This window comes from Rhopalosiphum maidis, chromosome 1 (genome assembly GCF_003676215.2).
Source record: "Rhopalosiphum maidis isolate BTI-1 chromosome 1, ASM367621v3, whole genome shotgun sequence".
Taxonomy (NCBI): Eukaryota; Metazoa; Arthropoda; class Insecta; order Hemiptera; family Aphididae; genus Rhopalosiphum; species Rhopalosiphum maidis.
Genome location: NC_040877.1, coordinates 85,072,493 through 85,216,671, shown reverse-complemented (window position 1 = coordinate 85,216,671; position 144,179 = coordinate 85,072,493). Strand labels below are relative to the sequence as shown.

The following is a 144,179-nucleotide window of genomic DNA, read 5'->3' as shown; positions in this document are numbered from 1 at the left end:
TTACGACTTTTTTTTTCACCGCCGCGTACAACAAGAACTAATAATGTACATTATTATTATGAGCATACATACAGCATATTATGTACATACGTACGTTCAACTTTGCCGACGGTATAGAATTTCGCGCGGATGGAAGTCAAATTACACGTCCTCTTGTTCTTGCGGCATAAACGCTATACATTATTGAAGCGATGCCAAATAATGAATGAGTGGAACTTCCTGGTAGAAATAATTATCACCTGCATTCAGCTTGTTGTGTCGGGGGTTTATTTACCATGATATTTCACAATAGGCACGGATATAAAAAATTGAGAAAGTAGGTAACCGCTCCGGTGTACAGCACGTGTAGTACCTTGTAGTACCTTGTAATTGTCAGGTATTTATTGTTATGCATTATACGACGTTGTTGAGGTGCGCCGTCGCTCCTCGATAAAATAATGTTTGACTGCCGAGTGGTTTATTATTCTGTACCACAATAGAATAGAATATTATTTATTTACCTATGCAATAATGTTTTTACGGAGTAATATTGTTTTAATACATTTAGCATACACGGTATTTAGGTGTTAATAGTATTTCTATATAGTGATTGTAAAGAAAAGTACATATACATTATTAGTGTGCCCGTCTTAAGAAAAAACTCGGGGGGGAGGGGTGTACAATACACAAATTATACCCTCTCCACTGTCCTCGCCCTAACCTCCTTTCCGTAATCTACACCACTGATATTATACATTTTATACTGTGTGTCAATTATGAATCAATCATACAAGACTACCCGAGTATCTACCAAGTACGAGTAAATTATCAATGTATTTCACAACAAAATATAATAAAAAATAACCCAAAAATCGTTGCTGTAAATAAAAATACTCACATTTTCTTTCGAAAATTTTATTAGATATGCAAGAATATTTACAAATAACTTAGGATAAATACCTACATGTCAAGTGAAATAATTCTTTTGGATTGTATTAAAGTGTATTATAATATAATATATTTAAATTTCAAAGAAAATAAATAAAAACTATAATATGATTTTACATACCTGTTTTTAATAATAATAGTAATAATAAAAATAAAAAATAAATTTATTTTTAATCATATTACAATACCAATGAAATTCACAGACAATTTCAAGTCTGCAAAAAAGAGAGGAAAAATGCATTGGCAAATCAATATTGCTTAAGCGCATTATTATATGAAATTATCATACAAATATATTTTTAAATTATTCACTCATACGAAAAAATGTTAAATTATTGAATTACACATTATCGATGATAATTATTCGTTTGGGCTCGAAATATTAGCGGTGGCCCTCATAATACATGATTATTATACTTTTAATTAATACTGTCTACGTACTCTATCATCGATTGCCTTAATTAAATTAAATAAATTCTTTTAGAATCCATGATTTTTTTTTTTAATATAATATGTCTAAAGTATAAGTATCTATTTATAAATAGTAATTATGTAATTGGTGTACGTGACTTTTTTGACATAACGTATGATAGCTATATAAATAATAGTCAGACTTATGTTAAAAAAATAAATGTATCAAACATTTTGTAATATGTACATAAAAACTAATGGTTGCATTATAGTTGCCTACACGATCTTGTTCTACTACATATTAATTACTGATTTAACAGTATTTGCAATTTAATACACAAACAAGCAGACTCAACAAATGAATAAATTAAACAACAGTATAACTTTAGGTAACAAACTTGTTTTACAACATTTAACTTTCCTACATTTGTAAACCAAGTGTGTACTTTAAATATTAATCTAACTTTCAATGCGTCAAGATTAGTTAAATTAAATTTTTCAATCATCATCACTCTAATTAAACTTCTTTTAAAAATTATTCTCAGCGAATTATGAATAATAACTATCGAGTTAGTAACATATGTTTGTCTGTTACACCTCAGATTTTAAACTAGGAATAAATTTATTTAATAATTCATTTTCGACTATAAATCAATAAAATATTAATCGTATAGGTACCTATAATGGTTATGTTTTTGACTTGAATACAACAGTTTAATTAAATATTCATAAATAAAACTGTAATTCATTCATACCTTCCTCCCCAACGCTTGTACTGATAAACTAAGAGTGTGTATAATGCGGCTGGTACCTTACTGGTGTCGATCTATGTTTAGACTTTTCCAAAGCATCATTTTATCATTTAAAAACTGTTCACTCTCCAATGTTATTTTTGATTTTGGCAGAGTACTCCGCATTTTGATATAAATTTCAGTTTGCACTGCCTTTACAGTTTCTGTGAATTGAAACATGTTTGGTTTTGAAGTATAAAAATAACTGTTGAATTTTGAATGAAATGACTCGCAATTGTTTGTGGTACGGGATACACAAGGTGAATCAGTCCAAATAGATGGTGGAAAAAGAGCACTCTCTGAAATATATGTATCCAGCAAATAATCACAGAACTTAGTTACTCTGGCATCATCAGGTTTAATCGAAACAAAATCGAATACGAACGAATCACTAACTGCGTTAGGAGGTAAAAATAGCAATCCAAATAACGATCTCAGAAAGATACTTATCGATGAGTCAAATTTGCGGTATTCAGTGCTCAAACCCAAACTCTGTATTTTTCTCCACCAAGCTTTGGCCCAGATGAAAACGACAGCCAAATACAGAAATATGAGGAAATATTTTTTTAATTGCAGCATGAATGGCAGGTTCGAAGTCAACACGTATGCTTTCGGGAGCAAAATTCAAATTAAGTGATTTTTTCTTTTCTAAATGAACGGAAAAACTCGTTCATAAGATGTTAGTAGCTTATTTGGCAACAAAAAGAACATCAACGGTATAAAAACATTATTAGCCAACCCATGAATGCAAAAAACTTGTAAAAAAGGGTTAGGACAACTGTAAAATGTTCCATCAGCCGTCACTTTCAGCATTCGGTCAATGTTTTTATATTTGTATCGGTTGAAAAACAGACAATATTATTATCGGCATCGTTATGAAGTAAAAACGTCTCATTTTCGTTTGTCTGTAATGTCATATCGTTCAGTGCATTATGAAATTCTGAAAAAGTTTTCGGTAGTTTTGGTAAATGAGCAAGTCTAGCGTGTTCAACGTTTTTTCTTATCAATGTAACATCTTGTATTGTGAGGTTGAGAGAACCGGATTTTTGCAACTCAGTCTGGAGAAGTTTTGAGGGTCGAGCAGAGGGATCATCGACGGCTTTTCGTTTTATTGAATTACTTATTTTTTTTGTCGATTTAATTTCTGGATATTATCTTTTTCATGGTTATGGATCAATCGAGCACGTGCCATTTTCGTCAATTTTTAAAAAACACTTACATGTTTTATGAGTACTGCATGTTCACCTAACTACATTATTTGCTAACGGTTTCTGTCGACGGAATTTCACGCCTTATTATAGGTTTGCCTTTGTCACCTACCACTGTTCCATATGAAATACCAGCCACTACTGCGATAAATAAAAGAACGGACGAACATAAACGTAAAAAATAACGAAAAAATAACAACCTATGCACTCTCGTGAATTGCTGAAGAATAACTGACGTCTCATCGTACATAGTTTCGATATTAGAACGATTTAATACGATTTCGTAATGCGGAATATCTACTATTAAGCTATTTTTAGAATGCCGATTAGGCGATAAAACTATGATATAGGCCAACGGTAATAAAATACGATAAGAAAATTACATTACTCTTTTGCATTATACTGACTATTACTGATATAGATGATCATGACCGTCTACCTAGCCGGGACGGAATTCGGCGATTGCCTATAATGCAATAAGCTTTCTATTCAAGGAAGACAAACTCGAAGAGGTATTTTTTTTCAATATTTAACATTTTTATAGATCTGGTCTCGTTTTTCAACGCGTACAAACGTTATCAAACTATAAAATATATTAACGCGTGCGGGTTTATAGTAATAATTTATAAAATATAATATTTGTGTTGCGACTAGGTTAGTGTGAAAAACATATCATCAATTAGTGTTTAACCGTATTCTGTTTCGTCGATAATTATTAAATCGCAGTGAATATACTCACCATACTGTATGTGTAAAATAAACATATGGGGAATTATTATTGTCGGCGGGAATGTGTGCATACTGTAACGTCGAACGCATCGCAATTTATTTTATACTGTTCGGTTACATTATTACTCGTCGTCCGAGTAAGCAATACATGTTCGCGTACTGTGACCGGCGAAAACAAGTCTAAGAAAACTGCGACAAAATCGTTTGTATCGTTTTTTAATAAGGCACAGACGTATAGCTACACTGTACTCGGCATTTTGTTTCGATAAAAATAAAGCGGGACAATGTACACTGCAGTATATCATAGGTAGCGCGGTATTATTCGCCGAGCAAGAGAATAGGACAAAAGACGCGTTTACGATACACGTACATAATAGATACATTGTATACGTATATTAGTACGATAATAATATGACCGCGTATACGCGCATACAATAACGGCGAGCCTATATAATATTAACTCCCGGTTTCGTCTGTGTGTGTGTGTGTCGGCTATACCTACGCAAACCGTACTACTGTGCATTGTATACAGATATCTGTATAATAATATCGCATAAACGCGTATGTGTACCCCGGCGGCGGCGGCCGACAAAGGTACAAAAAAAAAAAAAAAAAAGGAAAAAGGAAAAATGTCGGGTAAAAAACATAGTATAGAAATCAATTTCACTCGGGACGGTGCATTGTGAAGCGTATCGGCGGATACGGCTGATCGCATTGTCAAACGGGCGCACAATTATTGCTTTGTCGTATATCATCATCATCATCATCATCATCATCATCATGTACAACGCGATACCGCAAAGTTCCGCGGCCGACAGCATCACGACGAATCCGCTCGTCCGCCGTCGCTACACCGCTCCGTCCACCCGCGCGTAATTATTTAAACTCAGCTCTAATCGCCGGGTTCGGATACGCCTTTTCCGGCGCGCCAATTATTACCCGACGAGGACGTTACGGACGTTAAGACGGAGGACGTTACGGACGTTAAGACGGCGAACGTGCTGCGCGTCGGCAAATCGGCGTTTCCGTCGAAAAAAAAAAAATAGCAAAAATGTTGTCCGTTTCCGCCCGAAACGGAAAAAAAACTTTCGTTTCCGCCGAATATATTAGTTGACAGTCCCGCTGCAGTGTTTGACGTGCAAAAACGATGTCATCGAAATTTCAGAATAGTCGCGGGAAACCGTGTTACCACAATAATAATAGGTATGTGACACATTATTGTTTGTAATAATATACAGTATCTCGATCAATTGTTGATTTTATAATTACTATTCGTTATCGATGCAGTGCACTGATGACTTGACTGAAAGTGACTGTAAATATAATAAAACGAGATGTTGACATCCACGTGTGGAAAGGTACTTCGGCGAATAGATTCTTTGCCCACGTGTTTTTATTATGTTATTAGAAACGGTTTTCTTTCAATTTGTTAATTTCGGTAAGACGAATAACTGTTTAGTGAAATATAGTAAATATTACATTTTTATGTCTAATAATTAAAACGTATTCTTATTTTACGTGTACATGTAATATTGTGATTTACAATGTTTTTATGTCGTGATTATTATTGATTGGTATTATTAAACAATATTTGATGGTTCCAGGAAACTAAGTTTTTAATTTAATATTTTTTTTTTTTGCCCATTGAGTCTTATTTTCTGTATGATAAATTATTCGTTTGCGGAACCTTATGTTGTAATATATTAGACATGTACATCGTGCGTTCCGTCCGTAACACAGTAAATACAGTAAATAGTAAACATCGTCTACAGAACACCGGTACACAGGGAACCCGATAGCCAGTGTACGTCGTTTAAGCGGCAAGGCGACTGATATTATTTTAATGCGAACATAATTATGATAATAATATAATAATATCATTAGGTAAGTATATGTATCGAAAAAACGTCCACACCGCGCGTTGATTTGAAAACCATTCATCGTACTCTAATATTATCTTTATTTCAAAATCCTATTAACGACAGTAGTACTAATAAAAACACTCATAATTCGTCGAGAGAACGATCCTACTTAAATTATCGATTTAGAAGGGGAAAAAAACACGTAAAACTGTAATTTATTGGCAAAAAAAAAAAAATACAGAAAAACAATTTCATTGGATGTAGATTGTAGGTAATATTTTTTTAACGATCATCCACCTCTTCGGTGGTGCGCGGATCGGACTCATAAATTAAGAACGCTCCGCAGACACCGCGAGGACGGAGTGCCGAAAATTACCTGTTGTTATGTTTTCGCGCGCCAGTGTAATAACATACGCATGTGTAGTAACGAGAAGATTTAAATTTCATCATACCGGCGGAATAAAACCCATCGCTCGCCGGACCATAATCTTGGGGCAATAATTTTACGACCGTTCCTCGGACAGTTAACACCACGTCCTCCCTGCGCATGCATTTGTATATGTGTGTGTGTGTGTGCGTGCGTGTATTTGGGACTTTGGGTGTCCCTCTCTCTCTCTCACTATCTGTTTGTATATATTTATATATGCTTTCGGAGCCTACCTATCACGTAGTATACTTGACCCTCACCCTCCCCGTGACCACGGTAGTCCCGCCAGTTTCGATGATACCCCGCTCGATTTTATTCGATTATACGGTGGTTTTAATTGAATTTCCCGGTGATAAATTTATAATACGCACAGGGAATGGAGGATAACGGCGGCTACCCGCGCACACTTATCCGCCGTCCCACCGCCTGACCGGCCGATGTGGTTTCGTCGTCGACTCACAAATATACGGTACCGATAAATACATTTATATATATATATATATATGACCATTGTGGAAACGACAACGCCGCCGTCGAAGGTATAAAGTCGAGTTTGTAGGTTAGGGATTATCAACGGAAGAGAAAAAGAACCGAATGGTATATTGAACGTATTATACAGAGTGATTAATTTATCACAATAAAACCGTTTCAAATTTATTTATTTTTTTACACGATCAAATTATTACAATACAAAAGTTTTTCAAAAATCTGTATTACAATTCATATTCTTAATCGGTTAGGTATTTCTTAATCGGTACAAATTTTTAATTTCTAACATTTTTAAACGGTAGATACATCATGATTTCCTTATAGAAATAAAAAGTATAATATTTTCTGAGAATTTCGATGTATTTCGTTCCAAAAGTCTCACTACACACATCAAAAATTAAAATTCTAATGAGATAACCATATTATGTATAATTAATAAATTGTATAAGTAATTAACATATTTAATATATTTTATTGTTTGTACCAAAAATCTTAAGAAAAAAATCATACAGTTTTCAACCATAAGAACGGATCTGATATTTACTTGTCCATGTCGCATTCAATGCGACATTTTTACATTCGAATTAATATTCAATAACTGAACAGTAAAATAAAAACAAACACAACTCTTTAAATTGTGATGTGGTTTATTTCTCCTCCGTTTTTAAATTAAAATAATCAAATCGTTGATAATTAATTTTTTAGATTTTTTTTTAAATGATTGACATATCCATTGATGTATAGCTTACGCGATATTTGTTTTAAATATTTAAATTAACCTATATCATAATTCTCCCATAACCAGTCAAATCAAAACCACCGATATCGTGGTAATTTTTTTTTTTTTTAACTCAAGGGAGAAACATTTGTGGTTAGTATTAAAAGATAAAAAAACCGTGAAGAAAAATAATTTGATAATATAATATAGATAGTCGGTGGCGGCACTGTCGGTTTCTTTCGTGGAACGTTTCTTTTCATACTTCTCTCGTCGATCGGACGGGGCTCGCGTGGTAATGGATAATTAGATATCAAGCCGATGAGATTAAATAAAAATAAATATACGAACAAAACGAACAAAACGAAAACGATGGGAATAAAGCGAAACATTTCAAGTACATGGTACACAAAAGGAGTGGTGAATAAGAACGAATAATAATAATAATGATAAAACTCACCTAACTGTTTACCCTTGAGGGTCTTTTCGAAACAAACGCGCGGCCTACCTGCCAACATAATATACCTGTGCATCGGATACTTATTGCTTGAGTCCCCCAAAAAGGGTAAATAATTTACCAGGCAGTAAATTCAAAAGCTATAGCAGGACGCGAATCAGAAATAATACAATATCAATTATCGTAATTGATTGTGTTTCAAAAGTCGATAATCATAGTTATAGATCGTAGGAACATAAAATGTTTAAGTACAGTATTTTTTAAAAACAAATAGAAATTTAAAAAAAATTAATTATTAGATGTTATTTAAAACATATATTTTATACAGTAACTTACATAACAAACTGTTGTGATTACTTATTGTTTAAATATAATATTATTATGATTACTATTATTATTATATTTAAGTTTTGATATTTATAAAAATAGATTAAAGATTTTAACCTGTACCTGTCTTAATAACTCTATTATAAGTAACCACTAACTATGTATTTACTAAAAATCAACATAATATTAAAACTTCGCATACTTTTCATGACTAATTTATTATGTTTATCGTGATTGTCTGTGCGTGTTCTTATGTAAAATTATAGCAATTGAAAATTTATAATAAATACACTTCCGATTGCTATATTATATCAATATTAACATTCTTGGAAAATATTAAAATATATATACAGTGAAAACTCTTTATAACGAAACTCTTTACAACGAAAAACTCTATATAACGTAAACATTACATAAGAATGGTTGGTTTTCCTTATAACCCATGAGTCAAATCATTCTCTACAACAGCGTTTCTCAAAATGTGGGTCGTCAATCAATTTTTAGTGAGTCGTGATTTATTTTTTGAATTATGATGTCAAGGCTGTTATTAACCATAACAGAAAACAAGCACATATTTCGCATACACCTCATTCTTAAAAGTACATTTATAAAAATAAATTGGTTATAAACCTGTAAAATACTAAATATATATTACAAATTTATACATATTTATATAACACAAATTTTGTTTTTTATAACTACTTTTTGAAAAGTGAAACCATGTGGGTCGCGAAAGATTTTTCAAGGTAAATTCGGGCCGCGGTACTAAAAAGATTGAGAACCACTGGTCTATAACGTATAGTCACACTCAATAACGAAACAATATTTTATGTTTCATAACACAATTTACCTATTATCGTATTATAAATTAGAAAAGTAATCGGAAAAAATGCTGAAATTTCCAAGAACGATCTCATTCTTTTTTATCTACTCTTAATATCGTAATAATACCGTTATCATCGATATCCAATATATTCATTTTATTATCGACGTAATTTCTAACAACAACTTTGCTGACGAAAGAAATCTCTTGGTCCCTTCTGATTCGTTATAAAGAGTTTTCACTGTATACATGATAATAGTTTAGACTCGAATGACCTTTTCTGAATCTTTTTTATTCGGGAGCATTCCATCTCCTAATTGTAATTTAGGACGCGAGTGGTATGCGCCCTACGTAGATAGTGTACCTATATTATAAATACACGTACCTACGCGTATTATGTATTCGGGCGCGATCGAGCCGTCGCGGTCGTCTCCCGCATATAGTAGTTAGTATAATATTGTTCAGCCGCCGCAGAAGTGGGTACGTTTAACATTCGCGGGACACGGTCGTGCTTTCGCCGCTGTACGGTAATTAACAGACCTTGCAATGGTCAACACTTTGCATAAACCTCTCGCAGTTAATTAACGGTCACCGCTGTGTATTATCATAATATCGTATCGGAATTCAGCTCGCAGAGCTTGCCCCTCATAAACAGATTAAAATATATTAGTAAGTTTTGGTTCCAGACGTTCCACAAACACACTAGTACTCGTTCGACCGAGTGGTTATAAACAAAAATCACGCGTGTTTTTTATTATTTTTGTTATTGTATTGATATAATTAGGTATATTATATTATTGCTCTACGGGCACGACAGAGTACATTTAAGTATTTACAATCGTCTTGAACTTATTATAATAATATAACGATAATAAGAGGTAGTAATAATAATAATTATACATATATTTAATATACCGGGTGAATCACAAAGATTTACCATATTTTAATTTTAAATTATCAAATATTCGTGGTATATTTTGTATGTACATATTTCGTTAATTCATTTTATTATAATGATGTGTTTTTTTTTATATTGTTTATGTTACTATAGTATAAATTAAACAATTACATAAATTCAATATAAATAATATATGAATAACTGAAAATGAAGATCATAACATAACATTTTTTTAATATATATACATAATAATAAATAACAATATGATACTATTGGTTAAATATAAATGTAATAATACTACAATTTAAGTAGTATGCTAAAATGATAATGATATATTATTATAATGATTAAGGACGCATGATAGATTACGAAAATTAGAGTATATAATTAGTAATTACTATATGTTTTTATATCTTTATCGTCGTTTTAGTACCTATTCATTAATTGAAATAAACTACAAACAAGAATTTTTTTTATAACATTTTTTCAGTAAAAAATAATGCAATGATACTACTTAATAAATAATAACAGTTTAATACTTTTCACGGAAAATAATAATAATACAATATCTATTCTTAATATTAACTTTACCTTTTGACCTGTAATGAGAAAAATAATTAAAAACAGAATAAAATACAATCTATTTAATTATAATTTGTAGACTTCAAATATTTAACTTTTCTTAGAAAGTATATTATTGGCTTACACGATGTTTAATTAAAACATAATGAGTAATATTTTCATAATCAAAAATATATTTTAGTTTGAATTAATTTGAAAAACATGAAAATAATAATGTTTAAATTATAACTGAAAAAAATTTTGAAGATGTAACTACAATTTACTTAGCATTAAAATCCGTAAGTTATGTTTAGATTTGTAGAAAAGAATTTTCTTTGAGGATATGTAAACCGATATGTGACGAAAGTATATTTGTCCTAAAGATTCAATCAAATAAACACATAATTTATTGCAATATATCATTATTATTTACACGTTGAAATATAATAATAGTATTCACGAGGAAAAGAAACATTACCTACCTATAAAATAAATGTATCAATTAAAGTTCTCTCGAAATCACTCTTACGCCCGACAGCGTAAAACGCTATAACTCCTGGGAATTGCCTGATAATTAAATATATAGTATTATATTTTAAAAAAATGTTTGGCTTAAGCTGTTCCTATACAATGATACATCTATGTTATAACAATATTTATAATAGTATATATTATATAAATAAAATATTTCAATAGCATTCGATGGACAGTTTATAACTATAATAGGTAGTGATGGATTTGGACGGTTCCCCCACATGCAAAAGAATCACACTGCTATGTCGTGCAAAAACAAACCGGTCGACGTGAAGACCACAGCTACAACCAGGACCATAGTCGTGGTTACGCCGGCATTGGTCCTCGGAGGGGCAGCTACCGATGTTTGCAAGCATTTGTCAATTACCGCGGAATCAACGACGGCGATGGGCTGTCCATTGAGCTCCAGTGGCGAAATGCAATAGTTCTTGCCGGTGAAAAGATCTCGGGACGTGTTGCCGAACGGGCGGCCGTCTAAGAATCGAAATAGGTGACAGTCGCACGGGAAGTGGTTGCCGACCACGGTGAATCCGTCGGAAGAGGCGGAAGCAAGGCCTACGAACGTGCCCCGTCGTGGGCTGTCTAGTACGTGGTTGCCGTTGAACCGGAAGTGCCGGATGTGATTTTCCCGTGTCACGGTCAGGCTCTGCATCGCATCGATCTTGTTGTTCAACAGGTTGAGACTGCCAACGTGCGCTAGGCCCGCGAACGCGTCCGCCCGGATTATGCCCAAGTCCGAGTCTTGGATGGACAACACATGCACATGGCTGAGACCGCGAAACGTGAACGACTTCAGTGACGACAAGTCCATGAACGACAGCTTCAGCAGGCCCACCGAGTCCAGCCCATTGAACGAATCGGGCTGCAGTTGTTGGATGCCCGACGGTAGGATAAGATGTTCAACGTTTGTTAGACCGGAAAATGCATTAGGTGACACCTACATACAAGGTACAAAAAAAAAACGGTACGCACGTGACATTTTATACAATAGTAATTCATTGAAACTATGTTAAATTGTTTTAATTGTTTTTATCTTATAGGTATCTAATTCGTTTTGTTATTGAAATTCGATGAACAAAATAGCATAATAATAGAATAAAATACGAGACACCGGAAATGGATGTATACACATATATAGTTTACCAGGAGACTTGGCAGTAGGCTTACTATACACAGCGTTTTTACATGAATTGCGAAATCCAATACATAAAAACAATTTCATAATAATAAAATACAGTAATTTAAGAGTTATAATGCATACTTTTATCTAGGGTATACACGTAATGTAGTGGAGTGTTTTATTTTCTTAGTATTGAATCAAGTTATAAAGGATTTGCGACAGTTTTATGTAGTAGTAAGTTTTGAGGTTTTAAAATTAGAGTTGAGTATTCAAAAGATGAATTTTTTTTGTATTAAATAGTTAAATTAATTAAAAATAATATGACAACACGTAAGACTGACTGTCCGATTACTATTATTCTACTAAAAAACTTATTACTAAAACCGCGTCTTTTATTTATTCAGTCCAAAATAAAATCGTGTTCTATCATCATTTATAGATAAATCGTCTAACTAGTGTATTGTATTTTTGTATTAGTACCTATATCGTATTTATATCTAAGTGAACGTCTGCAGCGTAAAATCATCAGGTCGCGTGACCGGTCTATTTTCTTACCGTGTGCAATGGATTGTTGTTGAGCAGTATGAGCCTGATGTTGGCGGTGCCGGCGAACGCAAACTCGTGTATGACTTTGATCTGATTGTACCCCAACAGAATGGCCGTCACGTTCTGGAGACCGGCAAGCGAGAACTTGTCGAGCGACTCGAGCGGCGTGTGCTGGATGGACAACTCCCGGAGCCGACTGAGCCCGCGAAACGCGAACCGATCCAATCGACGTATGCCATTGGTGTCCAACGTCAGCTTTCGCAGGTGCCGGAGACCGCTGAAAGCATCGGTGGGCAAGTACGTCAGGTTATTTTTGGTCATCGACAGATGTTCGACGGTCTTGGGTAGGTCGCGTAGCGGCACGAACGTCAGGTGTCCGGAGTTGCAGAGGATCTGAAACGGAACAGCGCACGTGTTGACAATAATATAATATTGTGTTATTAACAAAATTATTTTTAAACGTTCGACAAAAGTGTTGGCTCTTTGTGAACTCGAACTAAGTTCACGACGTTCGTATTGTATTTGGGTAGCTCGGAGTACCCTTGACACTAACCCGTTACTTCAGCAGCAGAACAAATTTGCATAAGTGTAGCTGTAAGATAGGCTAACCTTTTTAAACATTATATAAATTTAATGTTATTCCAATTAACAAATAAAACGTAAACATTATCATTCTATACACGGATAATTATCAATAAAATTGAAAATGTACATGCATATAAAATATAAAAATATATTTCCTTCTCGAACTTTGCAAGACTGTAGTTTTTATATTATTATGTTGCCCATCACAACTCTATAATAAATTGCTATTACTATTATTATTATCAGTGAAAAATTTGTATTTTATTTATTTTTTAAATTTACGTCAATCGGCTTTTACAAAGTAACAAGAGTAATAACATTATTCAACAATAATAGTAACAAAGATAAGTAATAAAGTAAACATAATAAAACGCTATAACAGTGATAACAATAAGATAATGAGCCTATAGGTATGTACGAATTTTTCGTAAAGTACACGAGTCGTACACGCGCATCATTCTAGGGATAGAGACGCTGACGGAAAAGTTAGACCGGCTCTTCGGTTTATAAAAATTGCCCTGAAATCGAGTGTTGCTAAGAACGCGGATGCTGAGTCTCTTTAACGAGTAATGGTAGGGTCTATCTGCCCATTTAATAATCCTAAAATAAAGCGGTAACAACGGCTGACGTCTAGACGATAATGATTCGAGACTGTAAACTTCATTTATAGACTAATAAACATAGTAGTGATGTGGATGAACTATGTTTAAAAACTGTATTACAGCTTAATTATTTTAATATTATCCTTTACGCCGCTTGTAGTATATTAATTATCTAATTGAACTAATTAGTTTTAATATTTGTAAATTTTCTGTCTGTGAGTTATAATATAACGTTGATATTAAATTTTATTCCCGTCACTTAATAGAGAACGAGATACTTAATAGGTATATTATTAAAATTTCACACTCATTTCTACGGGTTAATAAAATTAAAACTGAATTCAACTATGTTTTGAATCATTAAAATAAATCTATAACGATAAATTATTCAAATAAAACCATAAATTAAATCTCCATAATATCGTCTGAGCCCGGAATGTTCTCGTACCGTCTGATCCCTCTTACGGGTTTAATAATCAATTTATTATGAGATCATTATAGTTTGACTTAAGTGGTCAAACAAATTTATAATTATATTTAATTTCATAAGTATGTAAATCGTATACTTATACTTTCTTACTGTCGTGTCATAAAGAATTTATTCAGATTTTAGATAACCGCTATTTCTGGTCAGAAGATTGCATACCGACTTACGTTTATAAATATACCTACCTATTTGTGTTGCCCGCCGATCTTTTAGTACATATCATATTAGTAATATACTTGTATTGTACCGATGGCCAGAAACCACATGTTATCATTATTATTACAGTTGAGAATGACTAATGCGTTTTTATAATTATTGCCAAGCAACTAGTCTACGGTTTTTAGTAAATCTAAATTCTAATTACATTCGTTTGTGAATTATTTATTACTATAATATACAGCAATAAAAATAGCAACAAATACTATTGTTCCTATTTTTAATAGACTACAATTATACTCACAAAAACATGCATTTTGTGTATACCTACATAAACACTCGTCACATCACATTCATACTCAATTTAGCCATGTGACTCATCAATATTCTAAAACGTTTGCCCGGCAATTCCGACCATCATTCCCGCTGCTGATCGAGCTACTTACACACACAGATAGAACGCGGCATTACGGTCCCAATGTCGCATTCACTATTTACTTTTTATAGTATAACATCCGTTAGTTGTACACGAGTACATACCCACCAGTTAACTATAAAGACTAGTTCACGTCTACTGTCTACATATAAAGATATAGACCACAAGGGTCGAATTACGAAATTAGTCGATGTAGTTGCCGTTCAGAGACGGTGGTTTTGAAAGTATTATATTTAATGTGGTAAGACAAATATACATCCGCTCGTCAACCTAACGCAACCATCCCTGAAGTGATCGCTATGATTCGTCCTATTGATGATTTAATGAATTTCAACTACGGTTAAAGAACAAACAACTGAAAATATTATCAACGGTTACCTTATTGAAATAAAAGCATATACAGTGCGATCAATAAACGTTATTGAACGCGTTACGCTAAAATAATGTTTACTATATACTTATAAATAAAATTATAATATTATTATACTTAATAAAATGGCCGATTTAGATGAGGTTATAATATAATATTATATATACGCATAAAACAATTATACTATACTACAGAATTTCAAATACGCAAATGTATATCTCACGCGATCAAATTTACGAAATCTACTGCATTTACTACTTAGGTTAGACCAATAATTTGTCTCCGTCCCGAATTAATATCGTACAACAATATAAGGTATAACAAAACTAATCACCTTGTATAGGTAATATATAATATATTGATTTTTCTATCAATTTTATCTTATTTATAATTATAATTACTTTATAAGCCAATGCGGCGAAGTGAAAGACTTAAGAACTCTGTTCATTTTCAGGATCTGCTGCTCAAACAGTTCGTGTCCTAGCCGATATACAGTAAAACCTTGCTAAGACGTATTATAAATTTATAATATTCGAAATGTTGGTAATCTCGACGTGATTACATGGTATTATATTATAATATCACAATTGCGTATTATATTAGTTTATTGGGATTTAGAAATATAAAATGTTTTTGCTATTAGGTAATTCTGTTCATAAATTGAATTTTGAATTCTCGTTTATAACTTTTCATAGTTATATGTTCGTGTACATAATAAAATGATCATTTCATTAAAATCATACATTTATGCGTGCATTTTGGTTAGTAAAAAGTTGATATTTAAACATAAATAAATTACTTTTGATAATATTTTCCTCAATACACAGCCAATATGAATATTATATTATCTAAATCAGTTTATAATAGTATATAATTTGAAAATTTAATTTTATTATTTCAGTTTTTTCGTAACGAACTTGTATTACGTCAAAAAATATAATTATCGCCAGTATAATCTCTATTGAATCGTTAATCACTCACTATTGTCGTATTAAAATAATATTTTCGATTTTCACAATAAAATGTTATCTCTAAATCGAAAAATATAGAACGGGAGCGTATAATATTATCACATGGTTTATACACGCGCTTGGTCACCAGCTCACATCCTCTGGAACATTACGCGTGGCACGTGCCAATGTGCACCGAACGTTATTATATCTGTAACTGTGTGCATAGTGTTTATGTAAACCACTCAATCAGCAGTTGCAGTGATCGAGTTTTGCGGACAAATCGATAACGAGTTAATAGTTAATATGAGGCTGAGTTGTGTGTGTACATTTATTTAGTACATGATAGGTGTTGCCATAGGTGTATTCTTATTGTAATGTATTAAAAATGGAAACTATTGTGGTATTGTGAAACCGCTCTATAACAATATTATTGTAATAAATAATAACGAAATGTGTTACGGAATCGTATGACAAATTCGATACGCAGTATTTTTACCAAAAACGGCTGCAGTTGCACACAATCTGAATAAATGCTTCACATAACACAAACACAACAAACCGAATATAATAATTATGCATTGTTCGACCACTCGAGTCAGATTTAAGCTATAATAATAAACCGACTATTCGATTCGTAAGAATAGACAGATTATTCGAGCTACAGTTAATTAAGTAACAGGTATAGAGCTGCAATTGAATCTGCTACGCTACGCACAAATATTTATCGTATTTATAATTAATAAATCGTATATATTATAACGGAACTAATAGGATCGCATTCTCGATCAAATGATGAATATAGATTATAATATCGATTTTATATTACTTACTCACATAATATTGAAATATTTACAAATATTAAAATTAATTACAATTGTGTGTGTTTAGTATACGTACTGGTTTTTTGGGTGAATTAATACAGATCGCTGCAATTCCATTTTCCACTCGTTTATGTCACAACAATAGTGGTAGATAATATCATAATACAAACAACGTATTTATAATAATAATATTTTATATAGTTGTGATTGGGCATAGATATCGGCCACAAAAATTACACGCTTAAAAAGATCGCAAAAGCGTTTTATATAATATATTTGGTAGATTTATACCATAGATTAAAATTTTAAAATTATACTTAAAATCACTCACTTATTAATACGATTTACACACTATTTTTAAAACAGAATAAAACTAAGAACTAATTTAGTTTGATTTATTTAACTAACTTAATCATTTTCTTCAATTATTGGTAGATACTCTGAATTCTGATTCAATGTAAACACTTTAAATGTTGTCAAATAAGTTAGCATAATATTTCATCAACAATCCTGATAAATATAATTTTGAAAAAATGTCTTTATATTCCCGAAAATTAAAAAACATAGTAGGAATTGCAACGTTTACCATTTTTGCGCAACCAAAGGGTTAACTCGTAGTTATTTTTAAATGACTCCGTTTAAGTTATTTAGATTTTCTATAATCAAAATATAATAGTAAATTTATAGACTATAAGCATGATATTATTTAATTTAATCGACCCATATTTTTACCGTGACAACTACCTACCGATGACCGATATGAACAATAAATTCAAGCAAGATAATCCAAGAAACAAATATGATGTTTTGTCATATATTGAGTACTACAAAATGGAAATTTGGCACGGCACGTATAAAATACCTGTAATATTTATAATTTTGTACCTTTTACCAAAAAACGTATTGCTTACAAAAAACTTTATCTGTAAAACCAATACAATACGTTTATTATTTATACATATGAGATCAGCGTTAAAGTAATTTTTGATTTACATAATTTTGGTATTAAAAATAAATGTTTTTAATGTGATCTAATTACTAAGTGAAATATTTAACTTATATGTATATATATATACATTATAATATTAATTATAACTGTATAATAAACATGATGAACTTTATTTTAATCTCCAACACTCGTTTGTCGGTTGATTTATTTTTTAGAAAAAATATTAAACACCATGTCCACATTAAAAGTCTGTGTATATAATATAATAATATATACATATACATTATCTGCACTATTTATATTCGTGTCGTCAACCGAATCATATTCTATACGTATACAAAAAAATCGACGAGATAACTTTTTTTCGTAAATAAAATATAATCGAATATAGGTTTTCTAGAAACGTAAGGGACCCTTTTTGTATTTCAACGCGAAAAAAAATCACCAATACCGCACTACATAAAAACCTTTGTGAATTAAAAAATAAAATAAAATAAAATAAAAAACGGGAAAACGGGAAAACCTATTGCCCCGCCTGACATGTTCCGCGTAAAGCAGCTGCTGTAATTGATTCGGTAAGCACGGGGACGGGTAATATAATAGCACGATATTTATGCGCAACGGGAGCGGCGCGAAATATACAATAGTGAATTTTAATATATCAGCGGTGTCCAGTTCAGTAGTTGGAATAAATCCAAATTTTAAACGAGAGATTATACAATAATAATAACGGTGTACGATATTATGGTACAACACGTTCCTCGCGACCGACGAGTTTCCGTTAAATAATGCATTATAATAATAATAATAATAATATATTGTAGTCGTTATTTACTTGTGTGTGCGATAAACAGATGCAGTCCGAAGGGCATGACCACGAAAGCGCTGAGTCGGCAGTTATCATTAAAATCAGCGTCATCAAAGCACGCATGCCGTTCATTTGTCTGAAAAACAAAAAAGTTTTGGAAGATGAAAATAAAAGTTTATAAAATGCGATTCAAATTCATTCGCGGCGCGCTGGCATACTCTATTCCCGCAAGACGCGTACGCCCGCAGAGCACACCGATGTGACTCGTTCGCATCGTATACAGTAATACTGTGTGTGTGTGTGTGTGTGTATTTTCTCTTTCTTTTTAAAATGCTAAGTTTTTAGGTTATTGCGGCCAAGCGAAAAGGCTTTCGGACGACTTGTTAAATATGTATACATAGGGTTGTGAAGTATAAATATAATGTAGTGGTAGAAAGAGTTTGTGATGTAGTTAACACGGCGTTGACAAAATAAAATATAAAATAAAAAGAGCGTATTCGGTCCAACACTGACAATCCCGGAGAGCATCGCAGTTTGACGAGATGAAATGCAAAACTTTTTCACGTCTTGCGCATATACACACCGTACACCACGAACATCCCGAGTTGACAGGCCGCATATGAATAAAATTACACAGTATATTTTGCCTATTGCTTATACGGATATTGTATAATATTGTATAGGTATATATTATGTATATTACAGTACGACAGTTGCCAACTACGACACCATGTCATACAGAGTGATATCAAACATGCCTGTGTACCACGATAGGTACATTTGTATCATCATTGATTATATTATATTATATTGAATTAAATTCTGATTTTCGGATTAAGTCGTTTCGTGTGGCAATACAAACCATTTTTTTTTAAATATTCAAGAGCTCTCCCTGTTTTACTATGAATTGTTAATCGGTTGATGTTTTTAAAAATGTCGATTTCTCGAAATTGAACAAGTAGTTACTGAGCTATTATACTTTATGTAATAAGGATAACAGTAAGTAATAATAAATTTAGAATACCATAATATACTGGGACAACGATTACAGCACTAAATATTGCATCTATTTTATATTCTTTGTATATCCTGCGTATATTACAAATCGTTTAATCAAATGACACTCCTTCAATTGCATAAAAAAAAACCTCAAGCATTTAAAACTATTAGATTTTACTAAAAAATTCGAAAAACAGAAATGTTTATAGATTCTAATGAGTAATGTAAAATACTAAATTAATCTGAATTTCGCCAACAGGGGTATCATTCCTATGCAATCGTGTTTTCCGTTTAAATCGTGTTATTTCCACAGCGCATTTGACAATATATTAAATATACGACCTATTTTGTAAGAAATGCACATTTCTTTCTTTTTATAAATAAAAAAATAACTGTGAGCGTGCTCAGCGTATCGCTCGGTATACATCACCCACCTACAAATATTAAGTACAATAAACGCATTATACGCATCAGGTACTCGACTTGCCCTACACTCTCCTTATCCGTGCGTTGCGGAGTGGTCGGGGGCTATTTGCAAGCTCGTGAGTATATTATGAAAAGATCCGATACACACTTTAACACACATTTACAGACAATGGTCCATCGAAAACAATAAATAATGTCATCGTGCTCGGAAGTACGCGTCACTCCATCCACGTGGCTCCGTTCCGATACCATCCCCTTCGGCGTTTTTCTAGACGATCATTATAATATAATATACTCATACGCGCGCATCCCATTATAACATAAAAATATATTTAATATATATACGGGGTGATTCTTTTTACCGTAAACCTGTAGACGACGATTTTTTGGATAATGACATTTTCAAAACGTTTTTCTTCTCTCTTAAACGATAGACGTTTTACATCAATTATAAGTACGATAATAAATCGTCTACGATGTTTCGATTTCAAACAAAGTTTTCCCGAGACATTTCTCGGTTTACGGTAAAACAACCGTTGCATAATATTATGATATTATTATTACTGTAGACGCACCGAAATCGTGGAATGCGGGGACAGAGCGCACACTGCGTACTCCGGCGCCACGAGTGAGCGAAGATACTTGTCAGATCTACACAGGGGTGTACTCGAAAATCCACTCTTTATAAAACTCGCGTAAGGCGAAAGCCGCCTGCGGTCTATTGTACACATATTATTATGAATGTATTAAAATACATAGACGTTGGAGATATTTTTCCCTCCTATTATTACACTCAATGATATTGCATAAAGTCATTTTAGCGATTTTAAATCTATTTGATTACCGTAGCAAAAACTACGTACTTGCTACTGTGTTAACCGTGAAATATGAATAGCCCGTTTGTAAAATGCCAATCAATAAACGATTTACGCATCTATTGAATATTGCTTGACAGTATAAATTTGACTGGCTGTTTTTACATGAAACGCTTAATAAAAAATAATAAAAACATTTAACTTTGTTTATTTTCAAAAATATTCAATTATAAAAATGTCTATATTGACTTTGATGATTTCAACTCATTGGTCCCGAAACGCATAGTCCCTCCTTTTTATGGGGTTTTTAAGCTTTTGATTTATACGTTTTTAAAAACACACACAAAACTTAATATCGTCGTACGTCCTTTATTTACTCGGTATAATTGCAAATCGCGGTAAAAGGTAAGAGTTTAAATATTTCACCGAAAAAGTTCAGTTCTCGTATAACTATCATCATAACTCGTGTACTTCATTACTAAAACGATTGATACGCCTCTGTGTTCAGTACACTTTATTATCGTATTGTACGCTATTGTAAATTTGTATTACAGCTGATCGAAAGTGATGAATAAAAAAAAAAAAAAAAATACAATTTCTCTAATATTTTGTTTGATGTTTGTCCTTCGTGGTTTATGTTAATTTCGTATTCATATCTAAAGCCAGTGGTAGAACTAGGAGGGGGGGTGAAGTCAGGGATTGATTCCCGGGCGTAATTTTGTTGTGAGCCTTTATTTAATTTTTGATGTTAGAGATTAAAAAACTATTTATATTTCACATAATTTGTTTAAGATTTTGAGATTACCACGTTTAAAGGAATAATTAAGTCAATAAGAATGTACTATTTTTGAAATTTGAATTCCAATTATTAAAAAACAATTGTAGGGAAAGATATTTCAGTCTTGGTCTATGTTTGGGCGTAATTTTAATATTTTCCCCGGGCATAAAAAATCTTTGAGTTCCGCCTCTGTCTAAAGTGAACTATCGTTTATCGTTTACTTCTATGATAAATATCGTACCTCAATCGGTATATATTCGTTATTAATTTCATCATTTGCCAACTTTCTCACCGAATAATAATAATAATAATAATAATAATAATAAATATTAAAGAGGTTTAAGTTTAGTCAAAATAATCTCAAATTACTGGGACACAACGTAAACGGGCGGAAAACAATAATGTTATAGAGCGATTATGGTTCACGTAACGCTCCTACCGAATTATTAAAATACAAGAGGGGTGGTGAATAGGTGGTAGGCGGTAGATAATCATATTTGCGATATCTTTTATTACAGTAACAGCGTTTAAAAAAAAAAAAAAAAAACCGTCTAGAGTTTGCCAATGTAATAATACACATATTTTTTTTTTCGCATCCCATTCCCCGGCCGGCCGTTTGTTGTCAGCGAAGTTTAATCTTCTACCAGTTCCGGAATTAGCAGAAGCTCCTTTATGTACAAATTTGATTGTTTTATATTCCGTCGTTTTCAAAAACGGCGCGCCCCGCAGAAAAAATGTAGACGCAGAGAGAGCAAGAGATGGAAATACGTTTTACCTCTGTACCGGAAAAAAAAAAAAAAACAGAAACAGAAAAACGTTTACAATATTATTAAGGTAATACCCGACTCGTTTTATTGTCTTCATTACGCGAACATTTTACTCGTAACCGTATCTGCACACTTTACATCCTTCCCATCCGACCGACAGACCATGTCATATTTGCCGTATTTGCCGTGCCCTGCCCGTATATAGACAACGGTATGTATACTAAATCGAATCGCTAGTCGTTTTCTTTTTATTTTTTATTACGCGGGGCCGTGGGTTGTGTTGCTGTTTTATATAAGTATTTTATATTAAAAACGAACGACAATTTATTTACCCACTTTATGCTTTCCACAAGTTAATTAAGAGGAAAGCTGAAACACAAGTCTAAATATACTCACATTATATGTGTGTGTGTGTGTGTGTGTAAGTGACTCTTAAGATCAACGGAGCGCGTTATATTATTGCGTCGAAATCGAAATTTTGAATAGGTTATTTTAGGTCATACATAAGGTCAGAAGATGTTTTTTCAACATGTATACTCGTGGCCTTTTCGTTTAAACAATTATTTATACTGACAATCGTGATTAATTAATATAATCATAGGTAGGTATCATAATATAAGTACTTTTATAACCGGCCGGTTTAACGATAAAAGTAACCGATATACCGATATACTCGCGTGTGTGTCGGTTACGACGTACAAACCAAATAATTAAACATAATAATAAGTTGTGTAGACTTTACATCATACTTGTACAGTTTAATTTTCGACATCGGTTCGGTTATAAATAGGTGGGCGTTGCGTATAAAACTTAAGTTTCTAAAATATATTAACTGTAATTGGATTTGTAAAAAGGTATTGTGTGTACTCGGAGATGGGAATACCGCGAAAAAGGGGCACGACTGATTTTTTTTTTTTTAATCATTTTATTTGTCGATCTATCTATAATATTATGCACGTAAAGCTATACACTTCGAGCAGTATAGACACAGATGATTCCGGAAATAGTGGTTGGGGCGAGCTAACGCGGTGTTCGGGGTAAAGTGGCGGTTAGTGACGGGGGAAGGACGCGGCCGCGCACAATGGACACGCCGCAGTCGCGCGTGTAATCAGTGACCGCAACGGACTGATTAGAGGCAAACTGCTGGACGACGGCGGACCACAAAACCGCCGGCTTCCCGCGTTCAACACAAATAGCAAACGTGTATAAATACGTGATACGAGGGCGGCGATCTGGGGGGAGGCTCCGGTTTCAAAGTCCGTTTTGTCAATGTCCCTCTGTCTCTCGTCGGACGACTGGAAACGAGCGGTGGCTGGTACGGCCGAGTTGCCCCGCCACGCCGGGCGGGTGTGCACGTGTTTAAACAAGTGTAATACGTACAAAACTTTCATCGCTTTATAAATGAAACGCAATTATCGTTAGGTATATCGTCGGAGATATTGACATCGTTTCGTAAACAGTGCCCATCCGACAACACGTGCCCGATACAGCCATTCCGGCGTAAGTGCAATATAGGAAGGGATACTAAGGAGACTTTAGCGACTCCACAAAAATTACCATCTCCAAAAATCAAAGCCACAATTTTTCCTTATTTTTTTTTTTTTTTTATTCGATTTGTATATCTTGTTTTCCGATCGATGTTATTGTTGTTCATTGTTTTAGAATTTATTTATTGAAATATCATCCCTAAGTACGTGTTTTTATTTTCAAATGTATTAAGATTAATCGATTTGAAATCCAAAATAAAAAACGTAACTAAATTTCAACACATTTGCTTTAACGAGTGTATTAATTAGTTTTTTTATTTACTTGTTTTCGTTGAAAGTACACGAAAATATATTTTAAAGTGAAAAATCTTATATTATATAAAACGGTAATAATAGTGATAAGTTGTTACCAATTTACAATCCTTAGGTACCTATTATACGAGAGTTTAGAATGAAAACTTTTGTACATTAATAAAAATCGTGTGAGTCAAAATTCTTAGATATAAACAATTCTCTGATGCAAGAATTTAACTGAGGGGTGGTTTAATTGACTTAAAAGAACATAGACCCATCCTACCATCAAATAAAAAAACTGACGGTGTTCCACCACGATTTATATTTTTTAGTAACTGTCTTATAGTCACGTGATAGTAATTACTATAATAATATATTAATTATAAAACTCTGTACTACTTCGACTGCATCACTTTTAACACGGTTTACACATGTCAATTACCGGTTGTCCGGCATTAATTTACAGCAGTACCATTATCGTTGACATTGTTAATTTTCACTTCAAAAATTTTAAATTATCATAACACTCATAACAATTTCACACTACCTTAGTGCAATTACTAGTACAGGTAACCACTGGTTCGGAAAATCTTAAAAATACGACTCTATCTCAATGAAACAGAAATTCAATTATAACTATAATGGTACGGCAATTTGAAAATAATATGAATAAAGAAAATTTATCGGTTAAAATATATAATGTTAATTGCCTAAATTATTTAATTATTGGAAAAATGTTCAACAATTTCAAAAGGGCACAATTGAAAATCCACAAAAGTTGTAACGAGGAGTTAAGTTTGCTATAGTAGCCAGTATGTCTGAACAGTCTTCAGTAATAATGTATTAATTACGATTATAATGATTTTGTATAGTATATACTATTATATACCTATACATCATCAATAAGATTCATACAATATAATGTCGGTCGATGTGTAATATGTATTATTATACATTGGGCCTCAAAATATCTCTGAACGGAGAAAATAACTGATTTACTTCGAAGACAAAATGTTACGTAAATACTAAGTACTTATTTCTACAAAATGAATAATAAGTTAATAATCCCAGTTGTTCTATCAATAAACAATTTATGGTATTATTTTATTAGAAAAATTATAACTAGATAATAAAAGCTTAAATATTAATACATATGACGAGTGAATATATACTAGTATATACTCCCCGTGGGGGGGTCAAATTCTGCCGAAACTACTCTGTCGTCGTGTCCGGGCGGATACAACAACAAACACTGCGTAGCACGACGCGCTTGACCGTCTTCCACGCTGCGGCCAGACGCCGCCGGCAGCGGGAGGCGCGTCGAGGGGCTGATGTCGGTATATCGCTCGGCTCGATCTGTTCGGTTTGCTGTCCGACAGACGTATTCACCTCATCGAAGCCCTTTACTTGTAAGACGATGCTCTCGACACGCTCGATGACCACGTCGGCCGGTGGGTCGTCTTCCACTAGTGTGTTTGTCCCGGCTTCTGGTTCGTCCGGCACGTCTCCGCCGTCTCCGCCCGACATGCATACTACTGACTGCAGCAACTCTTCTAGGACGATCGCTACTTCTGTTTCTAGTCCCACATCACGGTTTATGACATCGTCTATTATGTCGCTAAGTATTTGGTCTAAGACTGAACTCAGATCTGTTGTCGAAGTCATTTTGTGATGATTGGGAGGAAATTTAGATTCGCTCTTACTGGCGTTTGGTATGGAAATAAACTTGTTTTTATTAACGACGGACATCACGACAGGAGATCTCCCGGACGACGGTGAGTAAGGCGTAGTTTATTACAAGCCAGCGAGTGGTTATTGACGTCCGTCAATATTCTAATCGGCCGACGGTATGGGATTTCACGGGCCCGTTTATTTTTCCAAACACTATTATTATTATTATTATTATTTATTTACATAAATTACCTATAGTAATATTGTAACGGTTTTACGAAGATTTCGAATATTTCGATCCATATCGAACCCGTTTTAAACTTTTAAGTGGTCTTTTTTATTTTATATTTCAATACAATACTATACTTCATGCGATTTAACTCTTTGCCCATATTTTTCCAATATAAAAAAATTGACGATGTCGAGAAAGTGCGCATATTATTATTATCATTATTATGATATGTAATTTTGTTATAATTTAATTAATACTGCTAGTGTATAGTATAATGTATATAATATTACCGTGACCTAAACAATTTTTTTTTTACTCAATTTATTAAAATAAGTTTTTCGTAAAATTGAATAAATTATCTATAATAACATTTATGTTACCCCAATGCTTGCTATTTGAATAAACGCTTTTTATTGTTTTGTGTATTATTCATGTCATTTTGATGTCTTCTTTCCAATTATTAAAACAATTGAACCAATGATACTAATATACGTAGTGTCGTAATATCATTTTAAAAATATTTTCACTCTTTCTGAGCTATTTATATAGGTATGAGAAATTTTTGATTTTCTTTTTTAGTTTTTTTAAATATTAAAAATAATAAAGCTAAGCTCAATCGAAAAATATTTATACAAGATAACTAACAAACTTTTATTTAGGTTTAGACATTTTTCATTACAATTTAGACAAAACAAAACATTTAAACGAAAAATGACTATTTTCGTTATTTATTGTTATAATTAATATAATATTTTATCCTTGGAAACTTGAAACTTTTACGTATTTTATTATAATATATCATTGTGTATAATAATTTCTTTAAAGTATTTATATTAACTTTAAGCTATCGCCTATTTATACCATACGAACCTATTCACAGCGTTTAATGCCAACCAGACTCAAAAGTTAAGAACAACAATATAATATAAAATAAATATATTGTTATAAAAATTATTAATAATATATAATAAATGCAATGTTTTATATCAAAATTAATTCAACCTATCGTATTGAAAAAAAATAATAATAATAAAATAAATTACTACTCATATAATATTTGCAATATAAATAATAAATATATTATAAGATAAACTTAGTATTTAGTAATATAAACTGACAGACATCATTAGTTATAAACATAGTATCTATTCTAAATCATTTTCCATGTGTGCGATAATTATATACATATTATTTGTCTAACTTGCGAACTACGGTATTCAATTGTATTTATAGCCTTATTAGAAAACTATAAATACGTATCTACAATCTACATATTGTGTACATTACTCGCGTATATAACAACAAATAAATTATCATCTGCTATAGGTTCGTGTAGCCCGCGTAGGAACTTACCTTCATCGATAACCGATAATCGAGGTGATCATTAAAATACAATGTGTTAATATTTTAAATGCTTATAAAATTATTCCTTATAATTTACCTCCTCTCGTCAAAAAAAAAAAAAAAAGATCGTAATAATGTTACGGGAACGGTTATTAAAATACTTCAATAGTGATAAAATGTCATCAATATTGTACTCTGTGCTCACGTCCATGAGTTATATCAACGGTATGCTATAACATGATTTAGTCATTTATTTAAATGAAATATTGTATGATAGAATTAAGTTGTTTGTACACCATATTCAATGTAAAATAAAATAATTACATAATATTATTATCCATCATTATTTAAAGATATATAAATAAAAGGTTAGTAAAATCAAAAGTAAAAATAAATTCCATCGTTACTTGATAACTGATCAGTAGTATCCCGTAGGCACCGTTGTGAAAAAAAATCATGTACCTATGTTTATTTTTTAAATGTAAAAACCATTTAAAAATATGATTGAAAAAAGTAATTATTATACATTGGTATTTATAAAAACATGATGCATTATGATATCCATTCAACAGAAGGGATTTAATTTCTGTAATTTAATATCTTTCAGTAACAACCACAATAAATATAAATGTTATACTCATTTTTATTTTAAAACGGTGTAGTAAAAAATAAAAATCGTTAAAACTAAATTCGTACTAATTTAACTTATAAAAATATATTATATTATTATCATTTTTAATCCATATAAGTGACTTATATAATATTATCAAATAAAATATTTCTACCGTTTTATAAGAGAAGAAGATATAAGTGAAATTATACCATATAATATACATTTAATGTATCACAGTGAAAAGTATTGAAATACGTATTACATAATATATACAGTAGCTAAAATATTATCTTTTTAAAATTTATTATTAATATTTAAAAGGCGTCTTTTTTTTTATTAATATTAGGTATCAACATTAAAAATAAAAATATATACATTTTTATACGTTATTTCTCCGTTAAAAAAATACTTAAAACAAAATAAGGTACACATTTAATTTGTTATCGGGTGTCATTCGTTTACAATAATTGATCAACCCGCCCCCAATAATATTATGTGCTCTTATTACGTCAGCAGTCTTAAATCAAAATTCAAAAATGTTGATAGTGAACGATATATTTTTTCTGATCTATAAAATACTTAACATATAAGTTAGTCTAGTATATGATCTATTTATGTGAAAAGGGTAAATACAGTTTATAATAATTTAAAACTGTATTTTATTCTATTTTAAGCATGTTAAATTAGCATTGTTAACTACTGGTCGGTATGTTGTCGGATTGTCTCTATATATTATAAATGCAATTTAAAGTACTTACCTATCTTACAAACATTATTAGATTATTTTAAAATATATTAAATAATAAAAAATTTTTTTTTAATATTATTATTATTTTTTACCTACAATATTTAATACTGGCATACAACAAAAATATATATTATTGTTAAAACATTTAATATATGAGATATTTACGGCATTTACTACATTTTTAGAAAACTGCCATATTTTTTAATGTGTAATTTTGAACTATAAATTATGAACTATGATACCTACTATTCATTACCTATACAATATTTATTATTATTATTTATAAGTTTTTTAATTATATATAAAAAATATCATAGTACAATAACGGTCCCGCGCCTCAAATTAGTAGAGGATAACAACTAACAAGTACCACAAAAAACTATTAAATTCATAAATATTATATTGCAACAAGTTCAATATAATTAATTTAATATATAACTATATAATATTATACTAATAAAATAAAGAAATTTCATTAAACAACATACAAATCTAAATAAAATATTAATATAATATTATTAATATCCTATAATTAAATATTATTATTTATTTTCAACATATTAATATATTAAAATATGTATAAAAACGTTAATGGTAAATTAAGTTTGACATAAAGTATAAAATAATTATCCTTTAAAATATTTTATGCATGAGTAAAATTCAAGTTAAATTTTTGTTGACGTCAACAGTTACCATTAAAAACAGTTTTTTAAGTAAAAAGTCTTAAGTCTATTTTTAATGTTATACTATTATGTATAGGTACTTACAGCATAACTTAAAATGTTATACACATATTATTTTATCATACTATCTTCATAAATAATTTATTGTATGGTGTGTACCACAGTATATAACTCTGAAATTCAATAATTATTGAAGTAAAATAAAAAGTTATTTCAATATCTTACATTTTTAATTTAGATTCTATCTTAAATATTTTAAGTTTTTAATAATACATTCATTAAAATTTAAATAAGCCTCAAATAGATAAATTATACCATGTACCAATGTTCATCAATAAATATTGTTTTACTATTAACTTATTTAATTACATTATTATTTAAAATATATTACCTGACTTTAAAAAATCAATTTCATAACCATAAATCCATAGATAAAAAATAACCTTCATAAAATAAATATGCATCTGACATAATAAACAATTACAATAAAAATATATATACATCACAATTAAATCTTTCTCTATTAAAGTTAGTAATTTATAATTATGTCTACCTGTTGCGTTGAAAATGCATCATTCTTATATTATTTTAACTACCTACCAATTGAACCATGTGTAATGTAAAATTTAAATTTTAAATACTATTAATGAATAATCATGTATAGGCATAAAATATAATATACAATGTTTAGTTTAAATTAAACTTATTATCATTAAATTATTATTAATATTTAATATCTTAAAGACAAACATATCATTATATTACTAACAGGCTATTGAGTTCGTATTTTCGTGGATCATGAAGAGCTTTTTCGTAACCATAATACGATCGAACGGCTGTAACTATTATTTTCCTTCAATTATAAGATGATACGTACTATTTTCTTCTTCAAAAAAAAAAAAATATAATAAACAAATCTTGACAATTTTCCTCATTTTTCTTCCAATGGGGAATTAAGAATAAATAAAATAAATATAATTTCAATTTATACTATATGAATAAAAAAAAAAAGATTAAGTATTACCAATGAGTTATTGACAATTATATTTTTATAATTATAAGATATTTTAGTGACAAATAAAAAAAACAAATAATAGACAGATGAAGAATTGAATCATTTTAATTTTTTTTTATTTCCTAGAAAATATGTCTTCATTAAACCATTAATCCTCGCCCGGAATAGAATCGCCAACCTATATAACACATAATATGGTACTGCAGTCCTAATACTCTTTAAAATTCAGTATCAACACTACAACTGTCTACACACTATAGTATTGTTTAAAATATTTGCATAAGAAAAATACTCAATAGGCAAAATTTTAGTTCAAAAAATTTTTCTAAAGAAAATGGAAACTTTTTTGTGGGCAAAATGGGCAACGGAGGAAATTGTATCTCGTTTGAAAATGGACCGACTCAATTTAACAGATGCCTATATCTGGCTACCTAAACAGCTCTTTTACAAATCACGAAATGGCCGCAAATATTTCAAAGCAATACTTGCTAAAAACAATAAAGTATAATTAACGGTTTTCCCAAGGAAGACGTCGTAAAGTGGTGAACTAATACTATATCGCTTCGAATTCAAGTAGAGGTATAATAACTAGAAGTAAACTGATCCCTCATCCGTGCTTGTTTGTACGGCGTTTTTGTGTACAGAGTGAACCCGCCGCCAATAACTCGTCTCTTTTATATGACAAAAGAATAAATTGGAACATTTCCTTCTTACTCAAAATTAACAAAATTAACAGACTGGAAACTGCGGCATGTGTATACTTATACTTAACTATACAGTAAAAGCATGTCAGTAAATAAAATTATATTATAATTTTACGTCTTCAATAATACAATATTAATACTTGAAAATCATTATGAATAACGTATTTTAAGCATAAAAATTATTAAATGAGAACATTGAATACATTCATTTTTTTTTAAATATATATATGTAGATAAATACTAAATTAAGAGTATTAAAATATTATTGATATTATTATTATTAAGACTTGAAACTTTACCATTGGGATTTTCTTTTATAAATAATACAAATTAAACAAATGAAAAGAAAAATTACGTTCAAATAAAAAAAAGGTATAATGCAATTATTCAACTATTTTTACTTGTTTAATTAAAGTATGTTTATAGTTGCGTACATAAAATAAGTTTTATACAATCCTTTGAACCGTAATTTTTATCCACACTTTCGTCGCACTCCAACTTTTTGTTTTCTTTATTCGATTACAAAATATGTAACGTATAATTGCAAATTATTACGATAAGAAATTACCTAAAACTGTATACTTTTTAAAGATTAATGTTCAGGAAGGTACTTGTAACACAAATAAAATTTGTTAAAAAGAATTTCAGCGCTGTGAATTTAAGATTTTAAATGTATTTAATAAGTTAAGCCAAAATCTGGCTGCCAGATTATATTACGGGGCGTTACTACTTAATTGAAAAACAAATAATACTCGCGTAACAATATATTTAGAACTTTTATGAAACCAAAAGGTATTACTCTTCTTAGTCTAATAATTAATTAAGTAAATAAATACGAGATTATCTTAAATTTCGTATCGGTGTAGAACTTTGAAACTTAGGATTCAAAACAGGTAGATATAAATAATTCTAGTTTAAGCCCGAAACCCAGTCTGTTTCCCTAGACTATAGAACCAATACGGCATATGATTATATTGTTCATAATAATATTAAATTTAATTTACTTAATTGTTAATTTATATATAATTTAATACATATCATCTCCGATGTTATAATATAATAATTTTAAAATGTATTCCAAAATCATAATTGAAGAATAATTTATTGAAATCAACTAAAATTCAAAAACTAGGTATATTTTTTTACAAAAATATTTTAATTAACAGTTCCATTTCCATGTAATATAATACTATCTATTTTTCTATTAATATCATTACACACTCTAAGCTTCAATCATGCTCTTGGCATTAGTATTATAAGTATATTTACAACTAATTTTTTTGAAAATGTTGACAGTATGTTTATGATTTTTTTATATTATAGTATTATGCAACACCAATGTCGACATTCATAATTTCATTAGATACAATAATTAAATATTCAACCCAATAAATTAATAAATTTCAATCCAAATTTATAGAATTACATTTAGTATACAATCATAGTAGACAAAATTAAAATTTAATTTTTAAAATATCGTTAGTTATAGCGAAAAAATTTGTTTTGAAATTATCAAACAAGCCCAGTTAAATAATACTACAGATCAAACATTTTTATTCCATATCTAGACACATCGATATCTCTGATTTCTTACTGAAAATATTCTATCATTTTCAATAAGTTTTTACGTCCTATTCATCCTATCATAATAAAATTACGCAAAATAAAATAAACTTAAAAATTAAATTAAACGTTAAAATCGATCTTATCAACTTGAAAATGTAATGAAGACATGAAGTCATATTATACTTAAATAACAACAATTAATCAGAATCACATTATAATCAACATTAAACTTTCTTTCGTCGATCTATTATCACAATGTGATATTTATCCCATTGTATTAAATATATTAACTATTTTTCTTTCCCTTATTACTATCAAGCACATATTAGACTATTTTAAAGTAACCTTTCAGTTAATAAAAATGAGTAAAACTTGGCTTTAATCAACAATATGCGAAGAATGATACGGCGAACTTTTTACGATAACGTCTACCATAAAAAATAATACATACAACATACAGGAAAATTGTAGTTTTTGTTTAGTAAATAATTTCATAAACTATGTTTTTATTTTTATTTTAACTGTCCAAGTACTAAGTTTAATATGTAATAATACATTTACAATAAATAAATATATTCAAACATAATTTTACACTTTTTTAATAATATTCAATATAGTATATACCTAGATTATTTTTAATTTTGTGTGAAACCAAAATAAACTTATTTTATGTTATTTAACCTGAAAAGCCAAGTACTTCTCAATTCGAATTAGAATTTTTTAAATACTTTAAAAAAAACTACACATATTTTATAATTTGCATAGCTGAACAACATTGATCGGAAAAAAAATAAATATACAATATGGCTCATTTTGTGTAGACTACACTCTGCTTAAAAAATATATATACCACATACAAAGTATGGTATAATAAATAAACTTTTTTTTTTAATTTTTTTCAAGAGATTACTGAACCTTCGATTGATCATGCTAAAAATAGTCAATATCATGCGTTGTTAAGCATACATTATTGTTGTACCATACTGTTCATACTTACTTAAAAATTCCAAAACTTAGAATTTCAATAAAATAAAGATATCAGAGATGAGCTAGCTCGTCGAATTACTCTGTATAAAATATATTTTATGTTTTATAAGTATTTTATAACATAAACTCAAAATAATATACTCATATTATAACCTATCTATAATAGCACAATACTTATTAATATTATTAATAACCATCATACAATCGTATTGTTAAAGCATATCTTACGATTGACATAATATTTGACAAATATCCATCGATGTTACTCATACTAAAGGAATGAAATGCAAACTTTAACTAAACGATTATATTTCGCTTATATGTTTCTCAAACATAAACGGTTAATCGGTCCTACTCATATACTTGTATTCGTAATATTAGTGTTCCCACCACTCGTTTGTGTAGATCAAATGACTGTATTTCGAAGGACCAACAATAATTATTTTCCATAATCATTACGGTAAAATCAATATGGATACTGAGTAAGTACTTTATTACGTTCGATTTTATATATATATATATATATATATATTACGTGTAGCTTATGTATAATTTAAGAAAAAAAAAAACAAAATACTTTCACTACTTATTATTGATGCGAGCGGTTTGAGATTTTTAAATAAATATTATACATGTATATATTATTTTATACATCATTTCCGTTCACGCGTATCGAGTAAAATATTACTATTATGTAAAATACACACATGGGTATAATACCGTAATATACACCGCACACGTCATTATTCCAACACTCGCGGTGTACAATAACTGCTATACGCGCTCCATCGCAACCGCGCGGCGGCGGCGGTATATCGTACACGCGCGCGCAAATACCTAGAAATAGGTATGACAGGTGACCCCAAAACGTCGGCACAGTAGCGGAACTACAAAATTTAATATAATAATGCGCCGATATTAATTTATTAAATCAGACTGGGAATTGGAATACGTTTTCGAGAGGCTTGTCATCGGATTCCCCGGAGCGGTGCTCGCGTTACCATCTCCGTGTGTAAATTTAATCAGATATTCCGATGCGCGTTTATTGCTATACACATATATAATATATTATATCGTACGCATAAATATTAACAACTATAATAATATATCGGAGAGGAGATACCTGGCACAGTCGTACGAATCCGTCGGCGGCGTGTATTCGTCTTCTCGGCGGCTGCGGCGGCGGTGCAGTGGCTCATATTATAATAGAGCAATAATATTGACAATAATAATAATAACATCAGTTGCAGTTGATAAACCGTATATTATTATCGTTGCATGTGTATTGTATAGGTATTTGGTTTGTAAAACGTTTGCTCGACTGTTATATCGTTGTATGCGTATATACACGCAAACCGCGTTATTGCAAAGTTAATCCGACCTGCGCGACGTGCACGCGATTTAATAATATCGTAACAAAACGCAGTCATACGATTCTGCAATAATTATTAATAATAACCGATCTCGTATACGGGATAATTATTATTATTTTATTGCGTTGTTGTTAAACTGAACTGCATCGGTGTTCCGTTTCCGCGCGTGATGTCGTGAAACCATAGCCTATACAGCAGGGGGTGCCAACCAGTCGATCGCGACACCCTTTCGCATTTTCTTAAATTTTTGAAATTTTTTCAGAAAAAAATTAAAATATTTTTTTTTTCTTGTAAATTTTTATGTCTTTGTACATCCCAAGAATATAAAAATTATATTCAGAAAAAGCAATAAATAATTATGAAAAACGAGATGATACACAGATATTGAATAAAAGAAGTGTAACACGCGTGTACGTTATATATAATATGTTTTTCTGTTTATTGACAACGTTTTTTTTTTCGGACGATCGGGACAATCTAGAAAATCTCGGAATTAAAGTTGACCACCCCTGTTATACTGGCCACTGTGCACGAGATTCATTATAGCCACGCGCCGATAGAACACGAATGAGGACAATATATATATATTTTTTTTTTTAATACGAAATCACCTAGCTATATAATATATCTGATATTGGTGCAAATCACATTGTACGAAATATTAATATTAAGGGAGGGGGGCAAAGCGCCGAGCACGATTTGCGGGGCACGAGATCGTCTAAATTTTAAACATTTATGTTTTAATAATAAAATCTATTAGTTTAATATTGTCTATACTGTGCAGTGGCGTACTAAGACTAAAAGAGCGGGAGGATATGAATGTACACAACTATTCTCAGACCACGTTGTAGCGAAAACAATTATTGCATTGCATTTACTCGCAGGTGCTGGATATATTATTAATAATAACATTGTATTACAACAAATAACTTATGACATTTTTAGAAAAGTATAATATTCCGCTTCAGCCTATTAAAATATTAAGGACTCGCTAACTTTTAGATTAAAATTGATTTTAAACACTCAAAGTATGGCTGTGATTAAATATTATGATTGGAGATTGAATATGATTACATGATAGTACCTATACGAAATATATTTATTTTTTTCTAACTATCGTAAATGCGTTCGAATAGTTTGTGTCGACAACTGACTGTGTGTATCTGGACACGAAAAATAAATCATTGGTGCAATTCATACAATTTTCACATTCGTATAAAACGATAAATTACTGTAAACTCCGTTCATTATCGTCATATGGACGTTTTTCTTTGATTTTTCCTTGTGTGTCTGTTGTTATTAGTTATGCGTTCAATCGTCGGTATAGCTGAATCGTGCCGGTATATACTTTTATATCTAAATAATTGCACATACTCGTGACGTCTAATAACAGTTTAAAGTCTTTTCCGCAGACTTGTAGTTTATGTACGTTTTTAAATTTTTTTATTTTTACTTTTTTGTTTTTCGCTCGTATGTTATTTGTTTTGGCAAACGTTTTCATAGCCAATTAAAACCTGAGGCGCCGGCACACACCGCCTTCGCTGCTGCAGCTTTCTATTGTATAATATATTCGTTTCGCATACGGATAAACGAAAACAATTTTCGCTCTTCTCTTATTTGTTTCTTTGATAATATAATATATATATATATATAGGTATATTTGAAAACGGGTAGTAAAATATTGAAGACGTTCAAATCGTATATTATGTAGTTTTATACTTTTATCGCAGCTCCCTGTGAGATTATGTGCTCGCGTCTCCAAACAAGTTTCAAAAGAGCATATATTTTATATATATATATATATATGTAAAATTGAACTTTATATAAGGCGTTAAAACGGCCATGCCGACGTCTTTTATTTATTATTTTTTTTTCGCCTACCGACTTTTTCTATCCATTATTATTATAACGCTGAAAACCTACCTTTTTTGTTAATTATTACTGTAATTATGAATAACTCGAAACTCTCGAAAAACTACAATTAATATTCAATATACAATTCACGCGGTTAAATAACCGCGTGAACAATTTGAACTGGTCGAATATTAATTACTATTTTATTTAACAGATATTTTATAAAAAACGTATTAGTATAATATTACCCTCGTTTATTATTTTGCTATATTATATTTATACACATATATTATTATACCACTTAATTACGCGTGCTAGAATGTTTATTTTTTCTATTTTTTTTTTCGATGATTATCTAGAGGATTTATTCGATAAAAGCTTCTGATTCATATATAAATATGACCGTTACAGGATACGTAGCATGCGTAGGTAATGTTTATGCGTTTTGTCATCGATTAGAAAAATAACAAACGATTATCTAAATACGTAGGTATACCTACGTGAACATGTAGAGCACTAATATTCAAAGCACTACAAGTCTACAACGCATATCCTCGTTAATTTTGCGTACCTATCCGCTATTAGGTCATATGTTTAGAATTTCATATTAAACGCGTCCTTTGAATAATATTATTACAAATATAAATCCGATTTTGCAACCGACGCATTTACATAATAATATTGTATACATATTATTATAATGTGCGTTTTATATACACGTATTACATTTAATAATTATTAAATTATTAAAAAACATTTACGTTTTGTTTATGTAAATTAAAATACATTATTCTAGTCAACCGTGTCAATAGATAATATTGTTTTAATTTTTAGTTTGAAACACTATAGTTTTGTATAATACTCCATATGATTTCTATTAATTTTGAGTATTTACAGTACAAATGTTTAATGTTTAAATTATATATAGGTAGGTACGTAGATGTTATTTTATTATTATATTTTAGCTGACAATGGTTTGTGCATATTATTCAAATTATCAGTATATTATACTACCCACCTGCTTTATCTATCGATTAGTTGAAATGTGCTTTTCCCGAGTAGATATTTCGAGGACGCAATGGCGCGATTTGATTTCGATGAGGGAGGAAGGGGGGGGTTCCAAAACGGAATCGTCTCGTATTTCGATTTATATGCGTGGGGGACAAACCGTCTCGAGTTTATCGGATGAAATAATAACACGTGGCGCGGTTGAGTATCGATGACCGAGTACGCGTGAAATAATAACGGACGTGGAATACAAACTTTTCGCGGAGGTCCTCTTATATATATGTGTGTGTGTGTGTGTGTGCGTGTGTGTGTTTACGAGTACAATATACCGTATACGTCGGACCGAAAGAAAACACGTCAGAATGGGTTGTGTGTTATTTCTGCGACATTCGCGAGATACGGAGCCGTTCTTATAAACATATATACATATACTACATATAGACTCTAGAACTACTTAAAAAACTGTTCAGCGTTCTCGGAGGGGGGCCCCAAGAGGCTTTGCACACATACACACTCGCCTATGCCGCCCGAGAGGCGAAACGCATATACATATACAGTCTCCGTTTCAATTTGCATGTGTCTCTTGTTTTTGTCCACTTCTGGGAATATAACTCACAAAGTTCGGTTTACCTGAAATTCAGACCTATAGTAAAGTGTAGTGTGTGTATGTGTGTGTGTGTGCGTGCGTGCGTGTTTGTGTGCTAGTGCATATATATACATATACATATATATATATACACACAGCAACGGCAGCGGTGTAGTAAACTTTTTCTCTGCTCAGCCTCCGTCACCGAATCAAATGTAACGCTCGCGCAGCTGAATTGTTACCGCGATCAAAAGTGATAGCGATCACAAAACTAATCGCATACGATTTGTTATAGACACCGAGACGCGCTTAGGTATAAATATATATGGTTCTGTATATATTAGGAACATATACATATAAATATATGTGTGCGCGCGTGTGGGTGTGTGTGTGTGTGTATACATGAACACGAGTGTCTTACTTCCGGTAATTCAATAAACTCGTTGTTTTTCTAAATAACTATTGCGCTTTCTTTTGTTGTGTACCTACGTCATGTCGTCGTATACGATATTATATCGTGTTTGTACATTTTTTTTCTTTTAACATAAACTGACAAATGGAAGAGTAAAAACCTAAAATTATATATCACATGAACATTTTCTTCACATCATTTAAAATCATAAATACAAATTTTAAAAATAAGACAGTCTTAATTTTTTAAACTACAGCAAGCATACATTTTTGTTTCATATTCTGAAACAGAATTTTTTCACTACAATAGTTAAAATCTAAATGTTTTGATAGGATAACTATTCACCCGAGGTCGAAATGTTGACTTAAAATCCAATTTCATATATTTACCTCCAGTAACCTGAACTCAAATCCATGTTTTTCAGTTTCCCAGTGCGGCAACTACATTCTTTTAATTTATACAAATCATTATATAGTATAATTATCGTGCACACCAAAATAATGTTTATGTCGACATTTTAATCTTGGGTGCCAGCGTAATATTCAGCTAAACTAATCACCGTGTGAGTACGTAAAATGTACGTTCACGCATAAACGCCACACTCGAATATGACTTTATGGAGACTAATATTTCTAGGAAAATCTCGTTCGTTATTCGTTCCTTCGCTCGCTTTATAGTGTTATAGTGTTGCAGCTTTAAGCTCATACATAATGGGTATGACATCAATGGTTTTAATGTCCAATACAATAACATCACATAATAGACTTATCGACAAGAAACAGTGAACTAGACAGCTGTTAGCTTTATTATGGCGGGTACCTGCGTGATTTTAGACTCTAAGCGTACCTTTTATAATTTGTACATTATATTATTATTATTTTTAATAGGTAAATGTAAACAAAATATCAATCGATCGATCAGTAATTAGAAATATTAAGTATGACAGGTGGTCTGCATAAAACTTTTTTCTATTATTATTGTTATGTACACCATAATACGCTACCCACAGGTACAATAAGAGTATTAGCTGAAATACAAAAAACTAATTACACGAATAATCTTGATAAAAGTAGCCATCCAGTGATGACGATTTTAAATTAATGTTTACAAATTAATTTTTTGTTTTTTAACTTAATTCTTTATTTAGCAATCTGTTACAAATTTGAACAATAAGCTTAATTTATATAATAATACATATAACAGGAATAACAGAGTGAAGAGGTACTTCGTCAAGATCGACAAATTAATTAAAAAAAATTTTTTCTCAGATTAGGTTAAAAGATCTCTACATCGATTGTGCGTTTTAAGCGCCTTGAAGTATTACCAGGAATAACATTTGTTGAAAGAGCTTTAATTAGGGGGTTGGAATGAGTTGCTATAGACGATTGTGAAATATTTTATAATACGATATTGCTTCTTCTTTTACAGTTTTAATTTTTAAATCCGTGTGGAGGGTATGATATGAATGATAGGATACATATGTGAGGGAGTTTATTAATTACCTTAATGCAATATTTCGAAAGGCCTGAATTCGATTTATATGTGATTTTTAGCATTTTCTCGAAGTCAAAAGTCATAATTCCGAATCGATTTGATGAGGGATTTAGACATAAGTAGTTTCATATTTAGATTAGTGTGTTTATTATTAACTAATAAAGTTTTAAACATACAAAGTCAAAAGTTTTATTGAAGTTTTTTTGCACGCGTATGATAAGCCCAGGTGAGTCCTCGATCAAAGGTTAAGCCAAGATATTTTACAGTCAGAGTAGATGGAATTTGAGTACCTGCTGTAGAGAGTGACGGGACGGACAATGTCCGGGCTTAAGAGTAAAAGTTGTGTGATTCGATTGCATAAAACTTAGATATTTTTATACATCTTTTTTTTTTTTTAGAATGATGAAAAATACTGCGTAAAATGGTTGTAGAAAACAATATTACTATTATATGGAATATTGATCCATATTATCTATAATTTATTGTTGTTTTTTTTTTGTATTATTCAAAAAGTAATCGTAATAGAAACTTAATATGGAGATGGAAATATTATATTAAATTATTATCCATTACTTACGCTTAGCCAAATTTTAAATCATAATTCTTCATCTTAAAATTGTTTTTTTCGTACTTATTATTCCAACATGATATATATAGCTAGGTATAAACAAAATATAGTATAACTTTAAAATCCAAAAATCTCATTGAAGTTATTTTATTTACTTTTCATTTTAATGTAAAAGAATTCAATTTCAGCACACTTTCTGTAAATAGATCTTTAATAAATTTTTTTTTTTTTTTTTGATCTTTTTACGTAACATCTTATTCAGTTATAATATATAATATACAAACATATTACATATTATTTATTATATATTAATGATTCAACCAAATCTCGAAACGTTAGTTACATTTGTGTATGTTATTAAATTTACACAAATATTATATTATATAAAATAATTATAATATTATATATTACGCCTGTCATGTCTCGAGGTGGTCATCTGTCTCCACTACTGTTCGCATTCTTTATAGATGGATCAAATCTGAATTAAAGCATTGTCAATTTTCTTTGTTGGTAATATAATATTATAATTTATATTCGATTTTGTTCGGGACTGTAAACTGCTCCAAAGCAACGTTAATGCAACTAATGGTAACTTGGTCAAGATGGTTTATTGGTTTGATTTGAAGCTTTGCATTCCTAAGTTTCATTTTATGCCATAAATGCATGCTCATAGTTTTGTTCGGTTTGGGTAGTTTGGCTATTCAGTTTATGATACCAGTCAACAGTTTTAAGTAGTATTAACTAATAACTATTATCATAGATTCATATATCTTGGTATCATGTTGAACCACCCTCTAAGCAGCAATACCAATATAGAAAATATACATCATGTTAGGCTCTAAAAATGATTTCATCAATAGTATACCATCTGATGTCGTGATTTTTTTAGGATCCACTTTCATTACGTAATAACTATCAGTTATATACTTGCTTGAGCAAGTACAGCGTAAATTTTTGAGGTACACGTCTAATGCGCTACGAGAAAAGTGCTCTCCGCACGAGTAAAACATCGGTATTAGAATGATTAAATTTAGATACATCGGTTAGTAGAAGAATCCACCCTAACTTACCCTAACTGAGCCTAACCTAACCTGAGTAATACCTTCACTTTTTGTCCTCGTATATTATATACGTATAAACGTAACATATTGCGTAAATAAAGTAAGTAAACAAAATTTGAATTGTATATTTAATAATTAAAAGTAATCAATAGTTAAAAATAATAATATTTTATATTAATTGGTTTAAAATTAAAACTGATTGCTATAATGAATATCATTAATATTGTTTTACTTGATAAAATTGTTGGAATATATATAAACGTTCAAATCTAAATAATTTCAAGTTTCAAAAAAAATCTCTTTTAAAAATTGTTATTTATTGGTTCGTGAGTGGAATTCAAGTACAAAAAAAAGTAGAGTATAGCCACAATTAATCATTTTATATGGCAAAGAGACTATTTAATTTCGTTATTGTAACACTTCTCGATAAATTATACTTAATAATTTATCTTTGTAAAAAAATTTAATACTGTCAACCTGTTCAAATTTTCTGAACAAATAAAACATTTTAAATTAAGCTTTTATGTTGAAAAAATTCCATCGCAATAATATAGGTATTTACTTCAATCGAATAAATAGAAAAAGTATTTTCCGATAGCAAGAGTTAGAACACAATTAGTGTTCTTCTTCTTTCCACTGTTTATTTCAACCTCCTAGATGGGATCCTTTCAAGTCTTAAAATGTATAGATACCTTAAAATAATGTATAGCATACACCACATATATGTGGCATGTCCAAAGGCAGATACATTTGACGAATAATTTAACGTCTTTGCTAACAGCTTTAAGTGCTCTTAAGTTGCAAGTGTACTGGGTATAATGTATGGGTGTGACTGTGACGCTATAAATTTACACGAAGAGACTAGCTAGGAAAAAGACAGAACTTGAACTTCAAAAAGCAGAAAGCTGGTTGATTTATGTACGACACGGTTTATTTTATATTATATATATAATATATGTATGTATAAAAGCATGATAATATTGGTAGGTACCCTACTCCCTGAAACAAATTATTTTAACATCTTCAACTAAAGATAAAAATAATACTTATACAAAAACTGTATTTTAAACTAAAGTTTCCGCAATGATATCAATATTAATAGGTACATATTTCAAAATTATCACATGTACGCGTTTTATATAGAAAAAGTAATCTATTTATCAACCCCGTTGTACATTTATTCTACGCGTCCACCTAATAATAGTTATAGAGAAAATAAATTTAATATATTGGTATGTAACATTAACATTATGACTTAACCTAGACCAACAATGTGATACGAATGAAATTTTTCTGACACGTCAATTTACAGCGCATTTTTTATTTCTACGAAAATGTACAGATACGTGATACGTCGGTATATGAATAATATATGATATAATAATATGGACATTCGATCTATAATATTATAGTTAGACGCTTACGAGAATATTATTATTTTTTATTCTGTTATTATACAAACACCCATGATAGAATTGGTCAATGATATTATTGGTATTAATATTATTGTTATACACTAATACACGATACTGACAACACTATATTAATTTGACACTGATTTCTAAACTAAAAGGGTGGGTTCGCAGTTAATAAGAGCAGAATTTGTCCCGGAAGTAAACAATTATAGTAAGTCGATAATACCATTATATCTATACCAATCCATATTATAGAGGTTCGACTGACGATTGATATAAATCGACCCATATAATATAATGTGCTTATGTCTGTTATATTACATACCTATAGTGACTTACTGTGTACACCGATGACAATCAAAACACAGATATGGCATTAGGATATATTATATATATATATGTAATGTATCTGATATTGTACAATGATTTCCCGTAACAAGTTATGTTAAATACTGTTACGTGTATATTTGTAATATTATAATAATTATTATTAACATTAAATTTCAAGATAATTATATATTTTTATGACGAATTAGCAACGTACTTTAACGATGATCACGACGAACATTTTTCTCATAATGTTATTATATCATTATTAAAGTTATTAAAGTTAGTGTTGGACAAACATAGATCAATCGATGAAGTACTCAATCTTCTAAATCATGCATAAGGGGTATATCTATAATTTAACATTTTATTCGTTTCAATATATTCACATTCATTGCATTCGTCAATACCTATTATGTAGGTCAATGTAATAAAATATATTTTATGATTAATATAAAATACAAATAAATAATAATACTCAGAAATTAATAACGGAGTTTATGATTAATTCCACTAATTAGATTTTATCATAATCAAATTTTATTTTTTTCACATCAATATAATAATTGCATTATCCTTATTAAATATTAACAAATTTCACTTATTCAATTATATTATTAATTTATTTTTTTAATATATAAATAAATTTTATATTATTATACTCTAACACGGCACATAAAATTACCAACAAATTTTAAGGTATTTAACCATTTTTATATGGTAATTAACGTAAAATATCTATATTTCATTTGAAAAATATGTTAATAATACAGCTTAATTAATAAATAAATAATAGACGATCCATAAAATTGACATAGGATAATAACACTTATTATGAGATTGGCTATGTTTGAGTGTGTCTAGTCGTAGCGAATGCTCTTCGCACATTGTTCGAATTTGACTTATATAATAGGTTAGAATAGTTATTAAAATAATATATACCGCTATAATAGTTCAAAAATTTGACAATTAAAAAAGCAGATGATAATAATGACTAAATTGAATAAAAATAAACAAACATGGTATAATATATTCTATGCTTTGCATTGTATAGATGTTACATGGCAATATGTATGCTATTTTTATATAAATTATAAAATAATTTGTTTTGTTTTATTATATAAAATCATTAAAAATTATACGTGCCTCATTGTATTGGGTACCTGTAAGACAAAATTTGAAAAACCTCTATTATTAGGTAATAATGTCTACAAACAATAAGTGTAAACTTAATCAAACTGTTATTGGATGATTTAAACGCCGGTAACATACTATAGCTAAAACAGTTTCATTGCAACAAATAAGTAACATTAATAGTTTTAATGTTATAGAGGTAATAAAAAAGTATGTTTCACTGTACCTCGAACTCTTCTAAATGTTTGTTTTAATTTACCAATTTTAAATTATTGAAGTTATCTTTATATACTTTCATCGTAGAGTTATTTTTTTTTTTTTGTTTGTTTGTCTAACACTGATTGCAGTCAATTGGCACGACGCACCAATATAATACTAATAATACTGTTTGATCTAGATTTACAGGCATGTTAGTCGTCGACACTTGACTTGAAGAAATACAAGTCAAATTATGCTTTTCTTCCGCTTTTTTAAACGTATGAGAATTCGTCAAAGAAACATCACCTGCACTATTAAATTTTAGTTTCGACTTAAATCCCAGATGATTTAATATAAAATAAGTGTGAAAAGTCGCTACGCGTTATTTATATTGTATAATGACAACGTTGCGCGTTGTTATAGTATTATAAATGCCGCGGTTTAAAACGTTGAAAAATGATACAGTCCACGGGACAGTATTACTCTTGGGGGAGTTAAATACTACTATGCTATATACATTAATTAGACCTGGGCAATTAGAAATATCCTATTTGTTCATGTTTTGTAAATTATGGAGGTCACACAATCTTTTTCCGGTGAATATTTAGTTAATATTTTTTTTTTTTTTTTAACCGGGCTTATTATTATTTTTTACCCTATTAAAACTGCGATTCGTAGAAATGAGTGTCCGTATATTTTTTTATTATTTTATCTCGCACTGCAGTTGATTGACAATCAATAATAATTTATACTGTAATATAGTATAGCGACGATATAGCGTATAGTTTTTAAAATTATAACTATTATATTATGTATTTAACCCAACAGAAGGTGTCATTGTTTTTATGCAGATATGTGACAGAAAATATTATTACTTAATAAACAAAATATTGCCACCATTTTCGTTTGTTTTTTTAAATGATTGCAAAAATATTATCATAACGTTTAATTATTTTGATAGGATTCCTATAAGGAAATCGAATAATTTTAAGCTTTATGATATGCCTACCCGATGAGATTATTAAACCATTCAAACACAATATAGTTAATAAAATTCCATTAATTAATCGTGTGAAATTATTTATGGTTCACGATTTCACGTACGTCGTACGATTTAAATAATGTATTATAATATATTGAAATTGGAAGAGATTTATTTTGATTTTAAAAACTTTTATCGAAATGTTAACATAAGCTATTTTCAAAATATGCTTTTATTATTCATAACATTTTAATTTTAGTAACTATTTAAAGTTAATACAATGAAAATTTATAGAATTGAATCGTATAACTCATCACAGTAAATATTTTAAATCGGCATTATTTTTTCGTCTGATATTATTATAAAAATCTAAAAAATTCCAAAATAAATGTTTACAAAAATTTAAATCTGGTAAACTTATTTATCATCTAAACATTGTACAAAGTGATTCACCGTCTTACGTATTCACGATTTTAATTCCTTAAATACACTTAAAGATTATATACTTGAACAATTAGACTTTTAATGCAATTTAATGAATGTCCTCATTGGCCATGTTCAAATGAGACCTAATTTTTTTACTGTAAATTGTTAAGCACATTATTTTTTTTATTTGAAAATATTGATTTATAATACAATATTTAAATCCAAAATTCAAAAAGGTAACTTTTAATTTATTAGAATGTATAATATAATGTATTATTATTTTATTTATTATATTGTGTATTATTTATGTATTCTGAAGATAAAGTCCAAAAATGGTTGCAAAAAATACAAATTAATTAATATAAATAATAATAATATAACTACCTATATATTGTTTATAATTTATATAATTTTATATTCCATTGTGATTTATTATATTTTCTTAAAGAATTTTTCATATAGCTATATGCAGTTCCATCCGCTTCTCTTGCAATAATATTTTTCTTATCGTACAAAGTATAGTTAAGAGTAGTATGCTCCAGTATATTGTTTAATAATGCTTCTACGAATCGGCTTCGGCTAAATGAATTATCCCAACAAGTCTCTGTAAACTATATCTAAGTTGCCTGCCTAGATATAAATTTGTAATGGATATCTCAAGCGTAGGATATGATGCTTACATTATAATATTATGAAATACGCTGCACAGTATTCCAAAGACGTTGTTGTCTTTTGAGCGCGTGCCACTTTAAGACGAATCATTTTTATGACATCATACCATCGCGCTTCGTCGTCATGAATTCGATACCCACTAAGATCCGGTTACAAAGTTCATTACAGTTTTCAAAAACTCCTGTTAACGTTGTTACATACAATATTGTTTAAGAAAGGAGTCTAAAATAAAATAAATAGTGAATTCTAATAAAATATAAATAGTGAGAGTATAAATAATTCGTCCTTTACGGTTAGGTTATAACACAGGATTATTCAGTAAGTTTTTTAATTTTAAGTACACTTAATGACCATATTTTTGATTAATTTAGTTGAGAATTCCATTTTAGAGGTGTCCTGTACCAATACAAACTCATGTTAATTGATAATCAGGTAATTTTTTTTAAAAATCATTTTAACGTATTCTATCCTATCATAACATTATCATGGACCTGCAATATCATTAATGCACAAAAATTTTGATTTGATACGTCGACATTTTCGGAAAAATCATCTGCTAAATAATTTATAGAAAAAAAAAGGTTCTCATTTGAAAAAATGGAATTTAGTATCTCTCCAGAATATTCCTTAAGTAATACAAACAATTTCAAGTATCTGAAAATATGGTTTTAACTATAAAAATTAGATTTTCAATAACTACATTTTTGAAGAAACAAAGGCGGATAAGTATTTTTACTGAATTCTCCTGTATAAGATATATTTATATAACACAATTCACAATTCTTTTTCGAGCGACATAATGTTTAAGGTTAATGAAATCCCTTTTCTGGTAAGATTCTGATGGCTATTATATTATAATATTCATCGTCATTTTAGGTTGGAATAATCCGAATTAAAATCGAAACAATATCCTGATCGGATAATAGTTCGTCCTAACGTTCGTCGAAGAAAATAGTATAAAACAATATACAAGCAATAATAACAACGCGACAACGTCGTCTAAAACACAATAATAATAAGAATAATAATAACAATAACAACGATCACGAGTGTAGTAATGGTGGGACGGGGGGGCGGCAAGTGCCCTTCCCTTGCACTTCAAACGAAATTATATTTCTTATACCTTATCAATATTGGGTTTTAACGATTTAAAGTCGGCTACGCCACTGCCCCCCCCCTGATTGAAATCTTAGCTACGCCCATGACTACGATTATAATATAACGACACATAACATATTATTATGTATTATAAATTATAATATATTATTATCAAGACGGTCCACGGTGGTAGCGGTACGCGTTTGCCAGATGTGCCGCAAATACAACGTTATACGATACAAATAATAATAATAATAAAATGAAGGGGACGTTAAACTAACTTATCCGACCGTTTTCGAGTTGTAGATTTGGAAAAAAAAAAATAAAGAGAGAAAAGCCCGCCGCCGCTCCGAGGAGCTCCATCGCCGCGACGACCCGAGTGATATTTTAACAACATATTATTATTATTAGTGCAGAAACATTAAACAAATTAGAATGGCCGAGAGGACTGCATTTATAGTTGTACGGCGTTTGTATATACCTGTATAAGTAGTGCTTGCCGTGTATACCTGGACGGCTACATATTATTATCGCGGAGGGTTATAGTGTATATTATTATTATATATACGCGTATATACAAAACGAGAGTTAATTGTATTAAGTCGCATCGTGCTCGGCGCTTGTTTATTTTACGGCTTTGGGGAGAAACGCACACACACGAGCGCAGTCGCGAGCACGACTGTTGTACACACGCAGTGCGGTCTGATTTTCACACACACACACACACACATAAATGCATATTATATGATATTATTCGTTAGACCGAAATCTCTGCAGCGAACGGGCGAGCTCGCGAGTGTACGCCTTTACAACACTATACGGTGCGCTCCACGCTATTACGACGCGATGTGGAATTTACCGCGAAAACACGGCGGCGGCGACTCGCGATACGCATAATATTATTATTGTACGCTCTGGGAAATCCCGTACATAAATCTAGATTATGAAATCGCACGCAAATACGATAACACGTTAGTATCGCGCACTTTTAGCGCAAAGTCCGCGGTGTGTGTGTGTGAGTGGGTGGGGGGGGGGGGTAAAGATGACGGTGCTGGCGCGCAGGTAATAATATCGTAGTATTTAAGTATATTGTTGTGTTGCATACTTAACATTGCGCCGCGACACGATAATAATATTATAATAAATAGTGTTCCGTGCGACGCAGAGATACGCTCCTCACCGTCCTCTCCGACTCAAACGTCAAAATCGTGTGTACGTAACCGAAATTAAGAATCCGCCGAAATACGTCGCCAGAAATATCCTGTGCAAATCTCCGACCGCCAACCTATTGATAGACCGTCGCCCGACTTTTGGAAATTTTAAAACAATTGAGTAGTGAACGTTTTGGGTTCCAGTCGCAATTCGAAAACATCAAACAAAACTCAATATACACTTCCCCTCCCCGACTCTAATCAATAATATTCAGCTCATCAAATACAGTAACGTAGTAAACATGATACAAACAAGTGACAAATACTAATGAGTAATGACAATACTCAGAATATATCCTGGCCGTCGTGCAAATGTATACAAATGTCCTTAAAAATATTGTCTATGTGGGTTATTAAATAATTACAAACTAAGATGATGATTTTTATTTATTTTATTTTTTTTTTTGGTTACCGTCCAACACCGGCATAATATACCTACGCATAAAACAAAAACTTGCGGTATTTACGAAACATTAAAAATCATCACATCTTCAAGCCCGGACGACACCGACATTTTCATCGTCAATATTTTTTTGAGTGCCCTCACTTTAAATTTTCATCTCTCAATCGTGTGGGGTCCTCTCGCGTAAAGTTATACCAAGAAACATAGAAAAACAGACTCAATAGCCTGTGAAGTCACCAAATTTCGGACTCTTACAACAACGAATCCGATGGAATCGTCCAAGACACTCGGTATTATCCAAATATTAGCTTAATTTATCTATTTCTAACGAACTAGGAAATGTAAAATTAAACGTGAACAAATTTAAATACTAACCGACCCCCGGGATGGTTAAAAAACAATAGAAGAAGTAGTCATCGCCCGAGAAAGAATATCTCACACCCACCTAACTCATTGGAAAAGAATCAGCACATATTATAATATTTATAATATTGTGATACATGATGCAATTTATACGCAAACAACAATGATGGAACATATTGTAATAGTGATCAACCACAAAATTCTATTAAACAATCTGTGTTTCCTACATCAAGCATTCAAGCCGTGTCAATGAATAAGAGAACACCGCGGCAATTTGTACGTTTTTCATGAGATAAACCTAATTCAAAAACTGTACAATTTACAAACATTGTATACCTGTTAATAATAAAGATATATGACTTATACTATAAGCCATTATAAGTTGATATAGGCTGAAAAACGTTGCCGTAGAAGCCTTATCAAACTATAAAAAATATATGCATATATTATTATTGTCCGTGAAAATATAGTAAGTATAATAACCTGTCACATGAGATTCTGCTATGTATAGCACCGGTGCCGGTGAAAAATTTTGAATTGTACCCATGTGTTTGCGAACCGCCTGCAGCGGTTTGTGCATACTGCAGCGCTGGTACTTGAACGATAGCACCGAATGACGCGCGTTCCTTTTCGACCGTTACACGTAAGCTGTCTCAGACGCATTTTCAGTGTTTTTGGAATTTTGAAAGACCCGTCCGTCGCACACGATGTGCGTAGTGCAACAATGGTCGCAAGTATCATTTCGGCCGGCGCGAAAACATTATATACCTATATATTATACGTATAGAGAGTACGACTTTAGCACGTCTATAGTCTATACAACACTATAGTGACCGGTGCTTTTATGATATTATATTACGTTACGTAGTTGCATTACGAACATGAAATACTTTTTTTCGAAAACGTTAATCTTATACATACCACAATATAATAGCTCTCGGATGATGGTGATGATGATAATAATAATAATGACGTCTTTTGAACACCATCCGGCGAGTGAAATCGCTGTTCGCGCGAATGCTTTCTAACTTCATTAGTCTCATTAATCGCGTGCGACGCATTCGAAAAAAAAGATATTTTTACACGTTCTATTGTTTTGAACCAGTTTTTTCGCTTCTGGCGACATTTGTTTGTCTACCTACCGTATCATCACATATTCCACTGCTCTATTAAGGCTTTTTGTCTTTTGACATCAATTATAATATAATATATGTAGATACGCTGCCATTCGTTAATATTTTAAATCCACATAAGAACCGTGACGATAAAAAAATAATATAATACATATACCATAAAACATAATAAAAAGTAAGAGACGTTCATTTCGTAGAAATTATAATCGTATTGTATATTGTCGTGAAGCAGTTATATGAAAATATTTTGATGTCGACAGACCCGATTCTAAAATTTGATCATAACAAATTTACATCAGACATCTTTTTTTTTGTAATTTTATACGTATCCAACGAGGACGCCAACACCGGCAACACTTCAATATTTGTGACCCGGTAGTGATGAGATTCAGTGGTGTGCTCACTGCAGGGGTGTTTAATAATTTGACGCCCACAAAGATATTATTGACAAGTACATCAGACATCGAGCAAAACTAAATAAATATAGTCATAATAAGGGAATACGAAATTTGTAATTTTTCAATCATAAACCCAAAAATTAAAACCATGATGGTTATCGTCGTTCTCGACCATTAAGATAATAAACTGTGTTTATCTAAATAAAAATAATAAAATACTTTCAAAACATTTTTTACTGAAAACAAAAGAATGTAAACGATCAGCGTTCACCGGAATACCGCGAGTCCCCATAGTAATATCCAACGCGCCCACGATAAAGACTCTCCGAGGTATTTACTATATTTACGTCACTGCAAAACGTTTTCTGCTATTACGGACGGTATCCGACGGTATCCATACGGTTCGAAGCTGTCACCGCCTATTTTCAGTTCGTCGAATATGCGCGTAACGATGGCTATACGGATGAATTTTATTTCACTATCCGCCTAAACTGATCTGATTTGCAAATAAACTATTCGGGCCAGCATTTTAATTACGATAATAACGTAGAATGTTGTGCACGAGGTATAAAGAAGATAAGGTGATACCGCTCGGCTTGTTAAAAATAAATAATACGTATTTAATTCGACGACAGCCTTTTAATTTAAATAAATTCTACCAAGAGCGCCACAGTATTCGAAGTCTTACATTATTATTGTACAGTCATAAACATTTGTACAAGAAATAAGGAAACACGAGTTAATTTTTTAACATTAATTATCTATCTACCCTAGGTATTGTATTAAAGTAGGGCTTTATTTATCCCGGAGAAACTATATCTAACAGTTCACCTACACAAAAACCCTGTGTTTATTAATTATAAACTTTATTTCAATGTCATGTTATATCCTTATATCTATGCAAAAGAATTTCATTTTAATAATTCAAGGTGTTGTACCATTACAAAATTCTAGATTTTCGTGGAGAATAGTTTAAATACATTTTTTTACGAGAATTTATTTAGCTATGTGCCTATGTAAATCCTCGAGTGCAGTAGTATTACGCTACTATTTAAAGGATAATTGACTGTTGTAAACTTTCTTATTGTTTTCCATTGTTATATTTTTTTACAAAAATAAATTAAATAAAAATTAGTTGAATTTATCAATACGAAATTACCTATATATTAAATGATATGAATATCTTAGTGCTTATTTGCATACGTTTTAAACCATCAAGCGTTTAACGTTAATGTTGTTAGTTTAAGGTACAAAAATTATTAATTAACTTATTTTTAATTTTTGCTTATTTATGTTTTTTTACAAATGTATATGATTAAATATATTGGTAAGTATAAGTATTATTGTATCATTATTGTTACACCACATCGGTTGCTATAATATTATTATTATTATTACTGTACGTGCTGAATACCTATACTAAAGTTATTAAACGTTTAAATCTCCATTGCAACAGCACGTAGGTGTATAAATGACGTATGTATACGACAATAACATAATCATCAGTGAAATTCACATAAAATTTCTTGAGAGTATATTCAGCACGATTTTAACAATTTCAATTGAAACTTTTGTGTGCTAGGAAAAAAGATTTTTCGTGTACCAAAATACGACGTAATTTCCAAAATAATGATAATTTTGTGATAAAAAAATAGATCGTCGTCACCGTGACATTGGATATGCGGTTTTTATAATTATATTATTATCGGTATTGCCGGTTAATTATTTTTTATGTTGCCGTCGATCGTATTCACCGACACACAATGAACGGCATCGCAGTGCACGGTTTTCGCCAGCGGATATAATAATAATATTTTCGTAACTGAAAAAAATGTGTTTTATTCGGCTTGCAATAAAGACACAAATCGTTCATTGCGAAAACAATGACCGATTTTGATTTTTTCGAATTCGTCGAGAATTGAGAATAATTTATTGCGTATACAGGAGTAGGTATATCCAACCGGAACACCACTGCAGCAGATCATCGTGATATCGACGTTTCTATCGCGCGCTCCTATATACAATTATACAATGTGTTTCGGGGGGATGTGACCGACGTCATATAAAAGTATACCTAAAATTATGAAGAAATGCCCTTTAAAGAGGGGGTCTAATATTTTTATTTTTTAAGTTATGGGCTAATTAACTATTTGTACCTAACCTAAACCAAACTTATAAGGTACTAAAGGTATTATTCAGTAAAATAATACACAAACAAAAAAAACCCATACTATAAATATTGAATTGTTTGGAGTAATACGAGATTTATTTTAAAAAATTCTAACTTTTAAAATGTTTACTTTTTCAAGTTAATAATAATAATTTGCATAATTTCTGGTTTAATTGTGTATTTTGGTCGATACTATAATTAAATAGCTTTAAAATAAAAAAAAATTATGTTGAAATGTTGAAAAGTTTTGGAGAATCATAAGAAAATTGGAGGTAGGTTTGGTTTTGTTTAAAAACAGTTGATTAGCCCATAACTTAAGAAATAAAAATATTAGACCCCCCCCTTTAAAGGGCATTTCTTCATAATTTTAGATACGCTTTCATATGACGTCGGCCGGTCACTTCCCCTCCGGAACACATTGTATATAGTAGGTATTACTGTATTAGCGACATAATTCGGGCGCACCAACCACCCCCCGGACCGTCTACGCCGTACACCGGTTTTTAAATACCTACTTTTAACGCGACAACTATACAACAGTCACATTGTTGCATTGTATTAGTGTGTTATTATTATAATCATTATAGCAGTGTGCGCCGGTAGCCCCGCCGGTGGTCGGACCCCCTTTTCCGCAGCAGCATCAACGTTACTACTGTAGTGTATGCGCGTGTAAGTGTATATTATTATGTAGTTATATTAAACAAGCGCCACGGACCCCTATCGTTAATTAATTACCTACCTGTGTTTGTTGGTATTATTATTGTTCAATGGGATCTGCCACACGGATATTATATTATAATCGTATAGCGGCATCAGTATTGTACTGTATTATTGCAATGTGTATATTATACTATAGCCAGTTGTAGTGCCGTGTAGCGTGTGTGTGTGTGTGTGTGCCATAATACCTAATAGTCGTAGTGGCGGTGTTGCAGTGCTGTACAGACCAGTCGACCTGCTGCAATTAATAGGATTAGATCCGGTGCCACTATTGTCGCTGTGTGCGTTTCGGCGGCGGCGCGGCTGTGCGGTCGTGTTGTATTATTTCGCGATGGTCCGCTAATTTATTCTTCTGTCCGGGGTTCGCATATTATATCGTGTGTGTGTGTGTGTGTGTGTGTGTATAAATATATATACGCACTCGCATACGTGTATATTATTATTATTATCATTATTATTATTATATTACACCTGCCCTCAGTCCGGACGTTAAGCGTGGTTAAACGGATTTGTCTAATTCGGCAACAGTAATAATATAATAATAATATGTGCACACGCGGACCATACGTAAAACTACGGGTGAATACGCTTACGCCACGCCGCGCGTTTTATCGTCGCTACACATGCGCAGTACGTTATACACCTAATACACACATTATAACATTGATATGGTATATTAATATTATTATATTATATCTCGATGGAAAATTGTAAACAATACAATTCCGTTTGTTCACCCCTTCGGAAACTCGCGTATGACTGAGGTTTTACCGTGAATTTTAATACACGTAGTGTGTATGACGTATACAGAGGGACCGTGTTTAACGCGCAAGACACTCGTAACGTTCTTGAAAATATTCCTTTTACGTGATTTTAAGTCGTTACTATAACGTTTTTTTTGTTGTGTTTTTTAAACCGACGACGCCGCGGGAACTGCTTTCCGCAACGACCTCGTTACTTACCTAATCTAACCTAACTAGAAAATTATATTTTTACTATTTTTCAGAGTTATCAATTTTACATGTTGGCTCTTTTGAATGACTACATTTTTCAATTAATTTCCAATACAGACTTTTATTTTGGAGTTTTTTAGTCTACAAAAAACGAATTTCGGACAAATTATTTATTAGTTATAAGCAAGGCTCGGAAGTTCTAATAAATGCATATTTTTCTTGGTTCGTCCTAGAACATCCAAAGTAAGATAACCTATGTTTTACACTTCTCTGATATCAAACACGAAATTTTATTTTGCTATTTTTTGCACATTTATAGTTTTTACTGCTATTTTGCTAATTTATGGTTTTTAGTACTATTTTTGGGTATATTTTCACATAAATACATATATATTATAGGAGCTATTTTGCTAATTTTGAGTTATAAATTCTGTGTATGGTATTATTTTTAAAAACTAAATTACCTACCAAACAGCCGCCTATAAATACGTGAACGAAAACAAATTGTTTTATTTTAAGATAGTACGCATCTGAAAAAACGGCCTTAGACCGTCGTTATCGTAGATTATATAGATACTATATTTCACTTTTAGGTTCATTAACTATTGGATAAAGGTTTTTCAAATTTTCTCACAGTTTCTTAAACATTATATAATGTAAACAAGTACCTTAACAATTGTGTGTGTGTCCATCAAAATCTACGTCGATTACCAAGAAGAAAAATTTTCCATTTATATCATAAGACGATTATAATAATTGTAGTAAAACTATGTTATGACTTATAAATTATATAATAATTATAATAATTATTATATAATGTAGTATCCATATTATACATATTTTTAGTAAAATTAAAGTTCCTGTTGTAAGTAACTTGTAGTAAATTGTATAATTAAATATGTTTATAAAACAAGACAAATATTAAACACTAGTCAACTTGTGTAATATTAAAAAAAAATTAAATAACTTAAACAGCTGTCTTAACGTGCTTGCTAACAATTTTAGATATCCTGAAAATCGATCTATTATACAATTTAATCACTAAATTTTTATTTTTTTACCATTTTTATCTTCTAAAATTGTTAGATATGACACCTAAGGTAAGCCAATAAATGGAAAAAATCAAAAAAAATCTGAAATGGACACATCAAAAATGAAACCATCGAAAATATATCACAGCACCAGCACAACGACGCGTATAATCTGTTTGTCCAATCAGTGTGTGATTATTGGTTTCGCTAATAGCGAGTTTGTATTAAACATTAGGTACTGATTACAATTTTTAAAACGAAAATTAAAATACTATAATACAATATGAAAAAAAAAATAATAACATATTATTAATAATATAAAAACGTAAACAAAAACCTAAAAATTCCTTAAAAAAAATATATAATACGTTAGTCTATTCACCATATTATTATTATAGTTAATTATTAAATGGCATATTATAGGCACCATAGGTGATTTTATTATTGATTTCCTTTACCTTTTTAATAGCTTGTACAAAATATTTTCAGCCACCCCTTAAGTATGAGGTATACTTACAATATTACCTTCGTAACGTATTATTACATAGTCTATAATTATTATAACGAATTCATTTTAATTCTTCATAATATTTTTTATTTTATATTTTATTTATGATTTTAAGTTAAACGTATAATAAAAAAAATGTTAAAAATCCTACTTTGCATTCTTACTTTATATTCTGTACGTTATATCATTAGGATTTAGGTTGTACAATATGCGACTTTTTCTACAGATGACACATTGAACCGGAGACGCTCTTTCTAGTATGTGCAGTGTGCAACACGAAAAACTAATAATTAATGTAACTAAGAAACTATGAAATAGCTTTTGTTTCATTCAATATTCTTATTTTTTTTTTCAGTTCAATAATATTATTAATAACTGCATAATTGTTTTGTATAGATTAGACCAAAAATGCAGTACATCTAGTTAGTTAATTAATTAGTTCTTTGTGTTCACCCCGTATGTACAAATATATATAAATATATAAATAGATAATATACAATATAATTATTAATTATATAGAACTATATTTTGCCTGTTAAATATCATACGACACAATTCCACTATGTATAATCTAATGGCTATGCGATGACACGTGTACAAATTATGGAATCATTTTGCATTCTAATATAAATAACAATAGCTGTGTTACAAGCTAATATTGTATGATAAAATAAAAATATAATAAGTATTAACTCAACATTTAAAATTTTCCACGAAATCTATATACATATAGTATAGTGTATTATCGATATTTTATATTATTAAATCCTATAATTGTGTACGACCTAAAGTTAAAATAACATATTTTATTATGTTGACGTCTTCTGCAATATAATATATAATATTATACAAAAGTATTTTAGTTAGATTTATCGAATTTGTGTGTCTTATACCATTTATTAAAACTAATGATCCTGCTTATTGTGATCTTTATAATTGATATTTAAATCGCCATTCTAAATATAATGTGTTTTTAATAAAATAAACATAATGTATTAATATGTAGTAAAATCATCAAATTTTTATTTTTTATTGGTGTTTTTTAATTATTCAGGAAAAAATGTATGTTTTGATAAAATAGGCAATCATATTTTTTTATTATTTTAGACAAACAATTTATTTCTATGTACGTCTTCAAATTTTAAAACGATCAAATCAACGCGAACACAGATCAACTCTTTTTCAAATTTAATCTATTATTATGTTACATGAACGAACTAAGGTAATAAAATTGTTATATAATATAATTATTTCGATGGTCAATTATAAAATATTTTTCTTCATTATATTTTTACATTTAAAGTTGTATCAATAAATTAAAAGTAAAATGTACTTACTAAAATGTCTATTTTTTTCTCATTTTAGATACCAAAATCAGAAACCCAGTAGAGCATAAAAAACATATAATTTAAATTTAAAAAACTGATTATAACAACATTCACAAGTATTTAGTTACAAGAGACAGTAAATTAAAATAATTTTTAAATACAGCTTTAGTTTATTTGGATTTATTTAAGTTAAACGCATTTTACCAACTTAATTTTTATAAAATAACTTATTATAATAATTTAAATTAACTCAAATTTAATTTAATCATAGTTTTCTTATGATTTTAAGCAACTTTAAATACAAAAAAATATCCAATTTCTTGTCAGGCCCTTCTCAAAATAATATTTTGAAATTCAATGTTTCCACATAATAATAATTAATAATACACTACTATGTAATAGCCTGCGCTAAGTTAAGCAAATACCCGCTGGCCTATTACTAACAAATTTTACATTATCAGTGTTGTACGGCGCAATGAATAGGCAATAAATGTATTAATATATTGGAGAAGAACATTCTAAAACTTACAACTTTTTAGATAAATATTTTAATATTCACTTTATCCTTATTAATACTATACCTATTACCTACAACTTTTTGTTTTAGTTTTGGTGTATCTATGGCTCATAACTTAAAAGGGATATATTATGTAAAGGACATATAGTATATACAACAAATTGATCATTCGTTGTTTGTACATATAGTACATAGCTAGTAATTAACCAAATACTATATGATTCGATTACTAAAAGTTTTGTACAAAATTAGACACTACCAGAATCTTTTTTGAATACAGTAATTTTCTATAAAAAAAAAAAAATCAATAAATAAAATAATGATAAAACGATTAATATACTCATTACGAATTAGTGATCATAAATTTTTTTTAATTTTATCGGAATTCATATTTTTTTTTTTTTAGCAACAATAAAAAACGCGGTACACAATAACATAACATAGTGCCTGTATATATTATGCACATAATCACTCTACAAAACTTATTTATACATATTTACTACCTAATAATTATTAGTATAAAATTGAACAATGATAAAATATAAAAACATTTTGATAGAAAATAAACAACAAAAGTATGACGTATAAATAATTATTATTAAATTATAAATACATCTATTATTTTGCGTTTATTGCACAATTGCACAATTTATTTTACATTTTTTAACTCTCAAACAATAAAACTACAATAACTGAAGAATGTATATTATTTAATAGAGAAATATTTATGATAATAATTTTTATTATTGTTACTGTTACGGTTATTAATAAACAACAAAAAACATTAATTTAAAATTTAAAAATTATTGATCGTAATGAAATTAAATAATAATATAATATTGTGCTCAAACAAAATATCAGTTTATATGTAAAATATATACTTAGTATGCACCAGACGTGTATTACTACTTGTATATCATTGTCTACGAAGATTTCACTTATAAATAAAATAAATTTAAATGTACAAGTACATAGAACTTTTTTAAAAACAATTTCAGTTGATAATTAATATTATGATAAATATTAATATTTTAGCTTTAGGTTAAGCCATATAAAATAAATATATACAAAAACACAATATTATTTTTAAGTTTAAAAAGCAAACGATTTATAACGTGCATCTTTCAACATAAATATTTTAAATATTCTTTGTGGGGACATTTTTAATTGTACAGCAATTATAAGTTCTTTAGTGAATATTATTAACTTTTAATTTTTAACCCGCTCCTATTTTTATTTATTTTATACCTACTTAATTTAAACTAATGCTCAAACATATAACAACTTATCCAAAAATTTTAACTTGAATATGAATTTGTTCATTAACTTTTATAAAGATACTTAATATTGCAAGAAACATGTTGCATTCGATAGCTATTTCATCTAAATAAATGGGAAATTGAACATTCTAAACGTAAAATAACTAATAAAAAAATTATCAACGGCTTAAAATATAATAAATCGTATGTTTGACAAAAAGTAACCTGCAATCTACTTTAAATTTTAAAAATTATTAATGAGTTGAAAAAATGAAAAAAAAACATTAATATTTCTTAATAATAATTAAATATTGTTAAATCGTGGCTTTATGTTGGAATTTAGAACCATCAGAACTTTTTTCAGTTAAAAAATAAATCAAGATATTAAAAGACTGTCAAACGTCGATCACGGTAAAATAAAAATTGAATTTGATTTTAGTTACAGATATATTTTATTACAACTTAAATCATCCAAAAATAAAGCGACTCATTGGTTCGTTCATGCATATAAATATATGCTAATCGTGCGTGTTATACCTATGCATATACAATGAATAAATCGGTACAAATTCGCATTCATAAGATACGATATTTAAACAAAAACATTTATTCAAAACCTGAATTAAAACATAAACTTTGAATTTTAATTGAAAATTATACATGTAAACTGTATATTAGAACTCGATTTAATAAATGACACAAACTGCATTTTTATCGCCGATTTGTGTATAACAAAATAATGTTTTTTTAAACATGATGCGTCATGAATTTGTCGTTTAAAATTTCCGTTCATAAAAAATCGACAAAAAAAAATATTCATAAACATAATGCACACAGGTGGGTAACTAATATTTTGAAATTCGTGTAAGCATCGTTACATTAAAATAAAAACTATTTTGGTAACGATGTTATAATATCGACTATCGTGAGCGCCTTATAGAATCGCGGTGTATTTAAATAATAATATCAAAAACAACAATTTGTTAATAATAAATGAAATTTCGATCGCATAATACTCTAAAGTCATGCCGAATGAACGATTCATCTGGTTTTTCGCTATTATCATAAACCAAACAACAGTGTACAATAATTGCATCGGTTTTTAAATTTTAAACAAAATAGTGTTTTTATTTGGTTTTAAACGCAATAGGCACGTTAAAAATATTAATATATTACATAAAGATTAAAAATGTACAATACATTTCGGCGTACAGCCATATCATATTATTATATTATATGATCACCCGCGGGTGTGAGAAACAAACGAGCGTACAAAATATTATACCAACCACTTACCTTGTGCGGAACACACGTGCCAAATAAGTAGTCGTCTTTGACGGATTTGTCGTCGAATGCTGCGCACGTTGACGACAGTACCGTTTGTGTGACCATGTTAATCGCATGCCTTGCACTGAGTCGGTGGCACGTTGGCTCGCGTATAAAACGGTTAGTTTATACTGCTCATTCATGCCGGGCGGCGGCGGCGGCAAACGATAACGCGCTGTCTGTTTTGCGTCCTCCACAAGGCTCCTCCTATCATCCACGTCCTCCCCTATTTACCTTCTCGTCCCGTGTTCGTCATCCAAACGCTGACACTGTCTCGACTCGAATTTTTTTTTTTTTTATTTTATTTTAATATTACATACCTATTATACTCTTCAGTCATGGGTACCCGATGGCCGATACCGTTGTTATTATATAATTGTACAGAATAATAGCATTTTGCCAGAGTCTCAACTCCGAAAATATACCGTAATAATAGTATAGTCTTATGTAGGGTAACATTTGAACTAGTATGCTATTGCAGATAACTGAGTGTCGAGCATTTCGTGCGAATGAAACGATTCTTTAATTACCACAAAATGTGTAACAGTTGTTTCCAACCAAAGTTATAGTTATATATAATATATGTATATATATATATATATATATACATAGATTTATTATAATTAGGTATTGATAATATATGAATAATTTTTCTATTGAAAAACATAAAAACAGAAAATCATTTTTAGTCAAGAGGAATGCCGTTTAAGACTTGAGGAAGTAAAAGAATAATTAAAGATTATCGATGTGTTCGTAGATATGTTCCGTTTAGTCTTAGAGCCCAACTCTATTTTAAGTGATTATAAATAGTTAACTCTTTCGATACATCTTAAAAAAAAATGTAATCAATCATAGTTTAATACCAAAAAAATTCTAGACAACATTAATAATTATTTTAAAATATTTTCAACTTTGACTGCTTCTGCATACGCGTAAATAATAAACACTATTGTTGATAATAACCTAACCAATCATGTAATTTTCTGAATAAATTAGGCATTATTAATACTATCTTGGATATATTTTCCGTGACTTAATTTAATCTTTAACCTTATTTAATATATTATCTCTGTCTCAGTTAGAACCTCTATAATTATCGGTATACATAATATATTAGATATATTATATAAGAGAACGGGAGGCTTATAGCTATGCGATTCCATATAATAAAAGATGTTAGCTAACTACCAAAAGCTTAATATATTCAAACAAGATATTTAAAATACCAAAAAAAAAATCCGAAATAGGTTGCAATATGCTTTAAATTTGTTTGGATAATTATTCAAGTAAGAATTACCAACTAGATTGAAATATTTTTAAGAGATTGAAAATCTGTTAAAAATTTTTAAAAATGAAGCTTTTTCAATGGGAAAATGGACGGACGTAGCTGGGGAAGTTGTTCAGAATTACAAAATCTTCATTTTAATTAGAGATTACTGACTTGTCCTAAGATATAACACGTGTTCAATAAGTTTGGAAACTCTAAATTACTGTATGTATATTTTAATACCTACATGAATCGATAACAGATAATTCTACTATACATTTATAATGCAAAATCTTTAATAACTTCAATAATTATTAATCATATTATCATTTATCAGTCCCAATTAGTCTAAAAACCGTTTTCAAACTAATTGAACACTCTGTATAAAATTACACCTATTGAAGATTGTTGAATCGCGTAATAAGTATATTTTTAAAAATGGTCATCAAATTCGCTACTTATGCGTCGTTCTCAAAAAAGTACTTTTTAAGGAATGAATATATTACTCCATATTATCTAAATGCCACCTTAAAAACATTAGACATGTTAGTATTTTCTACAAATACCAAATTTTAAGAAACTGATTCAGAATAAAAATATATATAATTTCTCTAACTATAAGATCAATAAAATCACGATATAAAATTATATTCTTGATTCTATAATTAGTAAGAAATTTATGAAAATTGTTGTCATTTTAGACCATTAATTTTTACTATACCTAATAGTTATATAATATTCAATTGAATGTGTATCGTAAATTGCGTTTTAAACAAAAATTAATATACTTAGCAACTATTGTTTAAATTTTTTTTCTGAAACTCGACAATTACTTTTCAATCCTCTTGGAAATTAGTTGCCGATCCATAGTATATTAAAGTATATCGGTAGTATGCCGGTTAAGTATACCGGCTATGTATAATAAACAATGTATAGTTGACAATATTATACATACATATATTATAAAATTATTGTCTTCTCAAGTTATCTATTGTAGTTGAATTCTCGTTCAAAATTCAATAAGTCAATGTACATATTAATAATATAATATATATACTACATTGTAATTCTATTCCAAACTCCCGCATAACTATTGCCGGTTATATTTATAATGTCATGACTCGTGATTGATTTTAATATTTTTTATTAATTTTCAATCTTCACTACAAAAGCTTCAAATATATCGGAACACATGCTAAATGGTTCACAATAGACAAGACATATTAATTGGGACTTCTCTTTGTACTCGTATGTGGTATATAGTTATCTAGAAAATGTTGAACAGTATATAATTTATAGGTCTATTGTGTCACACTGTAATTACCGTACAGATGTGACAGAATTTATATATTGTAGCTTGCGATTTTCGTTCACAGTTTTTAATATTATTATTTTTAAATCTCCACGTAACTAAATAATCATTAATAACAATAATAACTAAATACTACAGCCATGTTTTTCTAATTTTTAAACAACTATATTGCACGCTTAAAGAAATTTGAAGTGATGAAAAAAATAAACAACTGTCAGGCTGTAAAAATAATTTATAATATAATAACATTTGTTAAAAAACAATTACAATATTAAAGATGAAAAATGTAATATTAAATATTGCCTGAACGTAATTTTCTGATCGTAAACACAAAACCCTACACATTTAAGTGGTTTTAATACTAATTAACATATTAGACAATAAGAATAATTAATTTATTCTAAAATTGAAAAGATAATTTTTAACTTTATGAATTTAATTCAACCAAACACTTTTTTCTATACATTTCGACTCGTACTTTTTGACGAGAAAACTTTTTTGTATTTATTCAGTTAAATTACAAAAATTTTTAATCAACATAAAATATCTGTATTAAAATAAACAATTGTGTTTTACTACATGACTGTCTAAAAAAATGTATTTCAATAATATTAATAAGATTATAATATAATCTTCGTTGTATTAATTACTCTCGATGAGCCACAATAACTAGGTAAACTCAACTGTTCATTTTTCTACCGTAAAATTGTCTACGCTTTAAATATATTTGAATCCTTAAAGGTGAAAGACTAATGGTCCATATTCCAACAAAGGATGAACAAGGGAAAAATATGTCTCTGATACCTAGCTGACTTAAATATATATCGTGCTATGTATGATAAATCCGGAAATTTTAAATGCTCTACTATAACAGTTGTATCAGAGTGGAGAATAAAACTTAAATTTTCTGAGAACTAAAAGACTAAATATTAAATTCATTTTAGGTAACTGATGAGTAACTGAAAAAATAGAACGAAAGTAAGGGAGTGTTTGACATAATGGAGAAATACCGTTACATTTATTTGGATGTAAAGATAGTCCTAAATGAGTGATCCATTCACAATTAGTATTTAATTCTCTTTGCAGTAGAACAAAATCAGCTGGCGCTTTAAGTCTATGAAATATCTTCACATCATCTGCATAATATGATAGGATTTTTACTCGAGTAAGTCACCCGCTATCGTGATATTGCATTAGTAAAACTTAATCGATAAAGTTCAGCCGAAAGCGAGTATTTTTGTTCGTAGCTGTAGAATATTCAGAATATTTTGGATCTTTTTGAGCTACCTATTTATAGGGCATAGCCGCATAGGTATATGGATATTTGAATTTGACGATATTTTTATTAATTCATGTTGATTGACATATAATTAAATATTCAGATTAATTGTTAACTATTTATAATATGAATCTATCCATGTCATTATAAGGTACATACGTCAGTATATTGATTAATAATCTAATAATAACTATTTAACATATTGTATGATATAATATTATAATTATCACCTTAATTATATACTATAAACTGTGTTATGTTATACTTGCGATTTGTTTCTATTCAACCTACCGTATTACAAATACAAAAATAAATTATAATAATAGAATTATAAAATATGTAGTATAATAAAATATCCCCAAAAATATAATACATATAGTATATACCCATTAAAATGCACATTTGGTGTCAATTTCCGTAAAAAATATTTTAATGAATTTGATATAGTTTAATCATTTATAACATTATAAGCACATTATTAACTGACCAAAATAATTAATAATAGGACCGTTTTTACATAAGTTGTTAATAAAACAGTAATACAAATCTCCAATTTCTGCGTGCAACTTGTTGAGCTTTTAGCTGTGCCGAAAATTAGTTTGCCGAAAGCGCACATCGTTTTTACAATCACATGTGGTGAGGTAATTCAAATGCCATGAGAAAAGTATTCGCTGAGTCACTAAATTACATAATATTATGTTTTAGATTATACGTTACCGAAAGGTTCTATTATGAATCAAAGCATCTAAAACAAACATCTCTTGTCGCTTATAGCTTATATACATACATGGCATTTATGTAAACGTTTGATTTTATAAATACATTCAGATTTATTAGTAAATAAAGAACAATTCCCAGAAGCCTAATGACAATAATTCTAAACCTAACAACATTTGAACAATATTGTAGTCACAACAATTGTCACGCTTCAAAAAGCGTTTAATTCTCTTGTATTAATTTGAGGTTTTATCCTAGACATAATGATAGTAGTACAGTATATACATAAAAGTTAAAGTTTTCTCTTCCCTCTGTCTCTTCTGCCTGTTTTATTTTATTTTATTTATTTTTTTTATTTGTTATGTTATCACTTAAGCTTATTGTTCTATATTGTAACAGATGGCTAAATATAGAATTTTTGTTTAAAAAAAAAATAAAATACTCTTGTAACTGCGACGAAAACAACAATTTGACAGAGTAAAACTATGAAATTTATAACAATTATATCATCAAAATATTCATAGAACTTTATATATTTTCAAATTTTTGAATTACTAAAACTAATTATCTGAGTATGCAAATGTATAATACTAATATTATTTTCAATTAATTGAATATTAACTTTTTAAATAATTATCTAGTTACTTAGTTAATTTTCTAATTAAATTACTAATTTAGCGAGTAAAAATATCCTTTTAAATAGCTGCAGGTTTTCCAGTTTATTAAAACAATAATTCATTAGATTTAAACCATGTTTATATACATATTTATGTATAAAACTATGACTTATTAATTAATTAGCCATTTTATTGTTTAGACACTATACAATTATTTTAAATACATTTAATAATTTAGTTGATACAAACGGTAATTGCTTTAACTATTACCGCTAATAATACTAATATGCATTATGAAGAAATAATATTAAGATACACTTTTAACAAAATGTTTGATGATTTATTGTTCAAAAAATCTAGAAATTGCACTATTACTTCGACACTACCTATATTCGAACTAGGTGATGCTTAAGAAAAATAAATAAACTTTTTTTTAATCAAGTTTAATTAATATTTTTCTCAATATTAACTTTAAACTTATTGTTTATTAATTGTTAACATATAGGTAACTTTTTTTTTTTATTGAAATAAATCTATAACTTATAACTTAAGAACCTTAACGTGCACTTCACTAATACTTTTGAAAAATTGTTAGTACGAGTAATGACTGATGAACGTCTATTTCCTATGTCGTATATAAAAATATATTTTAAAAGATTTTTAAAAAAATGTATTTTTAACTTAAACTTAAAAGATTGAAACTATTAATACCGTTTAAAAAAATTGAGTGCTGAATAAAATCAGAATTGCTATTTTTTATGTAACAGAATGAGGTTCATTTTTTTCGTGTTTTATAAAAAGTTATTGTTGAACGGTAACAATATTTATAAACTACAAATTAAATAAAAATAAAAGTATTTTGAAGGGTTTATTCTTAAAGTAAATTCATGATTTAAACGAGCTTAAAATCAGAAAATTAAAAATAATCAAAGTAAATATTAGAAAAAAATATAATATTTTATAAACACGTTAAAAGTTTTTAATAACATATATTCAAGTTATATTTGATCGGATTTAAAATTGATTTATGAGACCTAACTACTTTATATCACTATGTATGTACTAAACAATATATTAAATATATATCTATTTCACAAGAGCTTTGTACGTATATCAAAAACCCGTATATAATATTAGAATAAAATAACCTTTTTCAAACTAACAAGTAATTGAGAAATATTCAAAACCTATCCGATGCTTTGTACACTTTTTTAAATCCCTACAAAATCTTGTTATGGTACTTTCCTAGAGGGAACCCAATTTAATATAAAACGAATCCTAAAATACTTTGAGCTTGAAAATACGTGGAAAAAACAGTTGACCCAGAATATTTAATTTCTTTTATAGGTATATGCATGGTGATGAGATAAATTTAAATGTTTTATTAATTATCGATCAGTAACAAATAAAAACTAGTTTTATAGTTGACTTAACTAGATTTTTAGTTATACAAACTATATTTCAGACAGAAATATTTAATATAAAATTAATTTAAGGTTCATATTTCAAATTAAAAAAAAATTATTCTAATTAAAATGTTAGTTAATATTATCCTTGTTCCGTGATTCTTAAAATATTTGAAGTAATTATAACGAAACAAATTTCTTCAAGTCTAAATATATGTATTTTAACACATGTTAGCAAGAACAGAAATTATTTATTGTATATTGTCTATATCTCGTGCATAATATACTATAGTAGTACTATACTGTATAATCTATACAGTATAAAGAGTACCTAAAATTTAGTAAAATTGTACAATCTTTATCAAATTCGTGTAGTACCATTACTAATATAATAATATACTAATATGTCGATTATGTATTGTAATTAATATGAATATATGGTTCATGAATATTAATATGAATAATAATATTATATTTTTAAAGTTTTTATTTCCATATAATTTACATATATATAATATACTTTAGATGCTTCGCAATTTTCAACTATTTGAGTTGTTTCTTATAGTACATTAAATCTAGTTGATACATTAGAAGACAAAAGTAAAAAAATGTCTGTTTTTATTAATTTTCGGAAAAAAAAATAAGGAAATCCGGAAATTTTACGATAATCCAATTTTTGAAATAAAACCAATTTTGTTTTTTTTTTTCAAACTCAAAAACGAAATAACTGTAGATCTTTAGAATTTTCACGAAGTGTTTATATTATCATCTTCTATACAAACTACAAAGTATATTCTTTTTTATACTATTTTTGAGCTATTTAAAGGCAAAAAAAATTAAATTGTTGATTTTTTTCTAATCGGAAATAAACATTTTATTGCATATAAAATATTTTATAGGCTGATAGCCCGTCTCCGCTTAAAATCGTTCTTTATATACAATGATATATAATTGAATTTAAATTTAATACATCCATTACAGTGTCCCGACTTAATCCCAACTGTACAACAGAATAGGTACCCACTTACCCTTTCTTTTAATGGAATCAAACTTATGACGATATTGCTAATAAATGTATACCTACCAAACAGTTTAAACCCACAACTGTTGAGCCAATAGGAATAAGAGTAATATGATAAATTTTTTATATTATGTTTAGTAGTTATGTATTAGAAATTAATTATAAATACTTATGTCTATAATAATTTATGTTTTAAATAATCCGTGATTAATTGTAATAGTAATATTAATGAGTAATGTGATAAATTATCCAATTAAAATATACACCAATGGCCAGTGCAGACACCGGTTTTAATGAGGAAAAAATGGGGAAAGTAAGTAACCGCTATCCTGTACTACAATAAGTAGTAGTGCTAGTAGTTAGTGTATTTAAGAATATTTAAGTAACTTTAATATTTGTATTTAATTTGAATTTAATAATAGTATTGCATGTAAAAAACTATTGTGAGCGAAAACAATCTGTCAACCTATATTACTAAGAAGATTTTACATTATTTCTATTTCTATTAAAGTAGTTTAATTGATTATTAATAATGTATGGTACATTGAATTAATTTTTACCAAAAATACTACATTGAAACATTTTATTGGGAGCCTAAAACTTACAATAAAACACGTTCAAAGCACGTACAAAAAGTGTTTTAAAATTATATCAAAATAACTATACAATCATTATTATTTATTCAAATATTTAATATTTTAGATTTTAGTTACAGTACATTTAGTACAAACTACTTATGGAGACCTTTATATTACATTTTCTATCCTTTTAAATATAAACATTGAACATTTAACTACACTACTATTTACAGATGTTTGTGATTTTGACGTATCTTAATATTTAAATAACTATATATAAAAGCAATTTATTTGAAACCTATTATATAAAAATTTTTAAATTTCTAACCGAGCAAATAGTTTTTTTATCGACATTTATAAAAATATCGAAAATGTTTAAAAAATACTTTGAAAATCGTATATTTTATATAAAATGCTTATATAAATTTTTAGTTATTTGTTTTTAAATTCGATAAAAAAAAACATTATTCACATTATTGGTTTTGCGTTAATTTCCCGTTTTCCTTAAATATTTTTTTTCTTGATTATTTTAAAAATTCCTGGACATTTTTTACTTTTGATCCTTTAAACTTTAAAGTACTAATGAGATCCAATTTTCAATCCAGGAATCGCCTTAACAATAAAAATCGAAACATTTTTACTGCCCATAAAATGTCCGTCCCTCATTTATTTTATACTGAGTTACTATAATTATGAACGGAATACGACCATAATATTACCCTCAATGATAAATAGTAGTACGTAGATAATATATTCACGTTTGTCTTGCATAATTTTTATTTCACAACCATCACTAACAGTCAACAGACAATGTTTTCCGTCAAATATTTTTAACTAACCATTTTTTTTTTTTTTTATAGTGTCAAAAATACATCTATTGCAGAAAAAAAGGTGTCGCGTGTATTATTACTCCCCAGTTAATAAATAATCGTACACAATTATAATATGAAGGTTGTATATTAAGTAGGCACCCTTTTTTTTGTCTATGGAATAAATTCTAAATTTTAGCAGTCTCTTTTTAACGACCCTCTCGATGTCATAGGTATTTCTATAAGCTGTTATACACTTATACATATAAAGTAATTGTATTTGCAGTTCAGCGTAAATCTTTAGTCTTTACGGAGTTAATAAATTTTATTGCACAACGAAATACACTTCATTAATATAAATCTGTTATGTTATTTTATTAATCTTGTGAAATAACATAGGAAATTAAAATATGGGTTTGTTTTCGAAGCTCGTGAATTATTCAATTTTCGAAACTTTAGGCGCACAAAATAAAATAAATATAATGGCTCATTAATAATTTCCATTGAGTCATTGTTTATTGATGATTAAATAACTGCAGAAACTGTTTGAAAACTTTGCATATTTACAGTATACATACTTATACATATTGTAATTGGGTGTGATTACTGTATAAATTTTCAAAATTCTATATATTAGCGCAAAAGAGACAATTTTTTTAAAATTATGTATAAAAAATTAAATAATTTATACATTTCTGCAGCCGACTGTTTGGCCAATTCGATCTATCTGAAATCATAATATTATGAATGTTATTCAAAACAAAAACCAGTACATCAAATTTTATTTTATTTCGAAACGGATAACAATATAGTGTAGTTGTGACTTTTTTTATCTGTTCGCATATATAATATATTATTATGTTGTTTAGAAACTTCATTTTCACTCGAACGCTTGCTTTAGCTAGATCCGCGGGTTGTACTTTCGCTCAACAAATGCAAAACTGAAAACAATCGACGCCTAAGTCGCACATAAATAAAATAATAATATCCACTAAAAGCTACACAATTGTACGGCGTACTACGTGTATATATGAAGTGGGTATAGGTATTGTTACTCAACTATACTTGAAACAACTCGTAACAACGGCGTGTCTTGTACGCCAAAATGGTAGGTATATGCAGCAATTATGTAATGTAAGTCGCCAATACATCGACATAAAAAAAAAAAAAAAAATTTATAAAAATAAAACAACGCAACGTGAGTTATGTATGATAAATCACCATAATAATTAGTGAGTAATGTTTGATATTTCGACTTTAATCGACGGTCGCGGTTAATAATATTATGATGATAGTAGTGAATTTTACACGCCTACACAATCCTTCGATTGCGCGCGAGCGACTAAGAGGAAAAGACAAAGACAGATACCTCACTTCAGAGAGGTAGATTTGAACACCGTCGTCGAACATCATCGCTTGCTCTTTTCCGCGAATATGAATTAAAATATTATAATAAACTATATACAGGTATGTGTTTTATGGCTTTGTAAATATTTAACGTATTTTATCATATATACATAATATTAATATAATTATTATATAATACAAGTATCGCTTATTCATCATCTTATATTAATACTCACTATAGAAACATTATTTTCAATAACATAATAAATTATATAATGTTCCACGAAAACCCATCCATCGATTAACTACGATCGAGAACGGCATTTTTAGTAATATGATTAAGAACATAGGTACTCAATTTATAAATTTGTTTTTAAAACGTTATTTTTATCGAACGATGAGCACAATATTTATTTTGATACATCTCTAGATATAAACATCGAAAATCCAATTCACAGTTTATTAATTAGTTTATTTAATTCAAGTTTAATAAACTAGGAAAATGGCATAAGCTGTTTTTTGGTTAACAATTTAATTTTTAAGTCATAAAAATTCGAAGATAGTTTTTAGCATTAACGTCGACACGTCGTTAATTAGCGCTACGACGAAACAAAATAAAAAATAAAAAGAATTACCGAAAATTAAAAGATAAAATTGTAAGCATTTAAAATAAATAAATAAAATATGTAATAAAAAATGCAGTTAATTTATCAAAATAAGAATATGTTACTGAAATCGTGTATGGTAACATATCACAACTTATTATTACTATAATATATATATAACTTATATATTATTAATATTTTTCATTACATTAAAATTTTCAGTTTAAAAAAATTCAACAAGCTGAATCGTTCGGTAGCCAATTAAATATTATGGCAACATTGCACGTAAATTCGTTCTTAATCGTATTCGGTTTTTTTGATATTAAGCGGAATATTTGAATATTTAGTACACTCGTACATTTGCTAAATAGATATAAATTACTCTAAATGTACCTAAACATTATTCGATAGCTGTCCTAAAACATAACCATAATCTGATAGTCGTCACTGTATAGCTGATATAATATTATTTGATAGTCGATCACAACGACGTATATGCACGTGTAAATATTATAAAACACTAAAATCGAATTTATACTTTTACTGTGTATACTTTAAAAATTGTAATTAACTAAAATAATATCAATAATATAAAAACTAATAAGTATTAAATTCGATATTTAGAAAATAACGTAAAAAAAAGTGCAAAAAATTTTTGGATGGAACCATCCCTGGTGGGGATCGAACCCACGACCTTTGGATTAGAAGTCCAACGCGCTATCCTCTGCGCTACAGGGACATCTGCGATCGTCGAGCGTTTCGAGACTATTTGAATGCCACATTTGATAATTGTATCTTGTATTGTTCGGATATATTATGCAATTTTACAACATTTTCTTTTATTATATTATAATATCATTTATTTTTCCTATTGCTTATGCATCGTACAGTAATATTTCATGCAGCCAATCGACAATAATATTTAATATTTATAATTTAAATAATAAAAAATAAAACATATACCTTTAGTCATGGGCCATGGCACGAGTTAAATGCTTAGATAGATCATGTAATAAAGTTAAAAGTATATCTAACTATCTAAGTACATAATATTTATTTTGTCCTCTGTTATGGTCACTAAAAGATATACCATCTACTTATAGTAACTATATATGAATAATAGTTATCAATTATCACTTATCTGCTCCACGTGATTACCGTGATAAACAATAAACTTCAAAAATCAAAATTAAAAACTCGAAACTAAGACAGAATGAAAATATCTTGTAACGGCATCATTTTTAAATGAATAGAATTTGTAAGTTCCAACATTTTTTAATATTTTCATGGGCCTGGTAATGTACATTGTACACTAACCAAAACAACATTCTTCCTAAGTACATAATTTTTTGCTTAATTCTTTAATTACCTATATTGTAATTGTATTCAATTTTTGTATATACAACACAATCAAAATCTTAAAATTAAGAAAAATGACATTTAACCTTTGTAAAACAACAGTGCATTTTATTATATCAAAAACTTATAAGTTATAATACCTATGATAGCTATTAATAATTATGGTATAAAATTTATGTAAATACAATTTGGTATTTATTTTTTTACTTAGATATATTTGTACAATTTTATTATTTTTCTTGATTCATAAATTGTTTTATTAATTTATTAATTAGATACTTAAAATGTCTACTAATATATACCAACCCACTAAATTAATTTCACAGATGAAGATGATGTATTTTCACCAAAAATATTACATTACCATCCAGACCATCAAATAATAGTGTTAGGAAACTAAGAAATAACTTGGCCACAGTACAACACATATATTCAGTTTACACTTCATATTATGTTAAAGTGTTGTTTGGTAATTATATTACTATTTAGTTTAAATATTTCAATAAAAAATAAATTTTATTATTATATTAATTATTCATCCAGAAAGTGTTACTAAGTATACATTTGTGTAAAGTATTGAAAGAATGAGACAAATTCAGAAAACTGTTTTTTCCTTGACATCTAAGAATTTGCACAATTAAAACAATTTGTTGAATAGTAAGCATTTCACAATAACACTTCAAACACTGCAAAATGCATATTATGTTGTTTAGTAATTATACGTGTTATTTTATCAAATTATTGTTCAATTAATTGAATATTTTTTTAAAAGATTTTATTGAGGATCACTGACTTTTGACAAATTAATTGTTGGTTCCATATTAAACATATTATTAAAATCATCAAATAAACTTAAAAATGTAAGTTAGTAATTAACATACTAAGAATGATTTTAAGTTTTAATGTATTAACTAACTTTTATATTTATATCTTTTTAGGTTAAAATATGAGGAGGTAATGAGACTTTTAAAATAGTCCTAAAACCAATTGATGTGGATTGTTATCAATTCTTTATATCTCGAGATATATATAAAGATATTGTAATATCATTGGAAAAACTCCTGGCCTAAATAAGGCATTACTTTGAAACCTGATATTATTTAAAATTACTCATAAATTCAAGAAAATTAGTTATTATTATTATTATTTATTAGTTCATTTTTTGTATTGACCTTATACAATTTTTAGAAAACCATTAGTGTTCCATTAAATATCAAACAATATAACATAGGTATATTCTATACATTTACAAGCTAAAATTTAATAATTATTATTTAACTATTGAAATAAAATAGCACTTTTTAAATTCATTTTAGTATTTCTTTTAAAACTAGAGCATTGAAGACTACAACAATTTAAAATTTCATCCAACAAATAGTTGTGGACAATGAACATGATTAAGTTCCAACATTCTAACGTAGAACTGGTCATTTGATGACTGTATTAAAAAAACAATCTATAAATTAAATAATAATAAAGGTTATTCATAAATGAATTATAATAAATACAATTTTTAAGAAAATAAAAACTGATAATACAAGGAGTTGCTGAAATTATAATTTAATATTTTATTTTTTATTTTTTAATGTAATTATTAAACAAATTGTATTTATAATTATTATTTTTCATTATTATTCTAGGAATCAAATTATTTATTACAAACTCAAATTTTTAACTGTAGTTAATAACTTTACTAGACGACTAGCGGTGTTGTTAAACATTTGAGTATAGCCAATATGGGTATTCAACAAAAATGATTGAATATTTATCTACTAGAAGATAGAGGAGATTTTGTATAGCCCTGTCTATCATTAATTACACTTATGGAGTGAATATGGTATATGTAAACAACCTTATTAACATACTAATTAATTGAAAAATTTTTTATAAAATTATAATAATTCAATTATGATCAAATAAATGGAAGACAAAAATAATTAAATAAATGAATCAAAATCATTCTTTGTTACTTTTATACTAAAACCACAAGATTGTCCTATGCCATACTTAATAATATTATAACATAATCCTCACTACCCCGACAATAAAATATCTGGGTTTGACATTCAATAGACACCTAACATGAACTCAAAATCTTATAAATAAAATTAAATCAGTCAACTTCAGACTCCATTTGCTCAGCTCACTCCTCCAATTTAAGATATCCATTGACCATTACCAATAAACTATTAGCTTATAAAGCTATCATCGGAACAGTATGGTCTTATGGCATCCTCATATTATTAAGTTCTACCAAACCTAAAATCAATCAAGAGCATCATTTGTGTGTATGAAATTTTGTAATATAATTTTTGGCGCGCCAGTAAGTCTCGCAGCCACACTATCAGAAAAAAAATTAATTATTTTAATTGTGATTGATATTGAATAATGTAGAATCAGCTAGAGCAAATAGTATAGATATCCATAAGCAATGAGTATATTTTCTTACTTAAAGGCACAATGGTATCTATCCTCCACTCTCTTGTATAAATTAGTATTAAAAAATAATTAAACATTATAGGTATCTACTTTTAATTAACAATAATTATCTATTCTATAATTAATTTTATTAATTTATTCTAAATCATATTTATTTTAATGCTTATTAGAATTTGTTATACTTATTTAATTTTTACCTTAAAGTTTCAATTTGTAATATTGATTCATCAATAGTTTTAGCACTGCTTAGCCAGATTATTTTTCCACATTAATATTAGTAAAAAATAATCTTTTCATTATTATTTTTTTTAATTTTTCAACAAAAAAAAGGTAATTAATGATAAATTATAATAGATTAATCATTTCAATTTAAAATAAGTACCTACTATAATTTATTCCTCTTATTAATTATATATATAGGTACCTATTATATTAATACAAACTTATGATTTTGTACCTATGTAGCGATATTTAAGTGTTTTATGAATTTAAGACTTAATCGGTGTTGCAATATAGATAAAAGCTAAAAACAAATAAATTAATTAAGTCCCGAACACAAGGATGGCTTTTTGAATAATTAATACTATTAAAACTTCCACTCACCTCATCAAAGGGTATAACTTGAATCAAGGTGTTATGTCATCTAACCTCCTATTAATTATGTTAATGAGCCATTAATAATGCAAAGTATTTTGAAAAAAAAATAGTGGCCTGGTCAATATCTATGTGTGGGTACAGAAAACAAATTTTAAATGACACTCTTGAGATCAATTCTGGTTTTACGGTCAATCTGCCTTCGGCAAATTGTCTTGATCTCTGCCCTGTGGTTCATAAAAAATAACAATCTCCGCAATGACTTTACAAATCACAACACTCTCTCAATTAACCAAATCATAATACTACTTACATAGCTTTTCATTTAACATTGACCCATAATATAAATCCGTCAATAAACTGACTTTTCTCTTGTACCATCCCCGAAAACACGTAAAGACAATTAAAAATAAGGTGACTAAAATTAAAGATCGAACATTCTAACCTCACGGATGATACTACTGCGAATAATGCGAGTATACCCTCCCAAATTCACTTATTCAGTATTCTCGTCACTTCATATATTATTATTATATATTATACCTACCTATATAATTTATAGGATTCTTTATGATCTGGATTTAAATTTTAGCTGAGTGTCCCATTCAAAATTGAACGATACAAACTAACTCAAAAGTTTATACAAATAGCGAAATATGCTATTTTTATCCAAATGTGTAGGTATAAAAAAAAATTGTACAAATTTATTTTTGATTATTTAAAAACAACTGATTTGGGATCTTTTATTAAATTGTTAACATTTTTACTCAAAAATAAGCATATTTTATATGTATTACATACAAAAAATTATTAATATATCATAATAGTATATCCATTATTTAAATTTTTTTGGCTTTAATCATAACAGTGGTCCTATTCCTACTACCAATTTTCATTTTATATTAGACAGATAGGTACCTATATTAATATATTATACACAAACTAATTTATTTTTATATTTTTGATTTCTTTGTGTATACCTACTGGCTGCTGATAACAAATCGTTTAATTTTACACTATTTTAATAATTTAATATTTATGAAGTATATGGTTAATTGTATATTGTGCTATACAATTTATTGAGATTTGTGATAAAATATATCGCATATGTTTTCCAAAATATCAATTAAAAAACATGAATAATTGCTATTATATTATGATTTATGTTACAGAAGTTAAATGACCACTTGTACAAGAGCTGCGCAATCATTTAATCATATAATTCTGAAAACTTTCAAAAGAGAGTATTTTTTAAAAGCAAATTTTGTATCTTCATTCTAGATTTCTTGACAATTAATATCCTAATTCCTAATGAATCTAACAGCAAGTATTGATGATTGATAACAATTAAATGAACAAATTTATATTGAAGTTTATTATAATCAAAAAATGAATGAAATATAATATAATTATATAATTTGTATCATAATTATAATATTGTTTTAGGTACCTACCTCGCGAGTAAATATAAAGTGTTGCCCGACGTGTGGTATAGGGAAAATAAGTACATTACTGCAGTATTCCGTGTTGTCGAAAATTTATTCAGTATAATATAATAATTTTAAAATTATTATATTATACTGAATAGTGAGAGTACAGATAATAACTAAGTGCCTGCAAGCAGTGCTTGACTTGGAAAAAATGTAGTAAAAGTACTCTAGCTAATTTTAAAAAAGAAGCGTCCCTTTAATTTAAATATAACTCCCATAACCATGTCTCATGTAGCCATGTGGGGTTCACGTTCACTAAACAAAGTAAAGGATACGCTAGTGTATCCAAAAAATTTATTGTGGTACTTAGTCCCCCTCCCACAAGTCAAGCACTGCCTGCAAGTAAACAAAATTATTGTTAATATTTTCTAAATAGATCTTTTTTAAAAAAAAAAAAAGTTATGTCTGATAATTCAATATTAGGTAAGTATAAAATAAGCTTAGGTATAATTGAATAAATATTTTCAATTACATTTTCTTATCACCGCTAAATTTAAGTTCAAAGTATACATATAACTAAAAACATTTAATTGTGATAAACAAACCTTTATTAAATTAAAAATATTATTAAATGCTGTAATTAATTCAATAACAATTAGTAAGTATTTGATCGAGAGTAATATTTAGTTATCAAAATTAAAAACTATTAATATTAGATACAATAGTTGTACACAATTCGTCAATAATAACCAGAGCCGGATTTAGGGAGGGCCCAGAGGGCCTCAGGTTTCATCCCTCCACAAAATGAGAGACTCCACTTAATGGGATTTTATTCGCATCCTATTTCAAACACGATAAAATAATTGCAAAATAGATAACTTGAATAAAAATGTTCAATCATTGATATTGTCATAAGTATATAAATAAATGTTATTATTAATAACCAAAAATACGTATATTTATATATTATAAATGCATACAAATGAGTAGCAGGTATTCAAATATGAATTTAAAATCAATTATTATGGACTTGTAGAGTAGGATAAACCATATTGAATAATGTTGGTCATTTTTAACAAAAAAAAATAGCTTGTACATATAAAAATAAACGTGTTAATGTTGTAAAGAATTTGAATGGAACCCGATGGTCATGTCGTAGCTGTTGTATTTGATTATGATTAAATATGAAAGAAGCTTTACTAAAAATTTTAAACGATCTTGTCGATCTTGATCAAAAAGACATTATTAAAATCAAATCTAAAAAACTTTATGAATCAATATGTCAACTTAAAGTGGCATTTTATGCTATTTTTTAGAATGATATTTTGAGAGGTTTTAACTTTTGATTAACAAGCTATCTTTCACAAGACCCAAAAATAGTTCTTGTAACTGATGTAAATGCTCTTAATTCTCTTTTAACATTTGTTCGAGAAATACAAAACAAATATGAAGAGTACAAATAAATAAGCAAAAAGCAAAAAAAATATCACGATTAAAAGATTATGCGCCGATTCATAAACGGAAAAAAAATATAAGACTCATTTCATTTTTTAAATAATAATCAAACAGCCTCAACTCAGTTATCACCGAAAAACAAAAATTTAGATTAGAAAGGGTATGTGAATAAAATATAGATAATAATAAACGTAAAAGTTGTATGTCTATGTCCCCATTCCCCCGAATAATGTTATTAAACTATAACAACTTATGTTACATATCTGTTGTTCATAGTTTTTATTGCTTTAATTTTGACTTCTCTAAAGCATAAATTCTAAATTCCAATTTTCTATCCGAAACACCAAAACCATCCTCAAAGTTAAAAATCAAAGTATTTTTTCGATTACTTATTGTGTAGATCAATAAACACATTTACACAGGGGCGGATTACGCATAGTCAAGAGGCAACCTAGACACGTGCCTAAGGCGCAACATCTTTCGGAAGCGCCGCAATTTGTCAGTATATTTCTACTTTTATTTATATAATATAATAGTGTTGTAATTCCTTGGGGCAAAAAAATGGGAAGTCCGTCCCTGCATTTACAAAAAAACCACACGTTATAACTAGTATTGTAAGAACGATATATTCATCACTCCGCTCAGAATTTAAAACAGAAATAACGATTTCTATAAAGATACGTCCAGTAATTTACACCAATAAAATAAGTAGGTATAGTTAATATTAAGCAAATGTACCTTTTTATATATAGTCTCAGTGGCGTAGCCAAGGGGGGGAGGGGCTAAAGGGGCTTTAGTCTCCCTCCCCATTAGCTATATTTTTTATATTGTTTTGAAATATTTAAATTTAAATATGGAAATTGTCTTACAAATTTTAATTATTTAAAATATTAAATACGTTCGGCGATTGTAAGCTGCGCCCTTAGTGTAAAAAGGTGACATATGAACTGCACCAGGGTAAAATTTTAAAAATCATTATATTTTGCTATGTTTTGCCAAAATATCTTTAATGTAGGATTAATTCATTACAGCCATATAATATGAATAATTAAAATTAAAATTTAATTAAGAATTAAAAAAAAATATATAATATTAAAAAGTAAAATAATTACAAATATTACAAATAATAGCATATTGATGATACATATTCATAAATTGGAGCTTGACCACTATTATATTTATTAATTAAATAATTATGTAACTTACGCATTTTTTTTTTTTTTGGAATTTTAATTTTTGGTATTTTAAAGGATTCATTTATATTATTTAGTTTGACATATATTTCTATTTGAATTTCTTTTAACTTTTCTATATACATAAAAATATTTGGATGAGTTGTATAAAAGCTAGAATTAAAGTGAAAATGAAAAAACTTGCATGCATTAGTGGTTAAAGTTGGTTCTGCTAATGCTTGAACGCCTTGATATTTCAGGTGGATGCTTCAAGTTGTCGGGCGCAGTTTACATTATACCTTTTTAACATAGATAAGATTTCGGGCGCAGTTAACAAAAAAAAAGTTATCTAGGCGCAGCTTACGTATGCCCACCCAATACGTCAAGTCGTTAATATATATAATTAACGTTAATATGTTTCAGTATTTTTGTTTTTGATTTTCAATAACTCAAGTTAAAAGTATTTAGCCCCCTAACCCCACAAAAAAATCCTGGCTACGCCTATGCATAGTCTTATGACTTATGTTTTGACTTTGAAACGTATATCTAAACGTAGGTCAATTCTATTCGTTTTAGATCACAACGATTCACTGAGAACCCGTTGATAAATCGTCATTAGATGTTACAATTTCAAAGATACCTATAGAGTATAGGTAATTTTTATGTTATCTCATCGTCATCACTAACTGTTAGAAGTATAAAAATAATCACTTGACACTAATTGCAAAAACTTAAGACAGCATTATATGAATAAGTGTTGATGTTATATTATATCCAGTGCTCGACTTGATAAAATTAAAGTAGGAGGACTCTGTTTACTTTTAAAAAAAAAGCGTCCCTATTACTTATTTAACGTTATTGAGCTATGGGGGCTATGCCCCCACACCCATACTACCCCTCTTAAAATCATGAAAAATATTTGTAAATAGGTAATCAATTAGAAAAAAAAATAAGTTAATATAAAACATAGGTAATTAGTAATTATTGTACCTGTTATATATATTATATTAAGAAATAATAACTAACTCAAAAGGATAATAAAAGTAAATAAATAAAAAAAAACATCGATTTTTAACTATTTATTTTTTTAGATGCACGATTTTGAAATAATCCATAAGACAAATTATGATGGTGTTTCGTGCATTTTGATAAAAAAGAAAAATGATGAAGCGTCCCGTGCGTTTCCCTTAAAAATAATAGTAGGGGTACGCTAAAATTTCAGAAAAATTAGTTGGGGTACTCCGTCCTTCTGCCCCACCCCCCCCCCCCAAGTCGTGTATAACGTCGATAGTTTAATAATTTGTTTTAGATTCGTTAACTGTCTCTAACGAAAGACAAAAAAAATGGCGTTAGCCATTGACATTTTTAGTTGCTTGTTGGTTTGTTGCATACAAAATTTTACTATATAAACATTATAAACTATTAAACTAGTCTAAAATTTTATAGAAATAGTAAAGTATGCTATATTTGTTCCAAAATTTCTTATGTTCAAATAATCAAAAATATAAAAGACGATTTTAAATCAATTATTTTTGTAAAAAAGACTTCAATACTTTTTAATAAACTTCTCTCTAATAACACATTTTTTTAAATATTTGTACTGATTGTAAGCTATAGTCTGTGCCTGGGTGATCATCCTGTGATGATGATATTCTAATAAATAAAAACTAATAAAACCAAATAGCAAGTACAAAACAATGGCACCACTGAATTTACTAAATCTAAATTTAGTAAATTTAACAGGTATTAATATTTTAGTATCGGTTAATATACGTAATACCCTGGTTTAAGATATACAGTATAAATATAGAACACAGTGAAACCACTGAAGTCACTGAATATCGGACACTCTCGATCACCAAAATTTTGTCCGTTATTCAGAGGGGGTAAATTTTTGAAATTCATAATGGAAAATGTGTAAAAGGAAAAAATATGTGCTTGGTTAAATTAAATTATAATATTATTCTTATAAAATGTTTTAATGGTATAATATTTTAACAATATATATTTAAATAAATATAAAAAAAAGGAATGCATACATACACAGATAAATTAAATTCAATTTGGTATGAACAAGTTCATTATCACTATACTAGTGTAAGCGCGTTTTTCTGTGGTCGTTTTGTTATTACATTTAAATTAAGACAAAAATAGGTGTTCACTTTTCTGAGGTTTTCCTATTGAAAAATAATGAAAATTTTCACGTTTTCAAAAAATGTCCACTATTGGGATGTATCTATAAAGGTAAGTTTCACTGTATTTTAAACAATGCGTAATATGTGTAGGAATGAATTTCATTAGATTTTACAACTTATTCATATATTTATTGAATAATTGTAAAAATTTAAATTTATAAAAACTTATATATTTCAACATTTATTATTTGATCTAAAATTGTGATGCAACTTGTAAACTTTCCATTGATTTGTAGAAGAATCAAGGAACCAAGGTATACGTTTTTTAAATACTATTTGTTATTTAATTTCAAACTTTTACAAATGTGATATAAACTTAATTAGATGATAGTTATTTAAAAAAATTGAAAGTGTTTGTAAATACTAATAAGTATTAACAAATAAAAAAAAAAAAACGTAAAAAAAAGATCATTCATAATAAAAATCTTGATACTTATAATTCATGAGAAATAGATATATGCTTAGTTTTTTGTAATAATATTAGAATTGCAAATTGACATTAAATCAAATAAATGAATTATGATAAAACAATTTTATTGACAGACTTGGGAGACTTATTAACCAATAACTAGATTTTTGAATGAAACTAAATAGTTAATAATAATTTAATAATTTTTTTCTAAAAACAAATAAAATTACTAGTTAAATGTACTCGACCAAAGTCCAATTTAGTAGGAAATTTGATATATTTTTAGTCATTGATAATAAAATATAAAAACATATTTTGTTTTGTATACAAATATAAATATGATCTGTAATTGATTATTTCTTAAATTATTTAAAATATAAATACATTCTAAGTAAAAATAAATTAAATTCAATATAAAGGCAAACTAGTAATTTTTAACGAGTAATATAAACAAATTTTTTTTATATTAACAATTATTAAACAACCTAAAATGATGACTGGCATGCCAAATATGGTTAAATGTCATCATTTTAATGTAATTGATCAAATAATGAATATTAAAATAGTATAATATTTTGTTAGAGGTTATATGTGGATTTAATTTCATTCATTAAATTATCAACTAATGTTTGCGATGTACATTTTGCTTCAACAGAAACATTGTTTAAATTTGATTTAACCAATAGACATAGTTGTTCACTAGATGCGTTGGAGCCATAAAGTGAAGCAGTCTCGCCAACACGTTCCACTAATACTAGATGGAGTTTAGTGGAAAACCAATTAATAACTTGATTAAAATTAGAGCCTGACAATGTAATTGACGATTTGTAGATTAGTTGACCATTGCATAGTAGCTCAACTAATGGTACAGATGGAGCAGCTTTAAGAAACATATCTGAAACACCTACGGACAATCGCCAGTCTAATTTGTCTTGGTGAAAATTGTCGTCTTGAAAAATCTAAAAACACACATACATATATAATAAGCATTTGTAAACTTGTATATATGTTTATTTAGTTATTACAAACAAGGATTGATAAAATAAGCCCCAACATCTGCGGCATATTGTTAGTATTGGTAATCAACACTGCACTGTTGCCATTAAATGTCGCGTTTGCAAACCACAAAAAATGGCCAGTGGCTGGATGGCCGAACAAAGTTTAATAGATGTGATAAAGGGTTCATTAGTCATGACCATGACTATAATAGATTAAAATAAAATGTAATTTTTTTCTCAATCATTATTCAATAGATAGAAAATGTTACAATAGTGATGTCACATTATGTACCATTACTGATTTTGAAGTGGAACAATGTGAGCAGCATTAAAATTTAATGTAGTTAAAGGGCCTAATGTATAATTTTTAACTTTTCACAATTCTATAGTTTTAAAATAATATTTTATATTTTAGTTGTTACTTTAATCATCAAGAGAGTTAATATAGTGAATTAAATAAAAATATACATTATACAAAAACTCCCAAGCCTTTATAGAATTGTCAGATTTTGATAACTATTTTTTTGTCTGAAAGAAATTGACTTTGTACATCCTACATTCAACTATATTGAACATTGAAAAAATTAAAAATTATCTATTTTTTAATCCATTGTTGGTTGCATGGCTATCAAAAAGACCAGTAATTCTGTAATTTTGATTTTTAAATTATTTAAATTGTAGTTTGGTTTTGTAATTCTTAGTACTTTTTTAACATACAGAGATAATTCTGATAAATATCTAACATAAATATTTTATTATCTATTACTGAGAAGTTATTTTCCATGGTTACGTGTCAAAAACACCATGTGCGACTACTTTTGTATGATATAATTGTACATTTTTATTATAATTTATCAGAAAAATATATATTTTTAGCTCAACATATTTATAGGTTTTAAAATGGCGCCTATGTAATTCTTATCTATTTATTTTTGAAATACATAACATAGTATTATGTTTCAAATTGAATATCTTATCGACAGCTCACAGTTAGTATGGAAGATATAAGGCCTTAGTTCATATTTTTTGGTTATCTACTTTATTTTGACATTGACAATATTCACAAACTGTTGTGCTGATTTATCCAGGTACTTATTATACTATATTACAAGAATACAATCTTATTTGTAAACTATATTTTTTTTTTTTGTAAAATTTTTATTCATAAAAATTAATGATGAACTAATAAATTGTATGTTTGATAAAATGCATAGTGGAGAAGAAAGAAGAATTTGAGTTAGAAGAAAATGATTTTATGAAAAGTAATGAACATGATAGCGAGTCAAAACAATCAAAAGGTGAAATGAACCATTTGTTTGGTTGTTTTTTTTATAATTCAAATAAAAAAAAATTAAATTATGATTAAATTATCAAAATTTATAACTATTATATAAAAAAAACAAAAATTTTAAAAGTACTTTTTTTATTGTATTTTCACTCAATTTAGTATAGTAAAATGTATATTTCTATTAATATTGTGTTAAGAGAATGTTATACCCAATATACTCACATATGTTGTCTCTGTCTTACTAATGTACATCATAGCAAATTTGCATTCAGCAGAACATATTTTATGTTGTTAACTTTAATATTGGAGTCAATTTACCTATTACTAAACTGAAAGGTAAGAATATTATCTAGGATATGTCATATTTTATTTGTTTATTTTGATATTATCATTTTAAAGTTGTAATATTTTACATAACTACAACTCATTTTAAGATGATAATATCAATAAAAGTATATTACATGTTCTAAATAATATTAATGACCTTTAAGATTGATGATAGATAAATTAACTTCAATATTAAAGCTAACAACATAAAATGTGTTCTGCTGAAAGCAAATTTGCTATGATGTATGTAAGTAAGACAGAGACAACACAAACAGGTATAGCGTCCTTTTAACATACAAATGTATGATCTAATCTTAAAAAAATGTATGTATATTTCAATCAGATTTTACATGAACAAATGATCACGTATGACTAACCAAGTGATGATTTTGGTGCGACTGATATAGGGTTAAAGACATATTAAAATGTTTGAAATTAAAATATTGAAAAATGGAGTTCAATGCAAGCTATAGAATATTTCTCTAAATATATTTTGAAGACATAAAATAATTAATACACGATGATCTATTAATATTTGTTGTAGATCCATGTTTTTATCGGAACATTTAAAAAAAAATTAACCACTCATGCAAAATTGGGTGTTATAGCTAGTATTATATATTTGTATTATGATGAATTGTAATTAATTTTATGTGGTAATATTCTCAAGTAAACTATTTTCAGTTTAACAAAATCAAAATTAAATAATTAAAAATATAACTGAATTATATTTTATCTACTTCGTATATTAATAAAATCACAAAAACCGAAAAACCTTTTCAATTTATTTTTACTTCAAATATTTTAAATATTTACTAATTTTTTAAATTATAAAAGTATTAATCTAAAATACTTATTACGTACTTGTGCCATATATGTCAGTGTCCCTCGAAGAGTATTTGGAATAGATATATTTTCTACTTGAAGAGACAAGTCAAATTCGGTTAATGAACCACACTGTATGTTATTATTGATTTTATACCAAGATAAAGGTTCATTTTTCTAAATCATAAAATAAATTTATAATAGTAAGTAATTAATAATAAGCAATAATTTGTTATTCAGATTAAGGTGATATATTTACTTCATCTAAAAATTGAATGGCAGTGGAATTAGTCACATCAATTTCAATGTTTTTAATCAAACAATTATTACCCACATTTGTGAGACGAAAGAACACTGTTGCCGAATTACTTAATTCATTTTTTGGATCTATTTTGTACTCCTTAATGATGAAAAATAGGAAAAATTTAAATTAATTCAAAACAATATTAATATTATATTATATTAATACTATTAGTATTTACCAAAAGTATGTATTTGTCCATTGCTAATTTGCTAAACGATAAATCTTCAGCTTGTACAATTTCTTTGGATGGTGTGCAAATCCCTAATGCTTCTTCATAACCTTGTTTAATTTCAATCAATTGTTGATCGCTTTTATCTAATTTTCTTAGCTTTTTTGATTTTTCACTCTTCTTCTTTTTTTCTTTTTCTTTCTTCTTTTTTTTATGTTTTTTTTCTTCAACTGGTGGCGGACGTTCAATTTCAGGAACATCTAAATCAATATCTAATGCAGTATGTGGGTCATTTATGTCTTTTTGTACATCTATAGCCCCATCAGAGTCTTCAGCACCATCTGGCATTTCTCCTATATCCCGATTAACTACCATTTCAATTGCAATTTCTTCATCTTCTTCTTCGAAATGGTTAAGTCCTTTTTTCTTTTTTTTAGATTTTTTTTTATCTTTTTTTTCCTTTTTTGCTTTAATGTATTTGTCAGATGATACAAAACCAGATACATTTAATGGGGTTGGCAGATCTATGGATGTGATAGGAATGTCACAAGTTTGTTCATTACTTGAGTTTAATTTCAAATAATTAGGATTATTTTCTTGTTCATATAGTCGAGCTTTTCTGTTCTAAAATAGTAGATAATATTTTTTAATTACTGAAACATTATAATCTAAAAATTATTTACCTTTTCTACTTGATCTACTGTACTTGCTATGTTTTCTTCTTCTTCTTTCTTATCAAAACCACCCAAATTAAAAAAATTGGAATGGTCATCAGACTGATTATCATCTTCACTTTCGGAAGAACTTTGCAATGGCTCATTGATCCATTGATCCAAATCCAACCTTAGTTTTGAATTTTTATTTAAGTTATAGTTAATTTTAATATAGTATTAACTAATTAAATACACACCCTTCTGGTACTTGCACTTTGCGCTGGGCCTTAGGAGCAACCGGATTTAATTCTCCATTAAATAAATATGCTACTTGTGTGCATATATCATCAGCATTACCATTTTCTAACTCTTTATGAATATAACTAATTAACTGTAAAGCTGCACTTGCACGTTCTTGAACTTCTAAATCTCCACTAGATACATATTGTGCCAATTTATCTGATACTCGTTTGCACACCTATACCAAAATGTTTGTTAATTTTTTATTATTATTATTATTATTATTAAATAAGAATTATACCTTAATTGATTGTTGAATATCTCCTTTAGATAATATTATAGATAATACTTTCATTATGTTTTGCACATAGGCAGCCTGAATATGACCTGGTAACGAATGTACTTTGCCAGTTAACATAGAGAAAAGAGTTTCTTCTGGTTTTTCTAGTTCACTGTAACAAATTATAATTTATAAAATCTAAACAGGCTTGAAAGAAAACTAATTACTTGGCATATTCTCCACATATCCAAGCTGCAGCATAAAGCACATTAGCCATATTTGAACCACCAGAAGGTTGCATAAACATATGAGCATTATTAAGTAGTAAAGACATCTGTCCAACAGCAAATGGCCTTATAGCCTTAACTCTGACAGCAACATCCAACATTTGATGTGCTAACAAAGGACCATGTTTCATCCCTTCTACTCGTGCCAACTCTACTAAGACACTGACATACCTGAAATTAAAAATTTAATTAAAATTAAAATATTAAATTGAATGTATAATATAATTAAAATCAGACCATTCAAAGCTTGTAATAAAATGATAGTTATCTTGTGAACATATATCAATTATTTTGACAAGCAACTCATCTCGATAAACTGTGCCTTCTGCTTTGTCCATATGAACCATAAGTTTTTTGACTATTTCCATCAAATTTTTTTTTGAGACCTACAATAAAATAATAATAATTAAAAAATTTACAAAAAGAATTGTAACAAATTCACCATTCCATAAAGAAGATCTAATGCTCTAAGTCTGATTGATTCATCTTTGTCATCCAAACAGATCATAATCAAATCTTTATGAGCTTGAACTGACTTAGGGTGAGTTTTTAATATTTTAGACATAGCTAGTAAGCCCAAATATTTCACTAAAACATATATTTAGTATAAAATAAGATACTATAAATAAAAATAAAACTATGATATACTTACAGTTCTGGTCAGAATCTTCAATTAATATTCTTAATTTTTGAACACATAACTGAAATAAAATTTACTATTTAGTATATTATGTTATTATTTATTATATTAATAATATTATTTTCATAGTATGTTTAAATATGTTTTTAAACACTTAAAGTTGGATATTTTTTTATTTTTAAAATTTTCAACTTAAATTACTAAAATAATTGTCAAGCTATCACAGTCACTGACTAAAAGCTAATAAAATAAAAAAAGGATATTCCCACTATTTCATTTTTCTTCTTAATAAATTACCTGGCTAATAAAATAATAAATAATAAGTGACACATCGATGAATTAAGAAAATTATTAAATATTTTTTATGAAACTTTAAAATACAATTTAGATTAATTTATAACATTAAGAGAGAGTAAATATTTTAAAGTACAAATAACTTACTTTAATCATCTATAATGTAAAAAAAATATATATGATGATTATCTTATTAATTTTTTTATATTTAGGCTAAATAATTTTTTAAAACATATACTATGTTTATTATATTGGGTTTTTCACCTTGTATGTGCACATATTTTTACCTTTAATAATATATCTATTCAAATTCTTATTTGTATGTATACTCAAAGACTATATTATTGAATACTTTCTTATACTATTTAAGGGATCCAAATGATTCAAACTTTTTTTTTCTATTTTCTATAAGTGTACTTATTTAAAAATACATAAACTCAAAAAGAAAATGAATGCATTATTAAAAGAAAAAAGAAATCGTACATGCTTGGGAAATTACCTTATATAATTACAATACAATAATTATTTATAAATAAGCCTGTATATTAAATAATTAAATTGCAATATAATAAAAAATATATTACTTGAATGGAAGCACTATGATTTGGCATACCAGATGAAATTGAGATAAGTACTGTAAAAATTAACATAGTATTAAATAATAAAAATTATATAAAAATAAATTTAATATAATCTAAAAATAGTAAATAGTACATAAAATATAACAGTGAATGCAGATTTGTATTCACATATTGTTATTCAAATTGTTTAAAATTACTAATTTTTATTATGTAAAAGGTATAAAAGGGTACTTACCCGCGATCACAGTATTAATGCATTCATATAATAATGACATGGCTGAAGTACTGAAAAGAAACAATCCAAATTTAATAATTATTTTAAAGATTTACTTTTATACTTAAATATTATATATTTATATCATTACATAATCAAAATTATTTTACAAGTTCAAAACTATTGACTAGTTTATCTAATTGGACTTATTTGGATTTTATCTAAACATTTTCATTTTAACAATGAACACAACAATTTGAATGGGTTTAATTCTATAAATGTTTTCAAGCAAGAAAATATTATATTTTAGGAATATGAATTGACAACTAGTTAATAGGTATCCTAAACATACAAAGAAAATTTAGAGGAAAACTTTAATAATTATTATACACGTATTTATAACTTAAGATTTTACAGGTTATTATTTCTAGGGAAATAAAATATAAAAATGAATCCATAATTATGAGAATCCAATCAATACTCAATATTGAATACTAATCTAGATATACAAAGCGTATTTATATTTTTACAACCCTCAAACATACCATCTCCAAAAGTGAGAAATATCCCTGAATTTATTTTGTCCATCTATAGGACTATTTGATAAAAGTGAATTGTTTTTAGTAAATCTATTATCAGTCCTAATCCTACAAAAAATAATCCTTCATATTATATTTATTGTGCATGTCTAAGATTTAATATTTTTAGAAAAATTTTAATAATAATTTATTTTATAAAACTAAAGAGAAAGACTTTAAAAATAATTTGAAAATATCAATTAAAACCAACAATAGATAATATCAACAAATAAATAAATTTAAGTGTTTTTACCTGTGGATTAAATTAGTTAGCGGCTCTATAAGTTTTTTTCCGAGACGTGGTTCAAGTGGGGTCAATGCACCAAACTAAGAAAAATTATTAATGATAATCATATACTAAAAATTATTGTACTTGAAAATATTACCAATTTAATTATCTTGATCAACATCCAATTATTAGTAGACGATGTCATTAATTTAAAAAATACAGGAGCTAAACTCAAGTAGTTTTTTGGATTTTTTCTAGCTAATTCACAGACTACATTAACAGCAGCTGATTGAACACCACAATCCATGTCTTCTAATTTATCTTTTAAACGTGGAAATGCTGGTCTCAGTGCTTCCGGAAATCGTAGAAATACTTTATACATCATTAGCACAGCCTTTTTTCTTAAATATGGTTTTGTTGAAGACAACTACAAAAAAAAAAAAATTACTTTCCATTATAAGTACTTATTAAAACATTAGTTACCAATGTCATTATATCATTAGCCAAGTCTCTTGCTAAATCCGGACTAATAAAACAAGCAAGTGCAGAAAGAGCAACACCAGCATCATATTGATTTTGGCTATTCAAATCCTTCCGTATCATATTTGTTGTAAGCATCAATAACTAAAAAATATTACATTTATACACAATGTCCATAGTTATTAATAATAAATTATTTTCACATACGTCTGTATCTGTGTGGAAGCTCTGAGATGAAGCTAAGTACCCAATTCTTTTGTATGTAAATTTTGAAGAGCTCATAACTTCAATAATGTTAAATCCAGCCCAACTAATATCGTATCCTAACATTTGTAACTGAAAAAAAGTAATAAAAACATTAATTTGATCTTCTGAAAATCTTATTTTATATTAACAAAATTATTACATATGTGAGTTTGGCCACAGCTGTCGCTTTAACTGCTATATTCTCTTGCCGTAATTCCTGCTTAATTTCTTCCATACATTGTGCAATGTATTTCGCCTGCACCAAGAGAGTAATTATTAATTAAATTCAATAAACAAACACATTAATTAACCATGATCTTAAAGTTAACCGATTTTTTTTTTCCCCCAGTTCAGTTTACGTACCTCATTTTCCTTACTATTGCGGATACCGCGTACAAGATCAGTCAAATTCTTGTCAAACATCCGTTCAATGTTGCCTCTGACTTTTTTCAAAGCCATTATTATATAAAAAGAAGAAAAAAAATAAGCAGACAATAAACCACTTTTTACGGGTACCTAAATGCTATTTTAATGACAAAATTTTAGCATCTGTTGTCGTGAGCCGTTTATCGTTTATTATTTGTAGCTTTTGCCCAGTGCAGAAACCGATGACTATATGTTACAATAATGAACAAACATCGTAATCATCCGCAACACATCGTCGAACCCGCAAGATTCGGAACCTACCCGTTGTATTGCATAATTATTATTTAATATTATTATCAAACGTTCGACGGGCCAAAATATGAGCACCTTTATATACGTGGATTGACCGGAACACTAATCACTAATCAGTAATGTACTATTGTACCAAATAGTAAATACTAATGCGGTGGGGTTATCACCGTATTCGTAATGTCAAGAGATAAAGATGATATTATAAAAAGAAATCGGAATTATGCCACGCCGCCACTGTAATGTAGTACCTATAATGATGATATTATATACCTACAGCTGCTGTCTGCTGAGATTAATGTTTAATATCCAGCGCTGCAGCGGTTTACGGCTATTTTTACTATACTGTAATAATTAAATTTCGTGTTTGGCGTCGCAAACGAGGTGGGTTGATAATATTATTAATGACGTAGAAACGTCACTAAAGGTAGATGCGAAATAAGATATCTACAACTGAGGTCCGGAGTCCGGATCCGATGCGGGTCGATGCGTATCGCTGCCCGGCGGTACACGATGTACCTAAATATTAATGTCTACAAACGTACGCTTTTTTTTTTTTTTTGGAGTATGTCAAGCTCACGCGTAATAGTATGACATTATGCCAGTCTATTGGCTATATTATTTCTCGATCGTTCGATTTTGCACCGATACGAATCGATACACTCGAATTTATTCCTTGAAAATCTCGAAACTTGTAAATAGTACTAGACAAGCCACAAGCACAATACACGTGTTTCGACATATAAAATACATTAATACATATTACATAATACTAATATATTATACTATACCCATTGATTAAGTATACAATATATGTATTGTATATTGTATATTTAATCAATGATATACCTAATGTAAACATAAGAGTATAAGACACATATTTGTAGGGACATAAAATATAGACATGTAGCAATATAAAATAGGGTATTATACTATTATATTTATAAATATGTATTCTAAAAAATTGCCAACTGTTGGTGGTTGGTCGTATCACGGAACGATGATATATATATGATATTATAGGTATTATACTTATCAGTGCCGTAGCTTGGGGAGGCACGCCCACCCTCGAAAATAAAATATTTTTTGGCGTCAACTTAGTATTCAAAAATTCCTTATAAGTTAAATCGAAAATATATTTATATGATTCAAAGTAAATCTATGATAAATTATTCGTAATTTTTATTCAAAAATGCCAAATAGTAATAATGATATAGACATAGGCGTAAGGGATTAAATATATTGAGAGGGCTGAAGCCCCACTATAAATTGTCAACGTATCATTTCGTGGTGGGCTCTGTTGACCATAATATAATATAACTATACAAGGTCAAGGTGCTTCTGTCGTTTCTAAAATGGATGAATAAGTTACTAATATATCATATATACGTAGATACTAACTGTGATAGTCCAATGAAGATTGTATGAAATTTTTTTCTATCTTCAAATTCCAAATCTGGATTTATTTAAATTATTTTTAGAATATTATCGTGAATGTAAAAATAAACACTCTAGTTGTATTTTTCGAAGTTTTTAATAGTACTGTGAAACTTCCATTTTTATATGACCATATAACGAAGTCGAATAAGCAACAACATAAATTCGTAATATGGAGGAATTCGTTATAGAATTACGTATTCATTAACAATGAAGCTCATAGTTCTTAAAAATATTTCATTAAACATAAAATTTCATAAAATGGAAGTTCGTTGTATGGAAGTTTCACTGTATATTAAAAAATTAACTCTTCCCCCCAAGTCGCCCAAAATATCCCCTATGTGGCTATGCCCTATGCCATAGGAAAATGCTACAACTACAATATAATTATTTTTTATTTATTACTTTTTTATAATAAGATATGAATTAAATAATAATTGAATAGGTTTATTATCCCAAAACGACCCTCCGCAGTCCGCGTACCACCCATGTCGGTTTTTACAATATTTTAATGTTTAATCGAGTTATAAGAGCATTTTTATGCCTTAATACATACTATGAGAACTGACAGAAAATAATGTCCTTACATTTAAGTTTAATAATAGGTCAATTTGCTCTAAAAATTAAGATTGGAAATAACAACACGAGATAACCTATATGAAGCTCTAAGAGTCTGAGCCCGAGCCCAAATCATCATTTTATTTCTCAAATATATTGATATGTATAAATCATCATGCAATCTAGGAAACCCAATTTATTTATTCATACGTAACCAGGTAGCCATATGGTAGTTCCGGAGAAGAGGGCCACAGAAGCACATAACCCTCCTCACTCCTGCCAATGAACTACAGAAAACATTTTGAAATAATCATTTTTTATTTATTTGTACATCGTACACGTAGTTAATAAATATGATTTTAAAAAATATCTATATAATAGTCGAACAGTCGGTGTTGAAACTTTATTCATATGTTTAATATATATAATTAATTTTCTAAAAATATAAATAATGTGCTACCTTAAAAAAATGTCTAGATTCACCGCTGAATGTGGCTATAGCATTTATTATTATTTTAAGCTAACTAAGCTAAGATGTTGATGATGTACTAAAAATAAAAGTTATTGACTATGGTCTGGTACTTTTGTTAGTAATAAAACGAATTATAATATTCGAATTAAAAGTTAAATTTCATATTTACAACACTTATTAGTTATTATAATATACTAATATTCATTAGGTAATACATCAATCTGTGGTTTATTAAACTAATAATAATAATGATTATTGATTTTATTGGACATCTAATGGTACAATTAAATATAATTACAAATTACAATCAATATTATTTAATATAATAAACATGTATAAATACTAAATAGTTTAATGTCCTAACTCACTACTGAGGATAACCTCTTATTGGTGAAATTGATGTAGGTACCTAGTACCTACTATTTACTAATAAAAATAAATAACAAAAAATATAATACCTAAAATTAATACATGAAGAAACTTGGAAGTGAAGAATATAGAATATTAGTAGGTACCTATAATTATAATTATAGTTGTTATTATTCAATAATTTTACCATTACATACTAGGTTGATTAAATAGATTCACATCATATACACTTAGCTATTAAATTGTTTGTGTTATTTATATTATTTTAAATTTTTAACGGACGTCTTGTATTAAATATAACATTTTTAGATTTGTAATTTATGATATGTATTGCGGTTTTATAACTTAAGACCTTCTTAAGAAAAATATAGATTTATATTATAATTTTATAATATATGCTTTAATGCAAGCATGTTTACGAAAAAAAAATTTGGTAGGGGAGGTTTGAACCCCCCTGTACACATGCCTGCTTTAATGTTCTATAGTAGTATATTATTAATATTATGAATATTTCTTATTATATAGCTGTATTATTATAAAATAAGGACAAAGGTAGGTATGCTCCAAAAAGTAATATTACTCTATGGTATACTCTTACAAGTGTTACAAATCGTGTTATCATCATAATTGGCAATTACGTAGTGGATTTAAAATTACAGAATATTTTAATAGCAATAATAATTAGGTATGGTGTTTTACTCTAATCACAGAACAGTATAAACACAAACTGGGAGGTAGTTTAAAAAAAATTAAAATATTTTTAAAATATTTCTGGAAAAAAATCTTCAGTTTGAAAATTTAAGAAAATAATGCGACGAGCATGTTAAATTTAATAAATATAAAAAAGTAGACATACAAGATTACACCGCTGACCGCTGTGCAGTACATTATGCGCCAGATTTATTTTACTATTAATATAATGGTAGGTTAATTAAATTGTTTTTATTATATTATTAGTATTTACTATTTAATTACCTATTATTAAAATAAAGAATAATATATATTTATACCATGATCATATATTATTGTTATTATTAATTTTTGAGTAAATACCTAGCCTTATACGAGTTATACCATAATTCGTAAAACAGTGTGAATAGGTTCATGGTATAAATATTTTATGATATCAAAAGGCACGAGATTTTGAATTATGACAAAATAATTAACACTGATAGAGTATGTAATTTCGTCAAAATTTGAATATAAAATTTTAATTAATAAATAATTGTCCTTATTTAGATTATATTATGTTAACTATATTTTTAATTTAAATATGAGCTACTTAGCCTACTTATAAAGTTATCATAACTTTGTATCAAATTTGAAAATCTTAGATAGATTTTATAATATTTAAAATTGTATTAACTTTCAAACACGAATACTCGTATGTTAATAATGTAAGTTTGTTAATTTAAGTAATTTAATGAATCTCGTCAAAAATTGAACTCGAAATGTATACGTACAAAGAAAAATTGTGCCTGTTTTTTTTTAAAATTTTAATTATTTTTATACAAACTCAAAGATAACTTGTGCGATTTTATATTAAATTTTCTGGTCTTTTGACAGAAGGCAATATTTTTTATTTATATTTAAAAATATAAATTTTCTATAAATGCATGCAGTCAAAATATTTTAAAAATTATTTCATGACGTATAGAGGTATAGAAATGATTATACCTATATAAAAACACTTTGATGATAATTTAAATTTAAAATTTCTTTGGTTACAGCAATGTTTAAATTATTATAAGAAAATAAAGGAATACATTTTATCTAAAACTAGTTCAACGTAAAAATTCCAGTTTGTTAAAAAAGTACTGAAAATTTTTTACTTTTGAGCCCTGAAAGTATCAATTAAATCCAATTTTCTAACAAGAAACTACTCTTCAAATTTGAAAATCAAATCATTTTTATTAACTGAAAAGATGATAAGTCATTGTTAGTTTAATTAAAAATGCCAAAAGTTAAGCCGTGTCAACTTCCTCTCACTTTTAACTTGTATACCTATTAAAAATTTGTTTCGTTTTTAAAGGTATTATTGTGTTAAGATAAAGGATTTTTTATTATTGTTTATTGCTTAGTATTTTTTGAGTTTTTAGGACATTTAATCTGGGTCCAGTGATCCCTAATTAACATTAAGCCAGTCTATAAATTTATTAAATTTTATTCTTACGATTTCTTACTCTAAGATTTTTTTTTATACAAACAACACATTAAACTAATATAGGTATACTAGGTATATGTCAGAGGTGGCAAGCGAGAACACTCGCGAGCCGCCTAATATATTAATTATTATGGAAGTGCTGAAATAAAAAAAGGTCATATTAATATATACATATATATTATATAAATGTTTTATATCTTACGATAAGATGAGTGCTGCAATGACGCGAGCCGCAGTCTAACCACTCCTGGTATATGTCTATAATATGAAAATGTTTATCCTATTATTAGCCATAGGATGTTGGTCGGCCAATTTTGAAATCCTTTTTTTTTCATTAATGTTTTGAAAATAAATTTAATAAAAGTAAGTATTATTACAAATAATTTAAATTAAATAACTTATTCCACAAATTTAAAATTAATTTTTATCAACTCACTTATATGTTTTTTAAATAATACCTATAAAATATCTTTATTATAATCATTATTATATTTATTAATGGGTCTTAAATTCTGTAAGTATGGTATAAAAATGTATCTTCTTTTCTTAAAAATTAATTGTTATTAAATATTGACACATTTGTTATTATTATTGATTTTTTTTTTTTATCAATAAAATAAGCTAATATTAAATTGATTTTGAAACACTATATTATTATTTTCTTACTATTTAAATAATACTACTAAAATGACGAGTTAAAAATCTAGAAGACAAGCATCCTAAAATCAAACTGCTATCGGCTTCCTGGGACTAAGTATCCCATCTTAATATATTCTGTAGATGAATGTATGTTAACTCAATTTTATGACTGGAATGAAACGTCCATTGAATTTAATTATTTATAAAATTGTATATGGTAAAACTAATGAATTTATTTTGTGCTTAAATTAATAAAAAACCATTTTCAGGATAATATTAAATATTAAAAAGCTATAACTATAATATAATTAGCTAAGAGAAAACTTAGTCAATTTATATTATTTATAAACATTTTAGAAATGAATATTTTACTTTATTTCACGATTTATGTCGATTGTTACATTTTTATTTTTATATCACTAATGATTCAAATGTATAATAACAACTAACTGAACTAAATATTATTTAATTAAAAAATATATTGTTATTCTATTAACAATAAACAATTCAAACATTACAAAAAGATAGACTAGATTAAAAAAAAATATATAAATATAATATTCCATCAATAAATAGTAAGTTGTGAATTTGTGATACTTTGTGGTACTTCATATATTATAATTTTTAAACACATAACTATAATATAAATTATAGTATTTATATATGAATCAATTTGTTACTATTAAATAGTATATGTATGAGCATTGAACACACATCATCAATACAGATCACCTTTACAAATAAATAAGAAAACCAAAATAATAATTTAATAACCTTTTATGTATATACTTCTAAAATATAAAAAAAACAACATAGTAATTAACAAAATGTAAAAAAATTAAATTATAAGTTATGACTGTATATAAAAAAGAAAATATTTATTTACATAGCATAGAAATAGTCAAACTTAATTTAAAAACATAAATGATCTAGTCAGTCTAAAATAAATCAAAATTATGATTAATTATTAATACTTAGCATTAAAAATATAACAATTTCAAACAAAAATTATTGGCAGTTATAGTGTTACACTAAAACAAAACAGTAAACATTTTTTTATATAACTTACTTTGGTTTGTGATTAGTTTGTTCTGAAAAAAAAATATTTCATTAAGTAAATTAACATAGTAAAAATAATTAAATTCTTTAAGATGACGCTTCCATGCAATTATTGTCTACATAATGTAAAACATATCATATTTGAGTTAATTAGAATTAATTTTGTTTTTCAGCTTAAATAATAGTATGAATTAACCTGTTTTCAAAATTTAAGGTAAGGACATTATTACTTATTAGGATGAGTAGTTTATGAAGAAATCATGCCAAAATAATATTTTTAAAAATTTTGATAGATTTTGAAATAATAATTGTTATTTAATCAAAGAATTGTCCTATATATTGTAAAACATCAACAAAAAAAAGCTGACGCTTAAGAATAAATAATTTTTTTTTAAGTTTGATAATAGCCTAATAGTGACCTTTTATTTTAATATTAATTTAACAACACAGTATCGATTTTGATGAACTCAAATCTTACATGTTTTATGTTTATAAGACAGATACAACACACGCATACAACACCTAACTAATGATGGCTTCATTTTTAGTCATCCAAATAAAAACCAGTAAACAAGTTTTTGGTTTTGGTCAATTTTATGATCAGAACATGTACAACCGAGATTTCGCTTAGTTCAATATAAATAGAATTCCAAAATTCAGCTTTAAAACATGATTTTTAAGATAATTTTCCAGAGGATTAAAAACTGATAATAAAATTAAAAATCATACATACCATTAGATTTTTTTTTGTAGGATTCTCCAAATCGTGACATATACTTTCTGATATATTCAGCAACTTTATCTTTTGTACTATCACTAATTTTTAATTTGTCCACTTTTTTTAATTGTAACTCTTTCAACAACACATTTTCATTAATCTGTAAAAAAAGTTAAGTGTTTTCATAAAAAAACATTAAAATTAATAATTTTTAGTTACTTTTCTAGCAAGATATTTAAAATCTTCATTGCTTCTTATACGTCCTTGTTGACAGGTCTTTTTAGCATATGATCCTAATGTTTTTACAATAACAGTAGCCATTGAATGATAATAGTCAATTATTTTCTTCATTTCCTTTCTATTATCAGGGATAAGCTTTAATACATCCACTGATAAAGACATCATGCTTATAGGTATCTTATGTTTTCTTTGACTACGTAATTGATCTAATTCAATTGACTTGTCTCGTAAACTAATGCGCCTATTTCTTGATGCTTTGAATTTTGCAACAATAGGTGTAATGATTTGATCATTAGTTGAATCAAGACCAGGGATTTGCAAATTATCATCACCTTGAATAGCAGAAGTAGAAGGCTGAAGAATAGATTTAGGTTCATTTCGTATTTCAAATGGATGACACTTCATTAGAGGCTTTTGTTTCACAGTATTTTGATTCAAATTAATTGGTCTTACTTCTGGGTGTGTCAAATTTGGTGATGTCTCACCTTCTATCCAGAACGTAACTCTTTTTTCTTTAGGTCTTTTTAAATAATCATCCAAATTAATATTACTTTGTCTCTTTAATGCTGATTTTGTTACATTGGCAAGACTATTTTTCAATGCTAAACGATGTAAACTACCCTTACGCAATATATTACGTTTTGTAGCTGGTATTTCATCACGATTTCTTTTTAAACCTTTCAGTTGGATTCCCCATTGTCGTTTTAAAACAGGTGCAAAACCATTTTTGGTTTTTACGTGACCAACTATTTTTTTTACAACTTTTGGTTTCATATTATTGTATAATTCGATTTCTTTGTCAGTTTCATGATATGTAATTATATCTGAGTTGAGAGCTTTTGAAACAAACGTTTTTGGTACTGAGTTTTCATCTTCAGGTACCAACACCTTTTTTAATAAAGAATTAAATATGGCATTTGCAAATTTATTTTCTTGAGATACTTTAATAGTTTTAGGAATTGGCACAACATCTTCACTTAATGTGTTTGAAGTCACACTAGTTTTTTCGTTGATGAAAACAATTTTATTATTTTTATCACAAACTGTCTTCAACTTTATGTCAGACAAGGATACTTTTTCAATTTTTGTATTATCATTTTTATGTTTTAAATTCTTAACTGTAATTAATTTTGATGGCTGGTTTTTAAAAGAATTACTTATAACTTTAATTCTTGCTAATAAATCGGCACCTGATTGTACAGCTCTAGTACAAGATTTCTTGGAATGTTCTATTTCTGAATTAACAACATTAATTTTATCAGGATTATAATGCTTGCGTAAACTGTCATTGATCAAATTAAAGACATTAGTTTCAGCTAACTTAATTAGATGTTTTTTTGGAGACAGATCAGGTGATTCAATATCTTGATGAACAGGTTTATTGTTTGATAGAGTAATATTTTGCAGTTGTGTTATTAATGGTTGACTAGATGTCTGTAGCGGAGGAGTATTAAAAAATGTTGGTTGATTAACTTGATGATAATCAGATAAAGCTTGAGACTGTATATAAGAATACTGTGGAAATTGAATTAATGATTGTTGAAATGCTTGTGGTGGCATATAATTCAAACATGAATTTGACATAGTATAATTGATTATTGAATCTGAAACAAAACATTATAATCAAGCACATTAACATATAAATAATTTAAAAATAAAAAACATATAAACACATGTATTCTGCAAGTCTGTATCCCACAAATATTTACTGAGTCATCAATATAATATATTGAACATATAATATAGTATAAAGTACAGCGTTAAGTAGAATTTAAATTTAACTAGCCAATATAAATATTTTTTTTAAAAGAAGAATTTTTTCACGGGTTCTATAATTAGTAATTACTATTTAATTTTTAACTTGAAAATATTTAGAAATATTAATTGTATTCTACAATAATTGTATTTAATATAGATATTCAAATAAATATTCCAAATGTAGTAAAATATTTATATTACTTTGATCTATCTGTGTTGCTTGTAATGAAGAATCCCATTTTATCTGTTCACTAGTTCCATTATTATTGTTTAATGTTGAGTTATTGCAACTAAGGAAATTTAAAGTCTGAGGATGTTGTAAATAATTTTCATTAGATTTTTTATTTACTACTCCCTCACATTTTTCATACCAATCATCCATCACTTTTTTCCTAAACCTAAAACAGAAGAAATTAGTATGTCAAAAAATATATTATTGCTAAAATAATTTTTACATTTTTTGGCGTTCTTGATCCACTTTAAATTTATATTCTTTTCTTGATTGTGTACGATCTAAAGTTAAAGTTTGTTGATTCCGTACTTTATATTTATTTGAATGTCTAAACCTTTAATTATAAACATTTTAATAATTTAAAACAAAGTTATTTTATTTAGTGATTTATTATCACTCACGTTTTTCGATCAAAAGTAGGTATGTCCATCGAAGATTGATAACAATCATCAATAAGTTTACTTGAATTTATTTTTGTTGTTGGTTTATGCTGATCTATTTTTTTGGGAATTTTAAACACCATTTTCAATACAATCCACTTTTTCCACAAAGCTCTAGATTTTTTTACCAGACTATTAATTATTCCATTATCATTTGGCAATAAATTGTCAATTTCTTGACAATGATTTTTGATTTCTGTCGCAGGATACTCTAAACTAAAAAATATGAAACATATTTATTATTAAAATTTAACAAAAGGCTGTTAACAATAAACTGTTAAGTTAACAACATTTTATTGTTCTTCTAGTATTTATTTATAAAAGATCAGCAAAATTTGTCATCGCTGTCCTATACAATTTAAGAAACTTAAAAGATTTTTAAATAACAATCTAAATAAGATTTTATGTTTTAGATAAGACTACTTTGAACTTGAAGCACTCTTTTATACAATAAGTGAAAAAAAGTATTAAAAACCAATATATTTTTCACAGTATGTAATATTCATAGGTTATGAATAAGATTATATTTAATGCAGTAAAAAGACAATCAAATTTATCAAAATAATATTTGATGAAACCTTTCAATTTTAGTTTTGACGTCTTTTGGAATTTCAGCCCATTCAGCTACAACATCTAATACTTTAGATTTAGTAATAGTATTTCTGTTTGTAATTGGTAGTTCAGCTAAGATTTCCAAAATCTGCAAGTTTTAAAAATAAATTTTGAAATAGGAATAAGATTTATAATTAAATTAGTAAATTTACCATTAATTTAAAAGATTCATTTTCATTTGATGTCATCCAATTATGAATAATACTGAGTCCACTGAAATCCATAAATAATCTTTTGTTCATATCATGTTCTCGTATAAATGTTAAGACATGTAAACGACTGACACTGTCTGTAATATGCACCATAAGTCTATTCAAATTCAATGTTGCCATTTCTTGATCAGCTTTTAATCCAGTTTTTAATTTGGCAATTTCTGTCAATTGTCTCCTCAACTATTAAAAATATAATTCATTTACATATTAGTAAAATAATTATGTACATTAAAGTAAATGTAAGGAAATTACTAATAGAGTAAAACCTGTCTAAACGGATATCTCTCAACAGATAAAATGATAAATTCCTAGTAAAAATATGGGTTTTCTAAAGTATTTTGACCTGTCATAATGGACCCGGGAAATAATATTTCTCCCAATAAAGAATGGATAACACTCTTAGTTCAAACTCAAATATAATTATATACATTTTTACTTATTATACAAGTGGCATTGGTAATGACTAGGGCTGGAATTTGTATGAAAATACATATTTTTACAAAAACATGATAAATTAAGTATTGGAAATGATAAATTCATTTCACGTGATTTTTAATAAAATAAAACATATTTTATGTTACATGTTTTTATACATTTCGTCATAAATACATATTTTAACATTATTTGTAAAATGTCTGCTTTTTGTTTACATATTTCGTAAATTTTGATAATTTCGGTAGTTTAGTAGTATTATATACATTTATACTTCGATAATAGTAAACTCGTAAAAATTGTAAGTATATAATGCATATGGGAAATAAGTATATGAAAGTATTAGTTAAATATTAATAACTTGATTATAGTTTATCTTATTTTTTTCTGTTGGATAACTTTATATTAATGATCTTAGATTATACTTTAAATTCAACAATTATTAGAGAAAATATATTTACAAATTTTCAACAGTGTCAGTACTTACGCTCGCAAGTTATATTTTTTAAATTAAATTGATTAGAAATTAAAAATAATTAATTGTATATTATTCAAAAATTATTTAGAATTTTTATTTTATTTTTACACATTAACATAATTTAAAATTTTTCTTGTTACATATTGCTTATTTTATACTACATATTTTGGCCATTTTGACTATATATATAAGTACATATTTTTGGTTTTTTATTACATATTAATCCCAACCCTAATAATGACGATGCCGAGTGCGATTGAACGTCAAGGTATAATTCGTAATTCACAAATAATTACATACTTCTCTATCTCTGATAATAATATTATTAATTGAGTATATTTATAATTATGTATGTATCTAAAAATCTATGTGTAATATATATTAATATTTACTATAGGCTTTTATGTGTTGACTTGTATAAAATAATTGATAAAGTTGCTAGTAAAAGAAGTGTTAATACAACTAATAATATTCTAAAATTTAGATATAAAATCTTTGTATCAAAAAAAAAAGATTTGTACTACTTATTTTTGTTATAGTTTCTTATTTTAATATTTTAGTTTAAAATTAATTGTTTAAATACTACAAGTGAAGCAAGCAATTATTTTTATTTTTTGGTTACCCTTTAAAATAATTTTCTATAAAAAATTCCGTCAAACCAAAAATCAGCCTACCCATACTGTCTATCCTTATGTATTCTATACAATTTTTATACATTTTTGTATTATTGAATAGCAAATAACAAAACAATACTTAATGGTTGAAATCAGGAAAATGTTTAAATTATTTAAGTGTTGAAAAATTAATATTAATATAGTACTAATATTTTAGCTCCTTTTGTGGTTCTTGAAAGATGAGGTGGGATGGCCTCAGTTAGAATTAACCACCTTTTTTAATGAACTCTGCACCACTGTGTAATAGGCATTATTTTTATTTAATATAATATAAATGTTTATGCAATGCATGCGATCTTGGGTTAGGAATATATTATTTCCTTAACCATAGTTCTATAATAGCATAGACATATGGGTCTTGTCTCTATTCTGTACTCTAAGCCCATTTTGTTAATAAAAACATAACACGGTATTCTTTTTTTGCTTACTGACAGTAAATCAATTAAAGACTTGAATAGTTTTTATAGTTAAGTATGTGTAAGTCATTTAAAAAAATAATAACCTCTCTTAATTTATTTTCATTATTATTAGCAGCTCTCTTTTCCAAAATTTTCTTTTTCCTTTTTTTATCTTCGGGTTTTGATATAAAGACATTTTCATTAGCACTTTCACTGTCTTCAGAACTATTATGGTCAACAATTTGAGATGATTTATTGATGTATCCACGACATTTTGAGGAACCACAATAACAAATTTGAGCACCATCACTGAAAATTTAAAAATTTTTTAAGATTTAAAATGAATATAAATATATAAAATTTAATTATTTTATAAGTTTACCCAAAGATTTGAAAACTATAATCAAATGTGATTTCTTCACCTTTTTTAATAGGCCGTGTGCTAAAGAAACCAATACGAGACTGACCCAATACATGCCACTAAAATCAAAATTAATTTGTATTTTTAAACTGTGAAATTAACTATGGCTAAAATGTCAAAATGTATTATCAGTATTTCGTAGTAAGAGCAAATTATAAATGTATAAATATTAAATACACATCATCTAATTCTAATCTTTATAAATATAATGGCAAAGATACAAAAATAAAACTTAAATTATCAAAAAAACTAACAACTCTTATATATCAACAGTTGAAATTTCATTTTTTTGAACTGTTTATAATAAGTAAACCCACAGAGGATAAATAATTATGGGGATAATCCAAAACATGGATGTATCATACAATTTTGTTATTACGGTTTAAAATTTTTGCAACACACACACACACACACACACACACACACACACACATATATATATATATATATATATATATATGTATATACACTATATATAATTATTGTTTTTATAGTTTATAATCAAAGACCATTTAAAACAGAGTCTGGCGTATAGGATGGTATCATGTTGACATAGATATGTATCTTATGTATATTTAACTATATTCAATATAGTATATTATACTTAAACTTTAAGAAATCATACTTTTTTTTTTTAATAAATATAATTCAAATTTTAAATTACTTATTACTAAAGTACGTTGTTTAATATTCTACTATAAAATTATGAGTGATTTTAATTCTGAGGGAAGCAAAGAAGCTAAATAGTATAATTGCATAAACTTAAATTGTAGATTGAGTTCTTTATGTGGTAAAAGAAAATGTTTAACGGCTCAGAATTGTTTTTTTAGAATAAATTGTTTATTGTTTCTTTTAAATTCTATAAAATTACATTGAGTATCCTATCCTAGGTGCAAAATAATATTAGGTGATTTTTTTTTCTTATGAAAATTTTTGGCCTTATTTTTCTTATTGCATGAGCACGCCTATGATTGAAAACTGTAATACTAAATTAAAATACAGAGATAAGAAAATAATATATAATATTAAAAATTTACCTTTTCACCAACTGAATTTGGATCACAGCTATGATTAATAAATCTAGTCACATTTCCTTTTGAAGTAGAATCAATAATTTCATCGGGATTTAATTGAACCATATAATTTAAATTTTTATACTCTTCTTTTGTTAGACGATTACACATTTCGTTATAATCAATAACTTCACCAACATATTCACTAATTAAAACACCTCTATAAAAGAAAAATTTATTTTATAGTATTTATGATATAAAATCAAAATCAAAACTAAATTCTATTAAATTTAAAATAACTAATATTTATATACTTAGGAATATCTTCGATAGCACAAATCCCATAACCTTTATTGGCAGTTTTAATAATATTAGTTTTCTTGAATTGTTTATTCTGAAATTGTTTATTAGTACAATATCTTTTAAGAGAACAACCCAAACCACTAGAAAAAATGTAAAACATAAAAACATTAATAAAAGATAAAATATAAAATATAATTAATAAAATAATCACCATTCAACTTTAAGCAGTCGATTCAGACATCTATCATCGCATCCTGTATTTCCTTCCATTATATCTTCTTTAGATAATGTACACTCGCAATAATCGTTTATATCTCCAGATATTACTCTACAATTATAAAATAGCTTAATTTAAAAATAATTATTAGATTGGAAAATAAAAATGCAATATACCCATTGTGTTGTGTCTGTCTTACTAACACATAACATATTAACATGGCAATTTTTATGTTTAGAATAAACTATATTACTTTATTATATTTCATATTAGTCAATTGATCTATATTCTATCATCATATAATACTATACTCTATTCAAGTTAAGAAGACAACTCGGCAGTGATTAGTTCTTGTCAGGTGGTCAGACAACAACAGTTTGTTTCCAAACCAAGACAACACATGTATACTTGTCGTGTATACTCTATTCAGTTTAAGCTGATCCACTCGTCAGACAAAGACTGGTCATGGTCGCGCATGTCTCGCAGCACTAGTGTCCAATGTCACATTACGACCTGTTGGAGTGTTGGTCGTATGCGTGGTGGTAGTTGTCGACTTCGATAGTTAGCGACGATCGGAAACGGCAGCGATCAATCATGGAACACATTTCACCGACCAGGGGGTCTGACTGTTGTGCACGAAAGTAGATCAATTTAAACTGAATAGGGTATAGTTAAATCACACCCCAGGGTAATGAGTTGTCTTCTTAACTTAAATATAATGTAAAACATTACAAAAATATTTTTTATAATTTTATTTTAAAGCAAGTTATGAGTATTATAAATTTTACAAAAAGTTTATGATATAAAAATTCTATTAACTCGCTTTAAAATATGTATTTATAATAAAAATACTTAGATAGTTGTATTTATAGGTTTAATATTAATAAATATAGAAAAAATATAATGATAATAGATCAACTTAATCTAATATTAAAAATATCAGAATTAAATTAATTATTCTAAATGTAAAATTTGCTTAAAGACTTTTTTACAACACATAAGGCTATAAACATTCTTTTAAACAATTGAATCAATAAAAATAAACTGAGTTATTGTACCGTTGTTTCAGCTTACGTAGCATAGGAATTTCAGAAGGTGGATATAATTTTAAGGTCTGTCTGAAAAAAAATTAATAATAAAAATTAATATAGGATTATTAAATATGAAACTAATTGTGAATAACTTTAATAAAAGAAGATTTTAAGGAGACCTTAGTTTTGCTTTTTAATAATGTTTCCTTTAATTTTATAAATTAAATTTATATTAATTAATTTTTAGTCTTTGATCTAAAATAATCATTTATTATTTATTCATTAATACTATAATTTTATACTGTATTTTCACAAAAGGTAAAAGTCAAATAATTATTGAGAACATATAAAATAACAAATTAAATTAATTTATAGAAACAAATATGTTTGAATAAAATTTAATAATTTTACAATAATACCATTTAATAGATTTTATATTTTAAACATGTACTACATAAAATAAAATTGTCATAATTTATTATCATTTATGCTCAATGACTCAAATTGACATCATACAACTAGTTATTTAAGGCACTAAAATTTTGTCATTGTTATAATTATACCATTTTATTTTTGTCAATCTCATAAAGTATTATTTAATATGTATTATATCAATCTACATTTTTAATGAAACCCATTTATCCAGTTCAGAGAAAAGTATAAACAAAAAGTGTTTATTATACTATTAGTTTATTGTCATTTAATTAAAAATTTTTGATTAAAATTATGTATTTCTTACCTATTAGGTCTGTATACATTTTCATCAACTAATGTAAAGTTGGTAGCTTTTAGTTTTTCATCAAATTCTACATCATTAATTCTTGCTTCAAGTAATTGATTTTTATGTTCTTTGTAAATTTCATCAGCTACCTGATTAAAATTAACTTCTGGAACTTTCATATCATCAAGTATCTCTATATGATTATTTTTAGGTTTAATTCTTTTTGACTGTCGTCTTTTTTTTTTTTTGGGAGATTTTTTTTCAGGTTTTTGTAGTTTAAAAGTATCAATCACAGAATTGTTTAATTGATTTAAGTCATCAAAACTTTTATAACGTTTAAATGAATAATAAGTTTTTTTCAACACAAAATCACAACTTTTGGAACGAATTTCTCTGGGTTTACAAACAGGATTACACTTCAAATTTTCCGGTTCAGAAAAAAATGATTTAGGTATCTCCAAATTGGTATTTTGATCTTTTTCATTGTATTGCTTTACACCTAAAGTCAATTCATCAGATTGCTCAAACTTATTTAAATTTTCTGTAGATATTTCATTTAGTTCTGTAGTACTTAATATTTTATTACTCAAACCATCAAAATCTTTAAAATTTAAATCACGCATATTTAAACAATATGATTGTTGGGTTGTGATTGTATGATTATCTGTTATATTCTCTTTATGAGTTAATTTATTATCATTGTTTAATAGTAACTCATTTAAATTTAAATATTTAATAGCATTAGAAAGATTTAAATAGTCATCTTTTTCGAGTAACCTAGCATTATCTTTTATGTCTTTCGTAAATGAGAACTTAAACTTCCATGGTATAGAGGCTCGACGAATAGGTTTTGATGGTAATTTATCAATAATTTCAGTCATATTATTAACACTCTTTGATTGAAAAATTGAAATTTTGTTCCAGTCCACTGAAGTATGTCTTCTAATGATATTAGATTCTTGTGATATATCGTATTTCATATTGTCTTCTTGACCAATAACAGATGTACTAGATAATTGCTTCCATTTTTGTTCCTCTTCATTAAAACTTTTGGAAGAGATTTTTTTCTTTTTCTGATTTGACCGTCTATAATTCCTTCTATTATTGGTAGTCTTGCGAGAATTTCTTAATTCCAAAGAGTTGAATTCAGAACTATAATCAGTACTATCATTTAAATCACTTGTTGAAACATCTGTAACAGTATCAGACATATCTAATGAAGACTGTGACTCTTCCATCATCATTTCAATCTGACAAGATTGTGTCCATCGAGATTTAACTTTTACAGGCTTTTGATAATCCACTAGAGGACTACTAGAAGACATTTTAAGTTGAATTTATCTACAAATAATTGTATTTTGTTTAATTTTTAAAGTGGTAGTTTGATTATGAATTGAATCCATCTGTGAAAAAAAAATGTATATTTTACATGAAAAATAATATTACAAAAAAGGAATCATGTTTTTTGTAAATTAGAAGCTGTTGTCTTCTCTATTATTTTAAATAACCAAACAAAATTTGTACATGACTTCTCTATTAAGGTTGAGTCAACTGCATGTATAACACCTGTTATCATTGGACCTTCTTATATTTGAGTTTAAGAAAAGACAAAGTAAGAATTGTCGGTGGACATATTGATAAATGGCGCACTATTCAGTTACTACCACTAAGAATAAGCGGTAGGAGCCATTCATGAGAGGGGATGCACAGATCATTTAAGTCTTACCATGAAACCTATGGTAAGATTTAAATAGACTTAACATATGAGCTGGAGTTGCCAAACAAAAGCTAATATCAGAGTATCGCAAGAAACCTCTAACTTGTGATTATGGCGAGAACCAAATAGAAAATCATCTGTCACAGTGCAGACTAATTTCATTAGGATGGAAAAAGTATAATTAGGTGTTGAATTAAAATTTAAGATACAACAACTTACTAGCTGCTCACATGCTAAATTGTATCACTATTATACTATACAATTAAATTATATATATTTATCTAGTAGTAAAATTATACAGCATCTAAAACAAGAATAAAATGACCACCAAGGCTATTACTTTCAAGTATAACTAATACAATTTAAATAATAAAAACAATTAATCAGTAAATGCAAATTAATTTGACTCAACTATAGGAAAATTAATGTTAAAATGCTCTAACATACTGAGATTTTTAAACTTTTATTTTTATTTTTTGAATAATTATTATTTTGTACTAAAAATATGTACATGACCTAACTTAAAATATTAAAAAATATAAAGGTAAATAAAAAAAAAATAAATAAAAAAAAAATATTCTTTAAATATTAAGGTAAAACCTAAAAATTATTCCATAAAAATGTGAAGAATGATGTTGAAACCTAATTAACTTAATAACATTGTAATAAACCTAAGTAGATAAATAAAATATATCTCACAGTTAAAAGATGCATTATATGTCCATATTGTTGATACGAATACAAACAAGAGTTGATAGAAGTTGGTGCTAAAATCAAATAGTTCATAATATAGTAAGTTGGAGTTCTATTTGTTAATTTAATAGAGGATTACCGAATACTCACCTACAATTATGTCTAATGTATTCACATCTCTTAGTCTTGGAGACACCAGAGAATCAGTAATAATATAGCATGACTCGGTAGTTCGACCATTTTCGAATGAAATACGGCATACAGGTAATGTAATGGAAAGAACAGAGATCGGCTTACGGCGAAAACACAACAAGCTCTTAGCTCGTACGCAAAGCTCAACGCTATGGAATATTATGCGATTGCAGAAAGCCCTAAAAGAAAAATGACGCTTATCAGTTATCACAGAAAGTATTATAATCATATTGTAGCCTAATCACCTAGTATGAGAATAAAATTAACTGGCAGCGCTTTCATACGAGTAAAATTCGAATTAAATCTCCTTCGTTGAGCGTACCAAAACAATATCCTGATAAAGATTCTTAAAGCAGTCCGAGCCAGCCCGACCTTATCCCCCATAACCGCGGTCGTTGTGGTGACAGTGGACCGTGTTGAGTACGTGGGTTGGGCTGCCCATTTTTAGAGATGCATTTTTTACCCGTCGCCGTCCGTCCGTCCGTCTGTGTGCTTGTGCGCCGCTGCCGTGTCAATGCGTATTCTGTAGTCCGTACGTTTATAGCAAGTGAGTCAAGTGACCCGTTCGGTGCAGTACATAAAATGACGTGAAGTGTTTCTAAGACGCTTAATTTTTTTTTTTTTTTATAATTGTGAAATTCCATTTCTTACTCATCATAATCCGTTAAAAATGCTCACGCAAAACTACCGTCGGCACTTTAAAATACCATCGGAAGCGGTGTAAATGCGTGTTCGACGAAGCTGACACCATTGCTCCGCCGCCGTTTGACATTTAATATTAGCCCAGTTACCATTGATTAATCGCTACAGTGTGGTGCTCGTATACCTACAATTTATACACTATTGTGCGTAAGTACAAATCTGCCTTAAATCATAGGTACTTGTGTAGATTGGATACAACTGTCAATATTATTCATTATGTGAGTCATTCAAGAATATACCTATTTTTTCTTTAAAAACTGGAAAATTAATTTCAACTGATGTATTATTTACTGTTTCTGCTATACAATTGTTATTGTTTCTTTTTCTGCTTTTAATACAATATTTACTACAAAATTTGACAACTAATATAATGAGGTATCACACCAACACCTATACATAAAAATATGCACATATACTCTAGGTGAAATGGATCTTTAGATAATACAATTTCCAATATTAAAACCTAGTGTTATAGTTTGCTGACTTTAATAGAATTCTATAGATAGTACATAATTATTTATTATAAGAGAATATCTGATAAGTATATCACCTGCATTTGTTTTCCTCATAAATATTTTTAGTAGGAATCTAACATTAATATATTATATTTGTGAAACATATAAATATTTTATACTTGATTGGTATTTTTATTGAAATTTAGAAAATGTACCAAAAATGTATGTAGAAAGAACATGAATAGTATTCAAACTTGCACTTACTTATCTAGGTCTGTATATGTTAGTCCCAGTTAAAAAAACACTGTTATCTAAAATAGGGGCTGGTATGCTCATTAAATATTAGAGGAGATAAATCAAATAAATAATATTTATAGGGAGACACTAATCAATATGTATAAGGTAATTTAAAATTATAGTAGATTTACAAGACACTTGCTATTTTGTTGAGGTTCATTAATAAGTAGGAAGGTTATAGCTAATTAATTTTATAGCTAATTTTATTATTAGGCTCTTGAAAAAGTAAGATATGTAGGAATAGGTGTTGTTTTTTTTTATACAAATGTAAATTCTTGAATAAATAACAATTGCATACCATATCATACAAATGTACAATTGCATAATTGAGCCTAATATTTACAGCTAACTTCATAATAATAAATTAATTTGTATAATTTAGTTTTAAATGTTCTAGTAAAGTTTATCTCATGAAGGTATTGGTATATATATGTATGATATATGAATAAACGGGATAAATATATATTTGTTTATGTTAAAGTTAAAGTTAGGTATTCAATTTTAATGGGAAACTAAACAATAGCGGGTTTAATGTAGCAATTATAATAGTAAATAATATAATTGTTTGTAATTTAAAGAAAAAAGAAATGCATTTTAGACAACAGGTATTTCTGGATAAATCCTTACAGACTTTTAATTAGTAATTATTAAAATTTGTACCTAAATAAATATCTCATTTAATGATAATGAAATATATTGATATTCTCACATTAATTATAAATATTTAACAAACTACTAAAAGAATAAATTTGTTTATTGTTTCCATTATTAATGTATTTACTTGTAAATACCTATTATATACAATTTCTAAATCTTCTGTACAGGACAAAATGTCTATTAAGATAATGATTTAAAAATTATCAGTTAAAATACCTATTATTGATTATTTATGGTGTACAGTGTACACAGTATAATTTATATGAAGAAATACATTATAAAAGTAATACATTGGTGCTTACAAAATTTTTTTTTAAATTATTAGTAATAAGGTTAGTAATTGTTAAATAATTGTATTCATTGTATACTTAATAGCCTAGTTTCATTAAAGAATACTTAAATAAAAATTAAATTTTTATGTTCATATTAATCTTCCAGTAGGCTTAATATAATAATATTTTATTAAAACGTAATATCTAACACTGTATAGGTTAAAATAATATTACCATTGAAAAAACCTTCCAACAAATAAAGTAAGTATTAATAATGTTACCTAACCTGCCCTTGAATAATATACATACTTGCTAGATTCAATCATAAATTACTCAGATTATAAGAATAACAAGTTTAAACAATTTATGTAAATATTAAGCAAATTTCCAGTCTTAGAGTTTAAAAAAATGTCTTGTCGTCGTTTTTTGGAATCAATAAGCAACTTAGGTAATTATAATTAAATAGCCATACATTTACATTAATTTAAAGTATGTTTTAGATATTTAAAAAAAAATAATACTATTATTATTGCAGTAAAAAACTGATTATCCAGATTAATTATTATTAAGGATAGTCTGGATACTCAAATATATAGATAATTAAAACATATTAAAAGTTATACATAAATTTATATTTAGGCAACAACATAGTGACACTATATAATTCACTGATTGGCAAACTTATTCAAAGGTTAGTCACCAACTGGTTTACTGAAAAAATACTGAATTATTGGCACCGTTATGATAGCCGATAATAAGTGTTTGATAATAATTAATTGTATGGTATAATTTTTATACATATTATACATTCATCTAAAATGATAGATGTATTTTATTTTTTTGCTCATTTGGATAATAAAATCAACATTCTGCTGTATTTTAGTAAGTCTCATTGCTGATAATGAATAGGTATCAAATAAATTGAGATATTATATAAAAATAATTAAAACTTTGATAATAATTATGGTATTAATTTTTAAAATAAATGTGTTTAGTCTACCATTGATTATAGTTTAATGCTTATTTTTAAATTTAAGAAATATTATATACTTCTTATGTATTTATTAACTTTCCCAATAATTTATATTGTACTTTATTTTTGATATATTATTACGATATAACATTCAATATTCATATTGTATTAACATAAATATTGTCTTTCAACTTTTCAAGATTCAAAATATTTTGAAATAGAGTAGATGTTGTAAAACAGGGGTCTCCAAACTTTTTAATTTGAGGGCCACAAAATATATCAAGTCTAACCTTAGCTAACCTAACCTTAATAGGCAAAAATTAATGCATATAATTTTTAATTTTATAGAAATATGTATGCTTATAAATATTTAAGAAATAATTCTTATTATGTACTTAGTAATAAAAATAAAAATAATAATAATTTTTATTAATCAGGAGTATAAAATTAATGTTTTTCTGTTAATATTTTATCAAATTTTGCAGGTTGCACATATATATATGCATATTCAATTGTATTTTTTTTTAAATTCTGATTTTTAAATTATTTTGCTATAAAAAGGTTGAGAATCTCTAATCTAGAAACTATTTTTTACATACCTATTCATAGAAGTAGAACATTTATTATTTTTGAAGTAACTTCTCCTCTCATTTGTTGTATTACAAAATATTTCGTGACTTATTCAAATAATACTCAAGTTAAATTTTCCTATGCTAGAAACACTTATAAATTCACCAAGATCTGGTATTTTCAGTAATTAGTAAGTACCAAAAATACCATATAGTTGGTAATACCATAAACACTGCTAGTATACAAATACTAGATGCCGGTAACAAAATTTGAAATACCGCCAACCCTAATTTCTATCATCAAAAGTATGTATTATTAAAAAAAAATATTATGATTATATATTATTGTAATATTATTATCCAATTAATAAAAAAATTTATTTGAACTAACATTTCCGAAATCTAAAATCAGATTAAAACTTCTACTTAAATGTCTTAAATATTTAGTCTTCATTTTATAGGCATTAGGTTTTATGAATCTAATGCATTACTATAAAGTAGGTCAATTCTATTATTAAAATAAGCTGTGTGGAAAGTAAGTATGTTAAAGTATTTTTCTATACATCTTTTAGTATCTATGATTATTTTATGGTTGTCTAAATTTTGTAAATTAATATATTATGCTTAATTTTCCTGGTTTACCATCAAGATCATAAATTATATATTTTAAATTTTAATAATTATTCCTTTTTATTAGTATTTATAAAAACAGAATAAAATAATATTAAATATTCAATATGAAATAGAATGTAAAACATACCAATCTTAATACTTGTATCAAGTTAATAAAATAAGTATAAATTATGTTAAATAATTTAAATAATTTGATGTTTTTATTAGAACTATTTTTGTATAGTTCAAGAACAGGAAAACATAACCTGTACCTTAGTATCTTCTAACCAAATTATTTTAAGTTTATTTTATCACTTTCACAATATCAAATAGATATTTTGAAAAAAAAAACGAAATTAATTTTTCAAATTAAAAAAATATGTTATTTAAGTGTTTAGCTTTAATTTTTATTAATATTGTGTTATATACATGTACACAATTTATATATTACCTACTATTAACTTTAAATTAGTACCTATTATTTACATACAAAAAAAAATTTAGATTCTGAGCAAAGTGATAATAAATTATACAGTGATGTAGTTTTTTTTTATCTATGGTTCACTATTTAGATGAGGGAAGTAAAAATGATTCGAATTTCAACTTTAGTGATCGTATCTTGTAACAAATTGAATTTAGTTGGTTTGGGATATCAAAGATAATAAATTCTTAGTATTTTTCAAAATAATTAGGAAAAAAGCACAAACAAATTATGAAAAAAATTCAAAATTAATACGCAAATACAGTTTTAGATGAAATATATTTTGTTTTATTGGTGTAACTCAAAAACGAATTTAAAAATGTTCAACTACTAATATTCAAAATAGATATTTGAATTTATTGTATTTATTTTTATAAATGCTAATAAATAAATAAAAATAGATAAATCAGAATGTTAAAATTAGAATTTTATCAAAAATCTTCATGATATCAAAAATGTATAAATTATTTTATATGTAGGTGGGTAGAAGTTTATTTTTGTAAAATAAAAATAATAATAATAATAATAATAATAATTTTTTTTTTATTTAAATTTTTTTTGTAAGATTTCTCATTAATTTTTCTACTTACAACTAAAATAAATTTACCAGAAAGAAATATTAATTTTTAAGGATCATTTGGATTCAAATTTTTATGACAAAATATTCTCCCGCAATGGTGTGTTTCTGAAACTAATGAGGTTAGTAGTATAAGCATACTCACGTCACACTGTAGTGGCCCAATGAAGATTTTTTTCTAGGTTCAAATTATTTTTAGAATAATATTATCTTAAATGTAAACAATTTTTATTCAAATTTTGAATAATGGTGTAGGTACACTATCGTTGAATTTTCAGATATGGTTAGGAGTTCATCAAAGTTAATGTGATTCCCGAAAATTGAAAAACTAACTGACTGTACGTCTGTACTCTGTACACTATGTATAGAATAATAGTTTGATAACACGTAATGTCCAATCGCAGATAGCTGTGACGTAACCAAGGGAGTGTTTAAGATGTCTGGACACCCCCTTGAACTGTAACCTTTGTCCATAGTAGACTAAAAAATTTGGAAATTTATTGGAGAACTAACCTAACTGGCGGACACCCCCTTGAAAAAATCCCCATTGTTCTATTGGCAGATAGTATCTAGATAATATGCAATATCTTACTCGTATTTTTCTACTTTGTACCTTCGATAATTTTTTTACTTTATTCTAAATGTATTTAGACCAGTTTTTTATGAAATTGTTTTCATATATCAAAATATCGTGATTTTGATATTTATTGTGAAATTTATAATCAAATATGGAAATAGGTTATCGTGGGTTTGGTTAAGCTCGATTATGTTAGTTAATAATGAGCGGTATAGCGCCCTATAATGCCCCCAATGATCGACATTCGACACTCCCAACCCTTCCGGTAGTTGCGCTTTGGTGTTCTATATTTTATACAACATTAGGTGGCATAAATAATTTAAAATTTCCTAATAATAATTTTAGGTTCTAAATAGTTCTATACTTCTATATCGAATGAGTAATGACAAATGAAAATATTATTCATTATTTTATGCTTCGTAGGATATAATATATTTTAAATGTTAACGATTTATGCCATAATAGTTGAAATATAGATCTGCTTACATTTTTAATTTGAAAACTATTTGTAAATTTATAATCGATATGACGATACATATCTATCCCAATAAATACGCATACTTTTAAATGTACACTGCGAGGATGATACCGATAGTGGCGATAGTTTTAATATGGAAAAATTAATAATGGTGCCATTGCCGTTTGATCTGATAAAGGGTTATCAAAATGTGAACGAAAAAAAAACTCCAGCAAACCCATTAGCCTAATAACCCGCATTGTCGGACTTCAGAATAATAGTGATTGCTTCTAGCCAGTGCTATTACATAACTCACGCCTGCGCTAACATTAAAAGATAAAACTAAAATTAAAACCATCTTCGCTGAACTATGGTTGGTGTATTCGTATATGTCAGTGTCATATTACCACATGGCACACATACAAATAATATTTAAATCGATATCGATTTGACATTAATAAGTTGTAAACGTCTCCTTAATTCGGTTACCTATAATCACGGTCGTATCGTGGGTTCTTCGGTCTAAATTATTGTGTTTTGTAGTTACTATAGTTTTGCGTTTGCTTGTTACAAAAATACGATATCGCATAACCGTAACACACATTACAGTCTCGCGCGCACACACTCACACATATGCGTAAGCACCGGATAACTGTCCATCAAATCCTTATAAGGCTGCTGCCGTTCGACTGGTATTTTTTCTTAATCCTTGCTGTCTGAATACACTACTATGGTTGGAGGTAGAAAAATAGTTTACACCTCTTCGTCGCCGCGACCTTTAAAGACGAATAGAGAAGAGGAAATAACCATTCTTTTACCCCTTTCGTTGTTCGCTCTCGTACAATCGTCACGTATGACGTAATCGTTCGGCAGTAGTGGGGAAGTGAATATCGTGTATATTTTTATCCGATGATTTCATTGATGAATGCGCGCGCGTTTTACGAGATGAATAATCGCCAATACAGCGCGATTTCCGACTCACGGCCGTAGAAGGAGGAGACAAACTTTGGGCGAACAAGAAAAAATCAAAAGTTTTCTCTCATTCTCTCCATTGTTTTGGGATGAATATAATTGAAACGCTACAATTATTTGGCACAATTTATACGGATTGTGAAATATGTAAATAACTTATATTTCTTTTTATCAAAGAAATACCATTATAATTTATAATTATTTTTAAAATATGCATATTAAATATAACAAACCTCTTCGGAGAATGTAATGTAGAACGGATTTATGGTCAGTACGTTGCTTGGAGTAAAGCGTAATTATAGCTTGACTATTAATTATGAAAATAAGGACTGAAGTCATGAATGTTAGTAGATTTTTTTTTTAAATACAAGCCATGGTATTTCGAAGAACTTTTTTCCAAGTCTAACTTCCACAGTTTAAGGGTGAATTGACAGTGTAGTGGTATTAAATTGGAATAAGAAGCTGATTACTTAAAATAAAAGAGTTTTAAGTAAATTATTAATGGAGTTAACGTGTCCATTGCCAATAATAAGTAGGTAGTTGTGTAGTACGTAACTGTAACCTTCATGCTTCAATACAAGTAAAAGCTTTCAAAGATCTTTACAAGATCGCAAAATAAACCAAGTTTGACACTCGTTCATCTCCAAGTTCTTATCAAACCAACACTATTGGATATAGGTAATTATTAATTATTGAATTTTTGTGATTTTATTACCGTTAATTACAAATAATAGAATCTTTTAATTATACTACTGTAACTAATTTTTTCAATAGAACTGACCACCAAAATTTTTCAAAAGCGATTAACTGCTGAGTACTGACTTACAGTTAGGCCAACTATTTTGATTTGTTTTTTATAAGAGTAATTAATCGTTAAACCGTTAAACGCGTTGTATTAAATGAACAACGCTTATAGCCTGTACCCTGTAGGCTGTAGGTATAAGTATTTTGCATTTTTTTTAATATCGCATTATCATGACGTGGTTCTGTCCCAATGGCGCTGAATTTCTTAAAAAAAAACTCGTGTCATTGTAAAATAATAACTAGTCCGACGGCAGTTACAGCAGCACGCGGCCGTGTGGGAACGGGCTCGTTTCCACCGCGCGCCCACGACATAAAAAGTCAGTTTGTTGTATAGGCGTACACACTGCCACCTTGTCCGGACCACGCCGTCATTGCCGTCTCCTTCGCACCGCCACCCGACCCACCCACTGTGTCATGCCGAACACATGTTCGTGTTTTTTGATCATTTGTCGGGCACTGACGAGGCCGGGAAAGCGTGCTGATCGCGGACTCTACTTTTGTCGCGCGGCATTGCCCTTTTCCAAGACGAACGCGACATTTGTCGGTTCCGTGGGTCATATTTGGCATGCTGAACGTCGCATATGGCCACATTATTAACAGCGATCGCATCATAACATCTTGCAATACACGTCGGATGGGTTGAGATTTTTGATATTTTTTTTTTTGGGGGGGGGGAGGACCGGACCTTGGCAGTACGGTTCTGTGCGGCGGTCGTCGACGCCGTGCAATGTTAATGAGCCATGTAGACTAAGAGACAAGCCGCACCGGTTCGCATTCCTATAATTTACGACCAAAAACTCAAAACGTGCAGGTCGTGCAGCGCGGGAAAAATAAAACGAAATTAGGAATACGATAATATTATGTTATTATTATTATAAAATGATTAATAATATATTATTTAAAACAGTTTGTCGCGATCAAAATAGTTCCAAAAGTAAATACTAATAGAGTATTTATACATCATAATGAACGTGTACCGGATGCGATATAAGATTCATTTCGTTCAACGTTTTCGTATTCTTCCGGAAACGATGCAGTGTCTGTCTGATGAATGCGAAAATAATCGACTGTAAAATATTGTCAAATTTTACGTAGGACGTGAACGAATTGGTGATGACCGGGAAAGAGGGGGTTAATGTTAATCCATCAACATCTCTTTCCCACAAAACATTTCTTGTTTCATAAGACTTCGTAATTCATATATAAGTTATAATTTATAATTACTACACCTATGTGGCTATGTGAATAGCAAATATCTAAATTCTAAAATTTCTGAACAAATTATGACCGCACATATTTTAAAACATTGCGATTTCTGTGTTTTTAGAACAAGATACGTGCTCAACACGACGTTTCCATATTTGGTTCTCGATCATTCTATATGTGATCGCATTATAACTGTTATCATCCGGTACCTTATTGACGCACGTATAAATAATGGTACATTTATTTTCATTAACAATACCAATGCTTGTTTTTTTTTTCATAATTTTTTTTTGTACATTTCAAATTAACGTTTTCTACAAAAAAAATTTTATGACTACTTTTTCAATATTCTTAAATGTTCACTTACCGTGTGTCCTTATTATAATTCTTCATGAAATTATGTACTTAACAGTTAGTTAAGTCTAATATATTACTATATATAACTTTACTTTGTTGTTTGGACGTTTGGTTTAAAATGTTTAATCGAGTGTTTAATGAGTAGCTCGTTTTTTATTTGATTTTCACCTTTTTAATCTTTATAATTTTAACTGTTTTTACTTTTGCTAAACAATTTTTACAATCTTAAGTTATTACGGTCCACTACTAGTTTCTTTTTTTATCTACTATTAAACATCGGAACATAAAAGCATTATTATTTATAGTAGGCGTAAAAAAGAAAACACACCTCTTTACAGAGGTGGAGTATTATTTTTTCATAAGGCTTATTGGCCAAATATTTCAACGTAGTTTTAAAACATATTTTATGAAAATTATTTGGTTAAAAATTATGAATAAAAATATTTACATAAACTGTTGATTTAATAATAAAATATTGAATATCGATGTATTTTAATATGTCTAAGAATACAATTAATTTTATATTAAAAATTGTTTATATTTTTTTTAGATTAAAATTAAGACCAAAATGAATAAAAGACTAATGATGTTGATGTTGACAATTGCCTTGTTGTCACTAGGCTTTTGTTATGCAGACGAAATACAACAACAATTAATCAGGCAGAATCCTTGCGTTCTTAAACAGACTTGTCATGAATGTATACAAACTCCATCATGCGCTTGGTGTGCACAACCGGTATGTTCAGCAAAAATAAAAAAATCATTAGTCATTGATATTTATTCTTTATTTTGTCATGTTCCAATCATAACAATTTATATTAACAGCGTTTATGAAACGCTGATATTTACTTTTATTATTAGTTTTTTCATTGCTCTATAATTTATTGCAATTGTATTTTTTATTTTAGAAATTTGATGGAAAACGATGTTTTCAATCAAATATTAACTCTAACATGGTACAATGTAGTGAACGCTATATTAATAATCCAAAAAATGAGTACAAATTGTTAGATGCCCGTGTACTTCAAAAAGCCAGGAAAAATACACAGTCTTATATGTCTAGCGTTAGTACTTCCAGCGGCTCTTCTACTTCGGCTTTTAAAGGATCAGCATCGAGTTCTTCTCACGATGCTGTACAAATCTCTCCTCAACAAGTATCTCTTAAGCTTAGAATAAGTAAGTTATTTTCCGAATTATTGTATTTGTTTAATCTGTGTATATCTACATAATAATATTTATATTTTTAGACGAAGCATATAGAATAGCTGTGAATTATGCACAAGCCGAAGATTACCCTGTAGACTTGTATTATTTGATGGACTTATCTAACTCAATGGAGGACGATAAAGAAAAATTATCATTGCTTGGAGATTTATTGGCTCAAAGCATGCAGAATATTACCTCAAATTTTCGACTTGGATTTGGTAGCTTTGTTGATAAAGTTGTCATGCCTTATGTCAATACGATGCCGAAAAAGTAAGTTAAATATGTAGTTGTTTTTAGTTTTCATTAATGTGTTTGTACCCATGAAGTATTGAGTATAAAATGTATTTTTGCTTGATTTTTCTTGGGTTAGAGCTGATTTTCCATGCGAATTCTGTGATCATTCATATGGTTTTCATAATCAGTTGTCGTTGAATTCGAACACTGATTCATTCTCAGTAAGTTGTTGATATAATATGAATTCAAGACAAAACGTTTATAATCTATCTAGAAACAAACCAATGTTGTATATAATATATATATATATACGTTTGAATGTCTATGTTGCATCGATCACAAGTATACATAAGCGTCTATTTGGACCGAGATTTGGACATTTAATTTTTGGAAGGGGGGTTTGCTACATTTACAAAAAATTTGTTAAAAGTAGATAACTTTAGCATGTTATATTTCATAATAAAATAACTAATATGTAATACTATTTAAATATATTTTCTATTATACAATTCCTTATTATCTAAATTCTAAATGCTATTATTTTCAAAAACAATTTTCCTGAAACATCATGTTAGAGAAGCTAATATCTTCTTCATCCCCTCTATTAATATATCCCTTCAATGGAAATTTACTTCCATACACATGTATTTACTAAAATTTTAAACAATATTCATTATTATTAAAGTAATCAAGATCATAATTATTATTGATTTCCTTTTATCACGTATTTCTCTATGATTTGACGACAGTATTTTTATTTTACATTATTTAACATAAATAGTTAATAATTATACTAAGTAATTACAACATTTTAAAGAAATGCCCTATTTTAGTTGTAAATATATATATTTTTAGTAACTAAAATTTTTCAAATAAAAATTGATTTAAAAACTATACTTTTAATTGTAATTTAGTTAAAATAAAATATTCCCATAGGTAGTTGTATAATTTGTATAATATGTGTCTGCATGGCGTTTAAGTCCAATATGTAAGATTATATCAGTCGTTCATTGTTTATTTAGTTAAATAATATTCATTAGCTTTTATATTTATATTTGTTTTATATATTTTTATTCACGCACCAGGTAAATTGGCAAAAATATGATTCTACTTTTATTCTTAAAATAAATATATGGAGTATATTGATTTTCAAATGAATTATAATAATTGATAAAACATATGATTATTGTGCACAGTAATTCGCTAGTATTCTATAATTGTATAATCATTACAAAGCCTATTTTGTAATAAATTTTTGTGTGCCTGTATAATATCCAGCTTGCTGAAGCCATGTCCTCGTTGTGAAGCTCCTCCGTATGGATTTCAAAATGTCATGTCTCTCAGTCAAGACACTAAAAATTTTGCCGTAAGTCCAATGAAAACTATTCAACATCATTAAAAATAACTGTTGACCAAACCTTATTTATTGAATACTAACATAATATAATTTTATACTTTTGACTAAGTATAATTTTCAGAAATTTATTATTACAAAATTAAATAAATTATTTTTAATTGTTTTTCTTAAAATGTAATTAACTTTTAACTAACATGGCAATTTTTTAATATGATTGACTTACAGCTTATTTATATGTTTCTGTTGCATGATTAATTTTATGAGTTTTAAGTAATAGCTTTGTAAATAAATGCATGTAAAATATTTGTTTGATATTTATTAATTGATCTAATACTCAATTTAGGATGAGGTCAAAAGAGCTCCAGTTTCAGGTAATTTAGATGCACCAGAAGGTGGTTTTGATGCTATCATGCAAGCTATTGTCTGTCGAGAACAAATTGGTTGGAGGGAGCGCGCCAGACGTTTGTTGTTATTCTCAACTGATGCAGGATTTCATTATGCTGGTGATGGAAAGGTATGATTGAATTTTTATTACTTAACACGTTGACTGCTGACGTTGACAAATCGTATTTGTTTTATGCGGCGGGCGTCGATAACCTGTATTACTTTCTGACCTCTCTCAATAATACCAGCATACAACAAGCTATTTATGCTTGCGCCTCCGCACAGATTAACGGTTAAATTGTTTAATTCCCAGTGGTTTGAGATTCCTGGTATTTTTATATTTTTATTATACTTACTACTATTATTACAAAAAATGTTCCATACAGAGGAATTTCTCAGGTCAATCCATGCCGCAGTCAAAGTGTTAAAATAAATTACATTTTAAATCATTAAATAATACATTTTATCTTTAGCTTGGTGGAATTATCAAACCAAATGATGGTCTTTGTCATCTTGATAGTAGAGGTAGTTATACACATTCGTCATTACAAGATTATCCATCTATATCACAGGTAAAAACTATATTAAAGTATTAATAACTTAATTACTTATTTTACTTTTTATGACATAAAACAATGTTTTAGATAAATTCAAAAGTAAGACAAAACTCAATCAATATGATCTTTGCTGTAACACATGAACAAATAAGTGTTTATGAACGTCTAATGCAACATATTGAAGGAGCTTCAGCTGGTACTCTATCTGAAAATTCTGCAAACGTTGTTGATTTAGTTAAAGATCAGTACAGTGTAAGAAATATTTTATTTTCTAATTTATTATTAAAATGTATTGTATGGTATAGCTATTGAACTTATTGATATAATATAGTAAAATTATTGATTGTATTACAGAAAATATCATCTTCTGTGGAAATGCGAGACACAGCAAGTAGTGCTATTAAAGTCACATATTATTCAAGCTGTCTTGATAAAGATGGTGTGTTAAAACAGACAAATAAATGTGATGGACTTAAAGTTGGTACAGTAGTCAATTTTCAAGCTGAAATCGAAGTAACATCGTGTCCACCAAATCGTAAACAATGGACACAAACGTTTCAAATTTACCCCGTTGGCATTAATGAATCATTAACTGTAACATTAGATATGCAATGTGATTGCCAATGTGAAAATATTGGTCATCCTGTAAGTAGTTAGTTTATAGTACCAAATAGTCTAGATTAATTATTAAATATGTAATTCAGGATTATGTTGAGAAATCACCTGACTGTCATGGAGCTGGTACATTAAAATGTGGTGTTTGTGAATGTGATTCCATGCACTTTGGTCGTATGTGTGAATGTGATGCTAACAATAATCGCCATGCTAATGATACATCCATGGTATCTGGATGTCGGTTGAATAATGACTCAGAAATAAATTGTTCAGGTCGTGGAGAATGTAACTGTGGTCAGTGTGATTGTCAAACTAGATCTAATCCAGAAGAGGTAAATTTAACTTTTAATATCAATTATTTAAGTTGATGTAAATTATAATATAAAATATATTTTTAGAAAGTTTATGGTACTTACTGTGAATGTGATAATTTTTCTTGTGACCGATCTGGTGGTGCTTTATGTGGTGGTCATGGTACATGTGACTGTGGTGTATGCAAATGTATCCCAGGATGGACTGGTGAATCATGCGATTGTCATGCTACAAATGAAACATGTATTATGGATGGTAGTGATGAAATATGTTCTGGTCGTGGAAATTGTGAATGTGGTCAATGTAAGTGCTCTGAAGAAAACGGTATAAGATATTCAGGAAAATACTGTCAAAAATGCCCAGTAAGTTATTAAAAATGTATTATTTATTAAACTATTATTAAATTGTTATGTGTTTTAGACATGTCCAGGTAGATGTCAAGAATTTAAAGATTGCATTCAATGTCTCGTTTATAAGACTGGTACTCTATCCCCTGAACAATGTGAAAAAACTTGCACAATCAAACCAATCATAGTAAAAGTAGCTGAAGGTAAAATATGATTAATTATTTTAATTAAAAAATTAATTTTTATACTTAAATTTTTTTATCTTTTAGCTAACGAAGACAAAGATGAAAATATGTGTTCATATTATGATCAAGACGATTGTCGTTTTGCATATGTCTACACATATGATCAAAGTGGAAAGATAGTAATTCGAGCACAAGAAGAACGTGAATGTCCTCCACAAGTTTATTTTATGGGTACATACTACAATTTTACTTTTTTCTTACATATAAATTGTTTTCATACATTGTTATTTAATTACCATCTAACATTTCAGGTATTATATTGGGCGTGATTGGAGCTATAGTATTAATTGGAATGGCTCTTTTGTTACTGTGGAAACTACTAACAACAATTAACGATAGACGAGAATTCGCTAAATTTGAAAAAGAACGTATGATTGCCAAATGGGATACAGTAAGTATTGTTAAATACACACAACAATTGGTTTTATTACATTAATATTTTTTCTATTTTTTAGGCTGAAAATCCAATCTACAGACAAGCCACATCAACATTCAAAAATCCTACATATATGGGCAAATCTTAATATCCAAATGTGTTCAAAACTACATATTGTATACTAACAAAATCTTAAACACATAGAGTGTTTGTCACCACTTGTTTTTAGAGCTTTTGTTAGAAATTAGAACACGTGCCATAGATGTATAAATTATAGTAAATTAACACTTGTTTTATTTTTTTTACACCTGAGAGCCATGAATTATTAACAAAATTGCAGTAGAACTCAGTATCTTGTAAATAAAGATTCATTCGTTGTCAATGTTTAATTTACTACAGTATTATTGTAAGAAAAAAAAACAATTATAACTTAAACATGTTACTTAGAAACTTCCTAATATTTATTTTTGTTAAATATATTTTAATTCCTTTTCTGTATATTATTTTCTATTTTGTTAATATTTTATTTTAATATTATATATGATGTATACATAATTTATTTTCTATTCTATTTTTAAATTAATCAACAGATCTCTGAATTTGAAATCGAGCTTAATAGGAAAAAATACACTTAAAATATTAATTTTTTTTGTCTAGTCTTCCATCACTAAAATCACCAGTGAATTGAACTTAAAAATAAATTAACTATTTATTCACATTTAAAAAAAAATGAACATCGAATTTATGCCTTTAATATTTATTAGTACTTACATTTAAAACAGTAAATAAGAATTTATATATAAATACTATTTAATATTATATATATAGTGCCTTAACAAATTGTTTGCGTGCTAATTATTTTTTTTTTGCATTTTATTATTGTATCATAACATTAACGACTGACTTTTGAATATATAATATATGAATAAATAAAAAAACGTGTACAATATCATTATTCAACTTGTGTTTTTTATTTTTATTATTTACGTTTTTCCGGGTCCAGCAGCCGCGCAAAATAAAAATAATATAGGTTCCTACTGATGGTAGGAAGACGCAAGTAACAAAGCCTCGAATATCACACTGATATATCACGTGTTGCCGTGTTCGAAGTCCTGCTGTGTGAAAATTCCGCACAAGGCCATGCGATGCGAACTCTGCCTCGCGATACGTGATATAGCCGCGAGCGAGCTCGTTCGGCGGCTGTGCGAGAGATACGCGAATACCTCCAATAGCCGTAAGCGTACAAAACGATGAGTGAGGCTCTCAAGATAACGACTACAACAGGTACGGCACGAAATCCACTCGTCATCGTCGGTTGGAAATCAGCAGTCGCTTTAAGGTTATGCGCGACAGTATACCTATTTCTTATATCTCTTATATTTATTTTATACATTGTAAATTGTAATTGATTAATAAAATTATATTTTATATCGGTTATTACGTAAACGCAAAAGTCCGTAGAAGTTGTACTGTAACTAAACTGTGAACGCAGCATTTACCAATCGCCGCCATGTACGCTTTGCAGACAGTCGGCAGCACGACCAGCTCCGTCAAAGGTAACGGCGACGCCGATGTACCTAAAATAATATAATTATAATAATTACGATCAAGTGGGTACCCAGTTTAACAGGGATAGGCAACTGGCGGCACGCGTACCATTTTTAACTGGTCCGATGGCTCGTACTACATTTCAAATTACTTTATAAAAATGTAAAATGTTAGGATTTTATATTTTTATTTGTATTTTATTTTATTATATTTATAAAACCAACATGATTTTTATTACAAAACGTAGACATGAATTCTTATCTAGTATTGAACTATAAATGTCAATTGTATTGATCTTTTTTTTTTTTGCCTTTTATGTACTTTGGCCTGCTAGATTTTCACTTTAAAAAAATTGCCCTTCTAGTAGCATTGAGTTGCCCATCCCTGCTATACCGTATAGTATACGGAATACTCCTGTAAGCGGATATACATGTGCTGATCCCGCGGAATTCGATTTATATTTTTTTACTATATATTTTTATCGTATGCAGATGACACGGAGGTGTTGGATTTGGACGACGTCGGCAACTCCATAGTTGAGCAAATCATCACCAACAGCAACGCCGTCAAACGTTCAGGGAACCCAACGGCAAGTACGTGATCGCGTGTTAAATATTAAAAATTTTGAACACCTCGGCGAGTGTTTTTATTAGTTTTTCTGTAGCATATATATTATATTTAAATAACATGTTGTAGATATGAAGGATCAAGTGGTAGCTGTATTTTTTCCCATCCATGTAGGCACTTGAAATGAAATCTAATTATTTATAGTATTATTATAGTCCTATAGCATATCTATATCCATGATATATATTTGTACCTAATTTTATTACTCTTTCTACTCCATTTTGTTTCGTCATTTATAAGCACTTGTGTTAATGTGCTACAATAATCAAAACACTATTCTATTTAAAGTGTATAAAAATAAGTTTAACCTTGTTCAGTGTTTAAAAAGAACGACAAATGATTTCTACATTATATCATATAGAGGACGTTTAAAGTCTGAACGTTACAATAGAATATACCCAATATTCGTTATTCTATTTAAACGCATAGTAACAAAACACGTTCGTAATTCCAAAGAATATCTTTCAAGTTTTGTTTTAGTCGAAAAGTATTTTTCATAGTAAAAATAAAACATTTGTGACCGTCCGACATTCAAGATAATTTTTTTATCCAACTATTAAACATTTTACATGGGTAGCATAAATTATCGTATACCTTTAGAAGATTGGGCTTATTTTTTAAACAAATAAAAATATGTAATTCGATATCACTTCTAGATAGTATACTTTTAGAAAACCATCCAAATATTTGTATTTATATTCTAAATAACTTTACTCGTTAATTAAATACGTTTTCTGAATTTGAAATAGAAGTATTCTTTAAAAACACTTTTTCGCCTGAATCACACACTCGTCATGTACTACAGTGATATGTGATTTATGTTTAATTTTTTATTGAAGGATTTGAATGTTTGAATGTTTTAAATTGCAAACGTATGAAACACTAACAATAAATGTAGATATAATGTTGAGCTACTATGGTTTTATGATTATAATTAGCTAGGACCTGTAACGTGTAAACAGATAGATCAGAATTAAAAATTTTAAAGTTACACGTTATCATATTTTGGTTTGTAATTTATGCCATAAATTTTAATAGCACTTAATAATGATTCATAGAAATGAGAATTAAATATTTACATAGGCGCCTGTCTTAAACATTAAAATGAGCTGCTAAGTATATTTTTGAGGACCTACCTACTTTATTTTTAAATATAATCCGAAAAAACAAAACAATTTGGGAAAAACTAAAATTTCTACGCAAAATCAGTTTTTGATAAAATAGATATTTTTTTTGTATTGAAATCAAAAATTAATATCTAACTGTTAGAGATTATTACACCGAATATATTATTTTTTATGCATATTAGTAATTACCATAAATAAAATAATTTTAATTCTTTGTATACTATTCTTAAATTTTCATTAAATTAATAATTATTTTTATTAATAAAAGGTAATCTCTGCGAGTGTGTTAATCACATTATTCACATTCATATCCTTTTGAAATTTGGTGCATAAGTAATCCAAAGGTCAATAGTGAACCTTGTAGCCAATTACATTTTAAAGTGAGGTTCCTTGTGGAATTTTTCACTTACAGAAAATAATTATCAATGGTAAAGACCACTCAAATGGAAATTTTTAAAATATATAAACCTATAGGACTATATCTATTATAATTAACGAAATTTAAGAAAGGCTAAAAGATATATCCATGAGCATTCAATTTGTTTTGGGCAATGCTATGCATGATTAGTAATTTCATTATAGTCATTACATTTTTTTAGAACTATTTTCATTATAATAAACCATTATAAGATAAATAATTATTAATCAAGCTAACCTCTCCCACACACCTGTCAAGTTTTGTATGTGTGCCTTAAGCAACATGTGGTTCATGGGATAGCCGCCACTGAAAGTTAAAAATAAGACATGGAATTTAGAACTAAAACTTGTTAGTACTTTTTTCGGGTGTATGTAAATTTCACCGATACGTTTTTAACGTACAAAAATAAATGTAAATCACCACTAATTATGAAGCAACACTTTTTCTTTTCTTTTTTTTATCTTTTGTTGGCATTTATAGGATAATTTGGTTGTCATTCTTAAACCTGTAATGACTGTAACTAGTAATAAAATTAATATAAATTAATAAGATTAGTTCTTAGATAAATATTGTATATTTTAATAAATATAAAATAGGGTAGGGGGCTGTGGTCCATTGACTATTATCATTTTCAAAACTATATAAGATAAATTATAAATTATGATACTTATACCTATGTGGCAATGTAAATAGACAAGCTGACAAACCGATATACCGGATATAGTATGATTGTTTTTATTGTATATCTGTTATCACTTTGTCAGTTGTCACTATTAGGTTTAGATAGGTAGGGTATTAAATATATTAGTGTAAGTAACAATCGTGGTTTACGTCTCTGCAATTATATCAATTGTGATATATCGTATAAAAGAAAATGGTATGTATGTATAAATTTGTCACACATACGCACTATTTTCAAGTAGATATCTACAGTCATTCATTATAGCGTTATCCACGTAAGCTAGCTATACAACGAATTACCATAAAAAAGTTTGACAATAATTACAGTATTTTACACCCATCTACCAACAAATTAATTGGAATTGAATTGAATGTCAATAAAATTAAATTAAATTTAACCACACACATTTTTAACATACCATAAATATCACCTATATCCTTGCATACCTTAAAAAACTTGTGGCCAATGTCAAACCTTTATAGTGTATTTATGTATTCGATGTAGTCAGTAAAATGACTAAAATGTTTAAGCAAATCAACAATAATCATTTGTTATTAGTCCCATGCCCGTAGATATTCCTAAGAAATTGTGAATTAATAATTAGATCTTGTTTGAATGTAGATTCTAGGTATCGAAAATTTTATGAATACAACCAATTCTAAAATTTGTAAATTATATATTTAATAAATGTCATATTAGTTGTATACTTATACAGCTGTACTTATAAAAATGTACAATGTTGTACATAAGTAGTAAGTACATAATATTTTATTAAATAGATTATGTGACAAATTTATATAGCCAAATAATGTATTGGTACACGGAAATACGGAATCATAGGCGGAAAAAGGCTGTTTGGAAATTGACGTAGGTACTCGTAAAACAGTTGCTGTTTAGAAGAATCGGGAATTAAAAATGTCCATACTATAGCCTAATGAGTTTATTAATTCGTGTCTAATAAAATGCGATGTACACAAAGAACAGTTATCTCTCCCATACTTTTCAACATACAACTAAATGGTATTCGTCCATTTCTATAGTTCTATTAAAAAGTCAACTAATTTGCTACGCAGATGGTACTGTTATGTTATGTTCAAATGACTGATGAAATAAGATATTTAATAAATATAATAAAAATAGATTTAAGATTAATAAAAAAATTTATTTTTAAACTTATACATAAAATATATACAATTCCTCATGCCTTAATAGATAATCTATTATATATATATGAAGTAAACACAAGGTAGTATACTTTAGGTACGTAAAAAACAATTTTATTATTAAAACAAATTATGTATAATAAAATACCATCCTATATAATAAATACCTTCCAATTAATTCATTCAAAAAGTCATTTTACAAAGGCTACTGGAATCCCCTGATGAATTAATAGTATTATTATACTATTATATACTAATTATATTGTATTAAATATTATAAATTATAATTAATTTTAGATTTTAAATTTTCGTTATTTATTTCGGATATTATAATAAATATAAAATAACTTTAGTTAACTACTGTAAATTAATTTCCCCCCAAAATTGGTTTTGATGAAAGATGTGTTCACATTTTCGCAATGTCTCTAGAGAAAAATAGTTAGTAAAATTCTAATGTAAATACTTAATAATAATTAAATTTTAATAATTATAATCATATTAACACCAGTTACATACCTAATATAATATTGTTTTTATTAAGAATGTAGACCAATATTGAAATCTTAGTCTTAAAATGTTTGATAATTTTTAAATATTTAGTATTTGATTTCAGATGGCTATCAATCTTCTCAAACTCACCCAGCGATACATAATTATGGTAAAGGACATATTATTACACTTCTTATTCTTATTTGTAAGTCGGTTTTCAATCATTGAAACAATATATAAATATTTAAACCTCTAAATGTATTTATCCCCATGATCTCATAGGGATATTAATATTTCATTTCAACATTGAAAATATTAAAATATTACATGTGTGACAGGCGTGCATATTATACATAGAAGACGAAGTCACACTTAATTAGTTAATTTCTATTTTACAAGAACAAAATTTAATAATCAGATATCGTGTGTCTTTTGTAATTCCAGAACGAAACGTCGAAAAAGATGGCACTGGCTTATGTTTTTGGACGATATTTCAAGCCGTTGGACTTACGTGCGTTGCCACGATTATTTGTCGATCAGTCGTATATCAACAAGGATATTTCGACGTTTCTCCCCGCAGTAACTCAACGTCTATTACTAAAAATCAATTTTCCAATTGGCATTACTCGCTTACCACAATTGGATTCATATACCTCTATGCCAACTGTAAGTGTTTCGTAATGATCGGTCAACCATTAATATATTATGATAAAAAATAACACTTTATCTTATTAATAATTGTTTAAAAGAAAAACGTAAGGTTAATTTTTACGAGTTAAGCGTTGCAATAATTGTTTGTCAGATTGAAATGTTTGAATGGGGGATGGGAAAGTAGGGGTATACTTAAGTTCCGCGTGTAATATCAACAAATTACCAGACAAAACAGTTATTATTTGGGATATTCTAGACGAATCTTGGGAAATTTCAACGAGTTTTTTGTTTATTTTATGAAGGCTAACAAAACGCCGATTATTTAATACAAATACAACTAGTCATTACATCGCATATTATATATCGCAATAAATCCTACACCATATAGACAGACAGTGCACATAATATTATTATAATATATTACGCGACTGTTTGCAGCTATTTTCATGATAAAATCCCACAAATCAAAAGTGTCGCTACCGTACGTCATGTTGCACACGTTCGCGTACCTCGTGTCAGCGTTGGGGCTGTGCGCCATGTACGTGCACAAGGAGACGGGCAAGCCCGTGGGTAGCGCCTTCTACGAGGGCCATTTATACTCTATACACTCTTGGACCGGCGTTTTGGCGGCCGCCATGTTCACAGTCCAATGGCTGACTGCCGCCGTCACGTTCATGATGCCATGTCTGCACAGCATAGGGTTACCGCTGGGCAAGATATTCAGCCTGTACACCACCATCGTGTCGACCATCTGCCTCGTTGCCGGAGTCAACCATCACGCCATGAAGACATTGTGAGTATTAGATGACGTTGTACTATGTATATTGCAATCACTGGCGGACTTGAGATTTGGGTTTGTCTTATCTTCTTCTTTGGCTTATTACGAGTCAGGACAGTAAGATCATTTACCACTTCTACGATCTCTCTCCACTGATCTCTGTTCCACGCTATTCGTTGACATACTGATGTTAAAATTAGCATGCCAAATCTCTTTTCACCGAGTCAGACCATCGCCCTCCACTTGGAACTTTTCATCATAACTTTCCTTATGAGGCATAATTCCTTGGATGTTGTCTTATGCGATATTTAAATGCAATATATGTTATAAATTAATAGTTATGTAATAATTGGCCCATTTGCTGGTTTCTTTGTCTTAGTAGTTGTTGAGTGGATGTAATCTATAGTCAATGTGTAGGGAATTTACTAATACGATATGTCAGATTTATATATTCTCTTTAAATATAATGTTTTTATGCAATTAAAAATAGGAAATATAAAATTGTTCAGTTTAATATATTTAACTAATTTGTTTTACAATAACAGTTTAAATTTATTTTATTATATTTTGTTTGCAATAAAAATGAATTGGTGCATAAATGGTACATACAAATAATGTAAAATATAATTATTAATTATTTTAAAATATTTACGAAAATAAAAATATTCTTTTGATTCTCAAATATTCTCTAACGTATTAAATATGCTATTTTATGCAAAATAAAATTGTTTCTATGAATTCTGTATCATGAATCGTAAATATATCTTACTCCCATTTAACTGCATCATACACTATCAACAAAAATATATTTAAAATCATAAAAACCCAACTCCTATATAGGACTATTAAATTGTTATCGACAGTGTGTTACAAGTTCGGATACCGTATATATTCGTATATTGGGGTGAATGCTTAAATATAAATCCACCTAACCTACCACGTAATAATTTACTAGTATTTATAATATCTAAGGGAAATTTCAAATGATAAAATGGAAAAAAACCGTGATCAGGTGATCATATTAATCAATTGTGACTTGCACACACTACTCTATCACACTATCGAGTAAGTATACAGTGTATTGTTCTTATTGTTCTGTGGTCCAAGTACCGAGAACGTAAAGAAAAACAAAATAATATAAAATAAAACCAACACAACGGAACATACGTCTAAATAACACTAATATATTATATTTACTGATAATCAATTGTTTGCATTATTGTTGTCGTATCATGTACGATAACGCTTTTGTTATGTGTTTAATAAGTTTTTTATTTCTTACCTCTGCGAATTATCTAACTATTTTTTATACAACTACTTATCTAGAATTTAAAAAATGTATAAATACCTATTACGTAATTTTTTTTTAAACATAATTAATTTATAACGAAGTTTTAGTTAACAGGGTTGTATTTATTGCACATAGAAATATAAATCGTATTGTGAAAATGTATTTAAATTAAACGATGGGAATTATACTGCAATTTTTGAAGAAGCTATCATTTTTTTATATGTTTTGTCTCAAATCTAAATGAATTTATTACTTGTAGTATTAAAAAAATATTTATTCTTTTTAACTTAAGCAGCTTGATAACCAATTGTGGAGTTGGCTAGTAATACAGTTGAAAGATATTTTAGGATTTTTTTCACGTTGACATTGAAAAATGAGATAAACAACTTAACTAAATTATTATTGTCTTATAATACGAAAATTCCTGTTATTATTTTATCTCGTTATATTTACTTATGTGTAATATCTCATAAGTATTATTTTAAAAATGTATAGAATGTTTCAATAAAATTCAGTAGCTAAATTAATAATATATATTTTATAACTATAATATAATTTTAAAGAATAATAAAATATTAAACATCTAATTGAGATAGACTACTTAATAGTTAATATTTTTAGAAAAATGTGATAACATAAAATCGCTTAATTATGAATCTCCTCTAAAAATAAATTCTACATTGAATATCTATGATTTACAATATATAGCCATATAGGTACTTATAACTTTATATATTATATACCTATAACTTAGTAATTTTATAGTAGTAATCTAGTTTAATTTTAGAATATTTTTTTTATACGACGTATTTCACGCATAACTATTAAAAAATTTTTTTATGTATAAACTTATAGATAAATTGTTTTTATGATAAAGTGTAGACCGCTGGAGATAACATAGATAGATACACACAATCTATAATTTAAGTATCTATGGCAGTACAATCAAGATACCACTATTTTAAGTCGTAGTTGACAGTGGTCGGTGATTATAGGTGTTTATTGTTACTGATCTTTGAGGTTTAAAATTTAAATAAACTATTGTTGATCAAAATAATGTCCACCTATTATATAATAATAAACCTACGTCCTATGTCCTAGGTGTAGCGTTTAGAGGGGGGAGCATAGGGGCTCTAGAATCTAGACATCATAAGCTACTTATAAATAATAATTTGTTTCACAAATCTATATAGAAGTTCAGAGTGAATTTTTGGACCAAAACAATACTGCCCCTCCCACCCCAGAAAACAAATTAAATCCGCTACTGTAGTGTCCTACAAGTCCTATATATATTATCATAATATTATATAAATATAAATTATTAAACTATTGCTCAATGACGTAATATTGTTTTTTTTTTACATAATAATATGTGAAATAAAATATTATACGCGTGTACAATGTTTTTGTTTCAGAGCAAAAGATTACAGAATATATTCAATTGAGTCTTTAATTTTGAACGGTTTTGGAATACTCGTAATAGTTTTTTTATTTTTAATTACTTACATGGTTATAAAACCAAACAGAAATTAAATGTTTTAATTTATTTTGGACTTGACGTACTTATGTATAAGATACATACCTAATTGTTAATTTATATATTTTATTTTATTCATTAACAATGTCAAAATGTATTCATATAAATAATACATTGTAGTTATGACTATATTATATACTTTTATGCATAAGAAGTTACTTTATATGCATCTTTATTAAATTATATTATGATTATAATTTTTTTTTTATTATTATACTTAAGAATTCACCTATTGATTTTGCAATATTTTTTAAGCATATTCCATGCAGTTATATATATATTAAAAATAAAATACAGGTAATATTTCATACTTTAGATTTTAGACTATAAAAAGGTTACTTAATAATAAATAGAGAGTATACTATAATTTAAGTAGAAATACTACTTGAGAACGGATGACATTATCGTCCAAGGCTTATTCTAAAGCGCACTTGGCTTATTTTGCGTATTTGGAAAAGCAAGATGCGTACTTGCAGATAATCAATTTTAACGTAATTAGTTCTTATTAATATATTAATAATGTGTTTTTAAATTTGAAAAAATTGAATTATTAGAAAATGTAGACAATAGCCTATTTTAGAGAATTATTTTAAGAGCAATTTTAATATAAATCAATAAACCGTCAGTTTATAAGTAGAAACACTAAAAACGGAAAATGAATATTCTTTATTAATTTTAACATGCCCGCTCTTCAAAATTGAGACCCAAGACCAGCAATATAGATATACTTAAACAAAAATGAATTTTGCATTAAAGACTCATCTGCTAAAGCCAAAGTACAAGAATGGTTTAATAGGGTTTTTATAGGAGTTTCGAAAAGAAAATTTAAAGGTGAAAAACGATCAAACTGAAAAAAAGAACGTTCTAACATTGTGTTGTGTTATGTCAATAAAATAGACATCAGTTAAAATAAAATAGGTATTTTAAATGCGAAACGTGAATCTTTATTATTTTATTTCTTATTAGTTATTAATAGGTTAAATTTGAAATTATCCCACCCAAAAGGCTAAAATTGTAATAATTTTTTAACTATAATATCCTTAAAATATCTGATATTATATTTCGAGATTATAGTTATATTTTGATGGGCTTATTTAAACAAAGTGCGTAGTTCATTAAAATTCTTATAATAAACCCTATAATAAATCGTCAATACCTTTTTGGACTACGATTGAAAACGCTTAGTTTTTATAATTTCGTGCTACATTGCCAAAAATATAGTAACGAATTAGGGGATTGAAATATAACTCATTTTTTTTATCTATATAATTTAATTACTTTAATTTTTGTATAACTTTGTGTAATAATTAATACGTGAGTTCTAACGTTTTTAAACTTGAATATCTATGAAATATAACTCAATTTTTTTATCTATATTTTCATTTATGTTATCTTATAAATTTATAAATGAGTTTTGACATGAGTTTTTAAGTTTGAATATGAAATACATTCATACCACTTATATAATATGGTAACTTTGTCCTGGATTTCGTTCTTAATAGTACTGTGTTTTAAGGTCGGTGGTTATTTCATTGTTCCATTTCGAGCGTTCTCAATCGTGTGCCAAAAAAGACGAAACGTTCTCAATCGTATAGTAATCATAATCTATATTACACTACCTATTTGTAATATGCATGAGTAAATCTCAAAATTTTCTATTTCAAATGGAATGATATTTTAAACTTACTATTATTAGCTATTGCATGAGTTAGTTACTATGACAAACGATTTATAAAGTGGTAAGTAGATACCGCTATACATAAACATAGTTTTAGAGGATACCAAACTAGAGGTTGAAAAAAAACTACTATTAAATCTCAATAATTTACTATTAATTATATGCAGTAAAAATATTTTTATGAATTTCTAATTACAAAAAAGTTTGCTAATTTTTGTGATTTTGACGAATTTCAACAAAGTTATAATTTCAAATACATACAAAAAAAATTGTCAATATTTTTATGCAGATATAAGTATAACTTATACCTATGTGGGATTCTGTATTCATTTTTAAAGTTCAAATTAAATAATTTCAATAGCAATAATATAAAAATTCCAAAACATCTAAAATTGTTTTTAAATGTTACCATACATAGAAAATAATAAATATAAAAATGTGTTGAATGTTTTAAGCATTTTTGGTTATTCGTTTTTGAATTACAACAAAATAACAAAAATTTGTTTGAAAATAAATAATTATTTTACAGGTGGATATGCAATGTTGTAAACATTTTAATAACTTCAAACGTCCATAGAAAATTAGTTTGACTCCGGAAGAATTTTTTTTAATAAAGTTTAAAAAATTATAAGGTACCTTAATGATATTAAATTGTCAAGCTTTTTTACTAAGTAGCAATTTTTATTAAAATGTATTAACAAAAAACTACAAAAAGAAGAATCGAAAATTTCAATTTCTACGAATGCATAAAATAGTCAAAATATTATGAAAATACGAGTATAATGGATACACATTTCCAGTTTCTGTGTTTATTCGTTTGAATTATAACTAAATAAAAAAATTATTTTTGTGGAAAAATTGGTTTAGCATAAAGTTTCCAAATTTTACTTAATTTAATTTTTGTTTTTCCTGATTATTAAAAAAAAACTCAAAAATTTTCATTTTGAATTTGTTGTCAAAAACTATCCCCAAAGTTTATAATCAAAGCATTTTTATTAGGTACCCTAAAAAGTGATAGAAAAACACCCATTGTATGTAAAATCAATACATATTCATTGCTTCGCTAAGAAACTAAAACATATCTTGAAAGTTGAAATATTGAAATGTATACTATTATTAGTGATACATGCTAACAACGCAATTATTAACTTTTGAATTATAAAATATGGTAACATGAACGACGCACGTTTTTATTTTCACAATCTCTTGCAGCAGCATTCATAGGTTAGGTTAGGTTAGGTTGACCTATACGTGACATTTACGAATTGTAATTGTTGAAATCCATTCGCGGTCACCCTCATCGCCGATGCAATAAAAGTACGACCGAACCGGATGTATCGATTTATGATATCAGCGGTTCGCTAAGTGAACGATGGAATTTAATGCCAAACATTGCAATACTTGTGCGATTGGTATCAAGTGTACTCCAACGCAAGGTTCGGCCGATTTGCAAATACAGGTAGTTTAGCAAGTGCAGGTTAGGTTAAGTTATCCGCGGTAACCACTCTTAAATTAAGAATTTAGACATCGTTCCTGGAAGCGGATAAAAAGTTTATTTGTCGTATAATTTGCTACGCTTAACATTGCTCGTATTATAGAACAGAACACGAGTACTGGATTACCAGCTAGGTGACACCTTTGTCATGAGCCACTCATTATTTCAGAATCTATTGAAGTTTTTAAAAATATTTTTCTCACATAATTTAAACTTGAACTAAAACAACATATTTTTCTGTCATAACTTTTTTGGTACGACAACATACATTTTTAAATCCATGGATTTAAATATTCAGATTTCGAAACACGATATTTTTTGGAGAGTTTCGATACATAAAGATCTAAATTTGGACTGGTAGTTTATGAGTTATATAAGTATTATTATTATTATACCCCTACAAAAGTCTACTCCGCTAACCTTAACTTTAAATGTTTATTTTCATAGTTATAAATGTTTATTTAATATATACCAATAGTATAATAATATACTTAAACGTAAAAATAGCAAATAATATTTTATCAAATATAGGCAATACTTATATCCTATATATACTAATAGTCCTTATATAGTAATATAATTTTGTTTACCAACTATTAAAAAATTATTCTTAGCACATATAATAATCACGCCGTGTATATGAAAATAACGTTTTATTATTTAATGTTTATGGCTTTCAAGTTTAATATTGACAAAAAACACGCGTGTACGGAGTGTTTATTTTATACGGTATAATGATTTGATTATTAATAGTATATAATACTCGTATCGTAGAATAGTCTATATTTATAATATATTAACATGCCAAACATGGGTACTCATCGTGTTCATGGGAAGTTTAAATTATTCATCGGGTTATTGAAATTATTATATTATGAATTATAAAGGTTGTTTATAATTAATAGACTTATAAGTTATGACTTATGACTGAGATATATATTACTGAGAAAATGTTTATAAAATACCTATGTTATGGTTTATAAAAAAATGCAAAAATATTTTTGACTTCCATCAGTTTCTACCCTTAACATACAATAAGTTTTTATTTTTATTGTTTAAAACATGTTATTATTATTGTTTTTTTGAATTCATAAATCTGAATTTTAGGTATGTAACCACTAACCATGTGCTACAGCTACATCGCACATATAATATATATTTAAACAGTATATACCAGTAAACAACCGTAAAACATAATACTATATTTTTTATGATATATCTACTCAGCCTCATCATTATCGCCGCCACCGACAACAGCAACGCGCATATTTTGATAGCAGCTGAATACTCTCAGCAGGCCCGAATACAAGACGGGGGGGGGGCTTTAAGTACCTAATTAAAATATTTCAATAATTACACGTAAACGTACAAATCGACATGTAATAATAATAATTATTATTATTTTAAGTATTTTTGTATTTATATTATTTAGTAATTAATACCTAAATATATCTTTCAAAATTGTGATTGCCCTATTTGCCCTTGCCCATTCTGTTAAAGATATTCAGTGAATCTGAGGCAAAAGAAATTAGGTTTTATAGAAATAATGTAAAAAATGAAGAACTTAAGGACACGAATGAAACAGAAAAGTTCACAATTATACTAAATTCAGCTCTTGATGCTCTTAATAGGAAGTATACACCTGAAGGCATAAGGAAAAGAAGTAAGGTTAGATTAGAGGTTTTTAGGATTTTAGATTTTAAGGTTATTTTGATGTAAATTAATTTATTATTTTAAATTTTAAATTTTTATACACTTATATATACTTTGTATGGGTACAAATGTTTTAAAGACTAATCATACTTGACTTGGTGATTGAGAAACTAACTTTATTAATGACATTAGATGAGTTTCTTACAAAAAGTACATCTGTAAGATAACGGGATAGTATAAACTATAAAGTCAAAGAGAACTAAGTAACTACCTTTTCGACGAAGTTAAATTTAAATATGTTCTAACAAACAAAATTAATCAAGATCGACTCGAAGTAATTTGTTTTTTATTATTTTATGAAAAAATAAAATATTGAAATTAACAAATTATTTATTTTAAACTTTTTGTTAGCATTTTTTTAGTGTGGTTTGCCAGGTTATTGTTCCAAATAAACACCTAAAAGCACCTATGTTTTTACATGTATACACTTCTATCAATATATTCAGTATTAAAACCTCCAAAAACAGGAAATTGTTAGATTTTTTGATTCAACATTAATCAACAACACTTATATTATATTATATCATGCAAATATAATATAATTATAATTATAATATAATTTTTAAATACATGTAGAATATAATTTAATTTTTATTAATTTTAATATTAAGAGGATGTCAGCGTATAGTTTGTTTTCAATTTTGGTTCTAAAGTAAATATATCTATTATAAAATTAAATGCTGCTAATATTTTTGAGTAAAAGACGATGAGTTTTTTCTATTATTCCCAATAAAACGTTAATTATATCGTTTAGAAATAGCTATGAATTACATTTTTAAATAACCTTTAACTTTTCAAAATTTTAATTTTTTAAAA

General features: G+C 28.0%; 5 protein-coding genes, 1 long non-coding RNA gene and 1 other non-coding gene across 7 annotated transcripts; 3 read left to right on the top strand and 4 right to left on the bottom strand.

Moving 5' to 3' along the window:
• Positions 1-10,927: 10,927 nt before the first annotated feature.
• On the bottom strand, positions 10,928-62,140 carry LOC113557309 (leucine-rich repeat-containing protein 70-like). The gene is made up of 4 exons (XM_026962760.1): positions 62,017-62,140; positions 19,020-19,128; positions 12,835-13,218; positions 10,928-12,096 (listed from the first exon to the last, which is right to left on the bottom strand). The coding sequence occupies exons 1-4, from the start codon at positions 62,121-62,123 to the stop codon at positions 11,392-11,394; spliced, it is 1,305 nt and encodes a 434-aa protein (XP_026818561.1). The 5' UTR covers positions 62,124-62,140; the 3' UTR covers positions 10,928-11,391.
• An 11,530-nt stretch (positions 62,141-73,670) lies between these two features.
• Trnar-ucu lies at positions 73,671-73,743 on the bottom strand. The gene has a single exon. It is a non-coding gene; the product is annotated as a tRNA-Arg (tRNA).
• A 438-nt stretch (positions 73,744-74,181) lies between these two features.
• On the top strand, positions 74,182-74,998 carry LOC113559073. Its single transcript, XR_003405824.1, has 3 exons — positions 74,182-74,262; positions 74,690-74,832; positions 74,907-74,998. It is a non-coding gene; the product is annotated as an uncharacterized LOC113559073 (long non-coding RNA).
• Positions 74,999-84,374: 9,376 nt separating this feature from the next.
• LOC113557081 (AP-3 complex subunit delta-1) lies at positions 84,375-93,149 on the bottom strand. Its single transcript, XM_026962382.1, has 19 exons — positions 93,054-93,149; positions 92,851-92,946; positions 92,652-92,780; positions 92,448-92,588; positions 92,122-92,391; positions 91,989-92,062; positions 91,179-91,228; positions 90,947-90,996; positions 90,081-90,129; positions 89,871-90,016; positions 89,666-89,814; positions 89,369-89,599; positions 89,163-89,313; positions 88,879-89,099; positions 88,652-88,811; positions 87,978-88,592; positions 87,755-87,895; positions 87,535-87,672; positions 84,375-85,016 (listed from the first exon to the last, which is right to left on the bottom strand). The coding sequence occupies exons 1-19, from the start codon at positions 93,147-93,149 to the stop codon at positions 84,636-84,638; spliced, it is 3,288 nt and encodes a 1,095-aa protein (XP_026818183.1). The 3' UTR covers positions 84,375-84,635.
• A 6,752-nt stretch (positions 93,150-99,901) lies between these two features.
• On the bottom strand, positions 99,902-112,745 carry LOC113558505. The gene is made up of 17 exons (XM_026963987.1): positions 112,524-112,745; positions 112,380-112,447; positions 109,982-111,366; positions 109,270-109,329; positions 108,206-108,322; positions 108,006-108,134; positions 107,716-107,911; positions 106,640-106,737; positions 106,362-106,566; positions 104,216-104,455; positions 104,030-104,151; positions 103,413-103,667; positions 103,235-103,345; positions 102,981-103,177; positions 101,001-102,625; positions 100,797-100,941; positions 99,902-100,095 (listed from the first exon to the last, which is right to left on the bottom strand). The coding sequence occupies exons 3-17, from the start codon at positions 111,286-111,288 to the stop codon at positions 100,070-100,072; spliced, it is 4,833 nt and encodes a 1,610-aa protein (XP_026819788.1). The 5' UTR covers positions 111,289-111,366; positions 112,380-112,447; positions 112,524-112,745; the 3' UTR covers positions 99,902-100,069.
• A 269-nt stretch (positions 112,746-113,014) lies between these two features.
• LOC113555455 (integrin beta-PS) lies at positions 113,015-128,664 on the top strand. Its single transcript, XM_026959751.2, has 16 exons — positions 113,015-113,414; positions 122,298-122,410; positions 123,084-123,269; positions 123,442-123,709; positions 123,781-124,009; positions 125,252-125,339; positions 125,674-125,844; positions 126,188-126,286; positions 126,359-126,523; positions 126,626-126,916; positions 126,976-127,218; positions 127,285-127,560; positions 127,619-127,748; positions 127,815-127,961; positions 128,042-128,181; positions 128,246-128,664. Exons 2-16 carry the CDS (start codon positions 122,408-122,410, stop codon positions 128,312-128,314), a joined length of 2,505 nt encoding a protein of 834 aa, XP_026815552.1. The 5' UTR covers positions 113,015-113,414; positions 122,298-122,407; the 3' UTR covers positions 128,315-128,664.
• Positions 128,665-129,461: 797 nt separating this feature from the next.
• On the top strand, positions 129,462-138,701 carry LOC113555996 (cytochrome b ascorbate-dependent protein 3-like). The gene is made up of 6 exons (XM_026960678.1): positions 129,462-129,722; positions 130,206-130,307; positions 134,345-134,389; positions 134,665-134,886; positions 135,310-135,664; positions 138,356-138,701. The coding sequence occupies exons 1-6, from the start codon at positions 129,677-129,679 to the stop codon at positions 138,471-138,473; spliced, it is 888 nt and encodes a 295-aa protein (XP_026816479.1). The 5' UTR covers positions 129,462-129,676; the 3' UTR covers positions 138,474-138,701.
• The last annotated feature ends 5,478 nt before the right edge of the window (positions 138,702-144,179 follow it).

Coding starts and splice junctions, on each gene's coding strand:
- LOC113557081 (XM_026962382.1), bottom strand. CDS start 93,149: ATGGCTTTGAAAAAAGTCAGAGGCAACATTGAACGGATGTTTGACAAG. Junction 89,314..89,368: donor ATATGTGGAGAATATGCCAA/GTAATTAGTTTT, acceptor AATTTGTTACAG/TGAACTAGAAAAACCAGAAG. Junction 87,673..87,754: donor CCATTCAATTTTTAGATGAA/GTAAATATATCA, acceptor TTTATGATTTAG/AAAAATGAACCTTTATCTTG.
- LOC113555455 (XM_026959751.2), top strand. Junction 126,917..126,975: donor GTGAAAATATTGGTCATCCT/GTAAGTAGTTAG, acceptor TATGTAATTCAG/GATTATGTTGAGAAATCACC. Junction 128,182..128,245: donor TGATTGCCAAATGGGATACA/GTAAGTATTGTT, acceptor TCTATTTTTTAG/GCTGAAAATCCAATCTACAG.
- LOC113557309 (XM_026962760.1), bottom strand. CDS start 62,123: ATGCGATTAACATGGTCACACAAACGGTACTGTCGTCAACGTGCGCAG. Junction 19,129..62,016: donor GCACGTGTGTTCCGCACAAG/GTAAGTGGTTGG, acceptor TTTGTTTTTCAG/ACAAATGAACGGCATGCGTG. Junction 13,219..19,019: donor TCTGTTTATCGCACACACAA/GTAAATAACGAC, acceptor GTTCCGTTTCAG/ATCCTCTGCAACTCCGGACA.
- LOC113558505 (XM_026963987.1), bottom strand. CDS start 111,288: ATGTCTTCTAGTAGTCCTCTAGTGGATTATCAAAAGCCTGTAAAAGTT. Junction 106,738..107,715: donor CAAATTCAGTTGGTGAAAAG/GTAAATTTTTAA, acceptor TTTTGATTTTAG/TGGCATGTATTGGGTCAGTC. Junction 104,456..106,361: donor ATGAAAATAAATTAAGAGAG/GTTATTATTTTT, acceptor TATTTTTAATAG/TTGAGGAGACAATTGACAGA.
- LOC113555996 (XM_026960678.1), top strand. CDS start 129,677: ATGTACGCTTTGCAGACAGTCGGCAGCACGACCAGCTCCGTCAAAG. Junction 129,723..130,205: donor CACGACCAGCTCCGTCAAAG/GTAACGGCGACG, acceptor TATCGTATGCAG/ATGACACGGAGGTGTTGGAT. Junction 134,390..134,664: donor CCCAGCGATACATAATTATG/GTAAAGGACATA, acceptor TTGTAATTCCAG/AACGAAACGTCGAAAAAGAT.